The sequence below is a fragment of the Pelodiscus sinensis genome, chromosome 24, assembly GCF_049634645.1.
Source record: "Pelodiscus sinensis isolate JC-2024 chromosome 24, ASM4963464v1, whole genome shotgun sequence".
In the NCBI taxonomy this organism is placed as follows: Eukaryota; Metazoa; Chordata; order Testudines; family Trionychidae; genus Pelodiscus; species Pelodiscus sinensis.
Genome location: NC_134734.1, coordinates 3,937,902 through 4,060,544, shown reverse-complemented (window position 1 = coordinate 4,060,544; position 122,643 = coordinate 3,937,902). Strand labels below are relative to the sequence as shown.

Sequence of the window (122,643 nt, the reverse complement as noted above, 5' to 3'; positions counted from 1 at the left end):
CAGGAGGGCAGTCGGGTCTCTGGCTCCGTCGATGATGATAACCAGAAGGCTGCTTGCGTGTGTGCTCAGTAATGTGTGCCATGTGGACTTGTGCACTTATGTCTCCACCGCAGACCCCAAGAGAGCCCCCAAAGACCACAAACTAGATAAAGATCGAAGGTGCCAGGCCAGGTTTATTGTAAAGTGAAATACAGTCATAGTTGTCAGTAGACGCTACTGAACCAGTACACACATGTACTTGCCACAATGGAATGACTCAATGGGAAATTTCCACTGCCCTCTAGGTCAGTCTTTCTCAACCAGTGGTACTGGTACCCTTAGGGGTACTCGAGAGAAGTCTGGGGGGTATGTCAACACCACTGAAATTTGGAGAAAACTAACATTTTGCTTTAGGTTTTACAGTGCTTTATTATTTTTGTACTTTTTACACCCAAAAATGTCTTCGCCCGCCCGGCTACGATTAAGTTGTTTAAACAAAAATGTTGTAATGGTAGAAAAAGATGTTGTGTGTCTGAAAACTGTAGGTCATATCATTTTTTTTAAAGGGGTACTTTATAAAAAAAGGTTGAGAAACACTGCCCTAGGTCATCCAAAGATTGTCTCCCCAAGACACCATCTTATATACAGATACAACAAATCACACTTCACTGCTGACATATCAGGTTGCTACCCTCTGACGTTGTCAGGTTATCACCCATCACTCCTTATCATGGTTTGATTAGATCATCTCTATCCATCATGCTGTGATTTTAGACCCTTTCCTGAACCTGAGTCTGTATCTGCGAGGAGTGGGTCCCAAGGTCTTTTTTAATGAGCTAGTGATAACATGTTCTTTCCACTAATGACAAGTACCAATGACTGTTCTGCACCTGGGCCTATTGCCAATTAGTGTTTTGCACATCAGCCCTGTTTGTGCCAAGTTCTGTGAGCAGGGGCCTGCCTCTTATTCACAGCTTAGCTTTTCTTTATGTTAGCCATGTTTTGTCCATTGTTAGCTAGGCCTCAGACCAGGCCTATGCTGCATTGGCTTATGTTTTAGGCCTTCATCTTACTACAGTCTGATTACCTGGTCTGGCCCTGACCTACCTGGGGGTCTGCTCTCCTAGCACTTCTACTACTGCTAATAAATGTTTTTCCTTCCAGTGATCAAGGGGCCTCGTTGAAAAGTGAGGAGGAGCCTGGGCCAGAACCGGGAAGCGATGGCAAGTCATCTTGTTCAGATGGGTTCATTCAGGGAAGTCCTGGATATCACAGTAGATGGTCACAGTGGTCCCTTGTGGCCTTGATAGCTATGAATCCATGAGAGCCTGCACTAAGTAACAACACAGCACAGAATTGGAATGGGGAGGGGGGCAATGGGGCATGAGGGATTGGGCCCCAAATGCAGCACATGATATCTCAGGTGCTTCCCTGCCTCTGACAGAGACCCCGATGGGCTCTGTCTGTCCTGTGTTTTGGCAGCACATGATGCAGCGTGGCCTGCCCACAGGACAGCACGCTGAATCCATGATGTGCAGCAGCTTGCAAATTCTCAGGCTGCCCAGCAGAGGGGCACGTGTGCACTCACATGCAGCACTGCGTGACCCATCGCTGCACAAACAAGCCAGGACAAGGCAGCAGGACACACACAGAGAGTTTGTGCCCTAGCTAATCTAGACCTCGGCAGCCTCCTGCATCCAGAGCCTTGGCCTGCAGCACTCTCCACTGGCTGCACTGCAGCACTCTCCAGGGACATGGGCATGCAGGGACAGGAATAGAGCAGGAATAGTTGTGTGCATGCACACACACGCACACACAGAATACCATATCCACAAAGAACACACACTCCAGCAGGGGGCAGCAGGAACATACCAATATTCATTACAGTGAGCATTCACAACCCTCTATCAATTCATCCACTGCCACACACCCATGTACTTCTTTCCATCCTCATCTCTCTGTTCACACCTCCTCCTGTGTCTGTTATCCATGGACCATTTGATCTCCTCTATCTATCATCCTAATTGTTAAAATGTTCCCCTCCAGGTTTCTGAAGGTTACCTTTCCTGATGTCTGATTTGTGTCCATTTATCCTTTGTCGCAGAGACTGCCTGGTTTGGCCAATATATATGGCAGAGGGGCATTGCTGGCACTTGATGTCATAGATCACATTCGCGGGTGTGCAGTTGTATGATGGTGTCACTTGTATAGATGTGCAGACAGAGTTGTCACCAGGGTTTGTTGCAGGGTTAGGTTCCTGGGTGAGTGTGTCTGAGGTGTGGTGTGTGGCTGCTGGTGAGTATTTGCTTAAGGTTGGGGGTTGCCTGTCTCCAAAGGCCTGTGAGAATGGAGGAGTGTTTTCCAGGAGAGGTTGTAAATTGACCATGATGGACTGGAGGGATTTAAGCTGGGGGCTGTAGGTGATGACCAGTAGTGTTCTGTTATTTTCCTTGTTGGGCCTGTCTTGAAGTTGACATCTAGGTACTTGTCTAGTACCTAGATAGTCCTGTATTTTGTTTCAGCTACACCACACTAACATGGCTACATTTCTATCACTTGTCTAGCTCTACCTGTCTGCTTCACAACTGCACATCCACTAATGTGATATAGGCCATCAAGTGCCAGGAATGCCCCTCTGCCATGGATATCGACCAAACCGGACAGTTTCTGTGACAAAGGGTAAATAGACACAAATCAGACATCAGGAATGGTAACCCACAGAAACCTGGAGAGGAACATTTTAACCTGCCTGGGCACTCAGTCATGGATTTAAAAATAGCCAATTTTCTACAAAGGAATTTCACCACCCAATTACAGAGAGATTGCTGAACTGGAATTCACGTACATATTTGACACTCTTACCCTGGGCTTGAATAAATACATTAATTGGTTAACACACAACAAAGCCAATTTCTCCTACCTTTGACATTCACATTTTCACATCAAAAGCTATGAATGGGACATATCCAGCCCACTTAAGTAGCTTCATTAATATGGACGCTACAATTGACAGGTAATTGCTTTTGATGTTTTATATATATATATATATATATATATCTTGGATTCTGTTATTTCCATTCCAACTCATCTGATGACCCATGAAAGATCATGGTCCTATATATTTTTGTTAGTCTCCTTTGAGAAGGTAACTGGCCTAGTGGACAATAGGCTAGCAGTAGGCGTGAGAGATCTTGATTCTAGTAAGGCTTTTGAGACTGTCCCACATGACAGTCTCATAATCAAACTATCCCCCTACACTTTCTTTCTTTCTTTCTTTCTTTCTTTCTTTCTTTCTTTCTTTCTTTCTTTCTTTCTTTCTTTCTTTCTTTCCCTGTGTATCCCCAGTATGCATGTATCTATCACCAAACAACTCTCTCCGCTTTTTTTCATTGTTCTGCCTTCCCTTCTTATTCATCTCTCTCGCTCTCTGTCTCTCTCTTTTCCTGCCCCTGTTTCTCTCCCTGTCTCTCCCTCTCTCTCCAGTGAGGCCTGACGATTTATTTTTAGTCTCTTCTCCACCGCCCGGGGCCCCCCCAGCCTGTCTGCAGCCAAAGCTACAAATGCTTTCAATGTCAGAGCTGGGACAAGATAACCCGGGCAATCTCCAGTGAATCTATGTTCAGATGGGGAGAGAAAGTGCTGGGGGGGGGGGAAGGGGACCTCTGAGGGTCCTGCATTTCCAAAGACCACATCCAGGGCTAAAGGATGGGTGGATGGGATTGGGGGGGGGGAGGTGACTGGCTTTAAGATATGACTTCTCTAGGGGAGGCAAATACCTGGTCACGAGGACAGTCCATGCTAGAATTCGCGTTAGTGCAGGCTATTGATTTGGATGCTGGTTCCTCTCTCTTGCTCTGCTCATTGATTGGCTCGTTATTTTAGTCCTGGGATGATTCAGTAGAATCAGTTGGACCCTTCCCTGTGTCCGAGCTGTTAAATGTGTGTAGCATCCTAATGGTTGTGCCAGGCTTATCCAACTGTGTCCGGGTCCCATTGTGCCAGGTGTTGCAAAGACTCGCAAGAGACAGTCCTTGCTCCAGCTGAGATCAGAGCCCCATTGAACCAGGCTTTGCATAGACACACAGAGAGAGACAGTCCTTGCCCCAGCTGAGAGCCCTGCGTCCGGTGCTGCTCAGTCCAGACACGCAGGGAAACTCCACCGTTTCCCCCTAATTCCATTCACAGTGTGGCGGCCTGCTCACACCATGATATTTTTGGTAATATTTGTGCCTTGCAGGTGAATAATGTGGCACGGGGAGGCTACTGCTGAACCCAGGAGTTCTGACTCTCAGCCTCTCCTAAAAGCCTCAATCCCACCCCCTCCCAGAGCTGGGGGCATAACCCAGGAGCCCTAGTTATCAGTCCCCTGCTCCAGCCAATAGACCCCAGTCTCTGCCTGCTCCCAAGCCCAGGGATAGAACCCAGGAGTCCTGGGGTGTCTTTCTCCATCCTGGTTCCCTCTCGCTCCCCAAGGGGGAGGTACAGGGGCTCCTGGCCCTTCTCTCTAGCCTAGCCAGGCCTAACCACCAGGCTAGAGTTGAGTGATTTGTGCTGAGTCATGGCTGGCCTCCTGGAGACCCACAATTCCTCTGGGCCAGAGAGGTTAACCCCCCTCCCTCCAATTTAGGCAGGCAGGTGGTGCAGTGGAGATATTGGGATGCAAATGCTGTGTGAGCAGTGGGCTGGGGGTTGCCATGGCAGCGGGATTTTCCTCCAGGCCTGGCCTTTGCAGAGGCATCAGCCTGGGGCCAGAGAATCAGCCGCTTCCCCCCTCCCCTGTCCCCTGCTGTCGCCTGAATTATTAACAGCTCAATTGTGCTGGCTCATTTCTCCGCTGACGTCAGGCGGGCTGCGGGCTCGTGCACGCACCTCCAATGCCACGGAGCGGGGGAGGGGAGGCCTCCGAGTAGGTCCAGCATTGCAATAGGGAGCCAGCCGTCATGGACACCCAGCTACAATACCCAGTTGTCCCTCTGCTTCTGCATCACTCGCCCCTCCTCCCATCTCCAGAAACCCCTGATTTATCCATTCATCCCCATACACACACCCCTCTTCTGTCTGTTCATCCCCTATATGTATCCCCCATCTCTCCGTCCATTCCCTATAAGCGCCTCTTGTCTGTCTGTCCATCCCCATACATGCAACCCTCATTTGTTTGGCCTTCCCTCCCACGCTCCCTTCATCTGTCTGTTCATCCCCTACAAACCCCCTCCATACCTTTACACCTGCTCTGTCTCTCTCTAATCCAGGGCTACTCAACTTTACTATTTGATCTGAGGAAGTGGGTCTGGCCCACGAAAGCTCATCATCTAATAAACCATCTTGTTAGTCTTTAAAGTGCTACATTGTCCTGCATTTTGCTCCAAGGGCCACAATGATACTCAAGAGTACATGCTGAGGGCTGCAACTTAAGTGTGGTTGCATATACATGCAAATGTTTATGCAAAGATATCCGAATAGCTTCTTTCACGCAGATGGGCATGAATACAAAGCACTTCTGACAATGCCCCTCCCCGGTGCCTCCTCCCTGGGGGCTAGAAACACCAATGCCCTGTACCTGTCTGTTCCAGCCAGCCCGCCCCCTTGCATCTTTCAGTGCTCACCCTGCCTGGAGGGCTCCTCACCATTGTGGAGCGTGTTCCCAGTGGAGGCCAAGTTCAAAGGATCCCACCCGCGGGCCACGTGTTGAGTTGCTCATAAACCCAAACCTCACCATGGGCTGCACACAAACAGGCCACGGGCCGCATGTTGAGTATCCTTCTCTAATCTATTCCCATACCCCGCCCCACTGCGTTGTGTCCAGTTCCCAGGGAGGCAGTAGCAGAACCCAGGAATCCTGGCTCCCGCCCCAACCAGGGGGTGCATTGCCAGGGGAGGGGGGTGGAACAGTTTTATTAGTGGAGGGTGCTGAGAGCAGCTGAGCCTTTCTGCAAACCCTCTATATAACGGAAGCCACTTCAAGTCCGGGGGAGCTGCAGCTCCTCTAGTTTCAGCACCTATGTGCATTGCAGGATCTAGCAGGAGCAGCCAGCAAAACTACAATCCCCAGAAGCCCTTGCGAGTGCCTCTCACCCGCGGGAGGATGGGGGCAGACAGCAGCTGCTGCGCATGCGTCCAGACACAGTGGGCGGAGAAGATGTTGGCTGAGGCGCGTGCCGGTGCGGTTAGGAAATCTGCGTGCCTGGCGAGCATGCTGTGGCGCCTGCGCAGTAGGGGCCACTTTTTTTTTTTTTTAATTTCTCCCCCGCCCTCTTTCCACCGCGACGGTTTGACTTGCACGCGCTGTGCGGTTTCGAAGCGCGCGCGCTGTTGGGAGGGGTGGGGTGGGATGGGAAAAGCGCGCGCCAGCGAGGGCGGGGCAGGGCGGGGCGGGGCTAGACGGCGAGGGAGGCGTGGCAGGGGAGGGGAGGGGGTATATAAACGGGCGTTGAGTAGCGGCTCCTCTCGTTCGACGCCATCCGCGCACCGGAGCCTTTGGTATGTGGTGCCTGGCGCAGCAGGTGATGGGGGAGGCGGGTGTGGGGGGGTGGTTGGAAATCGGGGGGGCGGTATGTGAGGTGGGGGGGTTGGGAATCGGGAGGGAATGGGTTTGGGGGATATAGGGGAGGGATGGGGGGGTCTGGGTGTGTGGGGGGAGGGGGGGATGGATGAAGGAAGGGGGGGGTCTGGGTGTGTGGGGGGAGGGGGGGATGGATGAAGGAAGGGGGGGTCTGGGTGTGTGGGGGGAGGGGGGGATGGATGAAGGAAGGGGGGGTCTGGGTGTGTGGGGGGAGGGGGGGATGGATGAAGGAAGGGGGGGGTCTGGGTGTGTGGGGGGAGGGGGGGATGGATGAAGGAAGGGGGGGTCTGGGTGTGTGGGGGGAGGGGGGGATGGATGAAGGAAGGGGGTGTGGGGGGGGGGGGATGGATGAAGGAGGGGGTGTGGGGGGGGGATGGATGAAGGAAGGGGGGGTGTGGGGGGGAGGGGGGATGGATGAAGGAAGGGGGGGGGGGTTGGATGGAGGAGTGAGGGGTTTGGGCCGTGGGCTGGGCTGGGGTGCTCCAGATGGGAAGAGGCCGGGAGGTGCATCAGGGGTTGTGGTTGGGCTGAGGGTGGCTGGCTCTGGGGAGGCGGGTTGGGGTGAGGTGAGCTGGTGCAGTGGGGTGGAAAGAGGGACGCTATGGGTGGCTCTTGGTGGCTGTGGTCAGTCTGTTCCACTGTGATGATGGGAAGCGGGGGTGGGGACTGTGGTGAGGGGATTTGGAGTGTTGGGGCTAGATATGGGATTGGCCAGCAAGAGACCTGAGAAGCCAGCATGTGGGGGAGTTGTAGGGGTAGTAATGGGGCAGCCTGCATTTCTGTAGGGCAGGCACTGCAGCTGGTGGGTAGAGGAGGCTGTGGGGGGGGGGGGGGCTTCGAGCAGTGTGGCTGTGCAGGGAGTTGTGAGGAGGGGATGTCTCATGAGTAGGATGGGAGTGGAACAAATATTTAGGCTGGAGTGGGGATGTGGCGGGGAGATGCAGCACTGGGGTGGGAGTAGTCAAGCTGTCCCAGTCCAGGGTCCAAAGTGGAGTGTAGGGATTTGCTTGGGGAGCAGCTGCCTCTGTATGCAGTGATTTGAGGAGGTGACTTGTGCAAAGTGAGGGAGGGTGGTGATGATGCAGACTTTCGCCAGAGGTGCCCTTGCACCATGGAGCTCTCTAGAACATGGCAGCATCAGAGGAAACTCCAGGCAGGCTCTGCATCACCTCTCCTCCCGGGAGGGAGATTCTTCTTCTGATGAGCCCCTGTAAGAAATGAGTCTGTCTGCCATCCTCCTGTGGGGGATGGGAGCAGCCATGCATCCTGCCTTTTGACCCATCCATCAGCCCCTTCCCCACAATATGGGTGAGTAATTCAGTGGGCAGAGCATCCCTGCTGGTCAGGTCACGTGGGTTTTGTGCTGCTTAATTAAAATAGAATCAGCCTGAAATAGACTAAACCCTGGGGCAGTAGCAGCATCTCCTGCCAGAGGCCTCATCCCTCCAAACCTCTCATCTGCCTGGAGCTGACTGGGATCCACCTCCATGGAATTTGCTCTACTGCTTGTGTGTGGCCAGCTGCTCTGGGAGGCGTTTTCTAGCCAGTATGCTTGTCCTTCCAGTTGCGTGTCTCGGACAGTGGCGGTGGAAAATCCCCTGACCCTGGAGAGGTTTAAAGCGCTTCCTTCCTAACTGTAGTACTTCCAATGAGATTTTTCTCCCCCCTCCCCCCAGGGAAACCGTTGCACAGGCAGAAGATGGCATGCACAATTGCACCTGCTACATGTTTGTCTTTAAGGTGCTGCTAGACTAGTCATTGTTTAAGTTTTTCCAGTTAGATTAACTTGGCTACTCCTCCGAAGCAATATTACTGCAGAGGCTAAGCAATATTGCACCACTACCAATATATGCCCCTCCCCTCTGCAGAAGAGGTGGGGTCTCTTTAGCCACTAATGTATGGCATCTAGCTTAAAGTTCACCACTGGCAGCAGTACTATGAGAAGCGGCTGTCTGTAATCTCAAGACCGATGGCTAAAATGCTGACTGTTGCATTCGAATGGGGAGTTTGTCCAGTGCTCTATCCGCTACTGTGCATTTGACAGATGAACTGAGGCAAATCCTGTGACGCACTCGGAGCTATACAGCCATGTTGCCTAGCACTTTTCATCAGTATATCACACCCAAGTACACGTATAGCTCCTCTCCAGGGAGGCACTCTTGCCTCTGTCAGCAACTGCAGCCAGCAAGCTGTTCTCTCTCCTGCCTCCCCTCTCACAAGAGAGAGGTGCACATATAGAGCATATTTGTGACCCTCTGCCACTGTGCCGAGTGCGTATCCTCTCTAATGTCTGGAAGTCAGCCAGAGGTGAAACTTTATGCATCCCTTCTAGGGTGGGAAAGTGAATACTGATTCTTGTGCTTGAGGAAATCAAGAGATCAGAACAAGTACCAAAGAGTGCCACACATCTTAGTGGCAACATGGTCTAGTGGTAAGAGCAGAGGGAGCTGGACGTTGGTTCTATTCCTACTGCTCACTTTTCCAAGGTCACTTAACCTCCCTGTTTCTCCCCTCCATAAAATGATGCTTGTGAAGACACAGGCTTGATGCTAGATATCCATGCGTGATCCAAGACAGCAGGGTCTGTCGCGTCTGCCTAATGTGTTCTTGTCTGGCTTTAGCATTCCGCTTCCTGACCCCTCAATGTCACTGCGGTAGAACACCTGCAGTGGGGTGGAAATAACCACCCTGCACCATAGCCAGTACAGACCGGCCAGCTTATCCTGAATGGCTCGTGGAGGGAATCCAAGACTGAAGTGCTGAAGCAACAGGATGACTCAGTTGTCTGCTGTTAGCTCTTAAAGCCTTCACTGGGCTGGTGCAGGTGTATGGCTTGGATTCCTTGCCCTGATCTGTGTGGGCCCTAAATAAAGCATTGCCGTGCATTGGCATTCAATAGGGGCAGCTGGCAAAGGTGGCCTGGTGAGGGACATTGAGCCCCAGAGGGTCCTGCTCCATGAGGGAGGAGTCCTGGGTCCTCTGGCCCCAAATGTCTGGGATGATCGAGTGCAGGGATACAAAGGGGTTCTCATGAGTCATGCCAAAATGGAGCCCCTCCCGTTCTGTGGCAGCATAGCATCAGAAACAAGCAATCTAGTCCTCTTGCCTCTGGAGCAGCAGGTCCTCGTGGGCAGCAGCACCAGTGGGTTCAATGCTAGCGTCTTAGGTGGCCTTTCCTGCTGCCCTTAGACCATGTCAACACCAGTGACCTCACCGCAGTACTGATGCGGTTGCGGTGCTCTAAGCTTGTTCGTGCACCCAGTGCTGAGAGGCTCTCCTACTGCCATAATGAATCCACCTACATGAGCGAGGGTAGCTATGTCGGCAGGAGACGCTCCTGGCACCGGAGGCCATTTTGAAGTGAAATGCCATCTGCTGCCTCTAGCAGCCGCTGCCTAGATTTTTTTTTTTTTAAATAGCTACTAGATTCTGATGAGGTGGAGGGAACAAATTCTAAAATCAATCCCCCCCCCCCCGCCCAGCTTTGCAGTCAGATCTGCAGTTCTGAACACACAGGTGGCTTCATCTTTGGTGGGGGCTGGATGTTAGTCCTGCGCAGGGGCTCTGGCCAAATCCTCCACTTGCCTGCATTGATCTGCTTCGTCACTGTTTAGCTGCCTTGCTTGGTTTCAAAATCTAGTCGATCTGCTGGCTTGCCTATAATCTTGTTGGGTACTCCTCTGCCCCACAGGCTAGGGATGTTAAAGTGGGTAGCTGGGTAAATGTGTAACTGCTGGAAAAACTCAGTGGTGACATGGTTACCCACACCTACTGTGCAGGATGGGAGCCTATGTACAATCATGAATGTTAATAAGCCCAGGGTTCTCAGTTAACCGTTTACACTGTTATACTTTCACATCCTGACAGCAGGCCTAGTCCCTATTGTGGGGTGTTTTTTTTTTTTTTTTGGTGGGCTAGAAGGGTCAGCAGCATAGAGATTTGGATGTGGTGCCACTACTGGTTTGGGTAGACACGAGGAGTCAGCTTCTGGGCTGTAGTCAATCAGTGCCAGTGATTTGTGCCTTGGTTACTCTATCTGACTTAATAGGTAGCTGAGGGGTGTCTGAGACTTCCTGGTAATGAAGCAGCAGGATGCCAATAGCTCTCTCAAAACCCCAGTCTAGTTAAAATGGTGGCTTCCTCCTCTTGTTCAGATCGGGAAACTGAGGTACAGACATGGCATGACCTTGGCCAAGGTCATAGGTTAATGGCCTCTGGTAGCAGAAGCTGGAAGCCCCAAATCCCAATCATGGGTCCTAACCCTTGTCATACTGCTGCTGTATGGGAGGGAGGCACGGATGGAAGAGGTGGTCTCAGATGACTGGCTGACAGCACTGGTCCCTGAAATGGCCGGTGATGCACAAGATCGCATGCTCTCCTGTTCAGAGCTGTAGACTCAGGATTTCTTGGGTTTCAAAAGCCTCTGGCTCAGTGTGAACACAAAGCAGAGTGTGCTTTTGCCAACCCAGCTGAGCCTCAGGCCAGATTCACCTTGGCCATTGGTCCTGGAGTGGGGCTTCTGGGAATCTTCAGATAGAGGCTCTGTGCATCTGATTCAGCTGCAAGATGAGGGATGGCAGTGTCCTCCCAGGCTTGATAGCTGATTGAAGTGGGGGCTGGGGGTGCATGTCTGTGAAAAATACTTTGCTGTCAGGGTGACTTTCCATGACTTGTATCAGAATGAGGCCTACTCACCTGGCTGCTGGGGTCATGTGATCAGTTTTAGCTTCCCCTTAAATTGCTCTGGGTCACAAGTATGCCGTTAGTGCAACTGATATGGGGGCATCTGAGTGTGCAATAGCCTGAAGAATATCATGGGGGAGGAGGCAGAGGGAACTCTCCATGTGTCTCTGGGGCACTAACTGTGAAACCATCTACTCTGGGAAGGTCCCAGCTCCATGGGGGGGGTGCTAATCCATCATGATGGGAATGGGGTGGGGTCTGCAGAAAGGGCCCCCAGAATCCTCTGCTTTGTTGGAAGGCGTGAAACCTCCTTTGAAGGCAGGTTGAGGGCAGCCTCAATGGGAAGGACTTGAGCCTTCAGTTGTCCTAGAGGTGAAATTGACTTGATCAGGGTCAATTGCAGTCACTTCAGAGTTCTAGGCCTATGCTCAGCTCTTCCTGGCCTTCTATTTTAAAGCTCTGTTGGGCTGACTTGGCTCTGGCAGAACAGGCCTGTCCTGAAATCCTAGCATGAAAGGCCCAATAGCCCGTTTTCTGCATCTGCTTCATGCACATCAGGCTAGTCACAGTACTGTGCAGGATCAGGACTGGTGTCCCCAGGATGGGACTAATCCGAGTCAAAGGAACTGCAAGTAAGGATGCCTTCATTGTCTGGGTCCTGTCTCTAGAAGAGACCTGCACTAACTCTTTTATAGCAACATAGATCTCAGTATAGTCAGTGATTATGTTAAAGATCAGTCTTAAGTGTCTTGAACTCGCTGTTTTCAGTATCTCCAGTCAGTAGCTAGGGCAGCCAGCAAAATGTTGCAGCGTTGTAACTCGCCGACAAGCCAAGAGGCAATTGGATCATCTGTTAGTGTCAAAGTTTTCAGGTAAGCTCTGACTTAAGTGGTCTCAGTGGGAACCTAAATACCTGTGGTAATGGTTGCAGCTTCCCTTTTAAACTAAGATTGAGCCTCCTTGGCAAATAGCAAACCACAAAGGGCTAATCTTCAGATAGTGGGCTTCAAAACACAGGGCAGATCTGTCACAAATGACTTGATCCCGGGGTAAACTTGAAGGGCTTTAGGCAGATGAAGTGGTGTATTGGGGTAGCATTCTAAACCCTTGAAGTCCCTGTCCCAGTCTGGGGATGTCTGCAGAGCACTCAGAGGTGTGACTGCAGCCCGTATAGCATTGATCCAGCTGGCTGAAATAAATGCAGAGACACCTCACTATGAGTGGGGATCCTGGCTATGGATGCCAGTGGCTAGTCTGTGCTGCGTCAGCTTTGCAGCAGCTGTTAATCATGCCAGCTAGACCAGTAGCAGTCTCTCTTCTGATTGCAATGTAGCCGTACCCAGAGTAACGCTAGCTTCTCCTTTTTGCTAATGCACTGGGCACCTCCGCCAGGGCTTGGAATGGAGTCAGCTCGCGCTTCCCTAGCTGTACCTGCAGGCTGACTAGTGTAACTTGACCTTCATGGGGCTGGCTGATAGCCGTGACTTGAGACACAGGAGGAAGCATCATGAACAGGCTGCGTTCATAGTTCCGTGCATGTATCAGCGGTGAGAAACTGACCAGGAGCTGTTCTGCAGTGGCTATTCTGGATTAGCTCCTTGCAAAGCTACTGTGGAATGTGCCCATCCAGGAAGCCATTTTGAATAGCTCCCAGCCTTTACATGTACACCTTGTTCTGAAACCACTTCCCCTGTCTGGACAAGCCTGCAGACTCCTGCTCAATATGCAGTAGCCCCTGGAAAGCAAATGGTGTTGATATCTAAGGAATTGAACAGAGCCTGTTCAATGTATCGAAATGAATCTTCAGGGTTCACACTGCCGCTCTGTATGGTGTGTAGCGCAAGGGGAGCCCTGTCTCTTGGATCAGCCCAAGGCACTAGTGTAAAACACAACTTGTGTAGCAGCATTGTGGGATGCCCTTGACGGAATCACTTGGATCTCAAAGATCAGAGCAGAAAGAGGGATTACAGGCAGGGTAATGAGGATCAGGACTGTCCCTTTGTAGGGGTACCCAGTAACAAATGGGAAAGACCTTGGAGTGGGTTCTGCCATCCACCTCCTAGCAAACAAGGGCTAGTGAGTGCCAGGTAGCATGTTTACAACTGCTCAGATGTCTGTTCCATGCCTCTGTCCCACAAGAGGTCACTTGCCCAAAAGCCTAGAGAAATTCAGAGAGGGTGTAGAATACCCAGAGTTCAGAGGGATTCTTCAAATAGGATTTGTGGAAGGGGTGTAAACCCCCAGACTTCAGGGCATAAGCAGCTGCCTCCTCCTTTGTAGGAGGTCAGGAAGAAACTTCTATTCCATCACGGCCCTCTAGGGAGCCTTTCCTGCTCCTTCCTCTGAAAGTGGGACTGGCCCTGGTGGGAGAGGGGGTTCTGGTCTGCACGGGCTCACTGGACTGCGGTAGTTGGGCAAATCCCACATTCCCTGTTGCTCTAAAGGAGCTCTGGTTTCCCCTGCGGAAAGGCCGGTCTGCTGTTGCTATCTGCATCAGCCTCTGCTGACTCTTCTTTTTCCTTCCAGACTTGAGGTCTCCCAGCCCCGAAAACCTTCCATTCCAGAGAAAGTGCCCGAACCAGAGAAAGCGGAGGAACCGGCTCCAGTAGAGAAACCAGTAGAACCGGTCATGGCTGAACTCACTGTTGGGATTAATGGGTAAGGTCCCCAGACCTCCGTGGCTGCCCACTGGCCTGGAGTTGTAGCCCCCTGCTCCTGCAGCACCAATTGGGCCATGCAGCAGGAGCCAGGGGCTCTGCCTGTGGTAAGTGGTGACTCTACGTGGCAGCGATAAAATCAGCCTTGCGGCGCTGCCACTCCTTTGCAAGTCACTTCGGGACTCCCTGCAGCACCAGTGGCTGGGACCACACCCTGCGATCCACATAGCCTGCATCTGTCCCCTGGCTGCTGCAGAACCATGCCTTACCGGCAGCCAGCTTGATTTCCAGGAAGAGCCCAGCTCGTTACTACCAGCAGTGTAGTCGGGGGTCACCTGGCTGTCTCTTTGAAGCATTTAACTCCCCTGCAGCGGCTGGATTGAGGGCTGGTTGTGCTCATGGTGGCTGGTACCTGGACAGCTGGCTCGTGCTACCCCAATCAGAGCTAGGGGACCCCACTAGCATGCAGAGCTAAGCGGGGGGGCTTAATGACTGGGTGACTTGACAGTCATGGGAAAGCCCTGCTGAGTGAGCTCCCATTGGCTGCACAAAGCCAGCATGAAAGGGACTGCCCCTATGGTCACTCCAGATCCTCCAAGGGCTTGGTGACTCCCACCCTGGATGGGACTGCAATTCCTCCTGCTGTAGCCAATCGAATGACTGTTTCTATTCCAGATTTGGCCGTATTGGGCGTCTGGTCCTTCGAGCCTGCCTGGAGAAGGGGCTCAAAGTGGTGGCCATCAATGACCCCTTCATTGACCTCAACTACATGGTAACGTCCACCTTTTCTCAATCCAATGGCTAAACCAACTTACTGGGACACATCCCATGTCGCAGCACAGGCTCCTCCTGTCCTCGCTGTCCCTGGACATCCTGCCTCGCTACCCTGTGGAGATGGTCACAGCATGGGTGGGATGGGCCAGCTAGCAGATCAGGTGTGGTGATCAACCTATAATGGGCTTTCCTGGGGTGTGACCTGGATCTGGCGTACCTCTGGGCCCTGTGACATGCCAGTCTGGGCCCCCTGGCCCTGAGGCTGTCATAAATTGCAGATCACTCCCAGTCCTGCACTCGCATCCCCACAGGCAGCGGCACACCCAGCTGTAGCTGCAGGAATGCTGCTCCTCAGCCACTCCTGAACTACAGAATTTCCATCCAGTTCCCCCAGTTGCACAGAGTGGGACCCTGACCAGAACTGGGCCATCTTACCCATGTCGGGAGCCTGAGCAGCGTGATGTGGGGAGGCCATGCACTTGGGTGTGTTCTGAGCAGATTCCTCACACTACTTAAACCTTATGTTGCTAGGGTAATTGTGTGCATCTCATTAGAGAGGTGGATCTTGAGCCTGCAGGTCAGATAGAACTGACCTAAGAAATAAAACATTGTCTGCTTCCTACCCAGGTTGGGTTTATCCAGCAGCATTTCACCCTGTTAGCTAGTACAAGCAGGGAACAGCTTCTGTACACAGGCTGCAGTTCTTCTGTCCTGCCTGGTCTCTCCCTCCTCCTCCCCCCCCCTCCGCCCCCCAAGCTTTGGCTCTTGGGTGTTTTCAGATGTTAGAGCAGCGGTTCCCAAACTTTTCCACATCATGCCCCATTTTTGAGAAACTCTACGTGCCCCCCAAAAGCAGCAAAACTTGGGGTGGGATTGACTGGGGGTGTGAGTGGGGCTGGGTTGCCTTGTGCCCCCCTGGAATCTATTCACGCCCCCCAGTTTGGAAACACATGTTGTAGAGGGAGAGAGGCAAAGGGATACCATGCACCCCCCCCCATAGCTTTCCCCCCCTGCTTGCTAGCAAGATCTCCACTCGGGAGGAGGGGTCTGTCCTCTGCCTTACCCCCCTCCCAAGCATCCTCCATTGCCTAGTGCTTGCTCTGGGAAGCCTCCATTGTGAAGAATTCCTGAGATCAGTGTGTGGATTCCTCTTAAATGGGGCCATTACCGCTGTCTGGCAGCTTCATTGTTGTACCAGAAAGGCCGGTTGAGGGTGGTTCCAATGACCCATTACAGCTGAACAGTCGCCCCCAGGGGGCTAGCACATAATGGCTGGTAGGACTGTGGTGTTGAACAAACCCGGGCTCTTCAGACTGACCCGTCCCAAGGCATTTCTATAGAACACAACTGGGGTAGCCCCATGGCAAATACAGGGTGCAGCGTGTCACAGCCATGGCCAGCTTTCCTCTGGGCTGCCCCCCTGGGACTCGCCACTTGCTCAGAGGGGTGTTCCGGTCAAGCCCGCTCCTGGGGTTTACAAGCTGGCTGGGGACACCAGCCCTTTCTGTATGTGCAAAGTTAAGGAGCCATCACACCTCTGACCCCAGCTTTGTCTAGGACCCTCCTGCAGGGCTGGATCGCTCCCTGCGAGAAGGACTTTAAAGGCCCCCCACAGCTTTTTCGGGAGCTTGGCTTTTCTGCCCTCGGTGCTGACTGACTCCTTCAGTATCTTGCTCTGGATCCACTTGGAGGATGGTGTTATGCTCGCTGCTCTGCCGCAGAGCCGGGGGCTGCTGATCGGCCTCCCCTTCGGGAGAGCTGGCTGCCAGCTTGGCCTTCTCCGGCTGCAGGAAGCAGAGCGGATCAGTCAGAGTGGCGCTGCTGGCATTCAGCAGGGCACGCAGGCCTGGGCTGCTACCAGCTACTGCACTCTCCCCCCTTCCCCAGGTGTACATGTTCAAGTACGACTCCACGCACGGGCGCTACAGTGGCGAGGTGAAGGCTGAAGATGGCAAGCTGGTGGTGGACGGCAGTGAGATCTCCGTCTTCCAGTGGTGAGTAGGAGGAACCAGGGGAGGGTGAAGGCTGGCACCTTGTCACTGGCATAGTGCTTGGGAACCTCCCGCCTAAGCAGGGTCAGTCGGCTGAGTCCTGAGAGGGGAGATGTCTGAGCCAAGTTCAGGGTGCTGTAGGAAGTGATGGTTCTAGTGGCACAGGGCTAATGGTAACCCTGCAGCAATCTGGCAGTCTTCTGTCAGCTAACGGGGAAACTGAGGCACATGGCCCTCTGCCACTAGAGCCTTCTTTGAAGTATGGTGGCATCACTCCAGTGCTCAGACCGCTCTTTCAGCTCCAAACTGTCCTGCAGTTCCAGCTGGCTGTAGTATCCCTCACGTAGATGCTTCTTGTCCTAGACTGGTGTTGGCATTGTCAGCTGCCATGTGCCTCTTCAGAGGGAAACTCCTGTCTCAAAGTAACAGCTTCTCCAGATCTCCTGTAGGGATGTGACAGGGTCACTGATTCCGATTAAGAGGTGGGGGCTGGAGCAGCTCCCCACCCACTGCCAGAGGCTGCTTTGGAGCAGCCCTTGCCTGCAATGGGGGGGGGGGGATGTCTGCTCCACTGATGGGCAGGGGGGCTGCTCCTGCCGCTTGGCTGGACTGCCCCGCTGGCCTCCCTTTAATTGGTTAACCAATTACACAGGATTTTACAGCCCTGATAGCAGGTGGCATACCTGAGACTCATACCAGTCTAGCAGGGCTCAAATGCCTTCCTGCATCCATAGACCTGCCTGCTTCACTTCTCCTGCATCTCTCCTGTGGAGGAGACGGCCTCCCCGACTCGAAGCCCGTTGGTCTGAGCTGGGAGCACAGCTCGCTGGCTGCCATTCTGCCTCCACACCAAATCGAAGTGACTGGTCTCTCCACTGGAGATGTCACTGTGTTAACGCAGCCCTCTTCTTCCCCCTCCTGCTAGCTGAGGGAGTCCCCTCTGAGCATTGAGCTTACCTGAGTTGTCGTCAGCCTAGCACCTGGAAGGTTAGGACCCACGGGCCTAGACTAGGGGTGGGCCAGATATGGCTCATGGGCTGCAGCCAGTTTGCCAAGTCTTAATTCAGCGTGCGTGCCGCGCCCCCCCTCCCCCCCCCCCCCGGGTCTTCCAGGCAGGCTCTCTGCCTTTGTGGTAGGGGGAGGGGGGATTTTGCATGCTGCTCCTGGTTTCTGGCCAGTAGGAGCTGTGGTGACTGAGCTGGGAGCAGGGGCAGCATGCAAAGTCTCCCTCCTCTCCCCCTGCCCCATGCATGGTGCAGAGGCCGGCAGCCAGCTGTTTTGACCAGCCCGGGGTCCCACATGATGCCCTCAGGCTGAAGGGAGTTGGGTGTTGCTGGACTGTGGCTGAGCGCCCGGACCTCGGTGGTAACTCTGCTCTGCTGTCTGACAGCATGAAGCCCAGTGAGATTCCCTGGGGTGACGCAGGAGCCCTCTATGTTGTTGAGTCCACCGGAGTCTTCCTCAGCATTGACAAAGCTTCGGTGAGTGTCTGGCTTGCTACAGGGGCTGCGGAGCCACGTCTGACTGGCAGGAGGGAAGTGGGTAGCCGCTGGTTAACAGGCTGAGCCCCTAGGGGCTGGGAGGCCATTCTCCTAGGTGGCCTTCGTACCAGCCCTCGGTCCGATGGAGCCTTCGATCAATGCCTAGGCCTGTAGTGGCCGCCTCTTGGCTTGGCCTCTTGCATAGCAGGAGCCTCCATGATCAGCCCCTTCTCCTGCAGGCCCATATACAAGGCGGAGCCAAGCGAGTGGTGGTGAGCGCCCCCTCCCCTGATGCTCCCATGTTCGTCATGGGTGTCAACGAGGACAAGTACGACCCATCCAGCATGACGATCGTCAGGTGAGACCCGAGGGCTGGGGCTTGGCCAGAGGTTGGGGAGGCTTGAAGGGATCTGGTCTGGCTGACCTGGAGCTGCCCTGGGTCGGAGGGATGCTGGGGAGAGCCTCTATCTCGGGGACATGTTGGAACTCTTCCCGGGCACACAGATTTAGCCGCTGGTGCCACACGATTGGGAAGCAAGAGCCCGACAGACAGCTTGTGCTGGAAGAAAGATTGTCCCGTCAAGGGGGAGGGGGGGAATGAGCTTCCGCCTTGATGCAAGATCAGAGTCGCCAGCCTGGCTTCTGGGGTCTCCCCCTTGGTCTCCCTAAAATGAGACATGGGAGGTGGTGGTGGAGCTCAACTAGGCGCTGGTACCTACTAGACAGACCTCCCTTCCTTCCCCGTGTAGCAATGCGTCCTGCACCACCAACTGCCTGGCGCCTCTGGCCAAGGTGATCCACGATAACTTCGGCATTGTGGAAGGACTCATGGTAAGTCGTGTGCTGCCAGCCCCCTGCGGCTTGCCCGTCTCCAGACCTAGCTTCTGCTGGCTCATAACATGCGTCTCTCGCCCTTCAGACCACTGTGCATGCCTACACGGCCACGCAGAAGACCGTGGATGGGCCCTCTGCCAAGGCCTGGCGTGATGGAAGGGGCGCCCACCAGAACATCATCCCGGCATCCACTGGTGCCGCCAAAGCTGTGGGCAAGGTCATCCCAGAGCTGAACGGGTATGGGCCGTGTCTCTGAGTGGGCAGCAGGCGCTTTCTCCAGCCTAGGCCTCCCTGTGGCAGCCCCCTGGGTCAGGATGTCCCAGCCACTCTGGCCTGTGGAACAAGAGTCACCCAAGACAGGGGTAAGACTCTGAGGTGGCCTTGGGGATGGCCAGCCCGTGTGTGGAGGCTTGGGCCATTCCTGGTGGCTGTCCTCCGAAGAGACCAGCAAGCAGTGTTCACTAAGCAAAACCCAAAGCACCTCTCCTTTGAGAGGCCTGGAGGAGGCTCCCTCGGGGCCCAGTGCCTGAGCCACAGACCTGTCCTCTAGCTCCATCAGTGTCTTGCTCGAGGGCCATCCTAGCTGCGTGTCTCCCTCCCAGGAAGCTCACGGGCATGGCGTTCCGTGTGCCCGTTTGTGACGTCTCCGTTGTGGACCTAACCTGCCGCCTTGCCAAGCCAGCAACCTACGCGGAAATCAAGGAGGCCATGAAGAAGGCTTCCGAGGGGCCCATGGCTGGGATCCTGGGGTACACGGAAGACGAGGTGAGCGGGGAATGGGAATCGCTGTCCCAAGTTCTGGCAGTGAGGCTGGGATCTGGGTAATGGGGGGGGGGGGGGGGGCGAAGCGGGGGGGAGGGTGACATGCTGAGATCTGAGCGGTTACACATGCTGAGCCCATGTGGTGCTGGGCGTGCTCTGATGCTGGAAGTGTCGGAGAGCACTGATGGATACACCTCTTAGTGCTATGCTGGGTGGAGCTGTCAGGTGACCATCCCCAAAGCCTCTGGGCACCACGTCGCCTTCCACACACTTACCTCTCCACACCCCTGAAGTATGAAAGCGCCTCTGCCCAGCTTAAAGGGGAAACTGGGGGGCCCAGCTGGGACCCTCACCTGCAAAACCAGTGCTCTAACCACTGAGAGCGCTTCCCCCTTAAGGTGGTCTGCGATCGGGTGTAGCAGACACCAGCTGCTTGGAGTGACCCGTATCCTAGCCACAGTCCAGCTTGCAGAGCTTGTTACCCTCCCACTGCAGATCAGTCCATAGCCGTTCACTTCCTGTCTCCAACTGTGCCAACATGCAGCCGGTCTGAAGGGCCCTGGGATGACCCATGCTGGTGAAGCAGTGCGGCGCTAGGGGGCTGGAGCCACCTTGGCAGGGCGAAGGTTGGCGGCACATGACCTCAGCAGTGCTTCCTGCTGGGTCCCAGTCCTGGGCGGGCGCTCATGACAAACACCAGCTGCATATCCCCAAAGCTGGATAGAGCTACTTAGGGTGCGATGCCAAGTGTACTGGCATGGTCCTGCCGTCTGTCCCACTGGGATCAGGGCTCTCTTCCTCCGCTATACGCTGGGTCTCCTCACTTTCCTCGGCCGCATCAGCTGGGACACTGGCTGGCAGAGTCCCTCGCGTTCCTGACAGGCGTCCTCTCCGAAGGGTTGCCTGGACTTGGGGTCAAGAAGCAATTGCTCCCCACACGCCAAGTTAGCAGGGACTTAACATTTTTCACCTTCTTCCCCAGCATGGGGTGTGGCTCATCTGGCTAGTGGGACCTGCCCAGTTCCCTGCTGTGGGTGAGACTTCAGGCACAGGTGGCATCTCAGTGTTAGGGATTGAAATGCTGCAGTCTGGAAGTCCTTGGGCTGTGTGGGGCACCAGTGACACTGGCCTGTGCCAGGCAGGCAGGCAGCCCCTTCCAACCACTGACCCTCCAGTCTCTTGATGGGCAGCCAGTGGCGGGGGGGAGGGGGCAATCAGTGCGAGGATGGAGCCCTCTTCTGGGGCATCTGGCCAAGAGAGGCAGGCCCGTAGATATTCCTCCCCTCCGCTGTCTTGCTAACTCAAGCCAAGTGCCCCCAGCCTGTCCTGACACGTGTCCTCACTCGCAGGTGGTCTCTTCTGACTTCATCGGTGACAACCATTCCTCCATCTTCGATGCCGGAGCTGGGATCTCCCTGAACGATAACTTTGTGAAGCTCATCTCCTGGTAGGCTCGGCCGTGGTTCCCGTGCTTGGCCAAAGCAGAGGGGTGGGGTTGAAAGCCAGCCTCTCCTAGAAGGCTGGGGTGGAGGGGACCAGCATGCTCAGGAGTCCAGTACCACCCTGGAGTGGGTCAAGGACCAACTGGTTCCATAGCAGCATCTCTTGCCTGGCACGAGGGGTCCGGGTGTAGCCACACAGCATGCGTGGGGCTGGGCTAAAAGGCTCTGAGCCACACACACGGCTCTGAGCCCCATAGCCCAGCTGCAGACACTGGGGTGAACTGGCTAAACCTGAGGTCCCTTTTCTGCTCTAGTGAGGTCACCCCCCCCATGGGGGGGGGTATATTGGACCCTAGACTGGAGCTGGGTTTGGTCCTCATTCCAAGTGTGGCTGAGGCATTCACAGTGGGAACCAGAAGCCACCTGGAGGTCATGTGGAAATGATTGGGAGGGAGGGTCTCTCTTGTGGTCCATGTTCTCCACTTGACCAGTGCCACCTAGCACTCTGAGGGAGGTGACTGAGAGCTGAACGTCTCCTCGTCTCTGCCCACAGGTATGACAACGAATATGGCTACAGTAACCGGGTGGCAGACCTCCTGAATCACATGTTCACCAAGGAGAACTGAGGGCCTGTCCCACTTGCATTCCAGGCCCCCAAAGAATCCACCATGCCCCTCTAGATCTATTTGGCCACAGGATCCATCATATCTTAATGCTTCAACCACACGGCCCCAAACGCTGCGCCTCGTCTGTCCCGTAAACCTTCGTGCGTGTCCGTGCGCGTGTGTGAATCCCGCTCTCCACAGCGACCTGCGTGAGCCTGACCAGAAATCTGCACCACCGCCTCCCCGGGGAAGGAGTCTAGCCCGGGGTTAGTAGCCATCTGTGGCGCTAGAGTCCTTGAGATTTCATAGTGTTGGAAATAAAAGCCACTTCAGTTGAGGAAATGTGGGTGAAATTGTCTAGATTCTTTATTCCCACCTGCTTCTCCAGCTTCCAAACAAGATCCGGACCTGGGAGCGAGACTGTTTGCAGTCTTGAGGGTGATAAATGTGGTACAATAGCCCAGCTGGTTGGGCTGCTGTGGGGCAGGGGCTGTAGGTGCAGCACTTAAGACCAAAGCCTACATGCCAAGGGGAAACTGAGGCAAGGCTCAATCAGTGCTGTAAGCACACAGGTCTGGGAAGAGGCTGTAACAGAGTGCTGATCTGCAACCTTTAGCTCAGTAGTAGCTAACCAGTGGGCTGCAGGTAGCTACCGACTTCCAGCCAGGGTTGGGATCTGTAACAAAACCTGCTGCCTTGTCTCTGGAAGGGGTTGGACTAGATCTGTGGTCACCAACCCGTCGATCATAATCGACTGGTCAGTCGCAAGGACTCAGGATTCCAGAGATCTGCTGGAAATGTGTGTTCTTCCACTAAAGAGCAACCATGCTCTTCTGGTAACCCCTCGATTCCTTGTCTCCTGTAGACAGGCCAAATGTTGGAAAAACTTCGTCCTATAGCAGAAGCGGGGGAGGGGGGGAAGAGAGACAAGCAGCAGTATTGAGTGTATAAGGGCTGGGGGGTAGGAAGTGATGGACAGGAGGAGAGGGCGGGGCTTCAAGGAAGGAGTGGGATTTTGGGGGAAGGATGGGGTGGTAGATTTTTGGCTTGTTCTAACCCTTAAGTGATCTTGGTTGTAAAAAGGTTGGCAAATCACTGGACTAGATCCTGGCGGCTGGGGTAGGGGTCCTGCACCATGGGGCAGGTGGGGAAGTTAAAGCAGCTGCTAATTGTGCAGCTTTCAGGTGCTACTTCATAAGGGCCTCCTTATGGAGGCAAGGTAGTTGCCCCGGCCACCTCATTGCCAGCATGGGCATCTCCATGCCTGGTCTCTGGCTCTACTCCGGGCCCTACTGCACCTCTTGGCACCCGCTGTCCAGCCGTTGCAAAATGGGCATAAGGTCTCTCTGTGTTCAGCTTGGCCCATCCCCAGCTTGGCGAGGGACCTTTCTCCTCGTCTGCAGCAGGATGCCAGGTTTGGGCAGCAGCTGGGCCCCTTGCGCTTGGGGGGTCGGGGTGACTTCTGCAGCACTGCCTCCACCCTTTGCTGGGTGCCAACATGCTGCAATGCCAGTGCTTGGTCAGCAGAGCATAGCTGATATGCTCTCCCCAGAGGGTGAAATAGCCAAGAGCTCCCAGCCTCAGAACGCCTTAGAGAAAGGTAGCCTAGGTGCACAACCCTGGAGTTGCGCTAGCTGACTTGTGAGGCCCTGGCTAGGGCTGCTGGAACTGCAGGCCCAGCCCTAGGAATGCCCACACTGGGTCAGACCCACGGTCATTCCAGTGCTGCAGCCAGCTCCTGCCAAGAGCTGCTGGCAGAATGTTCTGAGGAATGAATAGAGCCTGGCAAGTCTGGAATGATCTGTCCTGTATCCACTGCTGTGCAAAGTTTAGGGAGACCAGGGCAGGGGGTCTGTCCAGGACCATTGTGACTACAAGCCACTGATGGGTCTGATCTCCATGAGTAATTCTCTTCTGCCTCCAGTTCAGCTTCTGGCCTTCACAACATCCCCTGGCAATGAGTTCCACAGGTTGGTGCTGCCTGGGCAGGCAGTATGTCTGTATATGTGCTGCCCGTTAACCACCTAGGATCTAGGGGTTACTAGTGTTTGCACCTGCCCCTCACCCTTCTCCGCAACCCTCAGGGGTTCGGCTGTTGCCTTTCAGGCATCTTGTAAGTTGAACCGTGCCAAGCTGTTCCCTACCCCTACTACTGCTGTTGCTCTTTTTGCAAGTGAGGTACTTGGTTGGAGAGTGCACCAGGGATTTCTAGAGTGGGGCTTATGCTCCGTTCTTCCAGCTCCCCCTTTCCAAAGGGGCCCTACCACTGCTGCTTGGCATGTGGTGCAGAGAACCATCCATAACCTGTGAAGTTGGGCTGCGGGTGCCGGGTGGGTGGGGTGCTGAGCAAGGCTGGGATGCGGGTGCTGAGCAAGGCTGGGATGCTGAGCAAGGCTGGGATGCGGGTGCTGGGTGGGTGGGGTGCTGAGCAAGGCTGGGCTGCAGGACTCCAGGCCCTAAGCTTGAGCTGAAGCCAAAGCCTGAGTAGCTTGGCTTTGCCATTCCTGTTGTGGTGTGAGGCCCTACTTCCTACCCTTACCAGGGCCCCTGCCGGGTACATGGAGAGAGAGTCGTGGCAAAGGTGGGCCATGGAGGTGTGTGTTCGGGCGGGGCGGGGCCTCCAAGGAAAAGGCTGAGGGCCAATGTTCTAATTGTTTCAATCTCTGGAATAAACCCCACATACACGGAGGCATTCACAGATCTGCACCACACCTTGCGGGGGGGACACACATGAATCAATCCTGGGTGCCCTCCAAAGCGCCCGGTTTACAGGGAGTGCTGAGCTAACCCTCGTATTAAGCAGGGCCCCTCTTTAGCGTGACAGCCGTGGCCTTACTGGCATCCGGAGGAATCAGGTAACCCCAGGTCCAGTTGTCCCTCCCACAAGTCTTTTAGAAGAGGGTGGGCTGATACCTGCCCACTCCTGCACCTCTGTTAGCTGCAGCATTCTCCCACCCCCCCAGCTGGATGTCTCCGGATCATCTGCAATAAGCAGCACAAGCCTCAGTGTGGCTCCCAAGGGACCCCCCAGTCTTTGTGCCCTGTTGCTGTGGAGGAAACTGACCAGTTGTTCCCTCCCTAGGCCAACCTCCCCTAGCAGCAAGGCAGGCGGGTTCCACTGGCAGAGGGTGTGTGGCACCCTCGGCCACTGTCATGGCAACACCCAGCGCAGCCAGATCCAAAGGCGGCTTTGGGGCTGGGTTGGGGCCCATCTCAGGCTCTGCTTTGGAAAATGTAACTGGGGGTGACAGCTCCATGAGGGAGGGGGACACAGGGTGGGCAAGGCCAGGAAGAACCTGGGAAGAGAAAAGTCAGTGGGGAGAGGGGGGGTGGCAAGGCACAGCTCAGATCTCAGCCATGCGTGGCAGAAGGGAAACTGAGTCATGGGGCAAAGGGCTTTAGCAGGATGGGAGTGGTAGCCCTAGCAGATCTGAAAGTCCCCTCTGCTGCTCTCTCCACCCCCCCCCCCGTCCTCTTACCAACCACCCCCTCGCTCCGCCTGCAGGCAACACTACCCCACAGTAACCTCTCTCTCCGCCTGCAACACCAGCATCCATTAACCTACTTTCCCTTAGCAGTGCCAGGAGCAGCTGTTACTCCCAAGTTTCACAGGCAAAAGGAACTGAGCATGGTGCTGGAGCCAACGCAGGCTGGGGCTAGCAACGTCTTCCCACTCTCACCATTAGGCACCACTCCCTTCTTGCACAAATGGGGCTAGAACCCAGCAGTCCTGGTGCCCACCCACGTTCTAATCACTAGAGCAGGGGTTCTCAAACTTTGTGAGACCGTGACCCCCCCCTCTAAGTTGCTCGTGACCCCCTGGGGGTTGGGACCTATAGTTTGAGAAACAATGCACTAGCTCACAGTCCCTTGAGGCGGGGAGGTAAGAAGGCTGCTGTCTTCTTCTTGTCCTCTTAGAACCTAGGCCAGGTGAGCAGATTAAACCGGCAAGCCCAGGCCGCCCCCCAGTGGCCAACATGGCTACGATGGAGGAAGAGCAAGGTCACCCTGGTGGATCGGCCTGCACCTCCCAGTGCAGTGCATGATCCGCTTGGGAGCTGACATCAGTGAGAGATGAGGCTCAGGCTGGGGACTTGCAGGGATGCAGGATGGGCACGTGCAGAGATGGCAACACCAGCCTCCGCTCTCCGTGCTGGTCGAGAAGGTCTGATCCTGCGGGAAGCTGCAGCCAGCACGATCGTGCAGCAGGGAGTGAGAGGGGAAAGCCAGCTGGAGCACTGGCATCCTGGGGACTGGGGGCAGCTAGAGGCTGCAGGGGAGATGTCAGTGGGGCCTGGGGCTGCCCAGACGCATCCAGAGACAGGCCCTGCCCCAGCTGGGATCAGGGCCCTGTGGCCAGGCTCCATAGGCAGGGCTGATTATGGTGCCTACTGCACTGGGGGGGGGGCGGGGGGGGGGGAGCAGACTGGCTCCAAGAGATGCAGTGACTCTAGAAGGAGCCTGTGGCAGAACGGAATAATGAGGCGAGGTGTGAGCCCAGGAGCCCATCCTAGTGCCATGCTGGGGGCACCAGGGCAGCCAACGGCCAGGGAACAGCTGCCCTATCCTGTCCCCTGCAGCGCAGCATGTCCTTGTGCTGCCCTGCCAGCCCTGGCTCCAGCTGGGGATTTGTGGCAGGCTCCTGGGAGGTGTCTAACCAGAGGGGTGGGGAGGGGAGGGGATGGTTGCCTGGTTCCCGGTAAAGGCTCAGGGATAATCCAGCCGGTTGCGCAATGGGATTAGGCACAAAGGCAGGGAATCCTGAGAGCGCTGGCCTGGCCGCAGCGGAGAGGAACAGCTGGCCAGGCTGCCCTGGATTTAGTCATTTATGGTGGAGATGGGGGGATGGGTCTTTAATTCGTTATTGGCCCCTGGATCTGGCTTCCACAGACCACTTAGGTACAAAATGTGGAGAGACAGAATTCCACTTCCCGTGCCAGCCAAGGAACCCAGGAGTCCTGGCTCCCAGCCTGTGCCCTGCTCTACCCACTAGATCCCACTCCCCTGTCAGTGCCAGTGATGGAACCCAGGAGTCCTGGCTCCCAGCTTGTGCCCTGCTCTATCCACTAGATCCCACTCCCCTGTCAGTGCCAGTGATGGAACCCAGGAGTCCTGGCTCCCAGCCCCTCCTCCTCTAACACACAAGACCCCACAGCCCTCCCAGAACTGGGCACAGGACCCAGGAGTCCAGACATCTCCCTTTCCGGAGGTGGGCTCTGGAATCTTCAGCTCTGCGGCGGCTGGATGGAAGACTACAACCCCCATAGAGCTTTGCTGCCAACGCGTGCTGCATCACGGGAATTGTAGTCCAGTGAACGCGTGACTACAACTCCCGTGCTGCCATGGGTGCAAAGCCTCGTGGGAAGTGTAGTCCGATGGGTAAGACTCTGACTCCCGTAGTGCTTTGCTCCCCGCTCGACTGGGTGAGCGTTGCGTGTTGGACAACAGGAAAACTACAGCTCCCAGCGTGCACTGGGGCAGGGCGCGAGTCAATGAGCCGGGCTCCTTGCAGCGCATGTGCTAAGGGTCCGCGGGGTCCAGTGAGTATCGGGGCGGGGACCCCGGACGCCTGGGTTCGATCCCTGGCCCGAGGGGGAGGAGGGAGGGTCTAGGAGCCAGGACTCTGGGTTCCCGGGGGGGGGGGGTGGATCTGGGGGTTCAGGGAGCCAGGACTCTGGGTTCCCGGGGGGGGGTGGATCTGGGGGTTCAGGGAGCCAGGACTCCTGGCTTCCCGGGGGGGGGGGGTGGATCTGGGGGTTCAGGGAGCCAGGACTCTGGGTTCCCGGGGGGGGGGTGGATCTGGGGGTTCAGGGAGCCAGGACTCCTGGGTTCCCGGGGGGGGGGGTGGATCTGGGGGGTTCAGGAAGCCAGGACTCCTGGGTTCCCGGGGGGGTGGATCTGGGGGTTCAGGAAGCCAGGACTCCTGGGTTCCCGGGGGGGTGGATCTGGGGGTTCAGGGAGCCAGGACTCTGGGTTCCCGGGGGGGTGGATCTGGGGGTTCAGGAAGCCAGGACTCTGGGTTCCCGGGGGGGGTGGATCTGGGGGTTCAGGGAGCCAGGACTCTGGGTTCCGGGGGGGGGTGGATCTGGGGGTTCAGGGAGCCAGGACTCCTGGGTTCCGGGGGGGGTGGTGGATCTGGGGGTTCAGGGAGCCAGGACTCTGGGTTCCCGGGGGGGGGTGGATCTGGGGGTTCAGGGAGCCAGGACTCCTGGGTTCCCGGGGGGGTGGATCTGGGGGTTCAGGGAGCCAGGACTCCTGGGTTCCCGGGGGGGTGGATCTGGGGGATCAGGGAGCCAGGACTCTGGGTTCCCGGGGGGGGGTGGATCTGGGGGTTCAGGGAGCCAGGACCCCTGGTTCTCTCTCTCATTCTCCCCAGGCAGGGTCGGGGTGCAGCGCCCCCCCCCGACACTGATCCTGGCCCAGCGCAGCCATGACCCTCTTCCACTTCGGGAACTGCTTCGCCCTGGCCTATTTCCCCTACTTCATCACCTACAAGTGCAGCGGCCTGTGAGTGCCCGGCTGAGCCGCGGGGGGACTTGGGGTGCAGTGATGGGGGGGCTGGCAGAGTGCCTGAGGGTGGGATATCAGGGTAGCCGGGCCCATGGGCAGAGCTGGGGCTGCAGAGAGGGGCTGAGTTGAGGGGGGGCAGATACAGGGTAGCTCAGGTCAGCCCCACGGGCCCATCGTGACCCCAGTTCTGGGTGACGCTGGCCCGTTCGGGCAAGTGGAGCTTTCCCTCTGCGCAGAGCCTGGTTTGGCTCCTGGGACCCAGGGCCCGCTGGCTGCTCCGGGGGTGCCGGGCCGGGGGCTGTGACGCTGTGTGTGGGTGGGGTTGGATTGTCCTGGGTCAGGAGCATCATTGGGGGGGGCCCCAGCTGATCTCTGCCCCTCCCCTGCAGGTCGGAGTACAACGCTTTCTGGAGATGCGTCCAAGCTGGGGCTACCTACCTCTTTGTGCAGCTCTGCAAGGTGAGGGGGAGGGAGGGGAGCCGGCAGAGCCGTCCTGCCCATCAGCTAGGTTGGGGCGACTGCCCCAGGCTCTGCACCTTGGGGTGCCCCATGATGGCTGCCTCCACTGCCCTATGGACAGGACATAGTGGATTACCTTGGGGGCCTGGTGTGGGGCAGCAGCAGGGGGTCGGACCCCCAGACACACTCACCGTGGCAGCAGGAGCCGGTGTGACCTGGCAGCCTACCCTGCTCCACCCTCTGCCAGCCTGCAAGCAGAGCCTGGGTGCTCCTGGGATTTCTCTAGCTCTGGGAGGGGAAGGGAGACCAGTGGTTAGAGCAGGGAGGGAGGATTGGGAGCCAGGACTCCTGGGTTCGCTCCCTGGATCTGGTTGGGGCGTGGGCAGAAGCAGGAGACTCTGCTGGGCTCGTTGGCTGCTCCGGGGGTGCCGGGCCGGGGGCTGTGACGCGCCGTCTCCCATTGCTTTTCATTCCAGATGCTGTTCTTGGCCACTTTCTTTCCCACCTGGGAAGGTGGAGTTGGGGCTTACGACTTTGTGGGGGTAAGTTCAGCTTGGGGCTGGGGGGAGCCCAGGGCTGGGCTAGCAGGGGCTGTGGGTAGGGAGTGAGGGACGCCGTTTAACCCTTCGTATTCCCCAGGAGTTTATGAAGGCCACAGTGGACCTGGCTGACCTGGTGGGGCTGCACCTGGTGATGTCGAGAAATGCAGGGAAGGGCGAGTACAAGATCATGGTGGCAGCCATGGGCTGGGCCACGGCCGAGCTCGTCATGTCCAGGTGGGACCCGTCTTCCTGCATGGCCAGCCTAGGTGGGCTCAGAGCTTGGATGGGCCCTGATTCCCCAGCGTGGCACTAGGGGGCGCTGTGCTGCAGGGACAGGGGGCTCTCCCCAGCAGGCAGTGCTGACCCCAGCATGGCACTAGGGGGCGCTGTACTGCAGGAAACTCAGGGCCCTGTGAAATGTCCTTGAGAGAGAGGATTCTCCTTCACTTCCTGTCCTGACGTTCTGTGCAGCTGCTCTCCAGCTGCCTCACCCCAGAGGTGGCTGCATCTCCCTGTGTGTCCCAGCTGCGGGGTTTGGGGTGAGCAGCCTCTGACCCCGCTCTGTATCTCTGCCAGGTGCATTCCTCTCTGGGTGGGAGCTCGCGGCATCGAGTTTGACTGGAAATATATCCAGATGAGCATCGACTCCAACATCAGTCTGGTGAGAACCCCCTACTGCTGCCTTGGCCTTCTGCTGTTGGCTTCCCCAGGCCTGTGCCCCAGCTCGGAGGAAGGGGGTTTCTCTGCTGCTGTGAGCTTCTCCAGAACAGTGCCCCAGCAGGAAGGCAGGGGACGCACCAGTGCTGTGAGCTTCCCTGGGACAGTGTCATAGTCACAAGGATGAGGACAAGCCAGAGCTGTGAGCTTCCCCGGGGCAGTGCCCCATCCCCAAGGAACAGGACATGCTGGTGCTGTGTGCTTCTCCAGGACCATGCCACAGTTTGTGGGGAGGGGAAGAGGGCCACTGTTGCTGTGATCTTCCCTAGGGCAGTGCCCTGCTCTCTGACACCCCATCCCCTGCATTCCCTCCTCAGGTTCACTACATCGCCATGGCCGCCCTGGTGTGGATGTTCACTCGCTACGACCTGCCCAAGCGCTACCGCCTGCCCCTCACCCTGCTGCTGGGCCTCAGTGTCTACAAGGCCTTCTTCATGGAGTGAGCACTAGGGGCGGAGACTCTGGGGTTGGGGCGGAGCCTCTGGGCACAGGGCTCCATGGCCACTGGGGACCAGGCTGGAGATGAGGCTGAGCAGGGGCTGAAGGTCCCAGGCAGAGCGAGGACAGGGACGTAGGTGGGAAGTGGGGGCAGGCACTGATTCCAGTGGGACCTGGCTGGGGCTGGGGGGCCAGGATCTAGGGGCCATGCTGGGGGCACGGGTGGGAGGAGGAGGCTCTAGGGGCCAGGCCAGAAGGGGATTTAGGGGCTGGACAGATCTGGGCTGAGGGCCTTAGCTGGGTGGCCAGGGCTGGGACAGGTCCATCAGAAGGAGTTTGGGGCACCTGATGTCATGTGATCAGGGGTCCCTTGCTCAGAGCCCTGGAACAATCGCAGCCCCCCCCCCCCCGCCCCGCTTCCCCCCAGCTTGGGTTCTGAACATTTTGGTTTCCCGCAAACAGCCGTCAACTGCCCTGCCAAAAATCTTCCTCACCCAGCGCTGTACGTTCACCCCCCCTCCCCTCCCGCTTTCACTGGCAGAGCGTGGGGGGAGGAGACGCTCCGGGGCTGCGAGCTTCCCCCAGGGCAGTGCCTCAGCCTTGCAGTTCCCACTAATTCACATCTCTTCCTGTCTCTCCAGATCCTTCGTTCACGTCTTCTTGCTGGGCAGCTGGACGGCGCTGCTGGTCAAAGCTGTCATCACCGGCTTCCTGGCGCTCAGCTCCCTGGGTCTCTTTGTGACCTTGGTGCATGGAAATTAATCCCCCCTGCCCAGGACTGGCTAAACCCTGGTTCTGGTGCCATCTCCAGTCCCTGTCGGACCCACCAGGCAGAGAATAAACTACGGCTTTCCACTTTGTAAACCCTGGGTCTTTTGGGGTTTGGAGAGGCCTGTGTCCCTGCTGCCCCCTGCTGGCGGGGCTGGGAATCGACATGGCCCAGCTGAGGGGCTGGGTTCCATGGGGGGGGGGGGTCAATGCCAAAGCAGCGGTGATGAAGGGCTGGGGGAGGGGACGGTGGCTGGGCACAGCTCTCGGAGGGCACCGTCCCAGTGCCCGCGGGGCTGTGCGGTGGGGGGAGGTACCGCGACTGGCCTGCTCCCCTCCCAGCGGGAATCGTATGCAAATAGGCTCGGGTGCATCGAGTTAAAGCATCGATGTGAATCAGGATTCATATCGGGGCACGGGGCTGAAACTCACTGTGTCCGTCTGGCTTCCCTGGTGCTTTCAAAGGAAACCTGAGCCCTGCTGGGCCAAGAAAACCCGAGAGCCCGGCCAGGCAGACCCCACGCTGAGGCAGGACCCATAATTAGCCCTGACGGGTTTGTCCAGCCTAGTCCTGAAAATCTCCAGTGCCGGGGCTCCCACGACCTCTCGGGGACGTCGAGTCCCGCGCTGAACTCTGCTACCAGGCAGGGAGTTTTTCCAGCCTCAGTCTTTCTTGGCTAAGCCCATTGCGGCTTGTCCTGCCGTTCGGAGAACAATTGCTCAGCATCCTCTTTAGATCAGCCCATAAGGCATTTGCAGACTTCACGGGTCCCCTCTCCGTTATTGTCTCAAGACTAAACAAGCCCATGTCTTACCCTTCCCTTGCAGGCTGCCTTTTCTGCACCTTTGCTCCCTTTGTCACTCTCCTCTGGAGTTTATCTCCGTCTTTCCCAAAGGGAGCACTGTCCCCTCCCCTCCCGCCCGCTTTTGCACAGTTTGGTTTTACACCTAACCCCAGCTTTTACTGAACTTCAGGGCTGCCTTTTGCAAATCCAAAATGACCTCGTTCACTGATTTCCAACCGGCCAAAAAAATGTGAAAATGAAGCATCTGAATAAACAGCTGCTAAGCTATAGAATTGCTTAAATGTTGAAAAATGTATTTAAGCACCTCTGCAGCCTAACAGCCATTTAGTCCCATGCTCAGTTTTTAGGAGGGCAAGTGAGACTCTCCTTTGCATGATAATGTTTTCTACTTGTGTGTCAAGCTGCCGTGGATTGGAAACTGGAACCCAATTAAAATGCAACAAAACCAGCCTTTTAAAATTGCTTTTATTAGTTAAACAAAACAACCTTAAATGTGCCACCGCTGTGAACTGCCTTTGTCGTCTGATGTCACCGGCACGTTTAAGGTCTTTTTGTGTTAACGAATAAAAGCAATTTTTAAAAGTTGGTTTTGTGCCGTTTGAAACGTCTTCCCCCTTTTAATTGCAAACCGTGGTTTTGTGCAGAAGAAGTAAGTTTATCAAAATAGGGTTTGTGTTTAAAACTGGGGATTCGTTTGCAACGGCACAAAACCAGCATTTAAAAAAATTGTATTAGTTAAATATAACGTCCGTAAACATGCCGAATGCAGAAGTACAAGTCCATTTGCATTTAATATGAATTGATCAGACAAAGGAAATGGTAGTTGCAGTTCACAGGTCGAAGTGATGGCGACCAAATCCTTCAAAATGTTAGCACTGTAGATTGAACCTCTCTAATCTGGCACCCTCAGGACCTAACCGGTGCCAAACCAGAGAATTTTCCAGACGACAGCAGGTGAATGTTTAGCGGCATTACCAGCACTTCCATTGCTTGCTGGGCTCTTGGAAGACATTTCGGGGTAAATTAGAGCTAAATCACAGCTCAGAACGCTGAGCCAGGACTGGTGGCTATAAACAAACTTTATGGGACCACGGGAAACATGGCCACATCCGTGGTAAGTGGACATCCAGCTCACTGAAATCAGGCCGGGCTGTGGATGTTGCCGGACTAGAGAGGTTCAAGTAGTAGATTGTGTGCATAGTTTACTCTTCATACAATGGAAGAGGAAAACCAGCTCTCCCGCTTGCTCAGTGCCGACTCGCTTTCCTAGCTTTGCTTCGAGTGGCTGAATCTAACTGCCGCTCGAGAAACATTTCCCGCTGCAGAAAGCTGGATTAGCCCTTCCGCCAACTCCGGTGCCAGCCGCCGCTTTCTGCCTACGTGGCTTGATTGGCTGCCAACGCTTTAAAGACCATGTGCCTGCCTGGGTGTTACCCTGATTGGACGAGTTGGGAGGCAAAGTCGCGAGTCTTGGAAAGAAAACGATTTGACACAAATTAAAAAAAATCCCTCGATATTAAATTAACTATTGGGGTGTTTTTAAATGTTTTTATTTGTTAATAATTACAAATAAACAGTTGATTTTTATCCCTGTGGGGCCGTTTGACTGTCTCTGGGCTCCCTGGAGTGGTGGGGTCCCTGCTGCAGTTGCTGGGGGGGGGGGGGGATGGAATCCAGGCCCCTGCCATGGGGCAGCCAGATGCATTGTGGGAGCTACGCTTCTTCTGAGAAATCCTGCCTGGAGCTGATGGGTTTGAGGCAGGATGCCAGGCTAGATGGGCCTGTGCCAGGGTGGTAGGTGCTGGGCCCAATTTGGGGCAGCAGGTGGCATGGACGGGCAACCAGGCTAGATGGGCACATGCTCAGAGTGGGGGAGGGGTGTGCTTCAGTTCTGTTCCCCACTTGCCCCCTAAGCTGCCACTCCACTCTGAGGGGGGCAATGGAACCAGGGCTTGGCCCCCTGGGCTGGTTGCCCCAGGAGTGCAGGACAGGACGTGCCTTTGTCACTCTCATGGAGCCTTTCCCAGCCTGAGTCCATGGGGTGCAAATGAGGGAGGAGCCCCAGTTCCTGGTGAGCTGAAATTTGAAGCTGATTGGCTGGTGGACCTGCTCTGCCCTAGTGCTGCAGTGATCTGCCTGAAAGCCACGCTGCCCGGCCACACCTGCCAGGGGGCAGCTCCCTAGCCCCCTCTGCTCTAACCACTAGACACCACTCCCCTCCCAGAGCCAGACCCCAGACATTCTGCCTCCTAGCCCTCTGTTCTAACCACTAGACCCCACTCCTCTCCTACAGCCAGGCATAGAACCCAGACATTCTGTCTCCTGGCCCCTCTGCTCTAACCACTAGACCCCACTCCCCTCCCAGAGCCAGGGATAAAGCCCAGGTGTCCTGCTGCCAGCTACACAAAAAGGAGCGAGCTGGGACTAGCTGGGAACAGAAGCAAGGGGGCTGCTCTTCCATCCATGGCTGGGGCCCCTGGCCTGGAGGGGCCTGGACCCGGGGGTTGTATTCTCCGGTAGTTTCCAATGGGCGAAGCAGGAGCGGGAGCATGTTCTGGCATCTGCCTCTTTTGTGCTGCGCAGAGGGGGCGAAGCCTGAGATGCTGCCGGAGGCTGAGGGGCGGTCGTGCTTTGCCTTTAGTAATAAAGTTCTTTGTCCCACCAGCCTGTGGAAAAGAGGAAAGTCCTACAGTGAGACTGCTGGAGTGGTGGAGGAGCCCAGCGTTAGAGGCATCACTGGGCAGTGATGCAGCCATCTCTGGGGTGGTGCAACTGGGAACAGCTGCACATAACGCTGCAGGAGCACAAGTTTGCTCAGGGCCACGATGCAGCCACCTCTGAAGCAGGGCAGGTGGGAAATAGTCACACAACGGTTCTGTAAGAGGATGGTTCACACAGCCCCAAGACTCAGTTTCCCAGCTGCTCTGCCCTAGAGGTAGCTGTCGCACGTAACTCTACACAGGCATAGCGCACCCAGTACTGAGATGCAGCCACCTCTGGGGTGGAGCACTGAGGAAAAGCAGCATATAACCCTGCAGGAGCACAACTTGCCCACTGCTGAGATGCAGCCACCTCTGGGGTGGAACAGCGAGGAACAGCTGCATATAACACTGCAGGAGCACAACTTGCCCAGTGCTGAGATGCAGCCACCTCTGGGGTGGGGCACTGAGGAACAGCTGCATATAACACTGCAGGAGCACAACTTGCCCAGTGCCGAGATGCAGCCACTTGTGGGGTGGGGCAGCTGGCACACTGCAGCACCTGATGCCAGACTGGGTTGACTGTGCCAGAATACCCCTCTGCGTTCACAACCAGCACACTATTGCATGACTGTACCAAGCCTGGTGCGGTGTCATTTCAAAGCTCCGGCTTTGCTAAGCAGTAACAGGCGGCCCGGAGGCGCAGCGCTAGCGGTGACGTTCGAAACACAAGCCGTGCCGCTGCCTAAAAGGCTGTTTCCACAGAAGCCTGGGGAGCGGCCAAACCAGTTCCCCAGCAACAAAGGAGCATGCAGCCCCGGGAGCCAGGCGTGACAGAGGCTGCTGGGCATTACTGGTTCTTAGGGCAGTGGCAGGGGCAAAACAATTTCCTCCTTCTCCAGCTGGCTGCTGCCTGGCACTGGAACCGCTTTGCCCTGGGGACACTGGCCTATAAAACGAAGGGGCAGCTGCCCTGGGACTCCCCTCTTGCCCTGCCCCAGACAGGCATGTGGGGGCGACTTAGCTGCCGTGCATGTGGCCTTGTAACGTGTCTCCCGTGGCTCTTTGCTGCTCGTGCTATTAAAGCGCCGTGCGAGTCAGTCCATGGCACGACCCTCCGGTGGCGCTGTCGTGTAACAGGCTCACTAAATTGGCTCCCGCCCCCCTGAGGGTTGTGCGGCACCGGCCGAGAGCCCGTGGGGAGGAACGTGGCTCATCCCCACCAGCCTGTGCGGGGTTGGGCACTTAGCAGCCGGGGCTCTTTGGTTTCCTTGGGGCGGTGCCTCCCATTGCTGCCCCGTGGACGTGGCCTGACCCGAAAGTGGCCTGGCTGGTTCGTGAGTCAGTGGCATGTCCCGCTTGAGCACATCGCATGGGCCAGGATCCCACCGGGCCAAATGCCGCCAGGGGTGCAGCCTTTTCCCATTTGCAGCCCCAAACCATGTGCAGTGGAGGTGGGACCCCTTGGACATCGCAGGTGTCCTCTGCAGCCCCCCCAGGTCTGCGGACAGGTTGGAACCCGCTGCCCTAGCAGGCCGTGTACTGGCCAGGAGCAGGCTGCTCAGGGCAGGACAGGCATGTCTTGGGGGGATCTCAGATTGGGGTGTGTGCTGGGGTCACGCTGCCATATAACCCAGGCTGGTGAGAGCCGGGGGTGAAGGGGGGGCTGACAGGTGGAAGTTACATGTCAGGTGTAGTTTGCAGACTGTTAGGCTGTGAATGGTCCAGCCGGGAGCTCTTTCAGCAAGACATCAAGGTAGGGGTAATACAGCTGCTCGTTAGTCTGGGTTGTTCCCTGGTGCAGAATGCAGCCACCTCTGGGGCGAGGCAACCATGGAACAGCCACATATAACTGCACAGGGGTGGCTCACCCCGGCCCTGAGCTGCAGCCACCTCTGGGGTGGGGCAGCTGGGGAACAGCCGCTCGTGTGATCGCTCAGTTACTCACTTCCGGGGTGCCTTCGGACGCCGAGTTTTCGGATTTCATCATAGACGAAGATGAGGATGCCAAAAGGCAGAGGCACCAGCCACCACTGGAACCTGGAGGGAGCCAGGGGAGAGACCTTAGCTATGGAGAATGAGCAAAACATCTGTGCAGCCCCAGTGCTGGTCCCGTGGTGCTCGCTAAGCCGGGCTGCTGGGGAGAGCCCCCAGCCTGCCCCCTGCAGCGCCCCCTATTGCCGCCCTGGGGTCGGCCCTGCCTGCCCGGGGGAAACCCCACCCCACCCCATCCTGCAGCACAGCGCCCCCTAGTGTCACATTGGGTCCAGCCCTGCATTCCAGAGGAGAGCCCCCACCCTACCCTGCAGCACAGCGCCCCCTAGTGTCACATTGGGTCCAGCCCTGCATTCCAGAGGAGAGCCCCCACCCTACCCTGCAGCACAGCGCCCCCTAGTGTCACATTGGGTCCAGCCCTGCATTCCAGGGAAGAGCCCCCACCCTACCCTGCAGCACAGGGCCCCCTAGTGTCACATTGGGTCCGGCCCTGCATTCCAGGGAAGAGCCCCCACCCTACCCTGCAGCACAGCGCCCCCTAGTGTCACATTGGGTCCGGCCCTGCATTCCAGGGAAGAGCCCCCACCCTACCCTGCAGCACAGCGCCCCCTAGTGTCACATTGGGTCCGGCCCTGCATTCCAGAGGAGAGCCCCCACCCTACCCTGCAGCACAGCGCCCCCTAGTGTCACATTGGGTCCAGCCCTGCATTCCAGGGAAGAGCCCCCACCCTACCCTGCAGCACAGCGCCCCCTAGTGTCACATTGGGTCCGGCCCTGCATTCCAGAGGAGAGCCCCCACCCTACCCTGCAGCACAGCGCCCCCTAGTGTCACATTGGGTCCAGCCCTGCATTCCAGAGGAGAGCCCCCACCCTACCCTGCAGCACAGCGCCCCCTAGTGCTGCACTGGGCTGAATGGACGAGGCACATCCTGCTCTCACCGTATGGGCATGAAGTTGAAGATGTTGGGCATGCCAGGGCAGTAGCACAGGAAGCAGCCCAGACACAGCTGGAACACGATGGCAATCACCAGGATTTTATTCCTGCCACAGAAGAAGCCCGTGAGCTCGGGAGGGGCCAGGGAACGGCAGCTGCCCCTGGCTAATACACTTTCCATGCAGCTGACCAGGCAGGGCCCCCCCCAGCCGCCAGGGACAGCTCAGACCAAACCCCATCTTGTAGTGCCTCAAACCTGGGAGAACGTCTTGCCGGGCCCTGAGATGCAGCCACCTCTGGGGTATGGGGGGAACAACTGCACCATGGGGCTGGGTCACCCAGCACTGAAATGCAGCTGATTCTGGGGTGGAGCAGCTGGGGAACAACCATACATAACACTGCATGGGGATGGCTTAGCTGGTGCTGAGCTGCCACCTCTGGGGCAGTGCTGCTAGGGAATGGATGCAGAACATGCCCTCCCCCCCGGATTCTCTCCCCAGTGGTCTGTGGGCTCCCCAGCACCTGAAGAAACCCTGCTGGAAGACCGAGAGACGGCGAGTCTTGCGGATGAGGACGTCTGAGATCTGACACATCTCGATGCTGATGAAGAAGACGGTGTAACAGGTGTATTCCTGATACAGGCGCTGGCCAAACGTCTGCGAGCGGGGAGAGCGGCCGGTCAGAGTCAGCCCCCAGCACCACCCACATGGTTCTATTCTCCTGAGCCAGCCAGCCCCAAGCCTTCGGGCCAGATAAGAGCCAACACCCCCGAGGCCTGATTCCCTTTTCCCCTGAGTCAACCATTCCCCTGTACCTTTTATCCTCGGGGGGCCTAACGGAGTCGCTCCATCCCCTAGCAGCAGCAGTAAGGCTGTTATCCCCCAGGTGTGGCTAATGGGGTCGCTCCATTCCCCAGCAGCAGCAGTAAGGCTGTTATCCCCTAGGTGTGGCTAATGGGGTCGCTCCATTCCCCAGCAGCAGCAGTAAGGCTGTTATCCCCTAGGTGTGGCTATGGAGTGGTTCCATCCCCTAGCAGCAGGAGTAAGGCTGTTATCCCCTAGGTGTGGCTAATGGGGTCGCTCCATTCCCCAGCAGCAGCAGTAAGGCTGTTATCCCCTAGGTGTGGCTATGGAGTGGTTCCATCCCCTAGCAGCAGCAGTAAGGCTGTTATCCCCTAGGTGTGGCTAATGGGGTGGCTCCATTCCCCAGCAGCAGCAGTAAGGCTGTTACCTCTGATGGCCCATCACTCACCCACTCCTGCCCGTAGCTGTCCTGCACGTCTTGGAGATGGTCATTTTCCCACTGGGCCCGCAGCCCCACGCAGAGCAGGGGGAACCAGCCCTCCTGGGCCATGGCTGTGAAATAGTCCGTGAAGCCAGCGAAGGACTGGATGGCCCCTGGACAGGTGGGGGAAGGGAGAACAAAGCCATGAGGGTGGGATGCCCCCGGGAACTTGGTGCTGCCCCCGGCTGGCCCTTATGGACGTGGCTCAGTCTGGGGGAGGGCAGAGCCAGGTGGGTTTGGTTCTGCTCCCTAGTTTCAGTGGGGAGGCGGGGCCAGAGGAGTTTGGCTCCGCCCACGAGCTCTAGTGGGAGGCAGGGCCAGCTATACTTGGCTCCACCCATGAGTTCTAAAGAGGAGGTGGAGCCAACTCTGTGGAGCTCCTATTGGCTCCGCCCTGATATCTAGTCCCGCCTCCCACCTGTCAGAGCCACCCCTGGCCTGACCCACTGTCAGTCTCTCAAAGAGGGCTAATGAAGGTGGAAAAGCCACCAGCACCGGAGGGGTTAATCAATAGTGAGCCATGAACAGGCAGGGGAGAGGGTTCAAACTATCCGTAGCGCAGACACAGCTTCCTCTGGCTGCCTGCTCCCCTGCTCTAACCACTGCACCCCACTCCCCTCCCGGAGCGGGCTAGAGCCGACGCACCGATCTGGAAGTAGGAGTACACAGCCAGGGCTTCGTTCACCAGCCGGTCACGCCGGGGGTTCCGGGGCTTCAGGTGCATGATGTCGCTTTCCGCTTTCTCGTAGGCCAGGGACACCGAGGGAAACTAGTGGGGAGAAAGAGGGAGACTCGCTGGCTGAGCCGAGGGACCCAGGTGTTCGGGGGAGCACCCCCACCCTACCATCTGCTGCCCTGGGGCATTAGCACTAGGGGGGAGTCACCACCCTATTGCCTGCAGCACAGTGCCCCCTAGTGCCTTACTGAGGCATGGGGGCCAGCCCTGACCACTAGGGAAGAGCCTCACCCCACTCCCTGCAGCACAGTGCCCCCTAGCACCTCCCTAGGGCATTGGGGACAGCCCTTAGTACCAAGGGAGAGTCCCCTCCCCGCCCCCTGCAGCACAGCACCCCCTAGTGCCTCTCTGGGGCATTGGGGCCAGCCCTGAGCACTAGGCGGGGCTTTCACCCCACTGCCCACTGGACTCACGATGTCGGTGCAGAGCTCGATGAAGAGGATGGTGATGCAGCCCAAGGGCAGGGGGACGCTGACCGTGATGTAGATCAGATACGGGGTCAGCTCCGGGATGTTCTTGGTCAGGGTGTACGCGATGGATTTCTTTAGGTTGTCAAAAATCAGGCGGCCTGGGCAGGGACACAGCTGTCAGCGTGCCCCCTGCGGAGGATGAGACGCCCGAACCTCCCCCCAGCGTACCCTGTTCTGGGAGAGCCTCGCCAACGGGGAGGCTCCATTTGCACTGTCGGTGCCCCCCACACCCTGCTGGCTGGGCTACCAAGCCCCCCGGGGTCAAAGCCCCCTGCTCCGTGCGCACCTTGCTCCACGCCCGTGACGATGGAGGCAAAATTGTCATCCAGCAGGATCATGTCGGCTGCGTTCTTGGCGGCATCAGAGCCAGCGATGCCCATGGCCACCCCAATATCGGCCTTCTTCAGAGCTGGGGAATCATTCACCCCGTCGCCTGTCACGGCCACTATAGCGCCCTGTGGGGGGGAGACAGCTGGTCATGTGGGGTGGGGGACAAGGTGGAACGGACGAGCTGGAAGGAAAGAAAGAAGGCACCATAGCAACCCAATGAAGTGAAGCCCAACAAGGAAAAGCTGTGAAAGCTGGAGAAAGGGAAGCAAAGGAACAGAAGGCACGTGAACAGGGCCGCATTATGATTTTCGTGGGCCCTAGGCACTTTTGCCTTCATGGGCCCTTCCTTCATAAAAAAAATATTAAAAATTATTTTTGATGTAACTTTAAATACTTCTGGGCTGTGTCTAGACTGGCCACTTTTTCTGGAAAAGCAACCGCTTTTCCGGAAAAACTTGCCAGCTGTCTACACTGGCCGCTTGAATTTCCGCAAAAGCACTGACGATCTCATGTAAGATTGTCAGTGCTTTTGTGGAAATACTATGCTACTCCCGTTCGGGCAAAAGTCTTTCCAAAAAACTTTTGCGCAAAAGGGCCAGTGTAGACAGCAGAGATTTATTTTCCGCAAAAAAGCCCCGATGGCGAAAATGGCGATCGGGGCTTTTTTGCAGAAAAGCGCGTCTAGATTGGCATGGACGCTTTTCCGCAAAAAGTGGTTTTGTGGAAAAACGTCCTGCCAATCTAGACACGCTTTTCCGAAAATGCTTTTAACGGAAAACTTTTTATTTTTTTTCTGTTTTAGGCAAAATGTAATAGATTTTCGTGGGCCCTAAAAGGTTCATTTTTTTCTGATGTGAGAAAAAAATTAAAACATTGTCTTCGACCCTAACAGTTCATTTTTTTTCTTCTGATTTTAAAAGAAATTAAAACATTTTCGTGGGCCCCTAAAAGTATCGTGGGCCCTAGGCACTGTGCCTAAGGATAAGTCGGCCCTGCATGTAAGGACCGAGCACAGGGCAATGGGCAGGAGGAGCGGGGGCGTCGCTCCTGGGTGCCTCACCAACTTCTGGCAGCTCTCCACGATGATGAGCTTCTGCTGGGGGGAGGTACGGGCGAAGACCATCTCGGGGTGCATCTTCAGGATCTCGACAAGGTCCTCGCTCTCCATGTCCTTCAGCTGCCCCCCGTTCACCACACAGGCCCGGGCCTCCCTGAGGAGGGAGAGAGAACCCCCTGCTGAGCCCCCCACACAGATCTACCCACACAGCAGCCACTGCTGAGCCCCAGACGTAGTGCCCCTTACACCACAGCGCCCCCTGCTGAGCCCCCCACACAGCAGCCACTGCTGAGCCCCAGACGTAGTGCCCCTTACACCACAGCGCCCCCTGCTGAGCCATCCACACACAGCACCCCCCTACAAACACCACAGCACCACAGCTGAGCCTCCCTGCCCAACTCCTGGGTACTAACCCTGGCTCTAGGAAGGGAGCGGGATCTAGTGGTTAGACTCGAGCAAGGCCAGGAGGCCAGGAAGGCAGGACTCCCGGGTTCTCTCCTAGCTCTGGGAGGGGAGTGGGGGTGGGGGCAGGACTCCTGGGATTGCTCCTGGCTCAGGGAGGGGCTCTCACCACTTGTTGACTTGCTCCACAGGGATGCGCATCCTGGAGGCGATGTCCTCCACTGTCTCGCTGCCCTCTGAGATGATGCCCACGCTGGCCGCAATCGCCTTGGCCGTGATGGGGTGATCCCCTGTCACCATGATCACCTGGGATGGGGGGGAGAGTGTCAGGGCTCAAGGGGGGTGTCCATGGAGCAGGGTCCCAGCCAGGGTGGGGGAGGGACCCTAGAGCTGTGAGCTTCCTCAGGGCAGTGCCCCAGCCAGGGTGTGGGGAGGGACCCTAGAGCTGTGAGCTTCCCCAGGACAGTGCCCCAGCCGGGGTGGGGGAGGGACTCTAGAGCTGTGAGCTTCCCCAGGGCAGTGCCCCAGCCGGGGTGGGGGAGGGACCCTAGAGCTGTGAGCTTTTCCAAGGGCAGTACCTCAGCCGGGGTGGGGGAGGGACTCTAGAGCTGTGAGCTTCCCCAGGACAGTGCCCCAGCCGGGCAGGGAGATGCTGCAGTGCTGTGCGCTTCCCCAGGGCAGTGCCCCAGCCGGGGTGTGGGGAGCGACCCTAGAGCTGTGAACTTCCCCAGGGCAGTGCCCCAGCCGGGGTGGGGGAGGGACCCTAGGGCTGTGAGCTTCCCCAGGGCAGTGCCCCAGCCGGGGTGGGGGAGGACTCTAGAGCTGTGAGCTTCCCCAGGGCAGTGCCCCAGCCGGGGTGGGGGAGGGACCCTAGGGCTGTGAGCTTCCCCAGGGCAGTGCCCCAGCTGGACAGGGAGATGCTGCAGTGCTGTGCGCTTCCCCAGGGCAGTGCCCCAGCCGGGGTGTGGGGAGCGACCCTAGGGCTGTGAGCTTCCCCAGGGCAGTGCCCCAGCCGGGGTGGGGGAGGACTCTAGAGCTGTGAGCTTCCCCAGGGCGGTGCCCCAGCCGGGGTGGGAGAGGGACTCTAGAGCTGTGAGCTTCCCCAGGGCGGTGCCCCAGCTGGGTGGGGGAGGGACTCTAGAGCTGTGAGCTTCCCCAGGGCGGTGCCCCAGCTGGGTGTGGGGAGGGAGGTGCTGCAGTGCTGCGCACTTCCCTGGGCAGTGGCGCCCTACCCGAATGCCGGCAGTGCGGCACTTCATGACGGCGTCGGGCACGGTGGCGCGGGGCGGGTCGATCATGGAGATGAGGCCGGCGAAGCAGAGCCCGCTGGTGGGGAAGTTCATCTCTTCCGAGTCGAAAGAGAAGCCGCGTGGGAACTGCACCGGGTCCAGGTACAGGTGGCAGAACCCTGTGGAGGGGGAGGCGCAGCCAGGCAGGGCCTGTGAGGGGCGGGGCACTGGGGGGTCCCCCACTGCCCTCAGGCCTGGGAACCCCCCCTTGCATCCCACACATTGGGGGCTCGCCTGCCCTGGCCCCATGGGCCCCACACATAGAGCACCCCACCTTGGTTCCACATGCCCAGGGCAACTCCTCCTCCCTAGAGACCCAGGGTGTGGGGAGGGAGGTGCTGCAAGCTATGGCTGTGTCCCGCCCCTTTACCCAGCATTCCCTCCCCTTCCATGCCCCACATGCCCTCCCCCAACCCCCATCTATGTCCCTTTGCCCCATACGCCCTCCCCCAGCCACGCCCCCTTACCCAGCACCCGCTCTCCCAGGCCCCCCAGGTCCATGTACGCCGTCTGGAACGCCTCCTTCCACTGCTCGTCCAGGGGCAGTTCCTGCCCCTTGATCATGATGGTGGCGCAACGCTCCAGGATCCGCTCTGGGGCCCCTTTCATCACCAGCAGGTACCGAGGGTCCCGGGGGTCCTCCAGCTCGTGGATGGACAGCTGTGGGGATGGGGAGTGGGATCTAGTGGTTAGAGCAGGGGGCTTGGAGTCAGAACACCTAGGTCCTGTCCCCCTCTCTGGGGGCCACTGCATTAGCTGGCAGGGCCAGGATGTGGCCCTTGCTGACCTGGAATTTGTTGGTGGAGTTGAAGGGGATTTCACAGGCTTTCTTGTAGCGCTCCCGGTACTCCATGACGTTCCCCAGAGTGATCTCGGAGAACTTCAGCAGCGCCGTCTCTGAGGCATCTCCAATGACAATCCTCTGGAGGGGGGAGAATGGATGCTGGACTCCCAAGCAGAGCTGAACTGCAGCCACCTCTGGGGCGGGGCAGTGGGGGGAACAGCCGCACATAACACTGCCTGGGGGCGGGACTCGCAAAGCACTGAGATGCAGTCACCTCTGGGGCGGGGCAGTGGGGGGAACAGCCACACATAACACTGCCGGTGTCGGGGGGGGGTAACTCGCCCAGCGCTGAGATGCAGCCACCTCTGGGGCGGGGCAGTGGGAGAACAGCCGCACATAACACTGCCTGGGGGCGGGACTCGCCCAGCACTGAGATGCAGTCACCTCTGGGGCGGGGCAGTGGCGGGAACAGCCACACATAACACTGCCGGTGTCGGGGGGGGGGGGGGTAACTCGCCCAGCGCTGAGATGCAGCCACCTCTGGGGTGCAGCAGCGGGGGAACAGCCACACATAACACTATGGGGGGAGGGCTCGCCCAGCGCTGAGATGCAGCCAACTCTGGGGCGTGGCAGCTGGGGAACAACCACACAGTGGCACTGCTGGCCAGTTTATGGCAGGGGGAAGTACCCTGATTACTGAGACTAGAGTCATGGGATCTTTTAGTGACCCACCCTGGCAGAATATACTGAGCCTCCGTAACCTCGCCCCGTGTGCCGCCTAACACTGCTCAGGGGGTCAGGATCAGCCCTGGTCCCCATTAAAAGATACTGGACCAAGCAGTAGGTGCTGCCTGTCTCGTCTCTCTGGCTACGCGGCTGTACCTTGGGCACCGGCACATTATCCTGGCCTGATTTGAAGAAGGCTCGATTGCAGAGGGACACAATCTTGCACAGTGCTCTCCATGTCTCCGATGACTGATCAAAGCTCTGCCCTGAAGGACAGAGAAAATGAAAATAAACAGCTGATGACGTCCATCTCCTGCTTCCAACCTGAAGTATCCCAAAGCACCAGAAGGGCAAAGATGGCTCACCTGGTACTGAGATGCAGCCACCTCTGGAGTGGGAAGAGAGGGGAACAGCCACACATAACACCACATCCTTGCCCATGTGAGATGCAGCCACCTCTGGGGCAGGACAGCTGGGGAACCACCTCACATAACGCTGCACAGGGACAGCTCACATGACACTGAGATGCAGCCACCTCTGGGGCAGGACAGCTGGGGAACCACCACACATAACGCCGCACAGGGACAGCTCACACGGCGCTAGGTGCAGCCACCTCTAGATGGCAGTGGCTGGTTGAACAGAGACTCATACCTGACTGGTCCTCTGTGGTGTCAGCCGTGTGAATCTGGTTGTCGAACCACAGGTGGGAGACGGTCATGCGGTTCTGTGTTAGGGTCCCGGTTTTGTCCGAGCAGATGACAGAGGTGGAGCCCAGAGTTTCCACAGCCTCTAGGTTCTTCACCACACAGTTCTTTCGGGCCAAACGCTTGGCGGTGAGTGAGAGACAGACCTGCCAGGGGAGGGAGGGAGAATGGAGGAAAGATCAGAGTCTGCAAACAGGGTACATAATTTGAAGTGGATGCAGTGTGACACCAGATCAGTCGGTAGGAAACTGCACACAATCTGGACTGAACCTAGTATGAAACCAGATCAGAGTCAGTTGAAACACTGCCCACAATCTGGACTGGATTCAATGTGAAACAGAATCAGAGTTGGTATAAACATTATTGTGCAAAATCTATACCAGATGCAGCGTGAGCCTAGATCTGAGCTAATCTGAGCGCCGTCGAAAACTTGAATTGGATTGGAGACCATCGAAACACGACTTGCAACCTGAGGAACAGGGGAAATCCAGATAGAATGCTGAACCCAGTCTGGGCTGGATCTAGTGTGAAACTGGATTGGGAGTTAGTCCAAACACTGCAAAATCTGGACTGGATCTGTTGTGAGTCCCGATTGGAATCCCATACTGGCTGAATCACAGACTGGGCTGGAGCCAATGTAAAATGATCTTTGACTCAAATTATTTAGAAAATCTGAATTGGATTCAGTGTGTAAGACGGAACTGAGTTACTGTATACAGAGTCCAGTGTTACAGGAGACCAGAATCAGTCTAAACACTACCAGACCTGATTGGGATCTAGAGCATGGGTTCCCAAACTGGGGTGTGTGAAGAAATTCCAGGGTGTGTGTGTGAGGTGACCCAGCTCCCCCCCATCAATTCCTCCCTCTCCCCCAAGTTTTGCTGCTGTTTTTGTTTTTCGACCCTGATCCGTTCTTTTCTTTTTGGTCAACAAGTTTTGCTGCTGGGGGTGGAGGGTGTGAGGGTCCTCAAAAATCAAAAAGAGGGTGTGATGCTGAAAAGTTTGGGAGCCACCGATCTGGAGTAAGACTGAAAACTTAGACTGGATCTAGATTGGAGTCAGTCTAAAAATAGTGCTTAAAATCAGCACTGGATCCACACTGAGACTAGATTGGAATCATCTTAAAGGCTGCGTGAAACCTGGATTGCATCTGGTATGAAACTGGTTCAAAGTCGGTTGGATCACGGCACTGAATCTGGTCTGGATTTGGTGTGCGGCTGGACTGGCCCCAGTATGAAGTGAGATGGGTTACAAACCGGGTCTCAAACCTGGACCAGATATTCTGTGAAACTGGACTGGAGTCAGGAGGAACCTGAAAGAAAACTGGCTGGCTCAGCTGTGGGGCCGGACTGGGACAAAACCTGGATCGGGTCCATTGTGAGCGCAGCTCAGAGTCGGGCCCCGGCCGAGGGGGACTCACCGTGACAGTGGCCAGCAGCCCCTCCGGCACGTAGGCCACCACGATGGCCATGAAGAAGACCATGGCCTTGAGGAAGGGATATCCGATCACCATGGCGACGACGAAGAAGGTGCCCCCGAAGAAGATGGCCAGGCCGGCGATGATATCCACAAAGTGCTCGATCTCGATGGCGATGGGCGTCTTCTCGTTCTCCACGCCCGAGGCCAGGCTGGCGATGCGCCCGATGATGGTGCGGTCTCCGGTGTTAACAATGATGCCGGTGGCAGTGCCTAGTGGGGAGGGATAAAGCTACACGGTGACCCACATGGCCTCAGTCACAAAGGATCCTGGGGAGAGCTTGCCCAGTGCTAAGATGCAGCCACCTCTGGGGTGGGGCAGCTGGGAAACAGCCACACATAACACCAGACAGAGATGCTGGCTTGGCGCTGAGATGCAGCCACCTCTGGAGTGGGGCAGCTGGGAAACAGCTGCACTAAAACATGGCACAATGATTTAGGACAGGATGGAGGAGCCTCTCATATCCATTTGACAGTGCAGGAGGGAATTTAGAGAGTGCCTGCCACTGAAACACCCCATCCTCTACTCAGGCTGGGGTCTTGGAGCTGACCCTGATGGCTGGGGAGAGCCCTGCCCTGAGCCCTGCGTTGGGCACCCCCTAGCCCTAGCTGGGTCATTGGGGCCAGCCTGGATGGCCAAGCGAGAGCATCCCCTTTTGTGACACCCCACCCAGGTCTGCCCTCTGAGCCTGTCCCTGCTGGCACCTTCCAGGCACATGGTGGAGAAGAAGGCGATGTTCCGGGTTTCCAGGGGGCTCTCGTGGGTGCACTCGGGGGCTCTGGTCTGGGGCTCGGACTCCCCCGTCAGAGAGGAGTTATCCACCTGCAAGACAGACCCAGTGGGTCAGCACCTGGTGCTGAGATGCAGCCACCTCTGGGGTGGGGCAGCTGGGGAACAGCCCATGGCACAGCAGCCCCAGCCCCCGGAGATGGGATGGGTGGTGAGGGGGCAGGCCCAAGTGATCAGCTGGGCAGATGGATAGGCACTGTTCAGCAGGGGGCAGCTAAACAGCCTCCCACCCCGCACCCTGTGCCACCCCCACCGAGCACAGCCCCCGCACCTTGCAGCCCTGAGATGTGATGATCCGGATATCAGCCGGGACCCTGTCCCCACCCTTGATCTCCACCAGGTCCCCGACCACTAGCTGGTTGGCGTTGATCTGGAATTTGTCCCCATCCCGAATCACCGTGGCTTGCTAGGAGAGTGAGAAGAGTCTGTGTTAACCTCAGACCTACAGCCACTCAGGGGCGCTGCATGACTCGCCTGGTGCTGAAATGCAGCCACCTCTAGGGTGGGGCAGCCGGAGAACAGCCGCACATAACACCTCATAGTGACAACTTGCCTGGTGCTGAGATGCAGCCACCTCTGGGGGGGGGGGGGGAGCCGGGGAACAGCCCCACATAGGTTTGGCTCTGCTGTGAGCACTCCCCTCCCAGAGCTAGGGAGCGAACCCAGGAGTCCGGGCTCCCAGCCCCGCTCCCCGCAGTGTAATGTCCGGGCTTTCCATGACCTGGGTTCCCACCCCAGCCCTAGTTCTTGCCTGGGGCACGAGATTCTTGAAGCTGGCGATGATGTTGGTGCTCTTGAACTCCTGGTAGTAGCCAAAGCAGCCGGTCACGACCACCACGGCGATGAGGGCGATAGCCAGGTACAGCTGCCCGGGGACAGGTGCGGGGAGAAAGGTTATTTACTCATCCCTAGGAGCAGCGGGCAGCCCCTCGTCACCTGCCGGACAACCACTCCCCTCCCAGAGCCAGGGATGGGACCCAGGAGTCCTGGCTCCCAGCCCCATCCCCCCCCATTAGATCTCCCCTCCCCTCCCAGAGCCAGGGATGGGACCCAGGAGTCCTGGTTCCCAGCCCCATCCCCCCCATTAGATCTCCCCTCCCCTCCCGGAGCCAGGGATCGGACCCAGGAGTCCTGACCCCTCCCCCCCCCCCGCACCGGGTACCCACGTTATCCGCACTGGTCAGGTCTCCTTGGCCGCACTGGATGCCGAAGGCGATGAGGCAGATGGCAGCGGCCACCCACATCAGGCACTGCAGCCCCCCGGCCAGCTGGCGGGCGAACTTGACATACTCGGGGGTCCCCTTGGGGGGTTTGAGCTCGTTGGGGCCGTCCCGGAGTAGGATTTCGCCTGCCCACGTGCTGTTCAGGCCCTGGGTGCACAGAGAGAGGGCGCCCTGTGTCAGCTGGAACCCGCCCCCGCTCGTGCCAGGTGGGGGCGTGGCTAGGATAGAGGGGTGGAGCTACCGTGTAGGGGCGGGGCTATTAGGTGGGGTGGGACCCAGGGGTGTGTTCAGGATCCCCAGAATTGCCTTTGTCCACCCACGTGGCCGGCCATACACCCATGGCCGGATGGAGGTCCAAGGCCCCAGCCCCTGGAGTCAGGTGAATGACTCAGGAGTTCAATGAAGCCAGGTCCCAGCCCTCGTGGCGGGGGGGGGGAGGGGGGAGGGAGATGCTCTGACAGCTGCTTGGTGCCTGCCTGGGCTGGCAGACGGCCTGAGTGCCCAGCGCGGGCGGAGAACAGCAGCGTGAATGCTTCCTGCCTCTGCCTGGGGCACTGCTCTAGGGAAGCTCACAACTCTGGCGTCCCTCTCACCTCAGCAGGGGCGGAAGCTCACAGCTCTGGAGATGGCCCCTAAAGCTGGCTGGGGCACTGCCTTGAGGAAGCTCACAGCCCCGGGGACACTGTCTCCGACCTCCTGGGGGGGTTGAAGGAGGGAGCCCCCTGCCCTGAGGCACAGCTGCAATCGGGCACGGGGGCACAGCTGGAGAAGATGTGCTGCAGTCTAGTGGAGGGGGGCCTGGGAGGTAGATGGCCCCCGGGGCTGGGTTGAGAGACACGGCCCCACCCGGCCTCCGTCTTGGGGGCTGGGTTGAGAGACACGGCCCCACCCGGCCTCCGTCTTGGGGGCCCTTACCTTCAGAGCCATAACAGGGGTGGGGCAAGTGGGGCACTGGCCCCAGGTGCAGAACATTTAGGGGCGCAAAATTAAAAATGAGAAAGTTAAAATACTATTTCGTTTATACCATCACTGTCGTCTATTTGCAATCTCAAGAGATGTGCAATTAACAACATGTGCAATGAATAAAATTAATACCAAAAAATAGAATTTTATCATTTTTTGGGGGGGAGGGGCAGTTCAGTAGCCTGCTCCAGGCGCAGAAAACCTTCGTTTCGGCTCTGCTTACCTTGCTCACACTGGTTTGGTACTTCAGCTCCAGGTCTTCCACGGAGAGCTGATGGTCATCCTAGGGGAGAGAAGGGAGCCCGGAGGCAATGAATGGGCTGCCCCACATGTGACCGACATGCCGACTGCCTGGGTCGGCCGAGAGCCTGGACCCATCGGTGGGAGCGGGGCAGTTTCCCCCAGCGTGACCGACACAGCGGAGCTGCCTGGGTCTGCCGGGAGCCAGAGCCGATTGCTCTAGAAGGGGGTGATCTAGCTGCCTCTAGCTCCCGGCAGAAGCTAACAGCTCTACTACTGCTGCCAGCGGCATGAGCGACCGAGCCTTGTGCAAGGCCCAGCCCCCGCCCCGCTGCCCCCACTCACCACGTCCATCTCCTTCTTCATGTTCTCCAGCTTCTCCTTCTTCTTCGCCGCCTTGGTCGTCTTCTTCTTCTTGATCTTCACGTCCATGGCGCCGTCGTCCTGCTTCTCCATCTCCACCGCGTACAGCTCATACTGGTCCTGCGGAGAGGAGCACAGCTCTACACCCGCCGACCTTGGGGGGAGTTGCTCCCTGAGCACCACCAGGCCTCTGGGCAAGGTAACAGCCCTACTACTGCTGACGGTAGGTGACAAGGCATCATGCTGCCTGGTATTCAGCTACGCATCCTCTGGGCAGTATGGCTGGCTCTGGTAGGGGAGCGGAGCCTAGTGTGTAAAAGCAGGGTGGGGGCTGTGGAAAGGGAGTGGGGTCTAGTGGTTAGAGAATGGGAGGGGCGGAGCTAGGAGTCAGGATGCCTGGGTTCTATCCCCAGCCCTGGGAGGGGACTGGGGTCAAGCAGCGGGGCTGGGAGAGAGCCAGAACTCCTGGGTCCCATGGCACTGGATCAGATGACTTCACGTCCCTCTGTTCCCCCTCTGGTCCGCCAGCTCGGAGCTTTGCTGGGGACCCTGGCGCATACCCGGGCATGCGGAGGGGGGCACCTTGTACTTGCCCTGCGGGCTGTTCACTAAGCCCCCCAGTGGGTGGAGAAAGGAGAACACCCCCTATTGCGCCGCGGTGCCACAGCACCGCGCCCCCGAGTGCCCGCTCCGACTGCCTGGAGTCCATGGATCCCTCTGCTGCAGGTTTGCCCACTAGGAAGGGGCCAGCTGCTCCTTGCACAGCCCCTAGGAGGCGCTGCTAGGACCTAGCTCTGCTGGCCTGCCAGGAAAGGCCTGTGCAAGAGCGAAGCCAAACCTAGGAGGGAAGGTGCCTTTCAACCAGTCGCTGAAACGTAGGCTGGGAGCTGACTGCCCGGCCAGGGCCCCCCATCTGCCCCCTGCACTTGTTTCTCTGGCTGGCTTCGTGGCTGGCTCGCCTGCATAATTCATTTTGCTGGGGGTGAGCCAATGAAGGTGGCGGGGTGTAGCTGGTTAGATAATCAGGTGGCTTTATATGGGGTTGGTAAGTTACATGTCAGTAGCATGAGTGGTTAAGGGTGAGCTGGGACTAGTGGGATCGGTATTAGGGACACACCGGGAGTGAGTGGGGAAAACCAAAGGGGAAAACCAAAGGAAAAAAAGCAAAGGAAGCTGCTAATCCCAGCAAACATCCAGTTGTTTGCATCGCTGGGCTGCAGGTCCGGCTGTTCTCTGTTCCCACCAGAAGGACCAGGGAAGCGAGAGGGTGATGGGATAAACCCCCTAACAGGCGCCATTTACCCAACTCAGTTCCCTCCACGGTGACTGACAATCGGAAAGCCACATAGCAACAGCCCGGGAAACTCATCGGGTGTGATTTGGAAATTCTCTACCCATCCAGCTATCCATTCAACTTTCTTTCTTTCTTTCTTTCTTTCTTTCTTTCTTTCTTTCTTTCTTTCTTTCTTTCTTTCTTTCTTTCTTTCTTTCTTTCTTTCTTTCTTTCTTTCTTTCTTTCTTTCTTTCTTTCTTTCTTTCTTTCTTTCTTTCTCATACACTCCCTCTCTCTCTCTCTCTCTCTCTCTCTCTCTCTCTCTCCCTTCCTATACACATCCTGTATCCATCCATCCTCATACACACTCATCTAGCTATTCATCCATCCGCCCCCCCATGTAACACCACTTCTATCCATCTACCCCCCCCCCACTATTTATCGAACTATCCACAAGAAGGCCCATCACCCTGGCGTCTGGCCCTTTCCCCCTGCAGAGAATCAGAGCCAGGCCCTTACCGCTTTCCCCATCCTGGCTCTCGGGGCCCCCGGCGGGTGGGGTGCGCTGGGGACGGTGGCCGCACGGGCAGAGGGACGGCAGCCCAGGTAGCTCCGGCAGTCTGGCTGGGCAAGCAGCTGTGCCCATCAGAGAGCCTTTTATACTGTCCCAGGGGACCTTGCCCGCCCACTGTGGACACACTGGTGCCATGACGCCCCCCCCCCCTGCTCCCTGGCTTGCGTGAGCCTTGAAGTCACAACACAGGAGCTGATAACCTCCGCGGGCGGAGAACAAACCACTGCGATCACCTTGGAATGACCCCCCAGGGAGCCAGCACGCCTGGCGCTGGCAGGGACCGGCAAGGTGACACCCCCGGCCAGGGAGAAAGGGACACAGCTTGTGTGGCTTGGGAGCTGGGATTCCTAGGTTCTTTCCCCAGCTCTGGGAGGGGAGTAGGGTCTAGTGGTTGGAGCAGGGGGCTGGGAGCCAGGACTCTGTCCATGGAGCACAGAGCATGGGGGAGGGTGCTAGTTCTGCGGATAGATAGGAGTCCACAGATTTTTAAAAGCACAGTCAAGTCCAGCTCATGAACAGGCAACAAGAGATCAGAGGCCCAGATCCCCACTGGGGTCAATGGGCCGTAGCTCCATTGGCGTCAATGGGGTGGTCAATGGGCCGTAGCTTCGTTGGAGTCAATGGGGCAGATTCCCGCTGGGTCTAGTGTCCTGGACAGCCCTGGCTTACACAGAAGAGGATCTGGCTCAAGGTTCATCGAGGCAGCTGGCACGTAACTTGTCAGGTTTCTCTGTGTTTTTGACCTTATGGTCAAGAACTTGACCCGGTAGCATGGACTGTGCTCCAGAGGCAAGCTGGCCTAGTGGTGAAGGTGGTGAATGGATATTCAGATAGACCTGGCTTCAATGCCCAGAGCTGCTATCAACTCACTGGGGAACCCTAGACAAGTCACTGCAGAGCTCTGTGCCTCAGTTTCCCACTTACAAATAATCCTGCCTATGTCTAGTTAAAGACTGATCCCAGGTGGGCAAGGCCTGTCTCTGGATAGGTCTGGGCGATGCTTGGCACAATGGGGCCCTGATCCCGGCTGGGCAGGGCCTGTCTCTGGATGGGTCTGGGTAGTGCCTGGTACAATGGGGCTCTGATCCCAGATGGGGTAGGGGCCATGTCTGGGCTCTGCCTGGCACACTGAGGGTATGTCTACACTACAGCACTAATTCGAACTAACTTCATTCGAATTAGTTAATTCGAACTAAGCAAATTTGAACTAGTGCATCTAGACTGAAAAACTAGTTTGAATTAGTATTTTGCTAATTCAAACTAGCATGTCCCCATTGAGTGGACACTAAACCAAGGTTAAGGCTGGCCGGAAGCAGTGCCGGCAGGGCATCAGGTTAGGACTTAGAGCATGGAGCTGCTGTCTCAGGCTAGCCGAGGGCTGTGCTTAAAGGGACCCGACCCCCACCCCAGACAGACAGTTCTCAGGGGTTCCCCGCTCGCTTGTCTAACTCAATGAGGGACAGCAAAGCAGTCCTGGCTTGGAGTGCCCTGAATGCCCACACTGGGCACATCACAGCACTTGGCCATCAGCCCGGCTGCACTTGCCGCAGGCTGCCATCCGGAGGGGAGGGTCAATCGGGGGGGGGGGGGGGCTGCAGGAGAGCTTCCACCCCGAGGAGCCCGCAGAGCCACCCCAGTCCTCCCCATCGGGGGCTCGTACCCCATTCCTCCCTCACCTCCTTCCACTTACCCCTCCCTAGCCCCCCTTCCTGATGTACAAAATAAAGGACACGTGTGTTCAAAAATAGAAACTCTCTTTATTGAACAAAACTCGGGGAGACTGGGAAAAGGAGGTGGGAGAGGGGAAGAGAGAGGGTGGGAGAGGGGAGGGCAACTAAAATGATCAGGGGTTTGGAACAGGTCCCATATGAAGAGAGGCTAAAGAGACTGGGACTTCTCATCTTAGAAAAGAGGAGAAGGAGGGGGGACAGGATAGAGGTCTATAAAAGCATGAGTGGTGTGGAGAGGGTGCATAAAGCAAAGTTCTTCATTAGTTCCCATAATAGAAGGACTAGAGGACACCAAATGAAAGGAATGGGTAGCAGGCTTCAAACTAATAACAGAAAGTTCTTTTTCACAAAGCAAATAGTCAACCTGTGGAACTCCTTGCTGCAGGAGGCTGTGAAGGCTAGAACTAGAACAGAGTTTAAAGAGAAGTTTGATAAAGTCATGGAGGTTGGGTCCATGGAGTGGTATTAGCCAGGGGGTAGAATTGGTGTCCCTGGCCTCTGTTTGTGGAAGGCTGGAGATGGATGGCACGAGACAAATGGTTTGGTCATTGTCTTCAGTCCATCCCCTCTAGGGTACCTAGTGTTGGCCACTGTCGGGCTAGATGGACCTTTGGTCTGACCCAGTACGGCCGTTCTTATGTTTTTATGTTCTAAGCTCAGGGCTCAGGGTTGGGGTCTCACTGGACCACCTTGATTTTCATGCAACCCTGCTCCTGGGTGGCCAGGCTGGCAGCTATTCTGCCCTAGACGGCCACTTTCCTGAGCCTAGTGCGGAGATCATGGACGTTGGAGGCTTCCCCCCAAACCTGGATGAGGTCCACGATGTCTGCACTAGACCAGGTGGGTGCCCGCCTCTTGTGGCCCCGGGCAGGCTCCTGGGAGCCGCCAGCCTGGTCCCGGGAAGAGGCGGAGGGCTGGGTGGCAGCGGGTGGCTGGCTCATGCCGAGCCAGGTGCAGGGTCTGCTGGCTCGGTGCTGGCAGGCTTGCAACTGGCACAAGCACTGTAGCCAGACCGTGCCCCTTTAAGGGCTCCCGGGGCCGGGAGGGGGGCAGACGAGTTTCCCTGGTTTGGCCCAGAGTGGCCACCAGGGCAAGCTGGGGAGGGCTAGCCTCCCACTAGTTCGAATTAAGTGGCTACACAGCCCTTAATTTGAACTACTTAATTCAAACTAGGCGTTAGTCCTCGTAGAATGAGGTTTACCTAGTTCGAATTAAGTTCGAACTAGTGGTTTGCCTGTGTAGCACCTATTAAAGTTAATTCGAACTAACGGCTGTTAGTTCGAAATAACTTTGTAGTGTAGACATACCCTGAGTGCCTGCACCAGCCCTAAACCCACAGGGCTCTCTCTCTCTTGGGCATATCACACACACACACACACACACACACACACACACACACACACACACACACACACACACACACACGTCGGGTGTTTCTGTTCTGTTTCCTTCCTGTTTGTCTTCTGCAGCAGAGCAGTGTGGGGGGGGGGGGGGGGGGAGAGGGGCAGAGTGTGGGGACGGCCAGAGCTTGAGGGGCCCCACGGGACACAGCTCTCGGGGGCAGGCTCCTGAGCTGGGCAGAGGGGCCAATTTGCTGGTACTGGGTCCTGCCATCTCTGGGAACGGCCTGGTGATCTAACTCGGCCCTTCTACTGTAGGGCCTGACTCACTTTGCCGAGAAAAGGAGTTAAAACAACCCCCTTGTGGTCCACATGGGGAAACTGAGGCATGGCAAGGGGTATGATTGTCCCAAAGGCAGTTGGGATACAAGTAGGAAACCCTGCCCCCACGCTAATCACTAGACCCCACTTCCTGCTCAGAGCCAGGGCTAGAACCCAGATGTCCTGGCTCCCAGCCTTTCCTGCTCTAACCACTAGCCCCCACTCCCCTCCCCAAGCTGGGACCCTTATTCCTCAGTAGGTCTGACTCCCCTGGTGGCCCAGGCTGGCGCTGACTTGGCAGGTTCCTGTCTCTGACCTTGCAGGGCCCTTGGCCTGGAACAGTCGCTTTGTCCCAACTGCGTCTGCTTGTCCCGGGCCCAGCGCTTGCCGGAGCCTAGATACCCCCAAACCTTATCAGGGCCAGGTTATCGGCCTCCTGGAGATTGTGGGCTGGGGGAGGGAGGGATGGGGCTGCAGGCTCCTCACAGGCTGGCACACACACACACACACACACACACACTGTGACAAACACACACTGGGACATGCACACACACTGACACAGACAGACACTGGGACATGCACACACACACACACACACAGACACACACACACTGCGACAAACACACACTGGGACATGCGCATGCACACACACAGACACACACACACACACTGATGTCGACACACTGGGATATGCTCACAAACTGACACACACACACAAACACAGTCACGCTTACAGTCACACACTGGGACATGCACACACATGCACAAATACACATACACTGGCACAAATACACACTGAAATACATATTGACACACACACACACTAACATGCACACGCACGCGCACAAATACACACTAATACTAACAGACACATGCACATGCACACACACATACCCAATACATACACACGCAGATACACTGACGTCCATGCACCCACACGTACACACTGATGCACAGAGACACAAACACACACACTGTCACACACGCACATTACCAAGTTGGTTGTGACCGGGGCTGGCCTTACCATGAGGTGAACTGAGGCAGCTGCCTCAGGGGCCAGACTGTGTTGGGGGGGGCCCCAGAGTGCAGCGAGCGGGTAGGGGGGCGTCATTCAAGCTCCCCGCCTCAGTGCCAAAATGTCGTGGGCCGGCCCTGGTTAGGACCCTCCCAAAATGGGCATTGTCCTCACTGGCGTGGCGCCCGGAGGCTTGACCGCTGGCTAAGTGTCAAACCATTCCCAGGCCCAGGTGGCTATTTGAAGACATTGTCCCTTTAAGCAGGGCTGCACCGAGCTGGGGCAGTTCTCAGAGGCTGGGCAGCCCTGGGCCGTGCTGCCCCCTGCTGGCCACGCTTCTATGCTGCTCTCTGGCACCCTCCTACCTTCCTCAGTGAGCTGCCCTGAGACATTGCATATGCAGTGGCTAGTTTTATGGAAAGAGAGAGCCAGGGCTCCTGGGTTCTCTCCCAGCTCTGGGAGGGGGGTGGGGGCTAGTGGTTAGAGCAAGGGGGAGGGGGCTGGGGGAGCCAGGGCTCCTGGGTTCTCTCCTAGCTCTGGGAGGGGGGTGGGGGCTAGTGGTTAGAGCAAGGGGGAGGGGGCTGGGGGAGCCAGGGCTCCTGGGTTCTCTCCTAGCTCTGGGAGGGGGGTGGGGGCTAGTGGTTAGAGCGAGGGGGCTGGGGGAGCCAGGATGCCTGGGTTCTCTTCCCAGCTCCATAACACATTTGTTTAGACTCATGTGACTGCAGGAAACCAACAGCCGGGTCCCGTGTGGCGCTGCGGCTCCCTCCCCACGGCCCTGCCCTGAGCCCCCAGCAGGTGAGCCACTGCCAGACAGCTGGGAAGTCCTCCCCTTGCCCAGCTCTTCCCGCAGGCCGGGCGCTTGCCCTCAGAGCTGCCACAGGGAAAGCTCCAGCCACAGGCCCATCTGCCCTGGCCTCCTGCCTGCACCCCCTCACTGGTACAGAGCCATGGGCCCCTTCACAGGCCCATCTAACCCGGTATCCCACCCCCCTTTGTGACCCTGACTCTGCCCCATTGGCCCATCTAGCCCGGTACCCCACCCCCTTCCTGCGTAGGCCTGTGGGTACACAAGGCCCGGACTTGTTCGCCGGCTGTGTCATTCCTGCGACAGGCGACCAGGTGCTGGCCCAGCGGCAGGGCTGTAAGGTGTGTGACACTCCACCCCCCAAAGCCACCCCCCCCACTTCCCATGGAGGGGTAGGGAGGCTGCGTTTTGTGCGAAGTCCACCCTTAGCGGCGTCATTCTAACCGCCTGGCTGTAGGGTCGCCAGGTGTCTGCTCTTCAACCCGACAGTTTTTGGGCCCTCTGTCTGGTAAAAAAAAATCAGAAAACATCGGACACGTGCAGTGTTGGGTATTTTCTGGTTTTCTGACTGGGCGCCCGAGGGAAGCCTGGCGGGGGCGGGGGGAGTGGTGGGGTGCGGTGCGCGATCGGCGCTGGGAGCCTCTGGTTGCGTGTGACGCCTTGGAGGGGAAGCCCTGTCCCTGGTCCTGAGCGCTGTTCCAGCGCCTTGTGGAGCCGCACCCGGACTCCCTAGTGCTTGGCCGGGACCGTGTGCGGGACGGGCAGCGCCCTGGGATCTGCACCCGCCTGGGTCAGTCCCGCTCCCCCCAGCCGATTCGCTCGATCTCCCCCGGACAGCCCCGCTGCCCCCCACTCCCGCCAGCCCTGCTTCCCACCGGCTGCCCCGCCCCTCGTCCTGGCCAGCCCCGCCTGCCTCCTGTCCAGTCCCCCGTCCGGTATTTTTTTAACTCGCCTGGTAACCCTACCTGGCTGTTGTCACGAGTACCCGGGGGACTGGCTGTGCTACATGTGTGTGTGTCACAGAGCGTGGGGGAGTCCCTGGGCCCCACCCACAGCCAGAGGGGATTCTCAGCTGGCAGGTAGAACAGAAGGTTCATTGGCTCACAGGGACACAGCGTGGCACAGATCTGTTGTTAAGGGAACCAGGAGCAGCCAGAACAACCCATCTTGGGGATATGGCACCGAGCCAGGGCTCTGCCCCGCCCCCAAGCCGGCTAGTCTCCCCGAGCCAGCAGAAACTCCCCCCCCCACACACACTGGTCCCAGCCCTCTAAGCAGCCCTGCCTCCTCCTTTGTCCCAAGGTGTGATCTGTTGTCACCTGGTCCTCAGGAGGATAGAGGCTGAACACACTTCCCCAGTGAGTCGGGCCCAGCTGTCCCCTCCTCATGCAGAGAGAGCGGCAGTGCCCAGGGAAACTGAGGCACACACACAGCGTTACTAGAGAACAGCACAGGGCTGTAGAATCACGTACAGCACCGCAAAGAGCGACTGCAGGGACTACAAGAGTGAAAGCAGACCCCACTGCATCACAGCGGGATACCGAAATATGTGGTGAGACAGGGAACACCCACAACCAGGGCCGCCGACGAGGGGAAGGGCTCAATGCCCTGGGACCCAGTGGTGTAAAAGGGCCCAGCGCTCTGGGCTGCTCCGATTACTATCACAGCAGTGGTGGCTGGAGCCCCGGGGGCCTTTAAATTGCCCCGCTCCTTCCACCTGAAGCCACGCCCCTTCCACCTGAAGCCACGCCCCTTGTGGAGGCGCCGACCGAGCATGCCCCCCTCCCATGGCTTTTCAGGTGCAACAGTGGAGGAGCTTGGACGGCCCGTTATGGGGAATCCACTCCCAGGACTACCCCAGTGTCTTCTCGGGGGAGCACGTCGATCGGGGTGGGGCACCTCAGGCCCCGGGGCTGGATGTGGCTCCCCAGGCTCAGGGCTCCCACCCCCTTGGGGAGCCCGCGCTGGTGCTCCAGCCCTCTGCCGACATCCGCAGGGCTGGTGCACAGCCCCTCAGCGACGGGTCCTTGGGGTTATTTTGCTTCTCGCTTGCGTGTGGCCCCCAACTGATTTTTCTGTGGCTCAGCGGCCCCCAACCCAGAAAAGGCTCCCCAGCCCTGCTTGATCACTTGGCCTCACCCCCCAGTGTGTCACAGCCAATGCAGCACCCAGCACAAGCCTTTGCCATATATGAGCTGGGGGGGGGGGGAGTCTAGTGGTTAGAGCAGGGAGGGGACTGGGAATCAAGTCTCCTGGGCTCTTTCCCATGCTCCAGGTGGGCAGAGGGGTCTAGTGGTTAGAGCAAGGAGCTGAGAGTCAGGACTCCCGGGTGCTTTTCACGGCTCTGGGAGGGCAGTGGGGACTAGTGGTTAGAGCAAGGGACTGCAAGTCAGGACTCCCAGGTGCCTTCCATGGCTCTGGGAGGGCAGTGGACACTAGTGGTTAGAGCAAGGGGCTGCGAGTCAGGACTCCCATGTGCCTTCCATGGTTCTGGGAGGGCAGTGGGGACTAGTGGTTAGAGCGCAGGGTGACCAAGGAAAGTTCTCAAACACACGCTGGTGGAATAATTTAATGAGCCCGTTTCCTCGGCGAGGCCCCTCGCTGGCTTTGGGTCGGTGAGCCTGGAAGCAGCGGCAGGGGCAGATGTACAGAGAGGGGGGCATGCGCCACCAGTGGCGTCTCCGGTGGGCGAGGCGAGGGCAGGCAAAGGCAGGCTGGCTAGGTGAGCGGCAGGAGCAGGACTCCCATTGCGGCGCGCCCCTCTCGCTGCAACACAAACGTCTCCATTTGGCACCCCGGTGGGGCCTGGGCCAGGCTTTTGGACATTCCCAGTGGAGCTTGGCTGTTGGGGGAGTCAGCGATCTCGCAACACCCCGTGGCCACGTGGGCCCGGGCAGGCTCTGGACCCCGCGGTAACAGCCGGGGGATGATTTTGAACCTGCCTCATTTCTCTGGAGCGTCCGATGCCGCTTTAACCAACACGCCAGGGAAGGGTCCTGCCTAGCTCCCAGTAGTGCTGCCCCTCAGTAGGGTTGCGGGCTCACACTTGGATCACGCCCTGCCGTGTAACACAGCCTGAACACGTCCCTGAATTGCTGTCCCTTTGCACGAGAGCAGACTTGTGCACCAAGTCTTTCAGCCTCTCTCAGCCACTCAGGCCAGGGCGGGGGGGAGGCGGCGTCTCCTCTCACACAGGTGCTGGGCTTCATCCGTGGCACGAGCGTGTCCATCCTTGGCGCTCTCAGCCGATCGGGGAGATCTCTGGGCAGCCAGGCGAAGCTGGCGGGTGAACCCATGTGCACACAAGGGGCATTTTGCCACTTATCAGTGGAGCTGGCAGGGGGCGGCTCTCATAGCCGGGCACCAGGAGCTGGGCAGTGGTGTGCTCCCTCGCCTGAGACATGCTGTTTAAACACAGGGTGACTAGGAGCTGATCGGATTACCCAGCAGACAGTGGTTTTATTGGTCTTACCGGTCACGCCATGATGGGTCCCCTTCATCCATTAACCAGCAGCAGTAGTAGACTGTTATCTTCCAATCACTCCTCTAGCCAGCAGCAGTTCTAAGGTTGTTATCCTCTAGATGGCACTAAAGGAGTCACTCCACTAGCCAGCAGCAGCAGTAAGGTTGTTATCCTCTAGATGGCACTAAAGGAGTCACTCCACTAGCCAGCAGCAGCAGTAAGGTTGTTATCCTCTAGATGGCACTAAAGGAGTCACCCCACTAGCCAGAAGCAGTACTAGAGCCCTTATCCTCTAACACAACCAACAGGGGAGAATCTTAGTCCGTGGTCTGGACTGTCCCGTCTTTCCCAGAAGCCAATGGTGTGGCCCAAAATGGACCTCAGCTGGGTGGAGTTGGGTGGGGAAAGCCTAGGGGTAAGGCTGGATTTGGGACCACCCTCCTCCCTTGCATCATCTCAGACCCTGTCTGAAGCCCTGTCCATCCCCAGTGTCTCCCAGAGTCCTTTGCACCCACATTTGAACCATGTCCCTGGATGTGGGTGGGTGGAATATGGCCTAGTTGGGAGTCCTGGGTTGGGCAGAGGGGACCCTTTCTCCCTGGGTCCCCCGGTGTGCGCTGGGGCTGGCAAGGGGGGGTTACGCTGGGGGAGAGGGGCCCATGGACTGGCTGCTTGGTGGGGGTGGCTGGGGCTGAGGAGATGGTTGTGTGTGCAGGTCTGTGTGTGATCTTGTTGCTGTGTGTGTGTTCAGGCAGGTGTGGAAAACCCGCTGCCCCCTACTGGAGGGGTTGGCTCAGAGCTGGATACGCGGAGAGGCTGGGTGGAAGGATTAACTCCTCAGGGATCGGCTCTCTAGTGAAACATGGTGATGGTCACCACGATGGCAATCCACGCGATCAGCAGCACAATTCCCACTCCGAGGGCCGTGTGGTTGAAAATCTGGGCCATCCGGGAACTCCGCTGCGCTTGGACAGCATTCCCGGCGTTGTTGGCATCCCTGGTCTGGGGAGAGAGAGAGAGACAGGAACAATTAACCCCACAGCTACTGGGAACTGCTCACCCGGCACTGAGATGCAGCCACCTCTGGGGTGGGTCAGTGTGTGTGTGTGTGTGTGTGTGTGTGAGGGGAGGGGGGTAACGGACACATATAACATATAAGGGAAAGATTCACCCAGTGCTGAGATGCAGCTGTCTCTGGGCTGGGACAGCAGGGGAACAGATACAGAGCAACACCCCATGGGGCTGGCTCATTGGGGGCTGAGATGCAGCTGCCTCTGCGGTTGAGCTGCTGAGTAACAGACATTACTAGCACCTCTAGCACACTCTCTCCTATTACCTCTGTGTGGCTGTTCCAGTGACTCTCTAAACCAGTGTTTCCTAAACTTTTTAAGACTGAGGAACAGCAAACAATAAATTATTTATGGGGAACATGAAAGATTTTTTGTTGAGAAAAAAAAAGTCGGGGGGAAAAAGGGTCGGGGGAAAGTTCTCGAGAAAAAAACCTTTAAGGGTGGCCATTTTGAATTCTGTTGTTCTCTCGGAACATAGTTTAAGAAACACAGCTCTGAACAGTCCCCAGCTCTTCCCCACCCGTATTTCCACAGATGGACAGCGGCTGGCGAGGCTCCACCCCAGGGAGTCAGCACCCGCCCTCCCCTTAGATCTTGGCTCTGTGCTGCACACTTACCTGCCTTCATCAATCCTACTGCTACCCTGAATCTCCAGGGCAAGCAGTGGCCAGGGTGGTACAGTCTGTGCCACCAGCCATCTGGGCCTCCACCCCCAGACCGTACTGCCCTACGCTGGCTCCCCACTCAGTAGAGTCGCTTCCTTGTCCTCCTGCCAGTCCTGGAGGAAGGGTGTCTCGCCGCTCCCGAGGCCGGCTCCCCGAAGGGCCACCCGTGTGGCCTGTGGAATTCATTGCCACAAGAGAGAGCTCCCTGCGCCCTGCAGCGCAGCGCCCCCTAGTGGTGCAATGTGATCAGCCCTGACTGCCACGGGAGAGCCCCCCTGGCTGGCCCCTGGCAGCACAGTGTCCCTAGTGGTGCCATGCGAGAGTCCTCCCCCCACGCCCGGCAGCGCAGCGCCCCCTAGTGGTGCCATGTGAGAGTCCTCCCCCCACGCCCGGCAGCGCAGCGCCCCCTAGTGGTGCCATGTGAGAGTCCTCCCCCCACTCCCGGCAGCGCAGCGCCCCCTAGTGGTGCCATGTGAGAGTCCTCCCCCCACTCCCGGCAGCGCAGCGCCCCCTAGTGGTGCCATGTGAGAGTCCTCCCCCCACTCCCGGCAGCGCAGCGCCCCCTAGTGGTGCCATGTGAGAGTCCTCCCCCCACTCCCGGCAGCGCAGCGCCCCCTAGTGGTGCCATGTGAGAGTCCTCCCCCCACGCCCGGCAGCGCAGCGCCCCCTAGTGGTGCCATGCGAGAGTCCTCCCCCCACGCCCGGCAGCGCAGCGCCTCCTAGTGGTGCCATGTGAGAGTCCTCCCCCCACTCCCGGCAGCGCAGCGCCCCCTAGTGGTGCCATGTGAGAGTCCTCCCCCCACGCCCGGCAGCGCAGCGCCCCCTAGTGGTGCCATGTGAGAGTCCTCCCCCCACGCCCGGCAGCGCAGCGCCCCCTAGTGGTGCCATGTGAGAGTCCTCCCCCCACTCCCGGCAGCGCAGCGCCCCCTAGTGGTGCAAAGCGATTATCATGACTGCCAAGGAAGGTCCCTCTCGCTCCCAGCAGGCAGCGCAGTGCCCCCTAGTGGTGTGATGTGAGAGCCCTCCCTCTGCTCCCAGCAGTGCAGCGCCCCCTAGTGGTGCCATGTGAGAGCCCCCTCCCCCGCCAGCACAACACCCCTTAGTGGTGCCATGTGAGAGCCACCCCCATTCCCGGCAGCACCGCGCCCCCCCGGACTCACCTGGATGGAATACACCAGCGCCACGATGCCCAGGGGCAGGCAGCAGCAGAGCAGGGTAAAGATGGAGTAGCCCAGGTAGTCGTTCTCCTTGACAGTGGGCGGGGAGACCAGGATGACTTGCTGCGGGGCATAGACCATCGGGCCCCGGCTGGGGTCCTCGTTGTACGGGCTATAATAGCCCTGCGGGTGGGGGGGCATTCCGGGGGTTGCCCCATAGCTGGCTGGGGGGAACTGCCCGCCTAGTGGGGGAGGGGCCCCGTAAGGGGGGTTGTTGGAGTACGGCGGGGGCTGAGTAGGAGCGGAGGGTTCGGGGCCTTTCTCGTAGCTTGGGTAGCTCATGGCGCCACTCCCGCTCTGCTGCTCCCTCGGGGCGCGTCTCTCAGCCCCCTAATTTCCAGGCCACTGCTCTGCTCCTCCAGGCGGTTCTCCTGGGGCTTCCTGAGCTGGCTTGGGGTGCGCTTGCCCGCTGAGCTGCCTTGTGGCTCTGCTTTTCCACCTGCCACTGCCTCAGGTCCCTGCAGGTGTGTGCTCTGCTCCGCTCTGCTCGTCACACCCCTCCTCTGCCCTGCCGAGCCAGCTTCTCTGTCCCCTTCCTTCTTCCCTCGCTGAGACACCGAGGCCCCTGGATCTCCGGCTCTTCCCCCTTTCACCTTCCTCTGCCCAGGAGAAGCACACGCTCCGGGATCCTCCACTCCTCTGCTCTACTCTTCTTCGCAGAGCCAGCCTCCTTTATCCACCGGACAGAGCCAGCCCATGCACCCGCCCTCTGAGAAATTGGCAAGAACCAATGCAGCTGGGCGCTGCCGCACCCAGGAGAAGAAATGTGAGCACGAGGAAGGATGCCGCAATAAACGGCCCCACAGTCCCTGCTTAGTGGCCCGTTAAAAGTCAGGAGGAAGTTCTCTCACGGGCTGCTGAGAAAGGGGCGTTTGTGCCAGAGTTTGCCATCTCTAACCACTAGTCTCCACGCCCCTCCAGGAACAGGGGTAGATCCCCAGACATCCTGGCTCTCAGCTGCCCTGGCTACGGCCACTAGACCCCACTCCTCTCCTGTAACCGGGCAGAGAACCCAGGAGTCCTGACTCCTGTATCAGGATACGGTTCAGCACACAGGGGCGTATCGGAAAGGTTCAAACAAACAAGCCCGCGCAGGACAAAAGGGTGTAGTTGGGTGTATGCACTGCAAATGGGGCTGTGCAATTATTAAATGTAAATACACATAGGTGGAGAACGCGAGATTCATTGTTTTCTTCAGCGTTGGGGAGGCATCATGGTGGGTTCGGGTCTGCAGCAAACCACACGGAACTGGGTTCATCAGAGCGTCCGGCCACTGAAAACGCCCCGCCCGCCATCCTTCCAGCCACCAGACCAAAGCCCGGTATTTCCCCAGCTGAAACGAGCCGTCGTTTTTTACCCTGGCTGTGTTGGGGTTAAGAAGTGCCCCTCAATGCTTGGGAAAAATTAAAGTCAGATCTGAAACTCCCCCCATGCAGGGTTGGAGAAACTCATCCCAGCCTCTGTCTGCCCCCTCCCCGCGTCGTTCAGCAAACCACGTGAGGGGCCCTCGTGGCTGTACAGACCAGTGATTTTCCATGCACCGGGGCTGTGGGGTTTCCTGGGGTCTGGCCATTTCCACGTGCCAGACAGAGGACATAAATGGCAGTTGCAACGGCTCCTCTTTGCTGCCCCGTTCCCTGTGCTGTGGATTTGCCACTAACAGGAGCAACATGAACTGTGGGCCGAGCCCCCTCCGACCCCAGCGCGAGGTTTACAAGCCAGCAGCCTGTTCCCTCCGCCCTACCCCGGGGACTCTGCACTCTAGTGTGCGTAGGATTTATTACCCAGTGGCAACACCCTCTGTATGCGGCTAAATGTCTGTTACTAAGCGTGGGCCGGAAGCACGTTGAGAGCAGAGACCCACGTGGACCTGGGGGTAAGAGTGTGGCCTGGGATGAGGAGAAGGGCTGGTCCTGCTGGGGGGCAAGTCAGGGCCTCTCCGTGCCCAAGGGTCTGCGTTGGAAGGGGGAGGGGTCCTGGGCCTGTGGGTCAGACCTGGGGCTGTTGGGACAGGCTGGGAACTGGGCAGGAGGGGTCTGGGGCCAAGAAGGGGGGGTGCAGGCAGGAGGCCAGGGTAGATGGGCCCGCTGGCCATCCATGGCTGGAACTTTCCCTGTGGCAGCTCTCGCCTGGCCTGTGAGACTTCCCAGCTGTTAGGCAGAGACTGTTCTCACCTCCTGGGGGCTCAGGGCCGTGGGGAGGGAGCCGCAGCGCCACAGGGGATCCGACTGTTGGTTTCCTGCAGTCTCATGAGTGTAAACAAATGTGTTATTGAACTGGGGAGAGAACCCAGGTGTCCTGGCTCCCCCAGCCCCCTCCCCCTTGCTCTAACCACTAGCCCCCACTCCCTTCCCAGAGCTGGGTGTCTAAGTCCCACTGCTGTGCTGTTCTTACATGGCCCTTTTGCTTCCTCTTTTCCATTTCGGTGGCATATGAATGAGGCTCCTGGGGTGTTCTCCATCTTGGCCGAAACACCCTCTTTGCGGAGATGTTTTGTGACTGGCCTCAGTCAACTCCACTATCCCATTCTTATGTTGACCCCGTATGGAGTCCTCCTGCCCCACAGCCCAGCGCCCCCTAGTGCAGCTCTGGGGCATGGGGGCCAGCCCTGACTGCTCGGGGAGAGGCCCCCGCCCTTGCGCCGGGACATTGGGCCATACCTGCCAGCTGGGGGAGAGCCAAGTTTGGATTAGTTCACTCACTTCCTTGTTGAGTGTAATTACCACATTTTCCATTTTGCTTAGGGTGGCTCCCTCTGTATTGGGAAACCACTGACTCCAGCACCCCGTCCCCCCATCCCGCAAAGTCGAGCTGAGCAGTCCCTCTGCCGCCATTCTCCAGTTTTTCCCACCCCAGAAGTGGCTGCATCTCAGCACTGGGGGAGCTGTCCTGTCCCTGAAGTGGCTGCATTGCCTGCTTCTCTCTCCCCGCCCGCCTCCTCCCTAGGTCTGGGACAACCCCAGCAGGGGCTGCCCCTCACCGTGCCCCCTTGCCTGGCCGCACCAGCTGCTGAAGTCCATCATCCTGCGGTCCCATAGCATGAGGGGCAGCCTGACCCAGACAACCAGTTATCTGGCACAGCATGGGCCTCCGCTCCCCCGCCTCTCTATGGGGGGCACATTCTAGAACCCCAGCTATTTCAGGCCTGGAGATTACATCCAGCCAAGAGCTAGACGTAGAACCCAGGTGTCCTAGCTCGACCACTCTAACCACTGGGCTCCGCTCCTCTTCAAGTGCTGGTGCTAGGACACAGGAGTCCTGGCTCTACTGCTCTAACCACTAGACTCTACTCCTCTTCCAATCCCTGAGACTGGAACCTGGGAGTCCTGGCTTGACCATTCTAACCACTAGACTCCGCTCCTCTTCCAGTGCTGGGATTAGACCCCAGGAGTCCTGGCTCCCAAGCCTAACCCCCCAGGCACTGCTCCCAACCCAGAGACACAGACAGTCCTGGGGCTGGACTGGGGGATACAAAGCTAGTGCAGGAAGGTCTGGAGCTCGTGACAGCTTATTTGTTGCTACCAGGAAGTGGCTGTACAGAATAAACAGATCAGACACTGTCCTTGCTGTGGCCTCTCTAGACTGCAGCCCTCTCCCACTACCAGGGTCACTCCCTCAGCTCCATGCGACTGGGTTTGGTTTCAACTTGATGGAACCTGGTGGCTGTAACAACAGCAGCCTCTGTTCACAACAAAGGCACACCTGGGTGTGACCCTGCACGGACTGTGCCTTTGTACGGGGAGTTACAGCTACGCTAGGTGGCTCTCTCTGTCCAAGATCGGGCTGTGTTTCTGGGGGACACCCCCAGATGGTTGGCCTCAGCCTGTTTGGGGCTCAACAAGGGTCCTCAGCAATGTTCCGCTAAGATTTTCCATCTGTGTGTGGAATGAATTTTATTCTGTGCACCAACACATGGGTGGATGTGCACCACCAACAGAAACACATGCTGCTGGCTGTGATCAGCTGCGGGGTACTCTCCCAATCAGCTGGGCGGCACCTGAATCTCTCCTGGACGGCCGCCCAAGTGCTCAGCTTACAGGGAACACTGGTCATCAGCCATACCAAGAGCCACTGAAAGGGGCCATGGCATACATACACCTAATGCTTCAGCAAGGCATGTGGACAGAGACCTCTGAGGCTGTTGAATTAACAGGGTACCCTTGTAGCCAAGAAGGCAAACGACATAGTGGGGTGCATTAGGAGGAGCATTGCCAGCACATCTAGAGAAGTGATTGTTCCCCTTTATTTGGCACTGGGGAGGCCACATCTGGAGTATTGTGTCCAGTTCTGGGCCCCCCACTACAGAAAGGATGTGGACCCGTTGGAGAGGGTCCAGCGGAGGGCGACCAAAATGATTCGGGGGCTGGAGCACATGACCTGCGAGGAGGGGCTGAGGGATTTGGGCTTGTTCAGTCTGCAGAAGAGAAGTGTGACGGGGGATTTGAGAGCAGCCTGCAACTCCCTGGAGGGGGGTTCCAGAGAGGCTGGAGAGAGGCTGTTCTCAGGGGTGGCAGGTGGCAGAACAAGGAGCAATGGTCTCAGGTTGCAGTGGGGGAGGTCTAGGTTGGATATTAGGACAAACTATTTCCCTAGGAGGGTGGGGAAGCCCTGGGATGGGTTCCCTAGGGAGCGGGTTGGGGTGGGATGGCGGGGGGGGGGGGGGGGGAGGGGAGGGAAGGATTCTCCATCCCTAGAGGTGTTGAAGTCCCGGCTGGACCAAGCCCAGGCTGGGATGATGGAGTTGGGGTTGGTCCTGCTTTGGGCAGTAGGCTGGACTTGATGGCTCCTGAGATCTCTGCCCGCCCAGGGATTCTAGGATTCTGTTCCCCCCAGGATTCTAGGATTCTGTTCCAGGCCGGGCACCGGGCAGCTTGTATTTGGGACCCAGGAAGCACCGGTCCCATGGCAGCAGGAATACAAAGGGCAGCTGCACCTTTCCATGTTGGCTTCAGTCCTGCTTCTCACCTCCGGGAGCACCTGCTCTGCCCAGGTTTTGTCTACACGACGGCGGGGCAGCGCTCTCACGCCGCGCCGTGGTCACGGCAGGGGTGGGGGGAGAGCTCTCCCGGCGCTGGAGGAAAGGGGAGTAGCGAATGGCGCCGGGGGCCTGTTTACACGGGCGTTTCACAGCGCTGTCACTTGCTGCACCTGCTGGGCGGGGGGATTTTTTCGCAGCCTGGCACGAGAACATTCCAGTGCAGTAAAACACCCGGGTCCACAGGGCCGAGTGACCCGTCCACGTGGCAGGTGTGGCACAGCGTGACTTCACGAGCCCGCAAACACCCCGCCCCCAAAGAACCCAGCAATGGACTTTGAAATCTTATGCAAACACCTGATTGCGTCATCATTGAACAACCAGCTTCCTGGACTTTCCTGCACTCTGGTGTTTGGGGAAAATCTAAACTACACACCTGGCAGGGGGCAGAAGCACAATTTGTACCTGTGGACAGAGAGTTCACATCTTCGCACTGCTTGGGAGCCAGAGACTGGAATGTAGGAAGGGGGCTGTGTGATTTCTCTGTGTGTGTGTGTGTGATGAAAAGAACACGGCTTGTGTGTGTGTGTGGGATGAGAAGGTCACAGCCTCTGTGTGTGTGTGATGAGAAGGACACAACCTGTTTGTGTGTGTGTGTGTGTGTGTGATGACAAGGACACAGCCTGTGTGTGGGGATGTGTGTGATGAAAAGGACACGGCTTGTGTGTGTGTGTGTGTGTGTGTGTGTGTGTGGGATGAGAAGGACACAGCCTGTGTGTGTGTGGGATGAGAATGACACAGCCTGTGTGTGTGTGATGAGAAGGACACAGCTTGAGTGGGGATGTGTGTGTGTGTGATGAAAAGGACATGACTTGTGTGTGTGTGTGTGTGTGTGATGAGAAGGACACAGTCTGTGTGTGTGTGTGTGTGAGATGAGAAGGACACAACGTGTGTGTGTGTGATGAGAAGGACACAGCCTCTGTGTGTGTGTGTGTGTGTGTGTGTGTGTGTGTATTTGTGTGATGAAAAGGACACAGCCTGGATGTGTGTGGGTGTGTGTGGGTGTGTCTGTGTGTTTTTGTGATGAGAAGGACACTGCGTGTGTGTGTGTGTGTGTGTGTATGTGATGAGAAGGACACAGCCTCTGTGTGTGTGTGTGTGTGTGTGTGTGTGTGTGTGATGAGGACATGGCTTGTGTGTGTGTGTGGGATGAGAAGGACACAACCTGTGTGTGTGTGTATGATGAAAAGGACACAGCCTGTTTGTGTGTGTGTGTGTGTATTTGTGTGATGAGAAGGACACAGCCTGTATGTGTGTGTGTGATGAGAAGGACACGGCTTGTGTGTGTGTGTGGGATGAGAAGAACACAGTCTGTGTGTGTGTGTTATGAGAAGGACACAACCTGTGTGTGTGTGTGTGATGAGAAGGACACAGCTTGTGTGGGGATGTGTGTGTGTGTGTATGATGAAAAGGACACAGCCTCTGTGTGTGTGTGTGTGTGTGTGTGTGATTAGAAGGACCCAGCCTCTCTGTGTGTGTGTGCGTATGTGATAAGAAGGACACAGCCTCTCTCTCTGTGTGTGTGTGATGAGAAGGACCCAGCCTCTCTGTGTGTGTGTGTGTGTGTGTGTGATGAGAAGGTCACAGCCTTTGTGTGTGTGTGTGTGTGTGTGTGTGTGTGTGTGTGTGTGATGAGAAGGACACTGCCTGTGGCCTGTGAGTGAGTTTTGCACCAGTGTGTAGCTGCACATTTTGGGAGTATCTGCTCTCTGGTTGTAGCCTGCCCGGAGCCGTGGCATGTTCTGTCGGGACGACCCCAGGCACCTGGGTCACAAAGGCGGGGGAGCCGACAGCCCAGAAGGGGCGTGGCCTTGGGCAGAAGAGGCGGGGCCAGGGGCAGCCAGCCCTCTGTGCTGCTCGGGGCATACATGCCCCTCCAGCCCCCAGAGCCGCACAGAGAGCCCAGTGCAGTGCTCTGGTGGACATTTAAAGGGCCCAGGGCTCTGTCTGCCACCGCCTCCCCCCTGTTGAATTGCTGGGCCCAGGGCAACTGCCCCCTTTGGCTCCCTTTGGCAGACCTGAGTAGGGGTAGCGTCTGCTGGCGGCGGGGGGGGGGGGGGGTGTGTGTGTGTCTGTGGAGCAGCAGAAAGCCAAGGGGGTTTTCCGAACAAGCCCTGGGCCTGTGGCCATCAGAAAAGCCAAGAGAGCGAGCGAGCAGCTGGGCACAGTGCTGGCTGGAGGGGGCTTGGGACTGCAAGCAGAGAGCCTATCTCCAGCTCGCTACCTGCTGCGGGATGCACGCCCTGCGGCATAAGGAGCAGCCACCAAATAGCGGTGACCCACCCGGGTGAAAAAAAGGGGGAGCTGGGCAGGGGCTCCCCTTTCCAGTGAGGGGTAGGTGCGAGCTGGGATCACTACACAGCCCAGAGAGCGAAGGCCCGGCCCAATGTACAGCCGGCCGGAAGGCAGCAAAACGCCCTGAAATAGCAGGCGACTTTGCAGGGGGAAATCAACCACCCCCAGCACAGTGTTTCTCAACCTTTTTTTTATAAAGTCCCTCTTTAAAAAAACTATAAGTACCCCCAGTACCTACAGTTTTCGAAGACTCACAACATTTTTTTCTGCCATGGCAACACATTTGTTCAAACAACTTAATCGTAGCCGGGCGGGCGATGAAATTTTGGAGTGCAAAAAGTACAAAAATAATAAAGTGCTGTAAAACATAAAACAAAAATTCAGTTTTCTCCAAAGGTCAGTTGGGTTGGCGTACCCCCAGACATGTCTCCAGTACTCCTAAGGGGTAACCCCTTACCCGAAGGGTGCTCATCACGGTCACGCAGAGGTCGGAAGGAAGAGTGGGTGTTCCTGGCCTTGCGCACTAGGGGGCGCTGTGCACATTGATAAAACCCAAGAGCCCAGACGCCTCTTCTCCCCCGCCCACTTGACTCCTCTCCCCTCCCCTCCCCAAGCTGGGACAGAACCCAGGAGTCCTGGCTCCTAGTTTCATATTTCTCCCCAGGAGGTTGGGCTGGATTGTGACTGTATTAAAACGCCTTTGACATCCGGGTGCGTCTGATCTCACCCGGCTCTCTGTCACGCCCCAGTCCCCCAGGGCCCCAGCCCCGCGTCAGCACGGGTGACGCAGGGACGGCCGCCCCGTGCGCTGCCCGTGTGACGTGACAGCCCGACACCACTCCCCGGCTGCCAGGCACGGATTGAAAGGCTGCGAGGGGCTGAGGGGCAGAAAAAGAAGAACAATATCACGGACGTCCGTGCTGGAGGCTGGGGCCCAAACGCAGCCGGTGTTTACACGACAAGCCCAGGGCAGGTCGAAGGAACCAGATTTGGCGCATGGCAAAACGTTAACCCGCGGGACTCCTCACCGCTGGGTGCTGGCAGGGGTGAGGAGCCCGGCCCTGCTTGGCATGGGCATTCCGGACACACAGCGAGGGAAGTTCCTGCCCCAGCAGATCAGGCTTGTGGCAACCTCGCTGTGGAATCAGCCAGCGATAAACCACTTCACAGCTGAGCCCAGCATCACTAAGCAGCCCCGGTTTAGCGCGGTACAGAATCCCTGTGAGGATACAACTCCTGATGCCACAGGCCCTAGCGAAGCACAACCCAGGCCATAGGGAGAGAGTTGGGGCAGGGCCCCTGGCCAGCTGTGCCCCCCCTCCCCCCATCCAGCTAGTCAGATGGGAACGGCCAAGCCTGTGAAGCCCTGAAATCATGGACACTTTCCTACCCCTTGGCCATGCCCTCGCAGAGCGCTGGGCCCATTCCAGACCCCAGTCCCCACCCCAGGGCCGTGGTTGCCTGGAGGCCACCTAGAAAAGTCCTGTAACAGGTTCCTGGGGTGCAGCTGAGCCCTTGGCTCCGCCCCCCCGGGGCTCCCTCTTGGTCTGTGATGCTGTGACAGCTGCAAACCCCGCCAGGTCCTGCCCGCACTCAGCCACCTCTAGGCTGGGACCCACCCAAGGGAAAGGCGTGGAAGCTGCTCCCAGCCCCTCAAGAACCAACGCAAGAGAGGCCCCCGCCAGTTCCCCCAGGTCCCCACTCGGGACCCTAGATCGGTACAGTCCTCAGAACTGTCCTGCCTATAGGTCTGTCCCAGCCCTGCACTTTCGGGGGGGCCTGCAGCCTCCGGTCCTATGGGCTGTGTTGATCAGGGCGAGGTGGTGGCGGAGCAGGGGTGGGGCTTGGGGGTGGGGCTTGGGAAGGGGCGGAGTTTGGAAAAGGGGCGGGGCTTGGGAAGGGGCAGGGCTTGGGGAAGGGGTGGTGGTGGAGCAGGGGGCGGAGTTTGGGGGTGGGGCTTGGGAAGGGGCGGAGTTTGGAAAAGGGGCGGGGCTTGGGAAGGGGCAGGGCTTGGGGAAGGGGTGGTGGTGGAGCAGGAGGCGGAGTTTGGGGGTGGGGCTTGGGAAGGGGCAGGACTTGGGAAGGGTCAGGGCTTGGGGTAGGGGTGGTGGTGGTGCAGGGGGCCACAGTTTGGGGGAGGGGCGGGGGCAGGGTTTGAGAAGGGGCAAGGCTGGGCCTTCAGTGGCAGTTGCCCCAGGCCCAGCGGCCCCCTCGGGATGGCTCTGACAATCTTGCCCTGCCCAGAAGCCGGGTCACTTCATGACCCCGCAGCCCTTCCCTCAGTGGAGAGAGCCCAGCCCTGGCTCCTGGGCGGATCCCCCTGCACTCCAAACCACGCCCTGCACTCGGGGTCGCAGAACGCAGGCTCGCTAGCGACGGGCCGGCCGACTGCACAAGATGCTGAGCCCGGCGCGTTGAGATCCCCCCCGGTACCCAAGGCAGAGACAGTGACGTCGCCAGGAGAGGCCCAGTGGGGTTGGGCCGTGCAGGGATCCCGCGTTACGACCCCATGCGCCAGGCAGCAGCTCCTCCATGCCAGTCCCTACAGTCCCTGGGGAAAGGGGCGTGGGAGGGCGAGCTGCTCATACAAGCCCCCCACAAGGAACGAGGATTCATACGCGACGCCCCCAGCCCTGGGTTACAGCTAGTGGGGAACTGAGCTCCTTGCCCGCTGACGCAATTTTCCCAGACACACGAGGGAGAGGTGGCTCCAGAGAGGAAAAGAAACTGACAGAGGCTTCCTGGGGTGCCAAGGCAACGCACTGGCTGTTTCCAAGGCAATGAGGGATAGTAGTTAGAGAGACAAGGAGTCAGGACTCCGAGGTTCTATCGTTATTTCGAGGAGGGCAGCAGGGTCTAGTGGTTAGAGTGGGGCAGCTCGGCGTCCTGGGTTCTATCCCCATCTCTGACAGGAGAGGGGAGTCTGGCAGCAGGACTCTTGGTTCTGCCCCTTTGCCCCTCAGCGCCTCCTCTCGCTGCTAGGGCTGAGCGGCTTGTCAGGTGCTCGGAGAGCCCAGCTGGTCAGTGCTAGAACGGAGCCACGCCTCCCCCCTTGCCAAGGTCTCCCCACTGTGCGCTGCTTCCTCCTAGTAGGACCCTGGAGGCCCATCTGGCCTGTGAATGCGAGCTCTCCAGGCGAGAAGGGATTAATGAGAGCAGGGAAGTGAAAGTTTCTCTGTTGTGGTCAGGTTAGAAAAGAAAGTGGAAGGCTCCGATGGTATAAGCTGTGGGTAGAGCCAGGAATAGAGCCCAGGGCTTCCTGCTCCCAGCTCTAGCCACTAGACACCACTCCCTTCCCAGAGGCAGGCCTATAACCCAGGAGCCCTGGCTCCCAGCCCTAGCTCGAACCTGCTGATCACTGAACTTTCCCCCTCTAGACAGAAGGTTTGTTAGCTCAACTTCACAGGGAGTTTCTCCTGGCTCCTTTCCTTCCTTGAGCAGTGCTCTGCACCTGGGCTGCAGCTGCAGAATGGCCTGAGTGCGTCTTTGCCGTTTACCTCCTTGGTTGGTGTCAGCGGTGGGATCAGACCAGGTAAGAGCTGCTGTTTGCTGAGCTCCCCATCCCTGCAGCTTTTTCTGCCTCAGTTTCCCCCAGCAGTGACAGCTGTCTTGTTCAGCTATGGGTAGGAGATGCTGTATGGAAGAGCAGTACCCCTCTGCTCTCAATACTCCCCCAGCAGCGATCTCTTTCTCCACCCCTGAGAACAGCTTCTTCCAGCTAACTAATCTCTGCCCATGAGCCCCAGGCAGGATGGCCTGGCCAAAACAGATCTGGGTGCTCCTTGGACCTGGAGACGGGGAGATCTCAGGAGAACCAAAAGGTTCTTTCACCTCTATTATAAGGCATTGGTGAGAGCGTCTACCTCTGGGGTGCAGCATTGTAACAAGGATGGGAACAGCCACAGAGGGGACAGAGAAGACCTGAGAGGGTCCTGGCTGAGCTGGTCAAAGAGACGAGCGAGAGGGAACTTGAGCCGGGTAGAGAAGGACCCTCCTGGGCAGGAAATCTCAGGCCATGAGGAGCTTGCGAATCTCGCGGTGACCAGCAGAGACAAGAATTAGCGGCTGGATGTTCAAGCCAGGCCCATTCCCGTTAGAAATGGGGGGCACCGTTTTTGCTCCCTCCCGGGCAGCGGTGACTTCACCATCTCTTGGTGTCTTCAGATCGAGCTGCGGCCTGGCTGGGATTGTTTATTGGGTTTCATGCAGGAGGAGCTGGGAGCCAGGGCAGGGGTTGTGTCCACAGCACGGGGAGGGGGGTCCAGCGGGAGGGGGGTTTGGTCGGTCGTCAGGATGCCTGGGTTCAATGACCGGCTGGTTTCTCTCCCTCAGTGATGCTGGAGCTGGCTGATTCGGGTGGGGGAGGGGGCAGAGTTGGGGTCTGTGAGAAGGAAATAAAATGTAGGATGAGGAGAGCAGGGTCTGGGTGCACATCGTGGAAACCTTCCCACTGGGGGCCCCAGCTTCACGGAGGGTGCAGAGCTGGGCAGGACTTCACCCTTGGAGGGAGGAAGTGATGCAGAGACCCAGTGAAGGTGTCTCTGGGGAATGAGACGTCTCCTGTTGGCATGGAAAATACAATTGTTTGTCCTCATTCACATCTATCTATCTATCTATCTATCTATCTATCTATCTATCTATCTATCTATCTATCTATCTATCTATCTATCTATCTATCTATCTATCTATCCCCATACACCCCTTCTATCTATTTAATCGAATCTATCTATTTATCTATCCCCACCCCTTCTATCTGTCCCCACCCCTTCTATCTATCCCCACACACCCCGTCTAACTATCCCCATACACCCCTTCTATCTATGTAATCTCTCTATCTCCACCCCTTCTATCTATCTATCTATCTATCTATCTATCTATCTATCTATCTATCTATCTATCTATCCTCACACACCCTTTCTATCTGTCCCCACCCCTTCTATCTATCCCCACACACTCCTTCTATCTATATCTATCCCCACACACCCCTTCTATCTATCCCCACCCCCATGCACTGTCTATGTATAATAGCCAGGTGCAAACTCTGCTGAAGTTAACAGCAGCTTTCTGATTACCAGCCACTCCCTGTAAGGGCTCTAAACTCATCACGCTCCAATAACCTCGTCAATTTGGGGCAGTCCCTGGCCCAGAGTTAATGGTCTACCTGTGGGGTCAGTGGCCGGTCTTTTCTCACACGCTTAAAGCTCCTGTAGCCATCAGGTGATAAAACAGCCCCATTCCAGGATACGGACCTTGTCAGGGGATTCCCTGCAGCCCTGCGGGCAATGGCACGGTGCCGGCAGTTCAAAGCAGGGCCACTCTCCCCTGTCCCCTGCCACAGAGCGCACGGCGCAGGGAGAGTGGAGCAGTCACAGAGTGGCAAAAAGAACAGCCCACTGGCGCTTGGAAAACCCGGGCCACATTCCCAACAGGCCACCTTGGTGACCGAGGCCATGTCCCAGCTCCGTGCCTCAGTTTCCCCATCTGTATGATAGCAGCCAAGGGACCACTGTGATCTTCTAGTCTGACCTGCTGGCTAACACAGGCCTGAGAACTGCCCCCAGAATAGTTCCTGGAGCAGATTCAGAAAAACACCCCCCCTCTCTGTGCCTCATGTGTGCGATCCAAGGCAAGAGGGGAAGGCATGTGTGGAGAAAGCCGAGTGTCAGAGGGGTAGCCGTGTTAGTCTGAATTTGCAGGAGCAATGAGAAGTCCTGTGGCACCTAGACTAACAGATTTATTGGAGCATAAGCTTTTGTGGGCAAAGACCTACTTCGTTAGATGCAGAAACCCAGTATGTCCGGTCTCGGCAGAATTGCTTTGCTTTTGTTCAATGCTTTCGACAAACAACATCAGTGTTTCTTTGTAAGCTCTTCCCCCTCCTTTTATCCATGCAAATGCTCCGTATTGCACACTAGTATGGCACTGAAGTATTTCCCCCCTTCATTTTTATTGATTTAAATATTCTGGGGCACAGGAAGTTACGGGGGATGGTCAGCCAATAGGGGACGTCCGGACAATAATTATTTAATGCCAGGTCCACCAGATCCCTGCCGCTCTGGTTCCCCCATCTCCGAAAGGAGACAAGAGGCGGGGGAAGGGTCCAGACCGGGGTAACGATGGCGGAGAAGAATGTGGAACCATTTGCACAGGAGAAAGGACGAAATGTTCTGGAGATGCTCCGCCTAGGAAGGAGGGCAAAGGGGGCTGATGGGACACCCAGGGTGTGGCCAGGGATGGTGGGAGCACGGAGCTGTATGACCTTTCCAGATGGGGTTGCCTCTCGCAAGGCTTTGCTAGTGACAATCAGCAAACCCCTCCAGGCCCTGTCATCGCTCAGCACAGCCGCACATGGGGCCCCGTGCCCAGCTAGACTGTGTGGATACCCCAGAGTCACTCAGCCGCCACACAGACCCCCAGCTCCCAAGTTCAATGCTCAATACCACTCGACCGGGCAGCATCGAAATTAAACGGTGTTTCCCATGCCGTGGATCCTGCAGTTATACATTCTGCGAGTCCCCCTTTTTTCTCCACTCCGGCTCATCTGATGAAGTGGGCTTTGCCCACAAAAGCTCACAACACTATACATCTATTTGTGTTAGGGGTACGTCTAGACTGCATTGCTATTTCAGCATGCCGGAAGTATCCCGAAGGAGCAACGCCGTATCTTTATAAGCGCCTGCTAGTTCCCGAAATAGGGACGTGCTAGTCCGGTGTCCCTCATTCCACGAGGGCTAAGGGATTTGTCGGAATAGTGCCGTATTTTGAAATTTGGTGCAGTACCAAATTTCAAAATAAGCTCTTTCAGCTTAGACTTGGAATAAGCTACACAATTTGCTTAACGCAGATTGCATAGCTTATTTCGAAAGAAAGGTGTCTAGATGCACTCAGAGTCTCTAAGGGCGCGTCTATACAGCAGGGCTAAAGCCGAAATAAGTGACGCAACTTGAACTATGTCAATGCATAGCTGAAGTCGAAATCGCTTAACTTGGCTTTGGCGCTGTCTCCGCAGCAGGAAGTCGAAGAAAGAGCTCTCTTCCTCCCGCTTCCCTTTCTCCTCGTACAGTGAGCGTTGCAGCAGTTAGAGTAAGCAGTCCTCCAGCTCACCATTATTTCAACAATATGTCAGAATAACTGCTTGATGAGTAGACGTGGGCTGTGTCTACACTGGCCACTTATTCTGGAAAAGCAGCCGCTTTTCCGGAATAACTTGCCAGCTGTCTACACTGGCCGCTTGCTTTTCCGGAAAAGCAACGACAATCTAATGTAAAATCATCAGTGTTTTTCTGGAAAAACTATGCTGCTCCCGTTCAGGCAAAAGTCCTTTTCCGGAAAAACTGTTCCAGAAAAGGGCCAGTGTAGACAGCACAGTAGTCTTTTCCGCAAAAAAGCCCCAATCGCGAAAATGACGATTCGGGCTTTTTTGCGGAAAAGCGCGTCTATATTGGCCACGGATGCTTTTCCGGAAAAAGTGCTTTTCTGGAAAAGCATCCTGCCAATGTAGACGTGCTTTTTCTGGAAATACTTATAATGGAAAACTGTTCTGTTTTAAGCATTTCCGGAAAAGGGTGCCAGTGTAGATGTAGCCATGGAGTAACATCAGTTATTCTGACAGCACTGCTGTGTAGACATAGCCAAAGGGCCTCTATGCTGGGGAGTGATTTTGAAATAATCCCTGTTATTTTGAAATAACAAGCTGAGCATCCACACTACCAAGCCTGTTCTTTTAAGATGAATGGAGATGCCTATCTACTAGAGCTGGAAGGGATCTTGGAAGGTCTTTGAGTCCAGTCGCCTGCCCTCACAACAGGACCAAGTACCATCCCTGACAGATTTTGTCCCAGATTCCTGAATGTCTTCTCCAAGGATTGAACTCACAACCCAGGGTTTAGCAAGCCAATGCTCAAACCACAAAGCTGTCCCTCCCCCTTATTTTGGAATAAGGGGCTTGTTGTTTCGAAACAATAACTCCTGCGTGTGACGAGGAATAAGCTTATTTTGAAATAGTTCTTATTAGGCGTTATTCTTTTGAAATCACTTCTTTCGAAATAACCAGGTAGTGTAGAGATCGCTTGAGGTGCCACAGGATTACTTAGTTGTTTTCAACATTACAGACGAACCCGGCTGCCCTTCCGAGACACGAAGAAACCTGAACACAAAGACCTCTAAAGAACCGCAGGAAGCTGTAGCTCCCGGCCTGTGAAAAAGATCAATTGTGCCGTGGTGGATTTTACCTGGCGTGGGAACGAGGACGAGAATTCTGATCTGTAAGGATCTGTCCCTGCGCATTAGGCTCAGCTGGCGGGTTTGGTTTGTTTTGGTTTAGGAACTTGCTTTGATCTGTCTGTGTTCACTGGCAATTGCTGATGTCCCACCTTTTACACTTAATGAAACCCCTTTTGTTTATTATTAAACCCCATTGTGACTTGGCAGGCACAGCTGTGCATCTCTCTCAGGCTCAGTGGCATGACCAGCACACGGGGTGACAGCCCTCCGGGGACTCCCGTGATCCAACCTGTCACAGCCACCCACGTATTTCAGGAACAGCCAGCACCCTTCAGAGCTCCCCAGGCAACAGGGCACACACCACTCAGTGGGGCACAAGCCTTGAACAGAGCAAGGCTTTTTAATCACCCCCGCCCCTGCAAGCATCCTAGCAAACCCCCACAGCCAGATCCCTGTGCCGAGAAGGGGGGTTCCTGGGTGCTACTGGGAGCGAGGGGGCACCGGGCTGGGGCCGGGCCATGGGCTGGTCGCTCAGTGCCACCGGGCAACCTGATTGCAGCAGGGGGGCAGGCGGCTCCCATTCGGTTCAGGCTGGAGGCCCGGGGGATTATGGGGGCATTACGGGGAAGGGGTCTGGCTGGAGCGGGCCGAGGGCAGGAGGCGCGGAACCGAGCGCCGTGATCCCTGGGGCGAGAGGTCGGCTGCTCCTGGCCATCCGAGAGGGCCCAGGCTCCCACCCCAACGCCGGGGCTCTTGGGAGGGTGAATGGGGCTAATTTCAGGTCTTCTCTGTTCCTGGGATCTCGCTGGGGTCGCCCCTCCCCCGCCCAGGACAGCTCTGGCAGGAATAATTAACCTTTAATTAACATTCGGTCATGTGACGACACCTCCAGGAATACGCTCCCCCTCCCCCAAACTGGCCAGCCCAGATCTCATTCTCTTTGCAGCCCAGCTTTCCCTTTGCGGCAACCCCTTAGCCGGATGCCCCGGCCCCCTCCCCGGCCCACCCCGGCCTTCACTTCCTCCCCTCGGGTTCCCTTGTGCGCTCCCCTCTCTGGGCTGGGGGCTGGGTTGTGACCCTTCCCTTTCCCTTCTGGCTTCCCAGCAGCTACGCCCCGAGGATCGGGCCCCAGGGACCCCGGCGATGGAGGTTTTCCGGCTGGCAGGCATCCTCCTGTCCCTGCTCAGCCTGGGGATGCTGGGGCTGGCTCTGGTCTCAGACTCCTGGCTGAGGAGCAGTGACATGCCGGGGAGCCACGGTGGGCTGTGGAAGATCTGTGTGTTCAAGATCTGCACTTTGTATCCAGACAACGTGCCAGGTAAGGGAGATGTGGGTCCAGCCCCTTTCTCCAGGAGGGCAGTGGGGCGTAGTGGTTACAGCCACGTGGGCGGGCAGCTGGGACTCCTGGTTTTTCCAGCTCGGGGGTGCGGGTGGGAGGGGGGAAATGAGGTCTAGTGGATGAGGGGGCTGGGAGTCAGGACGTCTGGGATCTGGGTAGTTCCTGATTTAACCCCGTCCCTGCTCCTCAGGTTTCTTCCACACCACCAGGTTTTTCCTGGTCCTGGCCATGCTGGCTGGCTGTCTCGCCTCCCTCGCTCTCGGCGCCTCCTTCTTCTGCTCCCACCTTTGCTCCGCCTCCCTCACCACGGTCTCCACCATGAGCAGCTTCGGTGCAGGTACCCCCCGGCCACTCCTTGCCCAGGTCCCACACTCCATGGCTCCCGAGTACCTCCCTCAGCCAGCCCTAGGGAGCACCCCATTCAGGGACCCTGCCTGGGCCTGGCAGCTCCCCTGGTGGTGAGGCAGGACAGAGGCCCTGGGCCGCACTAAGGGGTGTCCTCCCTGGTCCCTCTGGCCCTAGGTCTGTGTGTCATGATCGCCATGGCCGTGTTCACCAGTGGTGAGTCCCAGAAAGTCCTGCCAGAAATGTTTGCCTACAGCTGGTCCTACATCCTGGGCTGGCTGTCCTTCTTCCTGTACCTTGGAACGGGTGAGCACACTAGGGCTCTGTGGGTGGAGATGCAGCCACCTCTGGGGTGGGGCAGCTGGGGAACAGCCACATGTAACCACATGGCTAAGTGGAAACTCCCAGGGTGCTGTGGGGCTGGAGCAACCTGGGGAAAAATGGGCAGACCCCTTACCACCACCTCCCCCTCCATACCTCCCGCCTGCCACAATGAGCTGCTCCCAGGGTGCAGTAGTCTGGAGGGACAAGGAGGATGCAGGTGCGCTCAGCGGAGGGGTGGAACTGGTTGGGAAGAGGCAGGGCAGAGGGATGGGGGCATGGCCTTGAGGCAAGAGGTGGAGTGGGGGCTGGGCCTGGAGCAGATCGGGGGACAAGCCCCCCCCCCCCCCCAATAGAAAATCAGGGCCGATGGACTTGCCCAACAGTGAGATGCAGCCACCTCTGGGGCTTGGCAGCTGGGGCCCAAGGGCTGATGCTCATGTCTCTCCTCTGCCCCCAGGTGCGGTGACCATGCTGAGCCGGAGATCCTCTTATAGCCAGTTGTGAGGCCTCCCACGAAGGGCTGGCTGGAATCAGCAGTGCCATGGGCACCACCCCCAGCCCCAAGCTGTGTGTGTGTGTGTGTGTGTGTGTGTGCGCGCGCGCACGCGCGCGCATTGTTCCCTGTTGCACTCCTCTGGTCGGGCAAACCCTGCTCTGTGTGCGTGCGTGCGTGCGTGTGTGTGTGTGTGCATGTGTGTGTGCGTGCGCGCATTGTTTCCTGTTGCACTCCTCTGGTCGGGCAAACCCTGCTCTGTGTGTGTGCGTGCCTGTGTGTGTGTGTGTGTGCATGTGTGTGCGTGCGCGCGCGCATTGTTCCCTGTTGCACTCCTCTAGTCCGGCAAACCCTGCTCTGTGTGCGTGTGTGTGCGTGTGCGTGTGTGCACGCGCGCGCGCATTGTTCCCTGTTGCACTCCTCTGGTCGGGCAAACCCTGCTCTGTGTGTGTGCGTGCCTGTGTGTGTGTGTGTGTGCATGTGTGTGCGTGTGTGCGTGTGCACGCATTGTTCCCTGTTGCACTCCTCTAGTCCGGCAAACCCTGCTCTGTGTGCGTGTGTGTGCGTGTGCATGTGCGCGCGCGCATTGTTCCCCATTGCACTCCTCTGGTCGGGCAAACCCTGCTCTGTGTGTGTGTGTGCATGCGTGCGTGCGTGTGTGTGTGCATGCAGCCCCTCCTGGTGCCCCTTGCTGGAGGGCATGAGCTGTGCTGTGCGCATATGTCCCTGGGCTGGGCTCCTAGAGGGGACGTCTGCACTGCCACATTATTTGAAAACTAGCCAATTAGCCCGTCATAAGACTGGATTTTCAGGTCTTCTCTCCTGAGCGCTCTCGCTCCGTCTCTCGCTCTCTCTCCTAGTGCCCCCCCAGCTCTCCTCCCCCTCCTGTCTTTCACTCTCCCTTTCTCTTCTCCTCCTCCTCCTGCCTCTCTTTCCCCTCTGTCTTTCCCCGCCCCCCTTCCCCTTCCCCCCCACCGTGGCACTTGGCTGAGTGCTGCCCCATGGCCCCCGATCCTCCCCAGCTCTGCTTCCCACCTCCTCTTCCTGCCGGCCAGACCCACAGCCCTCTGGACACCCCCCGCCAGCGCTGCTTCCCTCCCCCCTTCCTCCAGCCCCCCATCCTCCCCTACAGCCCCCGATCCCCCCCCAGCTCTGCTTCCCTCCCCCCTTCCTCCAGCCCCCCATCCTCCCCTACAGCCCCCGATCCCCCCCCAGCTCTGCTTCCCTCCCCCCTTCCTCCAGCCCCCCATCCTCCCCTACAGCCCCCGATCCCCCCCAGCGCTGCTTCCCTCCCCCCTTCCTCCAGCCCCCCATCCTCCCCTACAGCCCCCGATCCCCCCCAGCTCTGCTTCCCACCCTCCTTCCAGCCAGCCCCGCCCCCTTCCTCTTCCTGCGTAGCGCCCCGCCCCCTTTCCCTCCCCCCCCCCCCGTGACGCGCTGCGCCACTCCCAGCTGAGCGGCGCTCCCACCAGCCCCGGCAGGGGAGCAAGCGTCGGCAAGCGGCCTGGCGGGAGCGCCACTCGGAGAGGGGAAGGGGCTGGCTGGAAGGGAGGTGGAAAGCAAAGCGGGGGGGGGGAATCGGGGGCTGTGGGGCCAGAGGAAGGGGGGAGGGAAGCAGCGCTGGTGGGGAGGGGGTGTCCGGGGGGCCCTGCGGCCGCTTGCCACCAGGGAGGGAGGGGAAGGGGAGCGGGGCGCTGACATACATGGCTGGGGGGGCGTGGCCGCGTACGTCAGCGTTACAGACGCACAGACACTGGGCTACTATATAGATGATAACTTAGTCTGCGTCTCCCCAGCAGGCCGTTATTTCGAATTACTGTCAAGGGGAGGACTTCTTCCCCCGGCTCCCGTAAGCCTCACCGTGCACTTCCAAAGAAGTGCTCTTACGCTCCCAATTTTGACATAAGCTCCGCAATCGACGTAGCTCAGTTTGTGTGGCTTATTGTGAGCTACGCCCTGCTGTGCACCCCTACGGAGCTATCCCCCAGCAGCAAGTACCCCCATCTGCACAGACCCTCTCCTGCCTCCTCCTGCCCCCCAGCTCCTTGCTAGACCCCACTGCTGCCATGGAGAGTGCAGGGCCTTCTGGGCCCTGTAGGGCGGGTGGGCTGTAAAATGCTTCCTCTCCAATGCTGCTTCCTCCTTGGTCCTGACGCCCCAGAGGTGGGAGCTGCTGGGCCACTCACATCTGCAGTGTCAGAGGCGGCAGGAGTGGGCAGGGGGTGACTCACAGTGGGGACGGGGAGATGGGTGGGGAGCCAGGCTAAGTGCCAGGCTAAGTCAGGGTACGTCTACACTACAGCGCTAGTTCGAACTAACTTAGTTCGAATTAGTTAATTCGAACTAAGCTAATTCGAACTAACGCGTCTAGAACTAAAAACTAGTTCGAATTAGCGTTTTGCTAATTCGAACTAGCAAGTCCACATTGAGCGGACCCTGAACAGGGCTTAAGGATGGCCGGAAGCAGTGCCGGCAGGGCATAAAAGGAGGACTGAGAGCGTGGAGATGCTGTCTCAGGCTAGCCGAGGGCTGCGCTTAAAGGGTCCCGACCCCCACCCCGGACACACAGTTCTAAGGGGTGCCCCGCTTGCAAAGAAGTTCTGGCTTGGAGTGCCCGGAGTACCCACACCGGGCACATCACACCACTCGGCCATCAGCCCAGCTGCACTTGCCGCAGACTGCCATCTGGGGAGAGGGGGCAATCGGGGGGCTGCAGGAGAGCTTCCACCCCCAGAAGCCCGCAGAGCCAGCCCAGTCCTCCCCATCGGGGGCTCGTACCCCATTCCTCCCTCACCTCCTTCCACTTACCCTTCCCTAGCCCCCCTTCTTATTGATGTACAAAATAAAGATAACGTTTCTTCCAACATTGACTCTGTCTTTATTGAACAAAACTGGGGGGAGACTGGGAAAAGGAGGTGGGAGAGGGGAAGAGAAAGGCTGGGAGAAGGGAGGGCAACTAACATGATCAGGGGTTGGGAACAGGTCCCAGATGAAGAAAGGCTACAGAGACTGGTACTGTTCAGCTTAGAAAAGAGGAGACGGAGGGGGGACAGGATAGAGGTCTCTAAAAGCAGGGGTTGGGTGGAGAGGGTGCATTCATAAAAGTTCTTCCTGAGTTCCCATAAAGAAGGACTAGAGGACACCAAAGGAAAGGAATGGGTAGCAGGCTTGAAACTAGTAAGAGCAAGTTGTTCTTCTTCCCAAAGCAAATAGTTAACCTGCGGAACTCCTTGCTGCAGGAGGCTGTGAAGGCTACAACTAGAACAGAGTTGAAAGGGAAGTGAGATCAAGTCATGGAGGTTGGGTCCATGGAGTGCTATTAGCCAGGGGTTAGGAGTGGTGTCCCTGCCCAAGGTTTGTGGAAGGCTGGAGAGGGATGGCACGAAACAAATGGCTTGGTCACTGTCTTCGGTCCATCCCCTCCAGGGTCCCTAGGGTTGGCCGCTGTCGGCAGACAGGCTACTGGGCTAGATGGACCTTTGGTCTGACCCAGGACGGCCATTGTAAGCTCAGGGCTCAGGGCCGGGGGTCTCAGTGGACCCCCTTGATTTTCATGCACACCTGCTCCTGGGTGGCCAGGCTGGCAGCTCTCCTGCCCTAGCCGGCCACTTTCCTGTGCCTAGTGCGGAGATCGTGGACGAGGTCCACGATGTCCGCACTAGCCCAGGAAGGTGCCCGCCTCTTGCGGTCCAGGGCAAGCTCCCGGGAGCCGCCAGCCTGGTCCCGGCAAGAGGGGGTGGGCTGGGGGGCATCGGGTGGGTGGCTCTGTGCCGTGCCAGGTGCAGGGTCTGCTGGCTGGGTGCTGGCAGGCTTGCACCTGGCACGGGCACCGTAGCCAGCCCGTGCCCCTTTAAGGGGTCCGGGGCCGGGAGGGGGGCATAGAGTTTCCCTGGTGTTGGCCAGAGTGGCCACCAGGGAAACCTGGGGAGGGCTAGCCTCCCACTAGTTCGAACTAAAGGGCTACACAGCCCTTAGTTCGAACTAGCTAGTTCGAACTAGGCGTTAGTCCTCGTAAAATGAGGTTTACCTAGTTCGAACTAAGCGCTCCGTTAGTTCGAATTAAGTTCGAACTAACGGAGCGCTAGTGTAGCGCCTAGGAAAGTTAGTTCGAACTAACGTCCGTTAGTTCGAACTAACTTTGTAGTGTAGACATACCCTCAGGGACTGAGTAGAGAGAGGGATTCCCCCTCTGAGATGCTAGTTTGTGAAATGAGGTGGAAAAATCCCCCCAAATTCTTCCTTTTACACCTTAATCCAGCCCCCGAATCACCCACATGTAGCCTTGTTTCTAACGTCAGTCCTTCCCCGATTCACGGCAGAGATTTCACAGGGGTGCCTGCTACTGGTGGGTAAATGGGAGAGGGGGCAGACCCACGTGGTGGAGCGCAGCAGAGAGCTAAGGGGGCGTGGATAGCACTGAAGTTTAGTGCCGTCCTTCCACGCTGAGCTCGAAGCTGCTTTGCACGGCAGGTTTCAACGCTGATTTTGCTGTGTGCACACAAACAGGCCGCGAGTATTTACAGCCAGGCCAAGCAAAGCCAATGTCAACGAAGAATTTCTTTGTGCCAAATCCAGCACGTTGGACTTTTGAACTAGGCTTGTCCCACACACAATAGGCCGGATTTGTTGCTGGAAGGCTGGGTCCTAGGTGTATTTTATGTGGCGTTGACACTCGGTGTTGTAAAGATTTCTAAAGCTGTAGCTGCTTACATCCCGACATCGAGCGCCCTCTGGCAAAACCCCCGACTAACCGCCCCGCAGGGTCTCGCGACTGCACGTTGAGAGATAAAGGCATCGTAAAAAAAAGCTTCTGAAGAACCATCGACTGTTGTTGGTCGGAAGGTTCTGAAAAGGAAAAATGGAGTTTTGCCGACGTGCATCTAGCTGGGCTTCACAAGCGGCGTTTTTTCTGGTAAACATCGATTTCAACGTCCACACACACCGGGATGGAAAAATTGTCCCTTGAGGATAACTGGCATTTACCCAGGCGAAATAAGAAGACGGATGCTTGAGAACGTCGCGGTGTTTGAGTCAGGATACGGACTTTGCATATGTTCCACAGCGGCATTTGTTTAAGGGTTACAAACCATTCACTGTTTGGATCCCTGTCTCTGCTCTCAGGAGGAAATTATTGGCCGACCCTGCTCATCTCTCTCCCCCCCAGGGAAATCGATACACAGCACAAAAAAACCCAGTTTTAACCCCACAATTTTGTGCAAATGTGAAAATTTTCAGGGATAAGAATCGAGAAAAAATACGTGAAAATAAACATTGATCTTGGCTATCGAAATGATAAAGACAGAAAGACTGAATTCTGCCGAGGCTGCTTATAGAGGGGGGCAGAGTGAGGGGTTTTGCCTCTCGCAGACAGGGCTGGCCCCAGTGGTTGCTTTGTTAGAGGGGTCAGTTTGGGGCTTTCTCCTGACACGTGAAGGAACTCTTCCCTGACCAGCAGGGCTGGCCCCAGTGCCTAAGTGTGGCACTAGGGGGCACTGTGCTGCAGGGGGTGGGGTGGGGGCTCTGCAGCCCAGCAGTAGGGGGCGCTGTGGTTCATGGGGCAGGGAGCGGAACAGGAAGGTGCCCAATTGTCCATGCTGGCTCAGTCCAGACCTGCACTCAGCCTGGGCCCACGTCTGCCCCATGTGAGCCCAGCTCGAAGAGGACGAGGGTCCCCTGGCCTGCGCTGGGACATCAGGGAGCCCTGCCTGCTGGGGTGGCCCCCACCCCCCTGCTCCCTGCCTATCTCCCACCCGTGCCCGGACTGTGCCCGCCCCTGCACAGCCAGGGAGAGGAAAGCAAAAGGGCTCGGAGGCTGCTAACCAGCCCCAACACCTGCAGGGGGAAGTCTGGAGCCTCCCTTGGAAGTGCCCTGGTGCCCAGCCCCCCAGCGTGCCCCAAGGGACACACAGAAATCTCAACTCCTCCCCCCGCCACTTCCCCTTTCACAGGACTGGTACCTCAGCTCCCTCCCAGCCAGACGGGCCCCGGGAGCTGCCGCAGCAGGACATGCTGTAAGGTAATTGCAGCTTCTCCTGCTAACAGGAGTGGGGGCTAGTGGTTAGAGCAAGAGGCAGGGCGCCAGGACTCCTGGGTTGTATCCGGAGCCGTAGGATGGTTCAGGAGGTTGGCCTGGCCTGTTGGCTGCCGTCCCAACCATCCTATGGGCGGTACAGCCCCCCGCGCTGTTAGCCTCCTGCAGGGCCCAGAGCAGCCGGGGGCATTACCAGGGAGGCCTGGCATGGGCAGTAGCAGAGGCTGGGCCCTGCAATCACCATGGCAGCAGGCGCCATGGGCAGCGTGCCCAGCAGCCCAGGCCGCTCTGCGCTCTCCCAGCCAGGCCCCCGTGCGTCACCGTGGCGTCGGGCAGCAAAGAGCCCTGTCCGGCCCCAGCCTGATGCCCTTCCCCGAGTAACACAGGGCTCAGGGAACGCAGCGGGCTGGGCCGGGGCCCCCTGCTTCCCGATGCCATGGTGAGTGCAGATGATGGGGGGACCCCGGCTGCCCTCTCACACCAGCCCCCTCAATGTCACCCCCCAGGGCGTGTAGCTCAGGGAGGGGGCTCTGAGGAGGGTACCAGGAGGCAGAGCAGGGGCGGGAAGAGGCGGGGCTGGGCGGAGCTGGGGAAGGGAGGAGCAGGGGCTCTGTACTTTGGCAGGGCCATGGGGTCTAGTGGCTAGAGGTGAGGGGTCAGGGACTGGATGCCGGCCGGCCCTCCAGTGCTTAGTGGGACAGAGAGGGCCAGGCTGGGTCAGACCAATGGTCCATCCAGCCCCGTGTCCTGTCTGCCCACAGTGGCCAATGCCAGGTGCCCCAGAGGGGGTGAACAGAACAGGGAATCCTGATGTGATCCCTCCCCTGTCTCCCATTCCCAGCTTCTGACAGGCTAGGGACACTCTCCCTGCCCATCCTGGCCAATTGCTGTTGAGGAACCTATTCCCCATGAATGTACGTAGCTCTTTTTTGAACCCTGTTATGGTCCTGGCCTTCACCACATCCTCTGGCGAGGAGTTCCACAAGTTGACTGTATGTTGTGTGAAAAAATGCTTCCTTTTTCTTGTTTTAAACCTGCTGACTGTTCAGTGCATGTGGTGGCCCTGGTTCTTGTGTTATGGGAAGGAGTAAATAACTCCTCTTTATTCACTTTCTGCACACTGGTCATAATTGTACAGTTCTCCATCACATCTCCCCCATTTCCTCTTTTCTAAGCTGAAAAGTCCCAGTCTTATTCATCTCCCCCCCCAATAATGTTTGTTGCTCTGTTCTGAACTTTTCCCATTGCCAAGATACCTTTTTTGAGATGAGGCGACCAGATCTGTAGGCAGTATTCCTGGATTTACAGAGGCAATACGGAATTCTCTGTCTATACAGAGGCAATAAGATATTTTCTGTCTTATTCTCTTTCCCTTTTGTAATGATTCTTACCATTCTCTTTGCTTTTCTTGCTGTCGCTGCACCCTTTGGTTCCTGTCTTTTAACCGGTTATCAGATCATGTGAGGCCTTCCCTCTTATCTCATGACCACTTACTTTGCTGAAGAGCCTTTGGTGAGGGACCTTGTCAAAGGCTTTCTGGAAATCTACGTATACTATAGCCACTGGATCCCCCTTGTCCACCTCTTTGTTGACCCCCTCAAAGAATTCTACATTTGTGAGGCAGGATTTCCCTTTACAGAAACATGCTGACTTTCCCCAACACATAATGTTCATCTATGAGTCTGACAATTCTGATCTCACTGGCCTGTAATTGCCAGGATCACCTCGGGAGCCCTTTTTAATAATTGGTGTCACATTAGCTGCCCTCCACTCATCAGGTGCAGAAGCTGATTTACAGGCTAGGTTACAAACCACAGTTCTGCCTTGTTACTGTTCAGTTTATCAATTGATTCTAAAACCCCCTCTAAGGGCACCTCAGTCTAATGTCACCTCCGCTTGGGCAGTTCCTCAGATTTGCCACCTACAAAGAATGTCTCAGGTTTGAGACTCTCCCTCTCGCCTTCAGTTGTGAGGAATGATGCAAAGAATCCATTGAATTCCTCTGGGACGGCCTTATAGGTGGGGGCATTAGGGGCTGCTGTGCTGTAGGGGGCTTGGTGCCAGGACTAGGGGGTCTGAGCCGCAATGAGGTGCCAGGGGGCACTGTAGTGCAGGGAGCAAGGCAGGGGCACTAGGGGGTGCTGTGCTGCAGGGGACAGACTCTAGGGGGCGCTGTGCTGCACTACAGAGGGCAGTAGGTGGGCAGTGCTGCCAGGGGGTATAGTGAGAGTGAGGGCTCTAGGGGTTGCTTTGGGGCAGGGCAGGGGCAGACTGTGCCCGTTCTCACACCCTCTGCCAGCCCCTCATCTCGGCTGGCTCAGAGCCCAGAGGAAGTGGCAGCGTTTGTGCTACAAAAATACCCTGGCCAACGCCCGGCCAGCCAGCCGCCCTTGACGGGGGGGAAACAGCTGCTCTGGGTCCAGGGCTGCTCAGCAGGGAAGGGACGTTCCCAGGCTCTTCACCCCTGAGTTCCCCAGGGGGAGTGGCCAAGGCCTTTGCCTCTGGGCTGTGCCAGGCCCGGCCTGCAGTGATGCCTGTGGCCTGACAGCAGGCGCCTTGGTGAAGAACTGAGAAACTGAGGCACAATGGGTGACTCAGAGACCCTCACATCTCATAGAGCTGTAAGGGATCTTGAGAGGTCATGGAGCCAATTCAGTCCAGTCCGCTGCCCTCATAGCAGAGCCAAACACCATCCCTGACAGATTTGCCTCAGTTCCCTAAGCAGCCCCGTCAAGGACTGAGCTCACAACCCTGGGTTTAGCAGGGCAAGGCTCGAACCACTGAGCTCTCCCTCCCCCTAGCTGGCTTCTGATGCTCTAACCGCTGGACCCCACTCCCCACCCGCAGCCAGGAATAGGACCCGAGTCAGGGATCTCAGCCTTCAGCCCCTAACTCAGTGGTCCCCAACCTTTCGGGGCTGCTGGATGCCCGGGGGTGGGGCTCCGCATGCGCCACATGCCCGGGGGTGAGGCCGATCATGCACCACGCGCCCAGGGCCCGGGGTGCAAGAATGGCTCGGGCCGGCCCTGGTCACTCGGCGGGTGCACAGAAATGCCCCGGCAGGAGCCATGGCGCCCACGGGCACCGCACTGGGGACCACTGCCCTAACTGAACAAAGGCCTAACTGGTCTGCGGCCCTGCACCCAGACCCCTGCCCAGCAGGGTGTGTAGCTGTCCCCATGTTGAGCTGCCTTCCCTATGTAAATGTGATACCCCATTGCATCGCCACCACGTGCACAAACCCAACCGGCAGCTATTTCCCTGGGTGAGTTAGAGTGCGGGGGGGGGGGGGGGGGGGGACCAGCAGGATACCTGGGTTCTATCTCCAGCCCTGGGAGGGGAGTGGGGCCTAGTGGTTAGAGAAGGTAGCCGGTTCCCCTCTAGCTGGTCTCTCCCCACTTCATGAGGTGTTTGTCGCTCTGGGCCATCGCAGGAACCCATCAGCCCTGAGCTGTTTCCTCTGTTCCCACGATGCCGTGGCTGCCCAGGGTCACCATGAGGCATCTCGTCTGGCTGCTCTTCCTTCCAGGTAAGGCCCCGTCGCCCTGGCAGTCTGGCTGCTTTGGACCCACAGAGCCCTGGGGCAGGGGAGAAGGGAGGGGAGACCCGGCCAGGGGCTCACACGCTCAGAGACAGCAGCTCCTTGGGCATCACACTCAATGTGATTGGGGAGCGGTTGGGAGCCAGGACTCCCAGGTGGGTTCTATGCCAGCTGTTGGAGGGGAGTGGGGCCTAGTAGTTAGAGCAGGCAGGCTGGGAGCCAGGACACCTGGGTTCTTTCCAATGCACAGGTGGGGAAACTGAGGCACAGAGCCCTCCCCCACCAGTCTCCTGAGTTGCAGTTTGGAACCAGAGGCGCCCAGCCAGCCTGCTCCTCCTTTCCAGCTTTGTCATTCTGCTACTTCTAGGCTTCCTGTGTGACTGTATCCCACCCGTCTACGTCCCCAAATCTCTGATTGCTTGGACAGGGGCCTGCCTGTCCATCCCCTGCAGCTATCGTAGCTGCTTCTTCTCCTACGGACGCTCCCTCAAGTCCCTGACCTGGTACCTGAATCCAAAGTACAACAGTTCCAGCAAAGAGTACGATGGCACGGTGGTCTTCAAGCCCGGCACCCCTGTCAGCCAGGCCTTCCAAGGGCGTGTGAAGTTCCTGGGGCACCCGAAGGAAACTTGCAGCCTGCAGCTGTCTGACCTGCGGCCCAGCGAGAATGGCACCTATGGCCTGAGACTGGTCACCTCAGAGAAGTGGATGACTGAGATCCCTGTGAATGTGCTGGGTAAGAGAGAGTTCTGAGCTTCCTTGTGGGATCAGACGGCAGTCTCAGAGCCTATCCCTGCTCTAACCATTAGACCCCACTCCCCTTCCAGAGCTGGGGGCAGAACCCAGGAGTCCTGGCTCCCAGCCCACCTGCTCCCCAAACACTAGACCCTGTTTGGGTACCTGCCACTCCCGAGGACACAGCTCAGTGCACCTGTGATGACAACCTGTCCGGCTGCTCCGATTTTCCCAACCCCCGTCCCATCCAGTGAATTCGGTAACCAATCTCCTTTGGCAGGATTAGAACTCCTGATCTACCTGCACACAGCACTGACCTCTGCCAGGTGAGCTAAAGGAGAAGGGCTTTTGTCTACTGGCAGCAGTAGGTTGTTATCCTCCGTGCTGCTCAGCTGCACCTCTAGCAAAACAGAGAAGAGGGTTGGGTGGAAATCTTCAAAGTCGTTTCTGCTGTGTGTTATTTTCATGTTTGTTCTGTAAGGTTTTACCCCCAAATTCTGAATTCCATTTCTCCACTTGCCTTTTGTTCCCTTTGCCCTGAGTGCAGCACAAGGAGGGATGCTGGGCGTTGCGTTTTGTTATTTCACATTTTCCTTTTCTCTCATGTGTCCCAGGGAAGTCATTTCTTTGCTTTGTGCCTCAGTTTCCCCAAATGAAAATAGGCAGAATAATCCCTTGTGTATTTGCACTGCAGTCTCTTTGGGGCAGGGACTGTCTGGGTAGCACCTGGACGACGGGGCCCTGCTCTCTGCTGGCCCAGGGACTGTACCTAACGATAATGTTTTCTCCTTACTAACTTTCCCCTTTGCCCGTGACACAGATTCCCCTCCGTCTCCTGAGATCAAAGCACTCAGTGAGCTCAGGGAGTCGACCTCGGCCAATGTGGTTTGCTCTGTAGCCTATTACTGCCCCGACTACAACATAACCCTGAGCTGGGGGGGATTGTCGCCTCACACCCCAGAGATCTTCACGACATCGTCTGTTGAAAACGGAATGACGATGAACACACTGACTTTCACGCCCACCTGGGAGGACCATGGGAAAAATGTAACCTGCCAGCTCAGCACCCCGACAGGGACACTGAGCTCCGAGAGCAGCCGGGTGCTACATGTGAAATGTGAGTGAGGGGGACTTGAACCAGGAGTCCCTGGGTCTGACAGCCCCAGCCCCACCAGCTGCTCCGGTGCTGACCTGTAAAGTGCAGCACAGGCTGCAGCCTCTGGGGGATGCCAGGGGGTGGGTGGGGCCAGGTGAGGGGAAGCGGAGTGGCCAACAGGGCAAGCACTGGAAGCATTGTGAAGGAAGAGTGGGGCCCTCCCATTGGGCAGAGATGGGCACCAGGGGCAGAGCCAGTGTCCCCCCCGCCGAGGGGAAAGGTTCCATGGCCCATTCCCCCCTGATCTGAGCCAGCCAGTCCCCTGGCCTGGGGTGGATGGGAGCCAGCGCCTCCTAGAGGGGAAAAAAACCGCATGGCCCAGCCCCACCCCATTGTCCAGATCCCAGCTGTTCACCCCCGGTTTGGTTTGCTGCAGATGCCCCGAGGAACGTCCAGTTGACAGTGACCCCCAGACAGACAATCAAAGAGGGAGACAGAGTCACCCTGAAATGTGAGACCAATGGCAGCAACCCTGCGGTCTCTGCGTACAACTGGAAGAAGGACGGACTGCAGCTGCACCAGGAGCAGGAGCAGAGCTGGTGGTTTTATGCCGAGGCAGACGAGCATTCGGGATCCTATATCTGTGAGGCTGCCAATGAAATACGCACGGTCCCATCCCCAGCGGTGCGGATACAAGTCCAGTGTGAGTGTGGAGGCTGGGCCAGACGGGAGGCCAGGGGCTGTGGAACTGCCTGAGACCAGACACCCATACAGAGGGCAGGGAGGGAGGCAAGGAGTGTTACCGGGCTGCCCGGACACTTATGATGTGGCCAGCAGAGGTGGTGAAATAACCGGGGCTTGTGTCCTGGGAAAAGACAGGAACTTAAGGCAGTTAAAGGGGAATCTTCCTTAGCTCTCGCAGTACAAGGTCTCTGACTCGCGACAAGATAGTTCTGGTTCCAGGCAGCAGAGGGCAGGGGTCTCATCTCCCACACGTGGCTGGTTCTGACCTGTTCCCTTCCGGTTACGCCCTCTGAGCAGGATTCAACCCCCCAGCAGGGAGAGAGGGGAGCGGGGAAGGAAAACCAACCCTAAATGCTGGAACAATGGATTTGATTGCGCCCTGTGGGACGTGTCAGCCATCGCACCCGGCAAAAAGAACTGACCCCATTTGAAGCAGAAAAACCCGGCTGCTTGAAAGGGTTGGAAAGGATTTCAGCCCTCCACCTCGGGACAGCCGGAGCGTCTGGCACCGGATGAATCTGGCGCGTTACACTCGGTGCCCGGCGTATGCAGAAAACAGCGTGTGACGCAAGGGGAACGTTCGCTTTTGGGGTGAAATGTTCCCGATTGTTCTAAAAACCCCACAGAGCCCAAAGCACGTCCGCCCCGCCCGGCTTTTGGAAGTGTTGCCACAAACGCAGGGCCGGCCCTACCACCAGGCAAACGGAGGCGGCCGCCTCAGGTGCCGGACCTGGGGCGGGGGCTGCCACTAAGACCCAGAGTGTAGAAAGTTGTGTCTGCTGCTGGTGCACAGAGATGGTGCGGTGCGGTGCTGGAGGAAGGAGGGCACAAGAGACCTTTCAAAGTTTTGGCCCAGTTGAGGGGGCATCATTTGAGCTCCCCGCCTCAGGTGCCAAAATATTATGGGCCGGCCCGGCACAAGCAGATCATCCCCTGTGGGCCTGTAGGAGAGGCAGCAAGGGGGGAGCAGGAGCTGGTGCTGGGGGACAGGAGGTGCTGCTGCAAAGCAGCCTCTGCCTGTGGTGGGCTGAAGGTCTCCAAGGCAGAGGCTGCTCTAGCAGCAGCCCCTGGCCGTGGGGGTCCCAGTGGGGAGCTGGGCCCCACGTCTGCTGTTGATACCAAGCAGCCCCTGTTCGCAGTGGCCCGGGCTGGTTGTGTCCAGGGGAGCATCCCCTGTCCGTGGCCAGTCCTGGCCGCTGCGATGCGGGGCTGCTGGACTCCCAGCTCACGCTTCTCATTTCTTTTGGATCTGGACGTCCAACACTCGGGTCATCTGAAGAAGTGGGCTGTACCCACGCAAGCTCATGATCCCATCGACAAGTTTTGTTCATCTTTAAAGTGCTACCAGACCATTTGTTGTTTTTTTAAGTTTCTCCTGTTACAGACTAACTCAGCCCCCCCTCCCCGAAGCTTTCTTACTCACTGACGGGCACGAATACAAAGATTCAGCCTTAAGCTGTGGCCCCGGACCCAAATGTGGCCAGTGGGAGCCAGTCAGCACCTCTGGGGCTCTGCCCACAAGGCTAAGCAGCCTGCACTTCTCACAACGCCCCAGCGCTCCCGGCACCTCCTCTCCGGGGGCTAGAAATGCCGACACCCTGTACCTGTCTGTCCCAGCCAGCCTGTCCACTTGTGTCTATGCTCACCCTGCTGGGGAGACACCTCACCGTTGTGGAGCATGTTCCCAGTGGAAGCCACGTTCAAAGGATCCCACCCGCGGGCGGCGTGTTGAGCCCGCGTAAACCCAAACTGCACCATGGGCCGCAAACAAACAGGCCGCAGGCCGCATGTTGAGTAGCCCTGCTCAGGAAAAAGGATTTGCCCATGTGTGAGATGTTCACAGGGGAATGGAGTTCAGTGCACTCTCTGCCACTGAACTCTCAGGGCGACCTTGGTCAATTCACTTAAGGTAGCCCATGGAAGAGTCCATTTAAATCAGGCCTGTGTGTTCTGTTTATTCCCCAGATGCACCCAAGGACGCTCATGTGGAACTGCTGCCAAGCTCACCGATTCTGGAAGGGACCACGGTTACATTCAGCTGCGTCAGTAGGGCTGTCCCACCTGCCAATCGCTACACGTGGCACTGGAACAAACAGCGCATTGAGTTTCAAACCCAGCAGTATCTGCACTTTGACAAAATCCTTTCCAACCAGTCTGGATCCTACCACTGCGAGCCTGAGAATGAAGTTGGAACATCGAAATCACAGGCCATTAAGATTGACGTGCTGTGTGAGTAACCAGGGCACCAGCAGGCTGCGCTGCAGCTGGGAGTGGTATTGGGCCCTGACGCAATCCAGGATATGCACCCAAACTTGGCATGGCAGAGCCCCCCCTGTCTCCCAGAGGTGCAGGAGCTGTAGCCTCCCTCTAGGAGCTACATTCTCCATCTGGAGAAGTATTGGTGTGAGCGGTGGGATCCTGATGTATATCCCAGGTGTCCATGTTTGGGATACATAGAGCCCCCTGCTGGGACAAAAGGCCCCAGGGCAGCTGGGATGAGAGTTAACGCCCCTTTGGCATGGCTCCCTCTCTGGAAGCAATGGTCTCAGGCTCTCTGCAGACTCAGGCAGTGTTGCTAGGTCAGTCACACTTGGGGCAGCTCCTTCCTCTCTTAGCAACAGCCTCTCTGCAGACTCGGAAAGGCCTCGGCTCTGCTTAGGGCAGCTCCCTTCTTTCAATGTCCTGCCCTTAACACCCCCCTCCCCAAACACCCCGACACATCCCGACTTCGCTTCTTTCCAGATTCCCCCAAGTGGGTCCGAATCACCCTCGAAACCCCCCATCGCATCCTGGAAGGCAGCGCAGTGACGCTCAACTGCTCCGTGGGCAGCAGTAACCCCCCAGTCATCAAGTACAGGTGGTACCAGGATGTCAGACAGTATAGAGAGACCCAGGAGGGCATCCTCCCCTTCGTTGCCAGCGAGGAGCAGTCGGGTAACTACAGCTGCACAGCTGAGAACGCAGTCGGCTCTATACAGTCCTCCCCTGTCTCAGTGGATGTGCAGTGTAAGTACCCTCCTCCCGGCTTCTCAACGTCCTCGTGGGATTTTCTGCTGCAAAATGTTGTGGAAAAAAATGGTTCTTCCAGTTCAACATTGTTATTCCATTAAAAAGCCCCAAAATTCAGTTTTTTCCCCTTAGAAAAAAATGGTTTGATCGCCCATTGTTTGGCCTTCATAAAATCAGAGAATACTAGGATTGGAAGGGACCTCAAGAGGTTATCAAGTCCAGTCCCCTGCCCTCATGGCAGGACCAAATACTGTCTAGACCATCCCTGATAGACATTTATCTAACCTGCTCTTAAATATCTCCAGAAATGGGGATTCCACAACCTCCCTGGGCAATTTATTCCAGTGTTTAACTACCCTGACAGTTAGGAACTTCGTGTGTTTTTAAAATTTGCCTAGTGAGAAAAGTGACTTTTCAACATTTATTTTCCTGCTTTGATTTTTCTAGCAGAAACGTGGGGGTGAAAACAACAGAAATGGGGCTTTGATTCTGTTATCGATTTTGTTTTCATTGTTTCAAGAAACATTTTTCACATTTTCCCCGGGGGAAGTCACTGCTTGATTACCCACTGGGAACCTGAGAAAAAAGATTAGACATATTACTTAGCCTTTACAAAAACAACAAATCATTTTTCATTTGTTTTTCTGGCTTTTCCCCTTCCCATTTTATTGCATTGAAAAAGTATGTGCTGAAGTTTTTAAAAGTGTTTTTTATATCCACAATTAAGCCTTTTACTTCAAAAAATATAGTTTTCTTGCTTTGTAGGGCTTAATTCACATTATTCTTCACTGGAAAAGTATCAGAAAAGTTTTTCAAGTGTAGGGTGTATTTTACTAACTCATAACAAACCCTTTCTCATACTTTCCCAGTGGAGAAAAGTGAGCTTTTGAACTCCCCTGAAAAAATAGGGTAAAAATTATTTGAAATGTCTAAAAATGAAAAAGAAGTGTTCCCCCCAATTTCACTCCCTCTTTTATTCCTTTCTGCCTATTTTCAGTAAATAACCACAAAGAAGTGAGCACTTCATCTCATTCTCACAGCCAAAATTTGTACAAAATCATAAGGATTCCCCTCCTCCCATATCACATGTGGAATCTCCCCCCAAACAATCAACCTTCTTGGCAGAAATTACTATTCTTCTTCATGAGACGAATCTTTTGGGGTGAACCCCCAGTTTTCTGGTCAATGGGTCCCAGATCCCAGCTGGGTCACTGTACCTATCGCCCCCTGGGTGTCAGTGGGGCTGGATCCAAGCTGGGGCCAATGGGCTGGCAGACACAGGGTGGTTGTCTCTCTGCAGATGCGCCCAAGGGAGTCAATGTGGTGCGGGAGCCGCTGGGGTCCATCAAGGAGGGTGACACGGTGACCCTGAAGTGCTCGGTGACCAGAGCCAATCCCCACGCCCTGCAGTACACCTGGTACAAGGACAATGTGCTGCAGGGCGAGGGCTCCGACACACTGCGCCTGCCGGCCGTGAAGTCGGCCGATTCAGGCCACTACCACTGTGAAGCTCAGAACGCCGTGGGCTCCACCGTCGCCAGACCCTTCCCGCTGGATGTTTGGTGTAAGTCACCAACCCCCGGACCCTTCCCAGAGACAGGGAGAGAACCCAGGAGTCCTGGCTCCAACCCCCCCAACTCCAACCACTAGATCCCACTTCCTTCTCAGAGCTGGGAAAGGAACCCAGGAGTCTTAGCTCTCAGGCCCCCATCCTGGACCTGGGGAAGGAAGTAATGGCTCCCATCTCTAACCACTATGCCCCACTCCCCTCCCAGAGCTGGGAAAGGAGCCTAGGAGTCCTGGCTTCCACATCTAACCTCTAGTTCCCACTCTGCTGACAAAGCTAGGGGAGGAACCCAGGAGTCCTGGCTCCCAGCCCCTGGCTCTAACCACTAGTGCCGGCTCCCTCCCCAGATGCTCCGCGGGATGTGCAGATGTCAGTGGCCCCGCGGGGGCAGATCGTGGAGGGGATGGAAGTGATGCTGCGGTGCCGGGCCGACGCCCAGCCGGCCGTGCTGAAGTATGACTGGTACCGGGACGGCCAATGGCAGGAGCGCGAGGTGCAGGATACGCTGCTCATCGAGAACGTGGACGTTGGGATATCTGGGCACTACCACTGCCGAGCCAGCAACCAGATCTCCTCCGGGGACTCCCCGCCTGTCCTGCTCTACATCCGCTGTAAGGGGCCCGTGTGCTGCGGCCCCTCACTCCTGACTTGCAGCCCCTGCTGGAATCCTCCTGGCCCCCCAGCTCTGCTGGCTCCCCTCATTCCTGCCCCACAGACCTGCTGTCCCAGCCCTGGGCTCCCCAGCTCCGCTGGCTCCCCTCACTCCTGCCCCACAGACCTGCTGTCCCAGCCCAGGGCTCCCCCATTTCTGCTGGCTCCCCTCAAGCCTGAGCTGCTCTAACCACTAGTCTCCACTCCTGTGCACCCCTTCCTTGCTGTGTTTTGCAGACAACTCCAGGACTATAGCTAAGAAAGCTGCTCTGGGGGTCGGCGTGGGCCTGGCCTTTCTCTTCCTACTAGGCATGCTGTTCTGCACCCTTCAGCAGTGGTAAGCAGAAAGCTCCCTCACCCCCCGCCACGGCCAGCCCTGAGCACTAGGGACCAGCACCCATGGAGCTGGCAGCCTGAGCTCTAGGACAGAGTAGTGTAGCCGTAAAATGCTCCCCCCTCCCCAACTACGGGACCCTCATGCCCCTCCTGGACATGGGGATAGAACCCAGGAGTCCTGCCTCCCCTCTAACCACTGGACACCACTACCTTCTCAAAGCTAGGGGTAGAACGCAGGCGTCCTGGCTCCCAATCCTGCTTCCCTAACCATTAGACTCCACTCCTTTCCTGGGCATGGTTTAGAACCCAGGAGTCCTGACTCCCAGCCCCACCTGCTCTAACCACTAGACCCCACTGTCACCCCTCCCCCAAGCCAGGGTAGAACCCAGGAGTCCTGACTCTTTACCTTGCTCCACTCCTGTCTTTGCAGGAAGAAGCATCATCTCCCCGAGCTTGTTCTGGAGCCTATGAGCAGGAGGAGCAGGAGATCCTTCTTAGTGAGACATTTTTGATAGGGGGCACTGTGCTGCAGGAGGCGGGGGCTGTTCCCTGGCCGGCAGAGCTAGGCTGATGCCCCAGTGCGACACCAGGGGGCGCTGTGCTGAGCTGATGCCCCAGTGAGGCGCAAGGGGGCGCTGTGCTGAGCTGAGACGATGCCCCAGTGCGGCGCTAGGGGGCGCTGTGCTGAGCTGGGCCGATGCCCCAGTGCGGCGTTAGGGGGTGCTGTGCTGAGCTGAGCCGATGCCCCAGCGTGGCTCTAGGGGGCGCTGTGCTGAGCTGAGATGATGCCCCAGCGTGGAGCTAGGGGGCACTGTGCTGAGCTGGGCCGATGCCCCAGTGCGGCGCTAGGGGGTGCTGTGCTGAGCTGAGCCGATGCCCCAGTGTGGTGCTAGGGGGCGCTGTGCTGAGCTGAGCTGATGCCCCAGCGTGGCGCTAGGGGGCGCTGTGCTGAGTTAGGCCGTTGCCCCAGCGTGGCGCTAGGGGGCGCTGTGCTGAGCTGAGCCGATGCCCCAGCGTGGCGCTAGGGGGCGCTGTGCTGAGTTAGGCCGTTGCCCCAGTGCGGCGCTAGGGGGCGCTGTGCTGAGCTGGGCCAATGCCCCAGCGTGGAGCTAGGGGGCGCTGTGCTGAGCTGAGCTGATGCCCCAGCGTGGAGCTAGGGGGCACTGTGCTGAGTTAGGCCGATGCCCCAGCGCGGCGCTATGGGGTGCTGTGCTGAGCTGATGCCCCAGCATGGAGCTAGGGGGTGCTGTGCTGAGCTGGGCCGATGCCCCAGTGTGGAGCTAGGGGGCACTGTGCTGAGTTAGGCTGTTGCCCCAGCGTGGCGCTAGGGGGCGCTGTGCTGAGCTGGGCCGATGCCCCAGCATGGAGCTAGGGGGTGCTGTGCTGAGCTGGGCCGATGCCCCAGCGTGGAGCTAGGGGGCGCTGTGCTGAGTTAGGCCGTTGCCCCAGTGTGGCGCTAGGGGGCGCTGTGCTGAGTTAGTGGGGCGCTCGGGGTGCTGTGCTGCAGGGCATTGCCCCAAGGCAGATCAGAGCTGAATTTCTAGCCCTGAGCTGGGTAACATTTCCTGAGCCAGGCCCTGTATTTTGGGACAGTAAACCCAGCATGTGGTACCCCAGGGTGGGAGATTCTGTCCTGCCTCTGCCAGTCCCTCTCTGAGGAGTTTTCTTCATTTCCCACCCTACGCCTGTAGCGTCATGCAGCTGCTCCCCTGCGACCCTGCCCCACAAGTGGCTGCACCTTAGCGCTGGGTGAGCCGGCCCCAGGCGGCGTTCGGTGCGGCTGTTCCCCAGGGGCACTCCCCAGACGTGCCTGCGTCTCCATGCTGGCAGAGCCATTCCTGGGCACACCGTGCAAGGTTTTGTCTTTCTCTCAGCCTAGGAGACGGGCACCTCTGAAACCCCAGCGGCCCGTCAGCTCTGTGGGGTGCCTGAATGGAGCCTCCTCAGAGGCCATCAATTATGCAACACTCCAGTTCCCACCCAGTCGTCGCCAGGGGCAGGCCACCTCTGCCAGGTATAAAGAGGGGAAAGAACCCGCCAGCCCTGGCTTCTCCCAGAGCTGGGGAGGGACCCGCGAGTCCTGTCTGCTTCCATTAAAAGCTGCTGTTCTCCTCCCAGGGGGCCAGGAAACTCAAAGCAGGCAGTGGAGCCGACCAGCCCGGACGAAGCTGCGATTTACAGTGTGGTGAAGAAACCCAAACCGCTGCCCAAGGTACCAGCCTGGCGTTACCTTGGGTCCCCCAAGAGCCCCGTCCCACCAGAGCCTGCGTCCTCCAGGTCCTTGAAGTGGGGTCCTGTCGGGGACGCGTGTGCCGGAGTGGCTGGGCTAGCTGGGGGCTGCGGGTCACGGGGCAGGGCCCCTGGCAGGGCTGGAGGGCGGTGGGCTGTACCCCGCGAGGCCTAACGCACCCACACGTAGCAGGCTGGGCCAGTTGTTTTTCTGCCTCTAGTTCCCCTTTCTGGGTCACTCATGTGACTTCGAATACATTTTTGCTCTCGAAATAAAAGCATTTGTTGAGATAAGATAAAAATAGGAGGCTATTCCGCTGGCAGCTGGAACCCAGCCCAACCTGGGCTCTGCCATGTGCCTGCTCCACCTTCGTGTGACAGTTGAGCCCCCCCGGCGGTGCTGGGTGGCAGGCGGTTGTGGGTCGGAAATGGGGGACAGTCCAGTGCTGGGAGAGCAGGGGGTAGAGAGTGGGGGGCACCCCAGGGCCAGTAGAGCACGGGGTGGTGGTGGGGGGCAGCCCTGGGCTGGGAGAGCAGGGGATAGAGAGTGGGGGGAGGGGGTCACCCCAGGGCCAGTAGAGCACGGGGTGGTGGGGGGGGGGCAGCCCTGGGCTGGGAGAGCAGGGGCCGGTGGGTAGGGAGTGGGGGGGGCAGCCCTGGGCTGGGAGAGCAGGGGCCGGTGGGTAGGGAGTGGGGGGGCAGCCCAGAGCTGGGAGAGCAGGGGGCAGTGGGTAGGGAGTGGGGGGGCAGCCCAGAGCTGGGAGAGCAGGGGGCAGTGGGTAGGGAGTGGGGGGGCAGCCCAGAGCTGGGAGAGCAGGGGGCGGTGGGTAGGGAGTGGGGGGGCAGCCCTGGGCTGGGAGAGCAGGGGGTGGTGGGTAGGGAGTGGGGGGGCAGCCCAGAGCTGGGAGAGCAGGGGGCGGTGGGTAGGGAGTGGGGGGGCAGCCCAGAGCTGGGAGAGCAGGGGGCGGTGGGTAGGGAGTGGGGGGGCAGCCTAGAGCTGGGAGAGCAGGGGGCGGTGGGTAGGGAGTGGGGGGGCAGCCCAGGGCTGGGAGAGCAGGGGGTGGTGGGTAGGGAGTGGGGGGGGGGCAGCCCAGAGCTGGGAGAGCAGGGGGCGGTGGGTAGGGAGAGGGGGGGCAGCCCAGACCTGGGAGAGCAGGGGGCGGTGGGTAGGGAGTGGGGGGGCAGCCCAGAGCTGGGAGAGCAGGGGGCGGTGGGTAGGGAGAGGGGGGGCAGGCCAGACCAGGGAGAGCAGGGGGCGGTGGGTAGGGAGTGGGGGGGCAGCCCAGAGCTGGGAGAGCAGGGGGCGGTGGGTAGGGAGTGGGGGGGCAGCCCAGAGCTGGGAGAGCAGGGGGCGGTGGGTAGGGAGTGGGGGGGCAGCCCAGAGCTGGGAGAGCAGGGGGCGGTGGGTAGGGAGTGGGGGGGCAGCCCAGAGCTGGGAGAGCAGGGGGCGGTGGGTAGGGAGTGGGGGGGCAGCCCAGAGCTGGGAGAGCAGGGGGCGGTGGGTAGGGAGTGGGGGGGCAGCCCAGAGCTGGGAGAGCAGGGGGCGGTGGGTAGGGAGTGGGGGGGCAGCCCAGAGCTGGGAGAGCAGGGGGCGGTGGGTAGGGAGTGGGGGGGCAGCCCAGAGCTGGGAGAGCAGGGGGCGGTGGGCTGGGAGCTGCAGAGGGTCCCAGCTGGGGGCTCCTGCTTGTAGCTGCCTCTCTCTGACTCCTGCCTGCCTCCCCAGGGCGAAGCGAAGGGCGACTATGAGAACGTGGGGACCCAGCCGGAGGAGGAGCTGAACTACTGCACCCTGGTGCTGCCCGGCCCGCGCTCCCGTGTCCCGCCCGGCCGCTGGGAGTCCGAGTCTGAGTCCGAGTCGGAGGCAAGCGTGCAGTACGCGGCCCTGCGGCACTGAGCCTCCTTTGACGGGGCCGGCTTCCCGCTGCCATGGACCCAGGGACCTGGCCACAGACCCACAGAACCCGACCATGGTCCCTTGGAGCCTGGCTATGGAGCCCAGCCATGGACCCACGGAGCCTGGCTACGGAGCCCAGCCATGGACCCATGGAGCCTGGCTATGGAGCCCAGCCATGGACCCACAATGCCTGGCCACGGAGCCCAGCCATGGACCCACAATGCCTGGCCACGGAGCCCAGCCGTGGCCCCACGGAGCCCAGCCATGGACCCACAATGCCTGGCCACGGAGCCCAGCCATGGACCCACAATGCCTGGCCACGGAGCCCAGCCGTGGCCCCACGGAGCCCAGCCATGGACCCACAATGCCTGGCCATGGAGCCCAGCCGTGGAGCCACTCTGGACTCTCAGGCCCCACTGAGCTCTGGACGCTGGGTGCGGTGGGGGCAGGGGTGTCCGTGGCCTTAGTGCTGGACCTGGAGCAGAGTGGGGGCAGGGTGAGCGGAGTCAGGCAGCGAGAGAGAAACACAGGCAGGGTAATGCAGGGCAAGGGCTCCCGGCCGCCTCCCCACTGCTACAGCAGCAATGGCACCCAGAGCCCTGGACCCTTCAAAGCGCCGCCGGAGCGCTGGGCGATGCACTGCAGGCCGTGCTGAGGGCTGTGGGGGAGGGGGGGGGGGCGCGGAGAGGGGACAGGGAGACTGCAGTCTGGTCTGGCTGCTCCCAGCCCCGCCCCTCCCATCCAAGACCCCACCCCACCCCGGCCCATCGATGCTGTCAGCTTCCCTGCACACACACACACACACACACACACACACACACACACACACACACACACACACACACACACCCTCCCATGTCAGCTTCCCTGCACACACACACACACACACACACACACACACACAGAGCAAGGCCCAGCCCCCACCACAGAACAAGGCCCAGCTCCTCCAGTAGGGGACATCAGGGATACACACAGACACACAGACACACACACTTTCTGCAGCAGGGGATGCTTTCCCTTGTACCCCCCAAATATCCCATTAATCACCAGCTGCTGCCCCTGAGGTTCAGCCCCCCAGCACAGCGACGCTGCTGCCCCTGAGGTTCAGCCCCCCAGCACAGTGACCCCCCCAGGCCCATAGGCTGTGGGTGACTCTAACACAAGATGAGTGTGCTTTATCCAAGTCCCACTCCTCCCCTCCCCGCCCCGTGACAAGGGACCTCTAAGGAAGGGGACCCCACAGCCATCTCTGAAGGGCCAGCTTTCCTAGCCTGCTGTGAGGTGGAGTGTGGGGCCCGGGAGTCAGGAGTCCTGGGTTCCAGCCCCAATGCTGGGAGGGCGGGGGGCTCTAAAGGGGTGGGGGTCAGGGACGTGCTGCATTGTTTTTAAGAGTAGTAGCCTCAAAGCAGCGCTGCACTGGAACGGCTCTCCCAGGACTGGGAGCCAGCTCTGGGGTGGGGAGGCCGGGAAGCAGCCCCTCGTAGCCATTCGGTGCTTTCCTTTCTGACTAGCGAGTGCCTTCCCCTGCTTCCCCCCGCCGCTGGGCTAGCATGCGCCTGGCACGAGGAAGGAGGGATGTAATTGGCAGCTCTTCCTGCAGTAGAATCAGCAATAAAAGTTCTTTACAGGCTATTAACTGCAGCAGGGCCCGGCCAAATAGCAAGTCTGTAAACAGCTTTCAGCTCGAAAGCACTGGAGCGTTCGGCCCCAGCCGCTCAGAGGAAACTGACGCGGTTGCAGCAGCAGGAAAAGAAATAAATTGATCTATGAGCATTTTCCAGGCCCGGTATTTAGCTGAGTATTCTGTGCATCCTCTGTGAGGGGTTGCAGTGTCCCAGGGCAGCACTAGGGGGCGTTATGCTATAGGGGGCAGAGTGGGGGGGGTCTTAATTGGGGCTCAGGGCTGAGCCCAATGTCCCAGGGCAGCCTTAGGGGGCGCTGTGCTGCAGGGAGTGGGGTGGGGTGGGTTGGTCAGGGCAGGGCCCAATGACCCAGGGCGGCCCTAGGGGGCGCTGTGCTGCAGGGAGTGGGGTGGGTTGGTCAGGGCAGGGCCCAATGACCCAGGGCGGCCCTAGGGGGCGCTGTGCTGCAGGGAGTGGGGTGGGTTGGTCAGGGCAGGGTCCAATGCCCCAGGGCGGCCCTAGGGGGCGCTGTGCTGCAGGGCGTGGGGTGGGTTGGTCAGGGCAGGGCCCAATGCCCCACGGCGGCCCTAGGGGGCGCTGTGCTGCAGGGAGTGGGGTGGGTTGGTCAGGGCTGGGCCCAATGCCCCAGGGCGGCCCTCGGGGGCGTTGGGCTGCAGGGAGTGGGGTGGGTTGGTCAGGGCTGGGCCCAATGCCCCAGGGCGGCCCTCGGGGGCGTTGGGCTGCAGGGAGTGGGGTGGGGGCTCTTCCCTGGCATTAGAGGATGGCCCCAATGCCCCAGCACAGTGCAAGCTTGCTGGGTTTAGAGCAGGGGAGGCTGGGAGTCAGGGTTTCTGGGTCCTCCTCTACTCTGTCTTTCCCAACTTCAGCCTCAGTTTCCTGCTGATTTCCTGGTCTGGTGTGGGTGTGACTTATTGGCTGTAGGGGCAGAGCACTTTGGGAAGCAGACATCCAGCCACACTTGCACTGGGATGCGTTGACGGACTCCGAGATGCAGCCAGCACTGGGGTGAAGCCCTTGGAGAAGCATTGCATATAACAGTGTGCAGGATGGCTCACCTGGTGCTGAGATGCAGCCAACTCTGGGGAGGGGCAGCTGAGGAACAGCTGCACATAACGCCGCATGGGGATGACTCACCCCTTGCAGAGATGAGGGTTTTCTGTAGCATCTGGGGGTTTCCTGTAGCATCGCCTCAGAGAGAATGATTTGCTCTCCGGAGCTGGCGCTGCCTTCCTGTGTCTTTAGAGCCCTGTTATCTCTCCCAGCGGAAATAACACATAGTCACAGAACAAATAGAGCAAAATGGATTGGATGGGGTGGGGAGGAGTTCGCCCATGAGGCTTTGTACCAGCCCTCCAAAGAACATACCCTGACAGCTGATGGGCTGACAGCAGAGGGGCTGGGAGCCAGGACTCTTGGGTTCTCGCCTCGGCTCTGTGTAGGCAAAGCTGCCCTGCTCGCAATGGGGCAGAAAATGCCTGTAGCACACACAAATGTTTCACTGCGTGGCTCTTCATTAACAAGGAGCCAGCTGCTTTTAAGAGTCCCCAAGAAATACACCTAGCTCTGCGCCAGAGCAGCCAGGGAGCCACCCCTGGTGGGGCAGTGCGGGGAACAGCCACACATAACACTGCCTGGGGAGTGGGGAGAGCAGGGCGTGCCCAGACCTGAGATACAGCCACCTCTGGGGTGGGGCAGTGCAGGGAACAGCCACACATAACACTGCCTGGGGAGTGGGGAGAGCAGGGCGTGCCCAGACCTGAGATACAGCCACCTCTGGGGTGGGGCAGTGCAGGGAACAGCCACACATAACACTGCCTGGGGAGTGGGGAGAGCAGGGCGTGCCCAGACCTGAGATACAGCCACCTCTGGGGTGGGGCAGTGCAGGGAACAGCCACACATAACACTGCCTGGGGAGTGGGGAGAGCAGGGCGTGCCCAGAGCTGAGATACAGCCACCTCTGGGGTGGGGCAGTGCAGGGAACAGCCACACATAACACTGCCTGGGGAGTGGGGAGAGCAGGGCGTGCCCAGAGCTGAAATACAGCCACCTCTGGGGTGGGGCAGTGCAGGGAACAGCCACACATAACACTGCCTGGGGAGTGGGGAGAGCAGGGCGTGCCCAGAGCTGAGATGCAGCCACCTCTGGGGTGGAGCAGCTGGGGAGCCATTCATACAGGGATCAGTGTGCAGCAGCTGCCTGGGAAGTGGGGGAAATCACCTCTCAGAATGGGGTAAGTCCCATGTACTGGGGCAGGGTGGGGGGCTCTGTCTGCGTCCCACTTTGGGGTCTCCGTGGGGACGATCCCATTCTGCGTCCACCTTGGTGTCTGTTCTGCCCCCTTCAATCATTTCCCCTGGGAATGGGGCGTGAGGCAGAGGGGCCCGAGGGGCAGGGCAGCCCCCGGAACCTCCATAGTCTTTTATGGCTTTATGGCCCAGATGCGTAGCCAGGACATGAGGCTGCCCTGGCTGAGCAATTCTTTCTGGGCAATTTCATCCCACCTGGGAGCAGAAAGATCCACGCCCCCAGCGACCACGGGCACAGCAGCTTGTCACGTCCCCGGGGCCAGGCCAGGTGGGAGTGCAGGTGTGGGCAGCAGAGACTAGAGAGAGGTAAGAGTAAGGGGACGTGGAGATGGGGCAGGGATGGTGGAGGACGTAGGGGATGCAGCTGTGGGGCAGGGATGGGGTGGATCTAGGGGACGCATCTGTGGGGCAGCGTTGGGTGTGGATCTAGGGGACGCATCTGTTGGACAGGGATGGGGGTGAATCTAGGGGATGCATCTGTGGGGCAGGGATGGGGTGGAACTAAGGGACTCAGCCATGGGGAAGGGACAGAGTGGATTCAGGAAACATGGCAGTGGGGCTGGGATGGGAGTGGATCTAGGGGATGCAGCTATGGGAAAGAGATGTGGGGGATGGAACTAGGGGATACAGCTCTGGGGCAGGGACAGGGTGGATGCAGAGAACATGGCTGTGGGGCAGGGATGGAGGGGGAATCTAGGGAATCCATCCATGGGGCAGGGATGGGGTGGATCTAGGGGACGCAGTCTTGGGGCAGGGATGGGGTGGATCTAGGGGACGCATCTGTGGGGCAGCGTTGGGTGTGGATCTAGGGGACGCATCTGTTGGACAGGGATGGGGGTGAATCTAGGGGATGCATCTGTGGGGCAGGGATGGGGTGGAACTAGGGGACTCAGCCATGGGGAAGGGACAGAGTGGATTCAGGAAACATGGCAGTGGGGCTGGGATGGGAGTGGATCTAGGGGATGCAGCTATGGGGCAGGGACAGGGTGGATGCAGAGAACATGGCTGTGGGGCAGGGATGGAGGGTGAATCTAGGGAATCCATCCATGGGGCAGGGATGGGGTGGATCTAGGGGACGCAGTCTTGGGGCAGGGATGGAGGTGGATCTAGAGGTTGCAGCTGTGGGGCAGGGATGGAGGTGGATCTAGAGGTTGCAGCTGTGGGGCAGGGATGGGGGTGGATCTAGGGGATGCAGTCTTGGGGCAGGGATGGGGGTGGATCTAGAGGTTGCAGCTGTGGGGCAGGGATGGAGGTGGATCTAGAGGTTGCAGCTGTGGGGCAGGGATGGGGGTGGATCTAGGGGATGCAGCCGTGGGGCAGGGATGGGGGCGGATCTAGGGGACGCAGCCGTGGGGCAGGGATGGGGGGTGGATTAAGGGAACACACCTGTGGGGAAGTGGCCAACGGCAGGGAATGCAGCCGTGGGGCAGGGATGGGGGCGGATCTAGGGGACGCAGCCGTGGGGCAGGGATGGGGGGTGGATTAAGGGAACACACCTGCGGGGAAGTGGCCAACGGCAGGGAATGCAGCCGTGGGGCAGGAACGGGGACGGGTGGCTCTAGGGCATCGGTCACCAAGCAGGCGCTCGATCGGGGTTTGCTGTAGATCTTGGAACCTTTGACAATTGATCCGGACAGGTTTGGCCGGGAGGCTGTCAAGTGTCAGCTGCCCCTCAGCACTGCTGTGCGGCTCCTTCCCTCCGCCTTGGAGGTGCCCCTCACCCCCGTGAGCCGCCTGCTTGCTGCGCAGGGCATGGGAAGAAGATGAAGGGGGTGCTGATGTCAGGGTGCCCCCCCTCCACTCTGTACCCCGCCTCCACAGAGCTGAGGGGGGCAGGGATGGAGGGAGTTCGCTGGCTGCTTTTGGGCGTGGTGCAGGGCCAGGGTAGAAGTGAACCTGCCGTAGCCCTACTGCACCCCCACCCAGAAGCCACCTGGCGCCTGCATTCTGAACCCCAGTCCCGGGCCTGAACCCCTCCTGCACCCCAGATCCCTGCCCCCAGCCTGATAACAGTGAGGGAGGATGGAGAGGGCAGGGGCGGGGCCTTGGAGAAGGGGTGGGAAGGAAGCGAGGGGCAGGGTGTTTGGGTTTGAGGTGGATCCTGGATTGCACTTCAATTCAGAAAGTGATCTCGTGCTTAAAAAGGTTGGAGACCCCTGCTCTGGGGATTTACGACGACTTTTGACAGTCTCCCGTCTCATTAACAAGCGGGGGCCCTCCAGCCTGGATGGAGCTCGTGTAGGGCGGGGGCCCAGCTGGGTGGAGGATTGTCCCCCAACTGCAGCTCCCCATGGCCAGGCTGGGCGGGCGTCATGCGCGGGGGACCCACACTGGCTATGCTTCTGTTCAACAGCTTCATGGGCAACATAGCTGAGGGCGTGTGGCAGGCTGCGGGAGATGCTGAGCCAGGAGGGGCTGCCAGTGCTGCCAGGGATGGGGGTGGGTTGGGGGTGGATCTAGGGTCCGCAGCCAGGGGGCAGGGTTGGGGGTGGATCTAGGGGATGCAGCCAGGGGGCAGGTTTGAGTATAGATCTAGGGAATGTCACCGTGGGGCAGGGTTATGGTGGACGCAGGGGATCCAGCCATGGGGCATGGACTAGAGATGGATCTAGGGGCGTTGCTGTGGGGCTGGGATGGGGATGGATCGAGGGCACACAGCTGTGGGGCAGGCTTGGTGTAGATGTAGGGGCCTTGGCCGCGGGGCAGGGTTTGGGGTGGATGTACGGGATGCAGCCAGGGGGCAGGGTTGGGGGTGGATCTAGGGGATGCAGCCAGGGGGCAGGGGTGGGGGTGGATTTAGAAGATGCAGCCAGGGGGAAGGGGGCATGGGTAGGGGTGGATCTAGGGGATGCAGCCAGGGGGCAGGGGTTGGGGGTGGATCTAGGGGCCGCAGCTGCGGGACAGGATTATAGTGGATGTAGGGGTCCTGTCCATGGGGCATGGATAGGAGATGGATCCAGGGGCCGCAGCAGAGGGGGCTCACCCCCTTTCCCATTCCAGCCCCGGTCGAGATGTGTCCATCCTGCATCCCCCGCTGAGCTGGCACCATGGGTCCGCTGGACACACTGACTCTGGCCGTCTACTCCCTCACCATCCTGCTGGGCGTGCCAGCCAACGCCTTGGCGCTGTTCATCTTCTACCGCCGCGCCCGCGCCCGCCTCACCCCCAACCTCATCTACATGATCAACCTCTGCGTCTCCGACCTGGCCTTCATCCTCCTCCTGCCGCTGAAGATCCTGGAGGTGATTTGGCCTGACTGGTCGCCGCCCAGCTTCCTCTGCCCTTTCTACAGCATGGTTCACTTCGGCACGCTGTACACCAGCGCCTGCTTCCTGACAGCCGTCAGCGCTGGGCGCTACCTGAGCGCCGCCTTCCCCCTCCACTACCGGCGCTGCAAGAAGCCCCTGTACTCCTGCCTGGTCTGCGTGGCCATCTGGTGCCTGGTGAGCTTCCATGGTGCCCTGCTGGCCATCCTGGAGAATTCGCTGGGCGCCAACGCCACCCTCTTCACGGGCAACGGCTCTGCCTGCTACCAGGAGTTCAGCCCCGAGCAGCTGGCCCTGCTGGCTCCGGTCCGCTTGGAGCTCTCCGTGGCCTTGTTTTTCCTGCCCTTGGTGATCACGGCCTTCTGCTACGCCGGCTGCATCCACGTCCTCATGAAGTCCCATCTCCACCAGCAGAAGAAGCGCCGGGCGGTGCGGCTGGCCGTGGCCACACTCTCCATCTTTGTGCTCTGCTTTGGCCCCTACAACGTCTCCCACGTGGTGGGCTACGCCCGTGGCGAGAACCTCTGGTGGCGCAAGGTGGCGATGCTGCCCGGAGCCTGCAATGCCTTCTTGGACCCGCTCATCTTCTACTTTCTCTCCTCGACCAAGGACCACAGCCCGGCCTGGGTGTGGCGCTCGGTGGGGCAGCGCTGCAGCTCCTTCTGGCAGAAGATGACGCTAGGTGACAGGGAGGCGGGCAAGGCGCAGCCTGAGAAGGGCGGTGCATCCTGGGGGACCACAGGCCCTGGGGTGGGGAGCTCCAAGTAACCATGGGACACAGACACCAACTCCGTTGGGACAAGATTTAGATGGGCGGTGGGACCCGGCTGCTTATGGGCCTTAAAAATTCCCCATGGGGTTAGTAGTCCGATCTTGGAGAGGACGCAAGACCAACGACCAGGAAATTCATGACCATTACAGATTCCCCGTGGGATTAGTAGTCTCTGCCCTTGGATGGCACATGAGTCTAAGAACTATGCTTGGGCCAGGACATAGCCCATGTGGGACAAGGAGGTGTCTGGTTTTGATGGTTTCGATGTCACCATTTTCCGTTGAGACATAAGCGCATGGTCGTGACTGTGACCATGCATGGTCAGATGGTCTGGGGCCATCCCAGACTCGGATGTGCAGTTAGTCACTGAGGGTATGTCTACACTAGAAAGTTAGTTCGAACTAACGGACGTTAGTTCGAACTAACTTTCCTATGCGCTACACTAGCGCTCCGCTAGTTCGAATTTGAATCGAACTAGCGGAGCGCTTAGTTCGAACTAGGTAAACCTCATTTTACGAGGACTAACGCCTAGTTCGAACTAGCTAGTTCGAACTAAGGGCTGTGTAGCCCTTTAGTTCGAACTAGTGGGAGGCTAGCCCTCCCCAGGTTTCCCTGGTGGCCACTCTGGCCAACACCAGGGAAACTCTATGCCCCCCTCCCGGCCCCGGACCCCTTAAAGGGGCACGGGCTGGCTACGGTGCCCGTGCCAGGTGCAAGCCTGCCAGCACCCAGCTAGCAGACCCTGCACCTGGCACGGCACAGAGCCACCCACCCGATGCCCCCCAGCCCACCCCCTCTTGCCGGGACCAGGCTGGCGGCTCCCGGGAGCTTGCCCTGGACCGCAAGAGGCGGGCACCTTCCTGGGCTAGTGCGGACATCGTGGACCTCGTCCACGATCTCCGCACTAGGCACAGGAAAGTGGCCGGCTAGGGCAGGAGAGCTGCCAGCCTGGCCACCCAGGACCAGGTGTGCATGAAAATCAAGGGGGTCCACTGAGACCCCCGACACTGAGCCCTGAGCTTACAATGGCCGTACTGGGTCAGACCAAAGGTCCATCTAGCCCAGTAGCCTGTCTGCCGACAGCAGCCAACCCTAGGGACCCTGGAGGGGATGGACCAAAACAATGACCAAGCCATTTGTCTCGTGCCATCCCTCTCCAGCCTTCCACAAACTTTGGGCAGGGACACCACTCCTACCCTCTGGCTAATAGGACTCCATGGACCCAACCTCCATGACTTGATCTCACTTCCCTTTAAACTCTGTTCTAGTTCTAGCCTTCACAGCCTCCTGCAGCAAGGAGTTCCACAGGTTAACTATTTGCTTTGTCAAGAACAACTTTCTCTTACTAGTTTCAAGCCTGCTACCCATTCCTTTCCTTTGGTGTCCTCTAGTCCTTCTTTATGGGAACTCAGGAAGAACTTTTCTGAATGCACCCTCTCCACCCAACCCCTGCTTTTATAGACCTCTATCCTGTCCCCCCTCCGTCTCCTCTTTTCTAAGCTGAACAGTCCCAGTCTCTGTAGCCTCTCTTCATCTGGGACCTGTTCCCAACCCCTGATCATGTTAGTTGCCCTCCCCTCTCCCAGCCTTTCTCTTCCCCTCTCCCACCTCCTTTTCCCAGTCTCCCCCAGTTTTTTTCAATAAAGACAGAGTCAATGTTGGAAGAAACGTTATCTTTATTTTGTACATCAAGAAGAAGGGGGGCTAGGGAAGGGCAAGTGGAAGGAGGTGAGGGAGGAATGGGGTACGAGCCCCCGATGGGGAGGACTGGGCTGGCTCTGCGGGCTTCTGGGGGTGGAAGCTCTCCTGCAGCCCCCCAATTACTCCCTCTCCCCAGATGGCAGCCTGCGGCAAGTGCAGCCGGGCTGATGGCCGAGTGGTGTGATGTGCCCAGTGTGGGCACTCAGGGCACTCCAAGCCAGAACTTCTTTGCAAGTGGGGCACCCCTGAGAACTGTCTGTCCGGGGTGGGGGTCGGGACCCTTTAAGCGCAGCCCTCGGCTAGCCTGAGACAGTATCTCCATGCTCTAAGTCCTCCTTTTATGCCCTGCCGGCACTGCTTCCGGCCATCATTAAGCCCTGTTCAGAGTCCACTCAATGTGGACTTACTAGTTCGAACTAGCAAAACGCTAGTTCGAACTAGTTTTTAGTTCTAGATGCGTTAGTTCGAACTAGCTTAGTTCGAATTAACTAATTCGAACTAAGTTAGTTCGAACTAGCGCTGTAGTGTAGACGTACCCTGACAGAGCAGGGTCAAGATTTTTTGCCAAGGTGTCCTCACAGGTCTCTGGCTCTGTCGATGATGATCCAGAAGACTGCTTGCAGGCGTGCTCGGTGGTATGTGCCGTGTCTGCACCGCAGACCCCGAGAGAGCCCCCAAAGACCACAAGCCACATAAGGATCGAAGGTGTATTGTTAAGGGAAGTACATAGCTGCCAGTAGACTCTACCGAACCACTACACATTCGTAATAATGGCATGGCACAATCAATGGGAAATTTCCACTGCCCCCTAGATCATCCAAAGACTGCCCCCCCCAAGACACCACCTTGTATACAGGTTCAAACAAGTTACGCAGCACTCCCGACGTATCACGTTGCCACCCTCCGACGCTATTAGAGACCACCCATCACCCTGCACCTTGGGTTTGATTGGATCATCTCAGTCAATCACATTTTACACCTTCTCCTGAACCTGGGCCGGTATCTGTGAGGAGTGGGTACCAAGGTCTTCTTTTAATGAGCTGTTGGTACCACGTGCTTTGCACTTATGACCAGTACCAATGACTGTTCTACACCAGGGCCTATTACCAGTTAGTGTTTTGCACCCTCAGCCCTGTTCATGCCAAGTTCTGTGAACTGGGGCCTGCTTCTTGCTCATAGCTTAGCTTTGCTTTATGTTAGCCAGGATTTGTCTATTGTTAGCTAGGCCTCAGGCCTCAGACCAGGCCTGTGCTACATGGGCTTTTGTTTTAGGCCCTCATACAGGCTGGAAAGGAGGGCAGGGATTCCAGTTGGGGCGTGACAGTAGGGTGCAGATTTCATGGGGATCATTACGTACCCCATAGGTCAGATCCCACAATGAGAGTGCATCTACACAGCCGTGTTATTTTGGAATAACGGCTGTTATTCCGAAATAACCATGCAGGCATCTACACAGCAATTCCATTCTTTCGAAATAAATTCAAAATAACGGGCAGCTTATTCTGACTTCCGTAAATCTCATTCCACGAGGAATGATGCCTTTTATGAAATAGTTATTTTGGAATAGCGGTTGTGTGGACGTTCCACTGTGGCTACTTCGAAATAGCTCCTCCCCAGGGCCATTCAAAGTAATTACTTCCCAGGGTCTTCTGGGGCTCTAAATCGAGGTAACACAATAGGGAAGTCTGCCTTAGCCTCATTTTGAGGCTTCCCTGTAGTGTAGATGTGCTATTTTGAAATATACTATTTTGGAGCGTATTTCAAAATAAGCATGCAGTGTAGACGTACCCTGAGAGAACTGGATATAGGGGATGACCCAGACTCCCTCGCCCCATGATCCGCTGAAAGGGCGAAATAAACTGTATGGCTAACCCTACTACTGGGGAATAGACTAAACTCCAGCCTGTAGGTCTGCACTGGGTGAGTTCTATGCTGCACAGTTGTTCCCCAGGTGCTCCACCCCAGCAGTGGCTACATTTTAGCACTGAGGTTATGATTTCTTGGTTGTAAGGCCCTAGAGCTGTGATTCCCAAACTTTTTGGCATCATGCCCCCCTTTTTGATATTTGAGAAACCTTTATCCCCCCCAAAAATCAGCAAAACTTGAGCAAAAAAAAAAAAAAAAAAAAGAGGAACTGAACGGGGCTGAAAAACAGTTGCAGCCCCTTTAATTCATAGGACCAGTGTAAAAAAAAAAAAGGGGGGGGGAGGAAGTTGTTGACCAAAAAAAAAAAAAAGGTTGCCCTTTTAAGAGACGATCAGGCATTGCCCTCTTAAGGCGGTCCTTTTAAGGCCCCCCCATTCCCTCCCCCTTCCCGCCCCAGCCAGCCTGAGCTGCATTGTGTTCTGGTGGATGCCGGAGCCAGGAAAAACAGAAAATAACGGACATTTCAGATGTCCGGTATTTTCTGAATTTTTTTACCAGATGGACCGGGCTCTTTCTTGGGAGGGGGTTGACCAAGGGAGGGAGGGGACTGGGTTGCCTCACGCCTCCCCTGGAATGTCTTCATACACCCCCAGGGGGGGCGCGCTCCGCAGTTTGGGAACCTATGCCCTAAAGAAATGTCCGAGGTCACCACGGTGTCTGCGTAACTTGAATGTAGAAATATTCCAAAGCACAATGCAAGGGCACTCGTAAACCTCTGGGTGAGGAAATTGCAGCTTCAGAGCTGGATGGTTTGTGTAAACTCCTGCAAGCCCCTAGGACAGAATAATGCAGAGAATTACCCAGGGTTAATCAATGAATTGGTACAAATAGATGCAATGGGGCCAGACCCCCAGCTGGGGTCTCACCGCTTCACCCTACTGCTGACTCTTCTGCCCATGGGCCGTCCATTACCTCCCACTGACTGACTGAATAAATAGCATTTTCCCAGCTCCAATGGGGTCGTTAATTATTAATATCGTTACTGTAGGTATCATTGGACTGAGGTCAGATCCCCACTGAAATGAATGCTCTGCACTTATGGCATAATGGGGCTGGGAACCGGGATGCCTGGGTTCTATCCCAGCCCTGGGATGACAGTGGGGTCTAGTGGTTACCCTAGTGGGGTCTAGGGCTGGGACGCAGGACGTAGGTTCTATTCCCAGCTGCTTGTGGGACCCTGGGCGAGTCCCTGCTTCTCTCCGAGCCTCAGTTTCCTTCTATCTAAATGGGGAGAACGGGAGGTGCATTTGATGCAGCTTCTCCTATGCAGGTTCCAATGGGCCCATTTGGTCTCGGAGCCCCAAGCCCAGTCTGGCTGCTCCCTCGGCCTGGCTTTGGCGCTACCCAGGCAGGTAAGAATCAATGACCAGGCACTCTTGGGTCTGCCCTGTGCCAGTCTCCCCTCTGATTACGAGGTGGGTAGCAGGTGAGAGTGGTATTGCCCAGCCCTGTGGGCCGGGGCACTGACATTGCTGCTGTCGGAGCGGTGCTGCTGGACAGGAGGGGAAGGATTTGGACCAGTCCACACCCTCCTTCCCCCCATCCCTCCCTTTGGTTTCCTTGGGCTTGCAAAAGCAGAAATTGCTTGAAACCACCAAGCCTCCCTGCGGTTTGGAGCAAGATTGGACGTTTTCCAGGGCTTACCAGAAACTGCTGTGGGAGGGGGTGGTTGGGCACCTAGAAACTGTCCAGGGCACAGTTCCTAGGAACTCCTAGGAGGGGAAGCAGGGTGGAGTTCCTAGAAACTACTGGAGCCCTGAGCTTCTCCAAAATCACCAGAGAGACAAGTGGGTTTCCTCGAAACATCACGGCAGCTTGGAGCTCCCTAGAAAGGATGATGGGGGCTCGGGGCTCCCTTGAAACAATCAGAGGAACCGAGGCTCACCCAAAATGATCATGGGGGTTCGGGGTTCCCTCAGAATGGTCACAGTAGCCCAGGTCCCCCGCAAAACTTTCCAGGGTGACTTTGGGCTCCCTTGAAACTATCGCTTCTGGGCTCCAGGCCCCCTACCAACATCAGAGTTATCTCTAGGGTCTGTAGAAACTGTCAAGGAGCACAGGGCTCCCTGGACACTATTGTGGGTGGGCACAGGGCTCCTTGAAACTGTCACAGCTCCTCAGGGACCACCAGCTTCACCCTCTCAATGTCTCTCTGCCTGAGCTTTGTAGCCAGCTGCAGCTGACACGGGGTCAGAGTGTGGGGAGGAGGGAAGGAGGATGGATATCTGAGGAGAGGGACCTCTGCACTGAGGACCCTGGGGCCAATAACCCCGTCTCTGCCCTGGCTGCTCAGGTCTTGCCGAGAGACCCCACACGTCCAGTTCAGCCAAGGAGCGCCGAGGGCGGTTTGTCTGTGCAAGTCTCTGTGTCCCGGGACACTGGCAGGGGGGAGGGAGTGCTGGCCTCTAAGCCACCAGAGCAAAACTGGAGGGGAAAGACCCCGTGGGCCATTTTCTGCCCCTTCAAACCTGCCAGTCCCCAGCCCTGGGGCCAGACTGGAGCTGTCACCCACTAGAGGGGAAAGGTCCTGTGCCTTCCAGGTTGGGGAAGAGCTACTCATAGGGGCTCACTGGGTGTCCGTGCAGTGCCCGGCCGTCTGGTTTCGGGAATGCCCAGAGCCTAGCTCCCACAGTCAGTCCTGTACCCCTCAGGGTGGGGGAAGGGACACTAGTGGGCTGATCCGTGTCAGAACAGCTGAGGGTACAAGAGGTCATGCTCCAGTGAGAGGAAAAGGAACCAAGGAAAAGGCAGTCTGGCTTTGCTTCCTACAGCTCAAGGGAAGTGGTTTTAGTTAGAAGAGAGCAGTGCCAGGTGCCAGGACTTCTGGGTTCTCTCCTCAGATCTGGCAGGTGAGTGGGGTATAGTAATTAGAGCACGAAGCCTGGGATCTATTCCCCCGCTCTGAGGGAGGGGATGGAGTAGGGTCTAGTAGTTAGAGCAGGGGAGGCTAAGGGCCAGGTTCTATCAGTAGTGAGGAGAGGGTGTCCAGTGCTTGAACCTTGTTCGGGAGGGTGGGGAGTTTCCAGGCACAGATGTCAGTGAGGGCTACAGAGAGCTGGGTGTCCGGTCACCTCTTCCTGCTTCACACCTGGGTTTATTTTGGGCTGCAGAGCATCATTCCTATCAGCTGTGACATCGACCCTGCTCAGAAAGGCGACTAATTTAACCAGCCAGGGCCACAAAAGACAGCATCTGTGCACAGAGCACTGGTCCGGGAGAGAATCGGAGACTGAGATGGGGTAAGGGACTGCACTGAAGTTATCTACCTGTCTATCCATCCCCATATGCCCTGCTGAATCCATCTCCAGCCTCCTCAGCTCCCCCACTTCTGAGGGGCTGGGTCCTGGTAGGTTTTATAGATCAGGGAGAGACCAGTGAATGAAAAGCTCAGAGGTGAGATGGGTGGGGAATGGGGCCTGGGTCTTTCCCTCTGAAGGGGACACCAGCTCTGATCAGGATCAGGACCAGGGTCAGGGATGGTCTGGCTCCGTGCACCTTTTCTCTACGAGCCAGGGTTCTGTTCCTCATAACCCTGGGAGATCTCTGTGTTGTGGTTTCTCTGGGAACACAGGAGCTTGCATTTCTCAGTTCATGGGAGTGGCAATTGTTGTCCTTGTGGTCACAGAGTGGCATCTGCCTGCCCTTGTCCCTCTATCTGGATTCCACCACTAGGCCTCAGTGCCCCAGGGACAAGTCACTAGACACGAACAGAGAGCTGGGTGCCTCTGCCCGTTGTTCTTTGTTTCCAAGGGCCATTACCTGGAAACAAGTGCAGCTGCTCGTAGACCCTCCCGCTTTAACTACTAGACCTCACTTCCCTCACAGAGCTGGGAATAGCAGGTAACTAGAGCCCCCTAGAAGTGAGACACGTGAGGGGGAACTCTTGGTGCTCCTGGAACTCCGTGGTGAGGAGAGGCGCTAGGCTGGGTGGATTTATAGTGGCTCTTGCAGAACACAAAGGCTACGTCTACACTGCAGGCTTTTTGCGCAAGAACAGCTGTTCTTGTACAAAAACTTGCTGGGTGTCTACACTGCGCACACGTTCTTGCACAAATAAATTTACAGTACAGCATCAGAAAACAGAGCTTCTTTTGGAAGAGTTATTCCTCTCCCCACGAGGAATAAACCCTCTTGTGCAAGAGCTCTTACACAAGAAGTCAGTGTAGACAGACAACATGATTTTCTTGCGCAAGAGAGCCCTATGGCTAAAATGGCCATGAGAGCTTTCTTGCGCAAGAGAGCATCCACACTGCCATGGATGCTCCTGCACAAAAGCACACCTCTTGCACAAAAGTACATGGCAGTGCGGACGTGCTCTTGCGGAAGACTATTTGCACAAGAACTCTTGCGCAAAACAGTTCTTGCGCAAGAAGCCTGCAGTGTAGACGTAGCCTAACAGTTCTGGGGAACACTTCAGGGGGTAGCCGAATTAGTCTGTACAGGATAAACTTAAAAAACATCAAATGGTCTGGTAGCACTTTAAAGACTCACAAAACATGTCGATGGGATCATGAGCTTTTGTGGGCACAGCCCACAGTTTTGCTCTAGGTTGGGAACTACATAAACACTGTTGAGTGCTGGAGCGGAGCTGGAAGGTGGGGTCACGATGGATTGAGGCGCCGTGGGGTGCTGGGCCCAGGGGCCGGCTGCCTCAGCTAAAGAGTGATCCATGACCAGTGGCCAGACTCCGGCAGGGGCTCCTGGCTCAGACCTGCTCAGTGTGGAACTAGATGACCATAACAGTCCCTTGGAATCTGTGGGTCCCCTCCCCCACATGCGATAAAAATCTGAGGGGGGAGCAAAAGTGTTTTATTTCCCCACTTTCACTCACTGTTTTAATTTTCACACCCTCTTTTTTTGGGGGGGGGAAGGGGAAGTGAGAATAAAAAGCTGAGGAGGAAGCTGAGACAAAATGTGGAGGTGCTTTGGATTTCTTAACCCCTCCCCCCCAATTCTTGGAAAAACTTTCAAAACAGAGAACAAAGTTTTGAGGGCTGGGGGAGGGCGGAGGGGTCAGTGCTTTTGAAAATTTCCTACCACGTGGAATTATTAGTAATATTCTTATCTGTCCTGTGGTAGGTTCAAGGGGTCCCCAGGCTGGCCCAGTCCCTTGGGCTAGGCGCTGTTTGTTACTAGTTCCATTCATTGGGTGCATTATGGGGGTGCCCAGGAGCCCTAATTTTGGACCCAGACCCCATTGGGTCAGGTGCTGCATGCTCTTAGTGCTGTGCATTATGGGAGCACCCTGGCACCCCAGCCCTGGCCCAGGGCCCCTTGTGCTAGGCTCTGTACCCCATTATTGCTATATACTGGGTGTGTCACGCTATCACCCAGAGCCCCTGTTCTGACCCAGGACTCCAGGGTGCCAGGCGCTGTACGTTATTAGTGCTACGTAAAGGTGTTACAGTCTCACCCAGCTGCCCCCAGGCCCCGCTGTGCAAAGAGCTGCACAGACAAAGGGCTGCCCCGGTCACACGGAGTTTGTCTACAGACTGATCTTGAAGGAGACTCATTAACGCCCCCGTCTCTCTCTTTACAGTGAATGACCCTGGCTGGGACCCCGTCTCTAGCTCCACCCCAAGGCTTAGTAGATTCCTGGTGGTGAGCTACTGGCAGCCTGGCCCCCCGTCCAGCCAACGGCCTAGTGTGTGCCCTGTTGCTATTGGCAACCAGCCCTACCTCCATCTCTGTCCCTAGTGTGTGCCCTGTTGCTATTGGCAACCAACCCTACCTCCATCCCTGTCCCAAGCACTAGTGTGGGCCTGATTGCTATTAGCAACCCAGCCCTACCTCCATCTATCCTGGCCCCAAGGCCTAGTGTGTGTCCCGTTGCTATTAGCAACCCCGTCGTACCTCCATCCATCCAAGGTCTGGTGGCTCCCCCCACCCCACTTCTATCCCTATCTCAAGCCCTAGCGTGTGCCCTGTTGCTATTGGCAACCCAACCCTACCTCCATCCCTGTCCCAAGGCCTGGTGAGTCTCTGCTGCTATTGGGGACACCTTCTCACCTCCATCCCTAGCGGATCCTGTGTTGGTATTGGCAACCCAGCCCCTGCCGCCCCATATTCCTGCCATGTTTTTCAACAGTTCCAACCAGCTGTCCCTGGCTGTCTACACGGTGACCTTCGTGACAGGCCTGCCCCTCAACCTGTTGGCTTTCTGCGCCTTTGTGGTGAAGGCCCGCCGGCGCCTGCTGCCAGCCGACATCCTGCTCCTCAACTTGACGGTGTCCGACCTGGTGCTGCTGGCCTTCCTGCCTGTCCGCATTGCCGAGGCCTCCTGGGACATGAAGTGGAACATGCGAGAATTTCTCTGCCCTCTCTTCGGCCTCCTCTTCTTCAGTAGCATCTACCTCACCACCCTCTCGCTCACCAGCGTCAGTGTCGACCGTTACCTCAGTGTAGCCTTCCCCATCCGCTACAAGGCAAGACGCCGGCCGGCCTACGCCATGGTAGCTGTGGTCTTGTTCTGGCTGGCTGCCTTCTCCCACTGCAGCATTGTCTATGTGGTCCAGTACCAGGGCAGGGACAATGACACAGCAAGCCAGCTCACCCAATGCTATACCACATTCAACAACCAGCAGTTGACCCTCCTGCTGCCCTTCCGCCTGGAAATGTTCCTGATCCTCTTCTGTCTCCCACTGGGCATCACCACCTTCTGCTATGTCAGATTCATCTCCATCATCCGCTCCCTGCCCCTGGTGAGCCCCGGGAGGAAGCGCCGAGCCATTGGGCTGGTGGCAGCCACGTTTCTCATTTTCGTGGTCTGCTTCGCCCCCTTCAACATCTCCCATGTGGTGGGATACGTGGAAAAGAAGAGCCCAGAGTGGAGAACCTACGCTGTGCTCCTCAGCACCTTCAATGCCAGCTTAGATCCCATCATCTTTTACTTCTCCTCCTCGTCTTTCCAGAAGATCTGCTGGGAGTGCCTGCAGGCAGTTTGGGAAAAACTGCAGCTCGGCTGGCTCTGCCCTAGAGTCTGGCTGGAGTCCCCAGAGAATGTGGTCACAGAGGATTCACAGATGGTACAGTGAGATGGACAGGGTGGGGAGCCCAGTTCCATCTCCACCAGGTCTGGGATGTGTTGAGGTTCCTGCCTGCCATGAACTGAAGGCGGTGAGGGAATATTCCCAAATTAGGGCTTCTTTGTGCTTGCAAGTTGTTTCGGATTCTGTTTGCCCTTTAATCAGGTGT

The 122,643-nt window shown here is 57.7% G+C and overlaps 8 protein-coding genes across 16 annotated transcripts; 6 read left to right on the top strand and 2 right to left on the bottom strand.

Annotated features, from left to right (window-relative positions):
* The first annotated feature begins 6,170 nt into the window (after positions 1-6,170).
* GAPDHS (glyceraldehyde-3-phosphate dehydrogenase, spermatogenic) lies at positions 6,171-22,113 on the top strand. Of its 5 annotated transcripts, none has more exons than XM_075907219.1 (12): positions 6,171-6,188; positions 11,990-12,093; positions 13,748-13,879; positions 14,554-14,650; positions 16,540-16,646; positions 18,034-18,124; positions 18,364-18,482; positions 18,874-18,955; positions 19,044-19,195; positions 19,561-19,723; positions 21,070-21,167; positions 21,716-22,113. In XM_075907219.1, the coding sequence occupies exons 2-12, from the start codon at positions 12,023-12,025 to the stop codon at positions 21,786-21,788; spliced, it is 1,185 nt and encodes a 394-aa protein (XP_075763334.1). In that variant the 5' UTR covers positions 6,171-6,188; positions 11,990-12,022; the 3' UTR covers positions 21,789-22,113. The 5 variants fall into 5 exon arrangements, with proteins under 5 accessions (XP_075763334.1, XP_075763335.1, XP_075763333.1 ...); XM_075907218.1 differs by lacking the exon at positions 6,171-6,188 and adding an exon at positions 6,413-6,456; XM_075907217.1 differs by lacking the exon at positions 6,171-6,188 and adding an exon at positions 6,444-6,479.
* A 5,047-nt stretch (positions 22,114-27,160) lies between these two features.
* Positions 27,161-31,297, top strand: TMEM147 (transmembrane protein 147). The gene is made up of 8 exons (XM_075907086.1): positions 27,161-27,307; positions 28,144-28,274; positions 28,667-28,736; positions 29,213-29,278; positions 29,376-29,512; positions 29,855-29,939; positions 30,313-30,434; positions 31,075-31,297. Exons 2-8 carry the CDS (start codon positions 28,198-28,200, stop codon positions 31,193-31,195), a joined length of 678 nt encoding a protein of 225 aa, XP_075763201.1. The 5' UTR covers positions 27,161-27,307; positions 28,144-28,197; the 3' UTR covers positions 31,196-31,297.
* Positions 31,298-33,562: 2,265 nt separating this feature from the next.
* On the bottom strand, positions 33,563-52,276 carry ATP4A (ATPase H+/K+ transporting subunit alpha). The gene is made up of 23 exons (XM_075908243.1): positions 52,265-52,276; positions 50,455-50,715; positions 50,093-50,152; positions 48,850-49,053; positions 48,435-48,548; positions 47,955-48,089; positions 47,599-47,716; positions 46,838-47,106; positions 45,365-45,563; positions 44,870-44,979; positions 43,991-44,125; positions 43,671-43,863; positions 43,147-43,322; positions 42,084-42,220; positions 41,516-41,666; positions 40,412-40,580; positions 40,069-40,223; positions 39,565-39,688; positions 38,887-39,032; positions 38,158-38,291; positions 37,641-37,742; positions 36,655-36,746; positions 33,563-34,673 (listed from the first exon to the last, which is right to left on the bottom strand). Exons 1-23 carry the CDS (start codon positions 52,274-52,276, stop codon positions 34,645-34,647), a joined length of 3,225 nt encoding a protein of 1,074 aa, XP_075764358.1. The 3' UTR covers positions 33,563-34,644.
* A 7,808-nt stretch (positions 52,277-60,084) lies between these two features.
* Positions 60,085-64,944, bottom strand: LOC102449547 (proline rich transmembrane protein 1B-like). The gene is made up of 2 exons (XM_006110257.4): positions 63,892-64,944; positions 60,085-61,998 (listed from the first exon to the last, which is right to left on the bottom strand). The coding sequence occupies exons 1-2, from the start codon at positions 64,228-64,230 to the stop codon at positions 61,849-61,851; spliced, it is 489 nt and encodes a 162-aa protein (XP_006110319.2). The 5' UTR covers positions 64,231-64,944; the 3' UTR covers positions 60,085-61,848.
* Positions 64,945-74,137: 9,193 nt separating this feature from the next.
* Positions 74,138-83,046, top strand: LOC102449788 (protein NKG7-like). Its single transcript, XM_075907754.1, has 6 exons — positions 74,138-74,810; positions 79,390-79,542; positions 80,606-80,819; positions 81,031-81,177; positions 81,363-81,491; positions 81,967-83,046. Exons 3-6 carry the CDS (start codon positions 80,645-80,647, stop codon positions 82,011-82,013), a joined length of 498 nt encoding a protein of 165 aa, XP_075763869.1. The 5' UTR covers positions 74,138-74,810; positions 79,390-79,542; positions 80,606-80,644; the 3' UTR covers positions 82,014-83,046.
* Positions 83,047-87,938: 4,892 nt separating this feature from the next.
* LOC102451215 (B-cell receptor CD22) lies at positions 87,939-104,677 on the top strand. 5 transcript variants are annotated; one of them, XM_075907212.1, is made up of 14 exons: positions 87,944-88,018; positions 91,467-91,562; positions 91,942-92,310; positions 93,130-93,426; positions 93,842-94,108; positions 96,115-96,378; positions 96,892-97,155; positions 98,459-98,722; positions 99,073-99,336; positions 99,614-99,713; positions 100,143-100,209; positions 101,587-101,726; positions 101,831-101,924; positions 103,665-104,677. In XM_075907212.1, the coding sequence occupies exons 2-14, from the start codon at positions 91,505-91,507 to the stop codon at positions 103,833-103,835; spliced, it is 2,619 nt and encodes an 872-aa protein (XP_075763327.1). In that variant the 5' UTR covers positions 87,944-88,018; positions 91,467-91,504; the 3' UTR covers positions 103,836-104,677. The 5 variants fall into 5 exon arrangements, with proteins under 5 accessions (XP_075763330.1, XP_075763327.1, XP_075763329.1 ...); XM_075907214.1 differs by having other exon boundaries at positions 88,002-88,018; positions 91,441-91,562; XM_075907213.1 differs by lacking the exon at positions 87,944-88,018 and having other exon boundaries at positions 91,340-91,562.
* A 6,023-nt stretch (positions 104,678-110,700) lies between these two features.
* On the top strand, positions 110,701-112,186 carry LOC102451457 (free fatty acid receptor 1-like). Its single transcript, XM_075908011.1, has one exon. The coding sequence runs from the start codon at positions 110,832-110,834 to the stop codon at positions 111,816-111,818; it is 987 nt and encodes a 328-aa protein (XP_075764126.1). The 5' UTR covers positions 110,701-110,831; the 3' UTR covers positions 111,819-112,186.
* Positions 112,187-121,523: 9,337 nt separating this feature from the next.
* On the top strand, positions 121,524-122,483 carry LOC102451689 (free fatty acid receptor 3-like). The gene has a single exon (XM_075908242.1). The coding sequence runs from the start codon at positions 121,524-121,526 to the stop codon at positions 122,481-122,483; it is 960 nt and encodes a 319-aa protein (XP_075764357.1).
* Positions 122,484-122,643: the final 160 nt, after the last annotated feature.

Excerpts from the sequence above, each read along its gene's own strand:
- GAPDHS (XM_075907217.1), top strand. The coding sequence starts at position 6,459 with ATGTGGTGCCTGGCGCAGCAG. Across the intron at positions 19,196-19,560 it reads GTCATCCCAGAGCTGAACGG|GAAGCTCACGGGCATGGCGT; the intron begins GTATGGGCCGTG and ends TCTCCCTCCCAG. Across the intron at positions 19,724-21,069 it reads TGGGGTACACGGAAGACGAG|GTGGTCTCTTCTGACTTCAT; the intron begins GTGAGCGGGGAA and ends CCTCACTCGCAG.
- TMEM147 (XM_075907086.1), top strand. The coding sequence starts at position 28,198 with ATGACCCTCTTCCACTTCGGGAACTGCTTCGCCCTGGCCTATTTCCCC. Across the intron at positions 29,940-30,312 it reads TCGACTCCAACATCAGTCTG|GTTCACTACATCGCCATGGC; the intron begins GTGAGAACCCCC and ends TTCCCTCCTCAG. Across the intron at positions 30,435-31,074 it reads TACAAGGCCTTCTTCATGGA|ATCCTTCGTTCACGTCTTCT; the intron begins GTGAGCACTAGG and ends CTGTCTCTCCAG.
- ATP4A (XM_075908243.1), bottom strand. Across the intron at positions 47,717-47,954 it reads TCACATCTCAGGGCTGCAAG|GTGGATAACTCCTCTCTGAC; the intron begins GTGCGGGGGCTG and ends TCTGTCTTGCAG. Across the intron at positions 47,107-47,598 it reads CTCCACCATGTGCCTGGAAG|GCACTGCCACCGGCATCATT; the intron begins GTGCCAGCAGGG and ends CCTCCCCACTAG.
- LOC102449547 (XM_006110257.4), bottom strand. The coding sequence starts at position 64,230 with ATGAGCTACCCAAGCTACGAGAAAGGCCCCGAACCCTCCGCTCCTACT. Across the intron at positions 61,999-63,891 it reads CGCTGGTGTATTCCATCCAG|ACCAGGGATGCCAACAACGC; the intron begins GTGAGTCCGGGG and ends CTCTCTCCCCAG.
- LOC102449788 (XM_075907754.1), top strand. The coding sequence starts at position 80,645 with ATGGAGGTTTTCCGGCTGGCAGGCATCCTCCTGTCCCTGCTCAGCCTG. Across the intron at positions 81,178-81,362 it reads CATGAGCAGCTTCGGTGCAG|GTCTGTGTGTCATGATCGCC; the intron begins GTACCCCCCGGC and ends CTCTGGCCCTAG. Across the intron at positions 81,492-81,966 it reads CTTCCTGTACCTTGGAACGG|GTGCGGTGACCATGCTGAGC; the intron begins GTGAGCACACTA and ends CTCTGCCCCCAG.
- LOC102451215 (XM_075907212.1), top strand. The coding sequence starts at position 91,505 with ATGCCGTGGCTGCCCAGGGTCACCATGAGGCATCTCGTCTGGCTGCTC. Across the intron at positions 97,156-98,458 it reads TGTCTCAGTGGATGTGCAGT|ATGCGCCCAAGGGAGTCAAT; the intron begins GTAAGTACCCTC and ends GTCTCTCTGCAG. Across the intron at positions 101,727-101,830 it reads GGGCAGGCCACCTCTGCCAG|GGGGCCAGGAAACTCAAAGC; the intron begins GTATAAAGAGGG and ends TTCTCCTCCCAG.
- LOC102451457 (XM_075908011.1), top strand. The coding sequence starts at position 110,832 with ATGGGTCCGCTGGACACACTGACTCTGGCCGTCTACTCCCTCACCATC.
- LOC102451689 (XM_075908242.1), top strand. The coding sequence starts at position 121,524 with ATGTTTTTCAACAGTTCCAACCAGCTGTCCCTGGCTGTCTACACGGTG.